This window comes from Mustela lutreola, chromosome 6 (genome assembly GCF_030435805.1).
Source record: "Mustela lutreola isolate mMusLut2 chromosome 6, mMusLut2.pri, whole genome shotgun sequence".
Taxonomy (NCBI): Eukaryota; Metazoa; Chordata; class Mammalia; order Carnivora; family Mustelidae; genus Mustela; species Mustela lutreola.
The window spans coordinates 24,066,631-24,207,991 of record NC_081295.1 but is presented as its reverse complement, the minus strand read 5'-3'; the positions used below and the strand labels follow the sequence as shown (position 1 = coordinate 24,207,991).

At 45.7% G+C, this 141,361-nt stretch overlaps 1 protein-coding gene across 11 annotated transcripts; it reads right to left on the bottom strand.

The window, feature by feature from the left end:
• Nucleotides 1–31,104: 31,104 nt before the first annotated feature.
• On the bottom strand, nt 31,105–130,680 carry SCML4 (Scm polycomb group protein like 4). Of its 11 annotated transcripts, XM_059176946.1 has the most exons (11): nt 130,556–130,679; nt 130,178–130,271; nt 82,741–82,955; nt 81,692–81,790; nt 68,396–68,525; nt 65,964–66,164; nt 61,444–61,638; nt 45,320–45,610; nt 37,365–37,510; nt 35,379–35,470; nt 31,105–34,870 (listed from the first exon to the last, which is right to left on the bottom strand). In XM_059176946.1, exons 2-11 carry the CDS (start codon nt 130,221–130,223, stop codon nt 34,840–34,842), a joined length of 1,446 nt encoding a protein of 481 aa, XP_059032929.1. In that variant the 5' UTR covers nt 130,224–130,271; nt 130,556–130,679; the 3' UTR covers nt 31,105–34,839. The 11 variants fall into 11 exon arrangements, 9 of the variants coding, with proteins under 9 accessions (XP_059032929.1, XP_059032931.1, XP_059032926.1 ...); XM_059176948.1 differs by lacking the exon at nt 35,379–35,470 and having other exon boundaries at nt 31,215–34,870; nt 37,369–37,510; nt 130,556–130,678; XM_059176943.1 differs by lacking the exon at nt 35,379–35,470 and having other exon boundaries at nt 31,215–34,870; nt 130,556–130,674.
• Between the last annotated feature and the right edge of the window lie 10,681 nt (nt 130,681–141,361).

The window sequence follows — 141,361 nt, the reverse complement described above, 5'->3', positions numbered from 1 at the left end:
AGGCACTGTTTCTGGATGCCCCTGCTCTTGGCCCATCCTCGGTCTTTGCATGTCCAGGTGCCTCTGCATCAAATGTCTTTCCTTCATCTTCCTGGGGCAATTTCTACAACTCATCAGGACGCAGCCAACCACTTGGGTGATGCTCTCTAGGGGAGTCTGCAGAAAACACTGGCTCCCCTCCCCTCTATTGGGCCAAGAGCCCTTCCACACCCCACTCCCTCCCATGGCACCTCATGCTCTGCTTGTCCAGCTCCTCGCCTTTCTTTGCCCTTCACTAGACTGCACAGTCCTTGAGGGTACAGATCCTGTCTTATTCGTCTTGGATCTCCTGGGCCCTGCACAGGGGGAACTCTTAAGATGATGATCATTAATGCAATTTATAAACCACCCCTTCAAAGCTCAGTTTTCATGCCACCCGTCCATGAAGCCAAGCCTGCTCTCCCTCTGGTGCCATTCACTGCTCCTCCCTTGGGCTTTTGGTGAGCTTGTTTACATGGAAGAGGCCACCCCTTCCTATGTCATCTGGGGTGCTCACACCTAGGCCCCTGTGACCCTCCTAACTGTATCGTTGAAGAACGATCGTTCACCCTTGGATGAGCAAATGGGGCCTGAGTTAGGGCACGAGTCCAGCCTGATGGTGGAAGAGGGCAGGACAAGCCTGATGGCCAGAGCCATTGTGTAGTGAACACAAGATGCCTGCAGAGCTCCATTTTGTCCCTGGTGCTCACAGAAACGGGGCTCCAGTGTCACCCTGCTTTAGCCCGTGGAGCAGCCTACCTCTGGCTTCTTCTGGATGCAGGGAGCTACACAAGAGAATAAGACTCCATCATGGCCCCGGGGTTTCTGTGATGTGCAATGATCCCAGGTCGCAGAACTATGACGCTTTTAAGCCAGGAGGGCCTTGGACACAGATAACCGCTAAGTGTGACCCTTGGACACTCTTAGAGATGGTAAATGAGGCTCCAGTACCCAGAGAGGGCCTCTTAGTCCATCATGCTGACCGTGGCTGGAATGAACAGCTGCCGCCAGTGTGCAGCATTCTTCTAGGGAAAAGAGCCCTCCACCAAGACAGGTGTCCCTCTGGACATGACCCTAGGCGGACTTTCCGCACATGCACTTGTTTGGTTCTCACGACAGCCTTGTGAGTGTGGCACTGCTGTCATCTTCATTCCCATTTCATAACCGGGGAAACTGAGGCATGAAGGTGAAGGGGCTTCCTGTCTAGGCGCTACACACAGTAAGAGGCAGGACCCAGCCGCGGGCTCCAATGTCCACACCGCCCGTGGCGCTGTCCAGCTGCTTCACCAGGGCGCAGGACGCCTGCTGGCTCAGCCCACAGAGCAGGGTGGGATCACCGGTTTGGTGCCAACACCATGAGATTAGACAGTGTTGCCCTTTCTGTTAGGAGAGGGGGGAAAACTCTCCTCCTACTTTTCCTCACACCTGGGTTTGAATAACATCAAAAAGACAACGGTTGTCAGTGTATGTGCAGGTAAAGTTTGAGGGAGACCAGGTGTGTGTGGGGGGTGCTCTTCCAGTAGCGCGGAGAGAGGAAGAGAGTGGAGAGAGGGAGGGAGACAGAGGAGGAAGGAGAGGAGAGAGAGTCTTTGGCAGCCATGTTAGATTTCTGGGGTGGGGAGAAAGAGGGCTCTGGGTCAGAGGCTGTTTTCCATTCCCCGTGGTGTTGATGCTTTGAACCCTAAGCTCAACTTTGTCCCCAACTACTTGTGTAGATGGCCAATGGGGGTGGCTCACCAGAGCAGTGGTGGAGCTGCTGGGGTCCCCTGGGGCTGTGTCACTCCTCACAGACTTTAGGGGGCTGAATCCAAGCCCCACAGTCACTTCTAGGCTGGGCCACTGGATCACTGGTCGACTAAGCGGACCAAATAAATGGGCAGAAACACCGACAGCTTCCCCATGCCAGACGCCACGACAGGGGTGGTCACTCAGATGGTCTTGGGCAACTGTCACAAAACCACATGCTCTGTGTGCAAGCCCCATGTCTGGGTCAGGAATGCACCGCACCGTCCAGGAGATGAACGGACAGACGTGGGTCATGGAGCTTGTGAGTGCTAGAGCCCACATTTAGACCCTCTGCCCCTTCGTGCATGCCCTTTGAGGGCACCACAGCTACCGGTGTCAACTCAGGTCTTAACTTAGTCTGAATCTGAATTGGACAACAGAACATATGCCTGGTGATGTCACTGCAGCCTGCTTCCAGACCTTTGAGAACGTATCAGGCTCTTTCCTCACCCGTTTCTCACGTGTAGGGTTGGGTCAAACCAAGAGGGAGTAAAATCCACTGCTAATTTTAATGGACATGTATCCAATGAGCACAAAATCCCATTTAGTTGCATCATTTTATTTATGCCTCCCAGCAACCCTGTGAGAAGGATACCGATGTTACTCCCATGTTCTAGATGAGGAAACGGAGCACACAGAGGCGAGGTGAGGGCGAAGTCTCAAAGTGCATTTGGTCGGTCTGATACCAGAGCCCACATTTAACCAGCACACACCCACGTTAGCCTCCCTCTTGTGGATGGAGAGATTCCTGCATGCATGAATCAAAGAGCATTTAATTCATGAATATGTGGCCGGAATTTACACCAGTCACTTTCACGTATGTCATCTCCTCTTTGAGATCAACCCTGGAAGTGACCTAGAGGAGGCCCAAAGTGGCTCTGATCTCTGGAGTTCCAGAAAGAGTCAACTGCCTCCATCTTCTTTACCTCATCTCCAAGGGATTCCTGTTCCGAACAACCAACAACACTCTTCTTTACAAACACCGCCAGCCCCCTGATCCAACACACGGGGGTGCTCAAGGGGATTCCCACCACAGCTCTCTACTTGCACTCATCAGCTCTGCTCTATCAACTGTACCTTCCTCAGGTGAGGAAGGACCCAGGGTTTGTGTGTAGATCATGGCGGCCGTACTTCCCCTCATCCGCTGTGGGAGCAGCATTAGTGGAGTCCCTCCCATCTCCTCCACACCCTCTGTGTCCCCTTTCCCATTTCCTGCTCTGGGTGTCCCTCCCAAGCTTCTGCAGGTGAGGCTGTTGGGAAGTCGTGGTGTCTGAACAGCTGGTGAGGGGCCACCGCCTCCCCCGCTGTGTGGTCGCAGCCACTGGGGCAGAGGAATATGCCGTCCCTGCTGGAAGGCACCCGGTCCAGAGGACGGCAAGGAAAGCCCTCAGTCATCCCCCCCCCCCGCTACTCCTCTTGCAAGCACGTCACATGCCTTTTAAGTGTCCCACAGAAGATAATTTCTGATATGTGAAACACTTGAAAAAAGATTTCAGTCAGAAAGGCTTGTGGGAGGGGCGCCTGGGTGGCACAGTCCATTGACTGTCCGACGCTTGCTCTCGGCTCAGGTTGGGATCCCAGGGTCGTGAGATCGAGCCCCGTGTGGGGCTCTGTGCTCAGTGCGGGGTCTGCTTGAGATTTTCTCTCCCTCTCCCTCTGCCCCTCCCCCCCATCACTCTTGTTCTCTCAAATAAATAAATAAATCTTAAAAAAAAAAAAAATGAAGACAAAGGCACCTGTAAGTGAGTGAGCTCTGAAGGTCTGCCCTTTGACCTTGGTAATGAAAGGGAGGGTGGCTCCTGAAGCCTATTTAGTCAGAACCTTTAGACTATGTGGTCCTTTCCTCCCCCCCTTCTTTTTAGGTCTATTTACACAAAAGGGAAATATTACCACAAAATAAAAACAATGGAAACAACTACAGGTAGAAAGAAAGACGAGTTTTATAAAGCAGCTACACCATTTTCATTTCCCATTCCAGCACCCCCAGACCCCAACCCTGCACCAAGACCTTCCTTTCCAGCCTCGCCATTTGGTTCAGTGTCTCCTTCACATACAGTAGCTGGATTATGGCTCAGGACCAAAAGCCAGGCACGCAAGGAGATATTTTTATACTTATTGATGCTTTAAAAAAGAGTTCGTTTTCATGAACCTTTAATTCCGTTCTTTCTTTCTTTTTTTTTTCTTTTTTTTAAATTTTTAAAAATTTTTTATTTTTAGCCCAACTGCTACACATTTTATCCCTGTTCTTTGTGAAATGCTAATCCAGCCCGGGGTTTTCATTTTCCGGGTGTAACTTTTCAGAAATTGTATATCTGCATAGCAACCCAGCCGGGGCTGCCTAAGTCACGGTATCACATGTCAGAAAGATGAAAAGGACTCCAAATCTTAGCTCTCTACAAACTTGGCCCTCCGATCCTGCGGCAGAGAGCTCGCTGGCCTTAATAGAAATGGCAGGAGAGCCATTTCAGGGCCAGAGAGGTGCAAACTTTTATCTTGTTGATGACAGAAAACGACACATGACCTCAGCTCCGCTCGGTGGGGACGATCAAACCAGAAACAAAGGCCGTATTTTCCTCTGCTCTCGTCCCTGCTGTCAGCTTCCAAGTGCAACCTGAGCCCGGATTCCGAACCCAGTGTCCAGATTAGAGATTGTTGACTCAGATTTAGTGGTGAAACGTGAGCCTGACTCTGTTGATGGCAGGCCTTGAAGGAGCAAGTTTACTTAAGCCAAGAGAGAGATCGTGTGTCAGACGAGAGCCTGGCTTCTCTTTATCACAAACTTCCTGATCTGCCTCTATTTTAATAGTTTCCACCGCCACCACCAAAAGAGAGACAGAGAGACAGAGAGACCCAGAGAGAGAAAAAGAGAGAGAGACACACACACAGAGGGAGAGAGGAGAGAGAAGCACCACCCCAGCCCCATCTTCTCAGTGTCATAAATCAGGAAATTAACAAGTGTGTAACTGGCCTTCGACACAGTCAAAGACAACGAGCTTTTGTGTTTCTTACTGGTGGCCAGCACTTAACAAAATCAATGGAGAGCACCACTCAGGAAGGATGAAAAATGAGGGCTTGATCTTACCATTTAAAGGATATTTCCCTATACTCAGGCACATGGCTTTTATGAGGCTCAAACATGGTTTAGAAACTCGCCTTCTCGGTCTGAAGGCAGGTCATTAAGAGAAATCATTACATCGCTTTCCCTGTCTCTGTCTCTCTCTCCATTTTACTTTGGCACCCTCCTGGCTTTTCCTTGGCTTCTGATTTCATCCCTCTTTTAGATTCTCTGTGCCTTCAGTAATTTATGTGCAAGATATTTTCCCAAGCTCCAAATGTTTTTCCATTTGGCAAACCATGTCTGTAAGCTTCCACACAATGTAACTGCAGAGTCCATTTGTACTAGAAAACATAAGCTTGGTTAATGGAAAAGCCTACCGAGCCAGCATCGGTGACCCCGGGTGCCTGGGCCGCAGCGCAGACAGAGCCTTCTGGCCACCCGGGGATGCAGGGGTAGGTGAGCGTAAGGGAGGAGTGTCTTTTCCAGGTTGCCACAGATGCTTGGCTTCTACCCTCCTTGTCTCCAAAAAGGAAAGAATTCCTTCCAAGCCTCTCTCTCGTATAGTTTTTGGAAGCTTCAGGGCACCATATGGAGAATCATTTCATGATTCTCCTGATGGCTTTTACGTGAGCAGCTATAAATTGGATGGTTTCCATCAGGTCTGATATCCCTATAGTACCTGCTATGGATTGTTGGGGATATGCTAGTATGAATATGTTAGTCCCGTGCTGTTCTTGATAGAAAAGAAAACCCAGAGCCCCTTCTGGTAGGAGACGCTGTTCCTTCGGGAAGTGAAAACTAGGGAGGGGGTGGGGTATGCCTTTCCAGTTGGTCATTCGGATGCTTTGCCCCAGTGAACTTTTCATTGCCAAGTCATGGATTTAGGGCCAAGGCAGAAGTTGAGGCTAATGCCTCTTCCCCACTGCAGTGCTCAGTGGCTTCTCCCCAAGGCTCTTAATAAGCTAAGCCAGGCTGGGCTGCTCCGTGAGATAAAGCAGGGGTGGGCAGGGGGGTTGAGGCTGGGGTGTGGGGGGTCCTTACGTCCTGTCATTCGCTGGACATATATAGACAGCATTTTGGCCTCTGAAATATGAGCTCTAGTCGCTGACACTCTGGCACTTTTTCTTTGCAAACAGTTGCAAAGCAATGATATAAATTTCCTACATCTTACGTTTTTGCAGGGTAGCTCATAAGGTGATTGACCCAGTGCTCTGTGGACGTAATAAGCAAACCAAAGGCAAAAAAGAATCCCTCTAATAAGGATCAGACCATAGGCATGTGTTTTTAGGGCATTTATTTTGCTTGGATAGCATTTCCTTAACTCACTGAATTTCTTCGGCTCGCTACATCAGTGCCAGGAGGGGAAAAGGTTGGATACTACATTCTACTGAACCATCAGCGAGTGAGGAATCAAGCCCTTAAAGTGTTTCCTGAACACGTCTTTAGAAAGAAAAAAAAAGAAAGAAAGAAAGAAAGAGAGAAAGAAAAAAAGAGCCATAAAAATCATAGTACAGAAGATTGGTTGGCTCTGGGAACTCATTCACGCGGATGTATTTTTAGGCTTTTGTTTATCTTTCTTGATTGATAAAGTAATTATCAAAATGCGTTAGAAAATAATAGCCAACTGGTGAGAAAAGGAACAGTTGGGAGAACCAAAGCAATGAAGGAAAAACGTCCACAGATTGTACTTTAGGCTTTACAACGAAACCCCGTGAAAATTCTCTTTTGCCTTTCCCTTCTTGGGAGGGGAGGCTGGAAAGAGCCCCTATCACATAGTAGCTGATGAACTCCCCCCAGAAAGGCTGCCTTCAGCTTCCCTTCCCTGAGTTCCCTCCTCTTTTCCCCTTCTCTCTCTCTCTGTCTCCGCTCTGAAGTCCGCCCCAGGCCAACCAGAACCCCAGCAGATGTTTGTGTTCTATGCGCCAAATGGGAACCTGAAGGACCAACCAGAGACCAGCCCCGCTGAGAGGGGGAACCAGGCCATCTGACAGTAGACACGCAGACCCTCGGTGCGTCCAGCAGGCCGGGTCTTCCAAGGAGCAGAAGGGGGGCTAGATAATTAGCTGGCATGGACCACGTATTGGCCCATTGCTCTGCCTTCTGAAGAGCACACAGAGGTCTTTCGTAGAGGCTCAGGGAGGTTGGGCGAGACCCCCCATGAGTCTACCACCCCAGCTGGCAGTCCTGGCCCACGACAGCCTCCCCTCATGCCAGAGCACCATGTGGCACCCTGACTGTGGCTCCTGGCACGGAAAAGAGCAGGAGGTTAAGGACCACTACCATTGGAAGCTTGGAAGTGCCATGTGGCTCCGTAGACTTCCCTGCCCCTCACACCCCTGAAGGACCGAATAAGAGAATGGACAGGGTCTGGGGGTACAGATGGAAGACCTAAGTTTCAGTGCCACAGTTTACCATTGTGTGTTGCTGGCTGGATTGGCTTTTAAGGTCTCTGAGGCTTGGTTTCTCCATCAGTGATATGGAGACGGTAATACCTACTTTTGGGGTCACTTCCAGGATTAAATGATAGCATGTATGCTAGCTCCGGAAAACCTCTTTTCCCTCAGGCCCAATCTGTACCTTTTCCTTCTCTGCCCTGTCCAGCAGGGGACCCGTCCCTCACTGAATTCAGCCAATGGGAACGAGGGAAGAGGTCTCTCTTTCCCTCTCTCTCTGCCTCAGGAAGCATCTCCAGCAGCAGCTGCCTTTCCTCCAAGACTCCAGTCCCTCCTCGAAAACCCTTGGCCTTACAACTCCTGCTCTACCCCCTCCCTTTGTGCCTTCAGCCTCAGGGTTACCTCGCTGTCCCCTGTGCTGCCAGTCCCCTTCAGTGAGTCGCCTTGCATGAAGATGTCTGCTGTGCTGTCTTCCTGGTGGGACCTTGGCTGATAGAGTGTCACATGTGCCAACAGGCCACCCACCTGCATGGAAACAAGCCGCCTGAGGATCTCCTTCCACAAAGGGGTGGGGAGGGGGGAGGGGGGCAGGGCTCCTTTCCTGGCTCTTCTCACCCAAGGCATCAGGTCTGGGACTTGACCTACTAGGTGAGGATCTTCTTGGGCCAGTGGTCAATCTGAAGCAATTTCTAGAAAGGTTCCTCGACTTGGGGAATTATGAAGACAGAAAAAAACAGGATAAGAATTATGTATGTTTTTTATCATAGGTTAGTTTAAAATAGTGACCTCTGGCTATGCCTTCCATTTACTCTCTACTGAGGAACACACAGGTGACGGGCCCTGCTCTGTCTCGGCTCTTCTAGTTTGGCCGACCTTTCTTTGTGTCTCCTGCTATTCCACACCAGCTAGCGTTTCTAGAGTTTCCTGTGTCCAGCCCAGTTCGTCGTCCTCCGTTTCTGTGAGTGAGTGTTGAGTTGTGTCACTGAGGAAGGGCGGTCTCCATGGAGCTGCCTGCTCTGTCCCTTCCCTTGGTTTTTGTTCTCCCCTCAAGGCTATCTCTCAGTCTGCCTCCTGTCTTCTGATTCAGCTGTGCCCTGGGGATGGAGAAGGTTGTAGCTCCTTTTGGCAGGAAGAGTAACTTTCTCATTGAGGTCAGGATTGAAAATGAATTTCCCCATTGGGCAGAAAGAAGGAGGCCCACACTTCCTGTGTTGCGTTATTAATTGGCCGCCCCTCCCCTGCCTGCGGCTGCTTTGGAACAGGATTGTCGCGTTTAACCATTTCCTGCCCAACACCGGGAAGGCTACAAAGGCACTGTGGGACCTATACAGCGCTTTCTGTGTAATTATGAGACTTTGTGGGCCATCGCTCTGCGATAGCCCTGCTCCTGCCCTGGGGGGAGAAGTCAGTGCACAAGATGTCCCCTGGGAGCAGGACAGCCGAGTCCAGAAAGAGAGGGCTGAGGCTGAGGAAGACAGGAAGGCAGTGCCCTCGCCTGAGGACGATACTTAGTCTGTCTTGCTAACCCCATCCCCACAGGCAGAATTATGTTATTTCATCTCAGACAGGCCTTGAAAGACATTCTTCATGGGTAAGGTCTTTCTCCTCATCTTTGCAAGAATTCATGTCATTCATATTAAAGTAACCAAACAACATGGGAGCATTTTAAACATATCTGTGACTTCACATATGACATTTGGCACTGAAGTGTAGAGTCGGAGTCCTTTGGTGAGTACATCTGTGCGCCTCAAACCTCCCGGATGGCATTGTTGCAACTGTGGGGTCATCCCTTTCTCACGGATTCCTGAATCGTTAACAGTGTAGACCCGGAATGGACTTTACTCTTCCAATGGCTCCACACACCCACTGAGGCACATGGAGGTGTGGAGGAAGGCTGAGGGGGTTGGCAGAAGACTAGCGAGTGGCTGAACCAAGATGAGAACTCGGGTCTTCATGGACTCTCAATCCACGGGCCACCATGGCAATGAAAACTGACTATAGGCTGTGTAGCCCTGATGGCAGTGAGGCGTCTTTCTCAGAAATGAAGCTCAGAGAAGATTAATGGTGCACTGGTAGATGAGTAACTATGGGCTTTTCGGGGGAAAATGTGCACATATACACACACAAGTGTAGTAGAAGTTTTTGTTGATATTAAGGATGAGTAGAAAGCAATTTGCAAATCAGAGAACATGCAACACTCTTTGTTATAAATTCCATAGACCAAATTGGTTCTCTCAGAATCCTTTTGTTGATTTTTGCTGAATTCTCCTATCTATACTTGGTTGCAATTGTTGAATGGGGTGTTCAGTGGTATTTTCCTGTATGTTTTAACGTGAGATGAAAGTGCAACCACAAAGACAGAGGCTGGAACCTTACTCATTCATCAATGACATGCGTGACTTCTTTTCTACATCCGATATGACTTTTCAAATACCGAGAAATATTTCCTCCAATTTTTGTACTACTCGCCACGTAACAACCATAGATGTGACGATGCTTTTAAGGTTAATTCTCATTATTAACATTTTCCATCACTTTCCTAAATCTACACAATTAAGAAAATAATAAATCAAGCCCTGATTTCTAGCATATGTTTATTTCCATGGTGTGGATTTCTTTTTTTGGGGTGCAAAGAGGTGGTTTTATTAGAGGGCAGAGATAGGACCCATGGGCAGAACGAGCTGCTGTATGGTGTAAATACTTTCACCACAGTCAATTGCAAGCTAACAAAGTGATGCCGCTGAACTTGGAGTTGGCAAAACCCCACACAGTGGCACCTCATTATATAGTATTTCCACTATTTAGCTATAATGGAAATACATAACCTCTGGAGGGCAGGTAATAGTATAACGTGGTGATATAATTAGGAAGTGATGAGTCGGGGAATCTATTAATTTTGTTTTTAACAAAACTTATTTAATTGTAATGTGTATAATTTAATTTTCAATAATGTCTGTATTTAGCAAAATGTTTCTGAAAATGGAGAATCGGCTTCCAGGAGATGATAGGAGGAGCCCCCAGCCCACCTGGGGGACAATGGGCATTGGGTGAGAAGGCTGGGGCAGAACTCAGGCTGAGGGCCACGAGGAATGGATTTAAGAACATGGATCAGATCCCAGATAGTAAATAACTGAAGGTGGGTTTTCTTGGGGTGGGGGAGGTACCTCGTTCTGAAAGCTACCAAAAGTAAACAGTTTTAAATATTAGCCAAGGAGATTGGAAGGGTAAAGAGGGAAAGAAGAGAGAAATTGGAAGGAGAATTAGGACTACCTTTTAGTATATGTGCTGCCGAAGCAAGCACTAGAACTACTTTTTAAAACGCCTTTGACTAAGAAAGTGATTTGCTGACACCAAGTCCCAGGTCCGCTCCTGTGCGGGGAGGGACAGTCCCGGCCCCGCCCATGGGCCCTCCCTCAGTGAGGACCTGACCTCTTACTGCTTTGGAAGGAGAGGATGAGATTACCAGAACTCTGGATCCATTTTTGGATCAAATGAAAACGACAGACTAATCCTTAGTGAGCTGCTCTCCTCTTACAGATGCCGGCCTCCCTGTCGGGCGGGGCTTCAGGTCTCTAAGCGCCCCGCCCCAGGACCTCAGCAGCTGAAAGTCACACGGGGCTCATGGTGTGGGGAGGCTCATGCCTCCTGACCTCCATAGGCTGCGGCTCCCTTTGTGCACCTGGGGAACCCGTCTTCCCAGACAACTCCAGCGTCCCTTCCGCTGTGCAGCCTTCAGGGCTGACGCTCCCAGGCAGTTTCCCCCTTTCTCCTCCTTTCGTTGTCACTCACTGTATCTTTTTGTTCACTTGTCCGTGTTCCCAACAGGACTATGGACTCTTAGACGGGAAGAGTCTTCTCTTGTCAGTACCAGGTGCATAATAGGTTCTCAGTAACTCTTAGACATTGGATCCCCTTGTTCAGTGATTCTCAAACATGTGCGTATGTGAATTGCCTGAAGAATGGGTTTGGGGATGTCTGGGTGACTCCATGGGTTAAGCGACCAGCTCTTGATTTGGCTCAGGACATGATCTCAGGGTCCTGGGATCAGGCCGTGTTGGGCTCTGCACTCAGTCGGGAGTCAGTTTGAGGATTCTCTCTCTCCCTTTGCCCCTCTCCCTGGTCGTCTCAAACAAATAAACTTAAAAAAAAAAAATGGGTTCAATGCAGATTCTCAGACCTCAGATGAGCTTGAGGATTCTCTCTCTCTGCCCCTCCCCCTAGTCATGTGCTCCCCCCCAAGAAATAAGTTAATTAAAAAGAAGAATACTTTCAAATGCAGATTCTCAGACCTCAGATGAACAAGTATGAAATCTGGGTCTTTAATTGAAGATCAGGTGATTTTGATGCACATACATTCACAAACCGCCCTTAAGAAATCCAGATTTGTTCGAACTTCTCATTGTATAGCTGGGGAAAAGAGGACTAGAGACGCGGTGACCTGCTTCAGGACACTTAGGTACTTAGTGCGATGGGAATCGTGGGACTCTGAGATAGAACTGTCTTAAATTCTTATGAAATGAATTAAGTGAATCACAGCCATACTGATGATTACATTAGGAATGTTGAAAATACTTTGAGCTAAAATAATTGCACACCACATCTTAAAACAGTGACAAGACTCTGCAGTCAGATGCCTCTACCACAGGGTATGCTTATGGACGTCAAAGGGTACTTTTCTTGCTATTACGAGCAGTGTCTCCTTAGAAGTTGAAGTGTTTTCTTACTGATGTAAGAACAAGTCCCTTGATGATTTCTGCCTCTAAAGTGTCATTTGCCTCCATGGCCGTCACAAGAGGCCATTTGGCGCCAGCTCTATTTCTAGCAGGTGTCCCCTGCCCACGCTCTGAGGCTCAGTTGGCGGCAGCAGACACAGGGCCCCAAAGTAGATCCAGTGTTCAGGTGTCTGGTTCATGCCTATTTTTATGAGCAAAGCCTTGTTTCATCTGTCAGTTGTTTGGCGAGGGCCATGCAGGTTGTTGACTGCCTTGGGCAGCAGGTGCCACCTAGAGGGCCCAGTGACTGCCACTGTGGCTTCACAGGAGCTAGGCAGCCCGGGCCCTGCGGAAGCTCTGCAGGGGCCCGCTAACGGTTATGCCTCCAAGCAGCCTTGGCACTTTGGGTTTAGAGGAGACAGTTGCAGGGGGAGCTCAGAAAAGATAGAGGAAGGAGATATGGCTGGTTCCTAACATTCAGCTTCCCTCCTTGTGACTCTGATAGGAAATGAGCAGGAACTCTGCTTCTCAGCCACAAGGTGTCAGTAGTGGGCTGGCCAGGTGCTAGCTCTGTGCACAACCCCTGAAGGAAGCTCCGGCCAAACACAGGGAAGGCGTTGCCAGCTGCCCTTTGAAATTTCCTTGTTTGGAGAAAGGGCCTTTTTTCTTAGTGGCGGCACGCTGATTAAGTTACCAAAAGACCCTCCCTTGGTCTTGCCTGTGGACAGACCACAGGCCTCTATTTCCCTGCAGAAGAGCAAAATCACTGCTGCAGGCTGTCTTGACCCAGCTGGGACCGCACCTGGCACAGGTGAGGCTGCAGGGTGAGGGCGCAGAGAGGAATCATGTACAGAGTGTGGAGACAGAAAGGAGTAGGACGGTTATTTTTTAAGAAGGTGGACATGAGTTCTGGCTTGTTTGCTTACTAGCTGTGAATTTGGAGTCTGGGTTGGCTTTTGTTATCTGTAAAATGCCACATTCTCCATTTTTCAAAAGGCAACAGTTGCAGGGTTGTTATGTAGATCAAGTGACCGGAAGTGATTTGCTAACAATGAGGTCTGCTACCTGCACTTGGGTGCAGTTTTGGGGTTGATCTTTTGGCCAGAGCGGTGTCACATAGCTTCCTCCAGACTGGAGACAGATACCAAGTTTAAGAGGGGGCCAGCTCTGCTCCACCTTATGGGTCAGCGGAGTCCCCTGCGTGATCTGCTGCCATAAACTCCTGATCAGGCCTGATAGAGTCATCCTCCAACGACATTCTTCCTGGATGCCTCCCCATGGCTTGGGTCCAAGCGGAAAGCTGGCAACAGCTGCTCACTCTTCCTTCTTCGCTGAGCCTGCTTTTCCATATTGGAAGAAGATGAAATGCACATTTCAGAATGTAAGTTTTTCCTGCAGGACACTATCCCCAATGGTGGAGTGATGGAGAAAAATATTAGATGAAGTCAGGGGATAACTGAGTAACATACTGTTTTATAAACTCATGGAATGAAATGAAGGCGTTTTTTCCACTGGTAGGGTTATTTATTATGTCCTAGCTGGCCAGATCTCAGGGTTGAAGAGGCTTTGGTTCCTGAGCGATAGAAATAGCCCCAACCAATTTTCTCCATTGCTCCTCTTTCAAAAACACAGAGCTCAGTCATGGGCCCAACACAGGACTCTCCTGCTCATTGCCTTATTGGTGTGAATGGGGACCGAGGCCCAAGTCCCATCACCTTGGGATGATGGCAGATAAGAGGTGAGGCTGTCGCTGGTCACTGTGCTGTGAGGATTTTCTCGTGGCCCATCCCTTGGTGGAAATGAATGACCGTGGAAATATCCCATGAAAAAAACTAGCAGGATTTCAATTATAATTTTACTAAGTTATATATCAACTTATGGAAATGCGGCACCTTTATGATACAGAATTTTCCCTTCCATGAACATGGTGCTTCTTTCCATTTATTCCATTTCTCTTTTGTATCTTTCAACAAAAAATTGTATTTCTATGTAAAGACCCCACACATCTTAGATAATTTTTATCTAAAAATTTCATTCCTAGATAAATTTTAGCTTTTTATTGCTATTGTGATGGTATCATTAAAAATATCTACATTTTCTGGGGCACCTGGCTGGCTCAGTGGGTTAAAGCCTCTGCCTTCAGCTCAGGTCATGGTCCCAGGATCCTGGGATCGAGCCCCACGTCAGGCTCTCTTCTCAGCAGGGAGCCTGCTTCCTCCTCTCTCTCTGTGCCTGCCTCTCTGCCTACTTATGATCTTTGCCTGTCAAATAAATAAATAAAATCTTAAAAAAAAAATCTACATTTTATAATTGTTGCTGGTAAGTAGAAAATACCTGTGTGTATTGATAGCGGTTGACTGAAGCCTTATCAGTTCTATAGATTGTCAATTGTTTGGATTTGCTGTGTAAACGATCATATCAAATAATGTAGTATTGGCTTCTCCTTTTTGATTTTGATATATTTTATTTCTTTTTTGTTTTCTTGCATCCTGAAGACAATGATTTGTCTAGGATTTCAGGATATAAGTTCATAAGTGAGATTAGTCTACAATTTTCTGCAGGTCTCTGGCCCCAAAATATAAGGGCTGGCACCTAAGAAGCCAGGAATACCTTTCATTTATGACTAGGGAAGGCCATAAACACGAAGGTTATTGTCTTTAGCAAAAAAGGAGATGGTTAATAATAGAGAAGCAGGGGGCCCTCCCTCAGGTAGGCCACAGTTGCCAAGAATTATTTAAGAAAGGACTGGGTGGGGCGCCTGGGTGGCTCAGTGGGTTAAAGCCTCTGCCTTCGGCTCAGGTCATGATCCCAGGTGGGATCGAACCCCGAATCTGCTGAGCAGAGAGCCTGCTTCCTCCTCTCTGCCTGCTTCTCTGCCTACTTGTGATCTCTGTTCTGCCAAATAAATAAATAAAATCTTAAAAAAAAAGAAAGAAAGAAAGAAAGAAAGGACTGGGCTAGGGGATCCACTTCCCAGTGAGGGGGGAGCCTTGTCTGCCACAGAATTCTCTTGTGCCCCCACCTGCCAAAGTCCAGGCACACTGGTGTGCAGCTGGGTTTAATGGCCAGTCATGCATGCTATGTGCAAAAGACCCAGGCAAGACCACAGAGGCCAACACAGAGGTTTAATCTACAAAATCATGATTTCCCTTCATTTTCTCACGCGATGCTCAGTGTGGTTTTAAAGCTGGGTGAATTATCTAAGGCCAAAGATCAAGGTTTCTTGAAATTACCTTAATTTTTTCCTGATAATAAAGCATACAAACAATGTTTAAAAACTGCAATAAAAATTAAGCAAATAATAGTAATCTAAAATTTCATCACCCACAGATCGGCATCCTTTACATTCTGGTGTGTCTCTCTCCCAGACTTATTTCTATCCGTGAACAAGATTAGAAGCTGGATCCGGATCAGTATCGAGGTCTCCTTGTGCCTTCTAAGAATATTTGTTTTTATTTATTATGATATATTTCAAGTATATGATAAGTATAGAAAAAGGTAGTACAAAAATTCATGATCCAAAGCCCATGTATAAGAAAAGTTAGCATTTCTATATTTACTTCGGATACCTTTTGTTCTAATAAACACAATCTTGCAAATTTTTGACCACCCCCCCAATCTCTGTCTTCTCCCCTGGCGATAACCAATTTCCTGAAGTTGAGAGTTTCTTTCCCATATGTTTTTTATATTCTTTTAAGGTATATTTGCATGCTTGAATTAACAAAGTTATCATTTTTGTGTTTCTTTAAGATCCGTATGAATTACATCAATATGTATATCTCTTTCAGCTTTCTTTATAGCACTCACCATTATAGTTTGGCATTTATTCACGCTGATATATCTATATTATTTTAGTTATTGTATAGTATGTCATTAAATGAGTATATCAGAATTCATTTATCCATTCCCTTCTTGATAGACTTGGAGGTTGTTCCCAAATGTTTTGCTCTTCCAAGTTACCAGGAATCAATTTTTTCTCACCCTATGAACATCTGTGAGAACCTCTAGAAGTGGAATTTTGACACTGTACCATAGGCCTATTTCCAGCTTTATTAGATATGACCATTTTACCCTCTAAAATAGTTGCACATTCTGAACTGAATGTAGGTAATAGCCAGCCAGAGCCATACATGCTTCTGTCTTGGGGCCAGGAGGCTGTGGCTGCCTCCACCGCTGCCTCCACCGCTGCCATGGGTCAGGGGTCTACTTGCAGGCCTGAAGTGACAATGCTCGCTTTACAATGTTTGTAAAGGCAGCTGCGAAGGTCCCCTGCATTGCCGTGTGTATGCCCATTGCGGTGGGCCTCTCTTCCCCCTCCCATCCAGAGGTCCAGTTCCACTTCCTTGGATCTGAGTCTCATAACTTCTTTGACCAGGAAAATGTGTAGGAGTAACCCTGGGTGACTTCTGAGCCTCAGCCTCTTGTCGCCCTTTTTGGAATATGTTGCCGCCATGTCAGGAAGCCCAGGCTGGCCTCCACCAGGGTGAACAATCGTGTGAAGACAGACGCCCTGCCATTGCCAGGCAGCAAATGCCGGGCATGTGAGCATGACCGTCTTGGACCATTCAGTCCCAAGGGAGTCCCAGGTAGGCCAGCAGATGACTGCAGCTATGTGCATCCCCCTTGGCAAGACCAACAGAACCCTTCCTCTGAGCCCAGCCCAAATTGCCTGTGAACCAAAGAAGCGGCTGTTGGTTTAAGTTCTTGAGTTTTAGGGAGTTGGTCCCCCAGCCGTAGACAACAGATGCACGGTCTCTCCCACACCACGCTGCGTATTTCTTGCCTCGACTCCTGTGGCAGGGCTTTCCTATCACCACGGGGATGCAAGACACTAAGAGAAACACTTGACGCCCAGACACGATCCAGAAATGGCAACTGGCAAACCGGGACCTGTGGGCGATGGGAGTCAGACACCAAATCCTTCTTCCTTCTTCCCCTGGGAAGGACCGTTTGAGGATGGTGGTGTCATGTGGTCTATCTGAGACAACCCGAAGGCCTCAGCAATCAGTTCCACATGGAGCCATAGCCAACTAGGCAATGCACCTCTTTGCATTGCCAACTAGGCAATGCAGTCTCTTGCCCTGACTCTTTCTTCTCTTCTGCTTCCCTGGAATTCCATTCCGCAATCAAATCTTCGCCTATAGGCTTTCGCTCAGCCTCTGTGTGCTAGGAATGTGGGCAGAGACAGTTCTAAGAGTGGCCCTAAGAAGCAGCCCCTCAGAATGGGATCTGGGAGATGAATTGCCCACCTGTCTGAAGGCAAAGGGCCCATACTGCCAGGGGAAAGCGGGCTGGCAAAAGCCCTGCTGTGCCGCGGGGCACTGAGACTTTCACCAGCGGCGGTTAAGAGCAATGAAATAGAGGTGGAAGACGAGGCACCAAGAGGCCCATGCCAAGATGAGGAATAACCCTGTGATTTCCAAATTGCTCCATGTTAGAATTACGTGGGAAGTTTAAAATAACCCCCTGCTTAGGTCCCACCCCATACCTATGAAATGAAACGATCTATGGGTGGAAGCCAGGTGTCAGTATTTTTAGATAATCAGCAGGTGATTCTTATATGCTGCGAAACTTAGGAACCGCTGGGATATGCACTTGCCGTGGCTTTGGATTGGTAGAAGGAGGTAATCAGAAGGATTGTGGTAGTGCTGGCTGCTCTCGACGGCATTGCGAAGCGTGATGGAAGAGTGTGGAAGACAGCTTACTGCCAACCCGCGGCATGCCGGGAAGGCCAGAGAATTTCTGGGGTGGCCCGTAACTTCTATGTCCTGGATCTATGGGACAAACTGTGCTGAAAATCAGCCCTGAGGTCTTATAAGAATAGTAGCAGGGCTTCCAGGTATACTGAATGTGTAACCTTAGGTCTCCCACGTCAAATTTACAGCCCTAAAAGTGAGAAAGAGTGGGACCCTGAGACTTGGAATAGGGATACTGATTGCAAACGTCTAAGAATCTTCATGATCAATTCTCCCTAAATCTATGTCTCTTATTTGACATAGAAAAACAGCTTCCCAGGTATCTGGAGATGATGTAAAGACATCCTCCAAAGCCTCAAAAGATGGTATATGTACTCTTCAAGGTCTGCTCCCCGATCTCCACCTTAACCCCTACTGTCTCCAGGTCAATAGCCAGATTCAGGTCTCAGCATCAAATGAGGAAATACAGTCCTTGCTTGGGGAAGGGGGGGAGTGCTGGGGAAGTGCTTACACACCAAGGTTTGCAGGACCTGACTCAGTCTATGGGCAGAAACAGTACCTGCTTGGGTGAAGTGAGTCTCGAGTGGGTGGACCAAGGAAGAGCGACTGCAGGCTAGATAAGGAAGACTTGATTGCTATTGGTCTGTGTCTCCGGATTCAATATTCCAGCAAGGATGTTCATCTTAATATTTTGCCTGAAAGTTAGATACAGCAATGGTCTAGAGTAAAGGATGGGACAAATCCACTGCTGCACTGTGTGTGTGTGTGTGTGTGTGTGAGAGAGAGAGAGAGAGAGAGCGCATATGCACTCTGCTGAGAAGGTGTTGTATCTTTGACTTCCTTCAGGTAGGCCAGGTGGCAAAAAAAAAGTCTCTGTACATTTTTGTGCTTGACATCTCGGCAACTTTTTTGAGGCTTATATCCCAAGTCCCTGAAAGAAGTAAAAATGGTCCATCTGGTCTGAGGCTTGGACTGTGAGAGGTGGACATGGCCTAAGACCAGCCCAATCATGAGACCAGACCACCCAGCCTTTCCTCATGGAGACACCAAAGCTATCACAGAGAGATGGGGGGAGGGGACTCCTGCCAGCCCAGCAGGTGGTCTGGTTTGCCCCAGGAATGTGCCTTGAGCCTTTCTGCCGTGTGCCCATAGAGCAGAGGTGTTTGAGGAATCAGCAAGATGTCTGTTGTGCGTAGAGCACCCAGGGCTGAACCTGGCTCAGAAGAAGGGCCAGTTGGTTGCCTTTTTCTTGACTGCATTCAAGCCAGAGTTACACAACCACTTTCCCAGGCCCTGAGTTTCTTAAGGCCCTGCCCAGAAGTTTCCTCCAAGCTCGAATTGCATGTTGCTGGTCCAGTGAAAACCCCCAGCTGGGAACTGGCTCATGTCAAGAAACCTGCCTGTTAGAGGGGACACCGCCCAGCTGCATAATCAAACATTAGGAGCCCTAATGAGAAATTGCTGCTTGGAATTACATCCAAAGCCCCAACTAGCTCTGCAAGTCATAAATCATATTATGTTCTCTGAGAACAGTGGGTCATGAGGACCTCCAGCCCCCCCCCCCCCCCCCCCCCCCCCCCCCGGCTGTTTCAAGCAGCAGTCAACAGTGAGCAACGAGAAAAGAAGGCAACAACCTGTCAGGTTCAAACTCTCCCTGCCCCAGGGGGGAGGAATTCTGTGTCAGAAAAAAAAAGGGACAGAACCCTGGCATGCTTGGTCTTAGCCCTTCCCAAAGCCCAGGCTTCCTGCTGGGCCCCTCACCAGACAGAGGCACACTGGGGATTCTTGGAGTTTTTACTGAGTGCCCCCTAAAGTGTCTAATTTTAATGAAGAAATCTTTCATCTGCCATTCTGTTTCCAGGAGACAAGTTTGGAAGGAATTTTCACTAGTCACTAAGGCCCCTGGAAGTGTGTTTACTGGTGGAAAACTGAGAGACATGCACAGAGATGTTCTCACTGGGGTAGGGGTAGAGGAGGCTAGAGGAAGAAATAAAACCCCAAGGGGGAAAATTGCTTCAATAGCCAAGTGTGGGAAGGATGCAGAGGTGCAACCAAAAGGGGAAGTGACTGGAAATGTCCAAAGAATAATTCAGCCAGAAAACACAAAGTCCCTCCTGGGAGGAATGATATGCATCTCTAAGAAACGCCTGGCGGATGCCTGGGAACGGGTGGGAGAGAAAGGCGGGAAGAGAAAAGGCGGGAATCACAACGGCCAGTCACCCACCGGAAGGAGGGAGGGACGCTGGGCGCAGGCGCACAACACACACCTCCCGGGAAGGTCTTCAAATCCGTCCCCTCTGAGCCTTCTGAGGCAAAAGGGGGGAAAAAGCAGCAAACAACACAAAACAACTGAACTCTGAAGTGGAGCCGTGTGGCGATGGACTAGCAGGGCTGCTGGGTGCATATCCCAGAGCGGAGGGAGGGGTGGTGCTCGGATGCAGCCTTCCCGCCATGGAGGCGGTGCGGCAGGAAAGTGGCCGCTGCAGGTTCTCCTGCCTCCCAGACGTCTCTCCCGCAGCACCTCTGGCGCTGTGTTGTGCACGGAGGGAAGAGCTCCCCCCGCCTCCCTTCCTGAGGGGCTTCCGCAGCGCTTCTCTTCAGCTGCGTGACACACTCCCCACACCGCCGCCTCCCCTTCCCCATGGGACTCGGCGCCATCTTGGCAAGACGTCCAGACCGAGGCCTGCGTGTTTAGCCCCGCTCAGCTTTTCTGTGAAGAAGTAGGATGGGTGGATTGTGTGAACTCGCACCAAGGGCGTTGGGCCAAGGAGGCTGTGGGTGATTTACACACAGCAGGAGCCAAGGGATGGGGTCGTGGGCTGCTCCAAGTGCCCTGCGCTGAGGTGCCAAGCGAGAGCCCTGGGGGTTTAATGGAAGCGGCTTTGTTGAGGGGAGCAGCTCTCCTGGATCACGAAATCACTGGAAAGCCTCCTTCAAGGCTGAGGAGCCGACAGACCTGGGGATGGCGGTGACTTAGCAAAGCTTTTCCAAGCCCGTGAATGTATTCTCGGCGGACACTCGAGTGGATTTCCTGCAGCTTCGGATGAACAAAGAAACCGTTCCCACCTCTCTCTCCTTCACAGTCCACTCAGGCACCAAAGGATGAGGGAGAAGGGGGGCGGCTGGCTAACATGACTGAAATATTTGGATCAAAACAGCAGCCCGAATTGCACACAAATGGCATTTTCAGAGTGCTTCTGTTTACCTGGTTTCTGCTAACAAGAAACTACTTGTCGATGCAAAATTTTAAGGATGTGTCTTCAGCCTGGAGACAAAGAAACTGTAATTTGCAGCTTTTGCTAAGAGTGATAGCCTTATTAAGTAATGGGATTCGCTGATTAACTGCTGCTAACAAAACATCATTGCCAAACCTGTTCCTCTTAAAACGGCAACGGAGCTACCACTTGGAGCCTCTGCTCCACCTCCCAATCCCAGGGGATTTTACAGAAATATTTCTCATTTAAATGGACTTTGCCTTTCAATGTTTTTTATTGCTCCCACTAACAGGTTAGCAATAAGTTAGGAGCCACTCCTTAGAGGGGTATCGAATCAACCTTGGTGAAGAGTTCAAGGAGAAAAGCAATTCTGCTTTAAAAATGATTTTTTTAATGAAAGGGGTAGTGGGAAAATGTGCAAGTTCATTGAGCACTAAAATGAATGGAAGTTCTTAGAGATCAGAAGGCAAGATTCGTCCATACTCAATGTGTGTGATGGCGCTTTAAATGACTATCGTGGAAATTCTCTTTTCTGGTAACTTGCCTGAGAAAATCAGCTCCACTCTGATCTTAAAGACTACTCTTCCTCATGGATTCTTAGGAGAAGCCTAAGGCTGTAGGCTGTCATTCTAGTTTCCGCCATCTAAGCTCAAGGTTCTCAAGACCCTGAAAAGAGAGTCTAGTGTAAATGGGGTTTTGTACCGCTAAGGCACAGACCCACGGGCTCTTGGAGAGAGCCAGAGTGGACATGGGGGAACACGGACCTCAGCTAGTCCAACTCTCTGGTGTTTGGAAGAGGAAAGGATGCCCAATGGCCTCAGTCGGTCAGTGGGAAAGCCAGGGCTAAACCCCAAATGTGGCTACTGGTCCAATCTGTATTCTGTTTCTTAGGACGCAGGGGGAAAAAAAAAGACACAGGGAATAAGGCAGGAGCAGTGCATGTACATACACACGTCGAGTTGTGCACACACCTGCACATCAGCTTCAGAGCTCACCATGCACAACAGCTGTACTATTTCTGCCCTTTGGTGATGGCTGGTTCATACCACGCAATTACTTTAATCCAGGGCAAGATGCCTTCCTTCATCATGGTGTTCCCTCCTTCCTTTCCAGGTCTATAAGTGTTCAGGTTGCCAATTCTATATTCAGATTTGACACGAAAGTCGATCACATTCGCTCGGGGATTTCTTCCCCAGTTGGACCTTTTATAATTTGCATCCTACAGTTGGTACAATCACCGCAAGAAAAAGCTAGTAACAGAAGCTGGGTTCTCATAGCTTGTGTCCAACTATTCGAGGAAAGCAGTCTCAGAGAAGAGGCCCTTAGGACCTGACTGTGCAAGGGCATGGGTAGATGGGTTTTTTGGGGGTGGCTCAGGGACTTCACAGGTATAGGAGAAAGTTTGGATCTGTGCCACAGGGGGTGTGGGAGATGAATTTGGGAATGGTTTTGTTTGAGGCAGGGCAAGTAGCAAGATTAATATTTTCAGAATCTATTAAGTTTTAAGCAAACCAAGGGCAAATCGTGAGAGAAGGTTTTGGGGGCCTGTGCCCCCAACCCTTTCCAAGAGCTATCTCCAGGTCTTACTCTGACCTTACCCAGCTGCAGAGAGTTCTGGCATGGGAGGACCCCTCCCTGCCCCTGGATTGTTTCACTGAGCACCTACCTTGCTGCCTCTGTGAAGGATCATTACAAAGCATCAGGACTGGATGGTGGCCTCTGAGAGAGAATTGGCAGGTCAAGGTGAGAGCAAATCAAAACGCAGGAACTATCATGACCCCCAAATAACCAGAGTCACAACCAACCCACTGGAGTAAACAGCTGGAATAGGTTTCCAGATTCAACGGACACTGTTTGGGGGGTGGTTACAAGGACTGTAATTTATTTCAATGCTCCTGAGTACCACTGGAGGCAGCCTTCCTCTTGTCCCTGATTACCAGGAAGGAAATCCTAGAGGAGAGATTGGTCCAAGATGACCCTGGGCAGACACCAGGTACCCGGCGCTCTGATCAAATCTCACGTTCCTTGCCTGCCTTTGGCTGCCCCCTTGTACTCACTGGCCAGAATAGGAAGTTCAGGGAGACAGGAAGTATAGTCAACAGAGAACCCTGGGCTCCTGAAAGAAGTCACTCCCAGCCAGCTCGGTGCTGCCAACTGAGGCAACTGAGGCGTTGCAGGCAGCTGTGAGTCAGGACTTTTTGGCCTTGGCTGTCAAAAGACCTCCTTTGAAGGGCTTTTCCTTGCTATCCACCTGTGGGAATTAGGTCTAATGAAATAGTAATGAATGTAGGGAAGCTGATCAGAGAAAAGATACACGGCTTCGCGTAAATTCCATTCTTTATTAAAATACAGAAATACTTTTTACAGCATGAACAGAAAATACTGCATTGCCTTGGAATCTTCAGATTTAGAAATTTTATTGAATCACTCTCAGGCCCATAATACACTGTACTGGAAAAAAAAATACAGCCTCAAAAATGAAAGCAAAAGCACCCCAAAATATTAAAATCATTAAGGCCAGTAATGTTTACTTAATGAAACTACATATCTGATTATGGTGTACCTACCAGTCACCATTTAAAGGAACATATTAAAAATAGATCTCTAAATAATGAAAGAATTAACCCAAATGATAAAGCTCACATACAATAACAAAAGGCTTTGAAAAATTAAAAGCACATTTTGAAACGGTGCTTATATATAATCGTCTACTTGTTAAAACACTATACATTGTAGAAAATGAGCACATCGACTCACTCCTAAATAACATGCTTGCTTGGAGCCTGTTTATTGCAAAAGAGAGATCTATAAATATATGCAGTAAGAATACATATATGTTTATACACATAATTATCTGTATGAACGGCATGTGATGCAATTAAACTAGAGGATAAATAACTTTAATAAACTACATTTTGAGGCACATGAGGAATAAAATTCATGTTCTTTCTAAGTTATGGACGCAGCATCTTTTCTCCTCCCTGTTTTTGTACCTTAGTGTAATGCTTATTTGCATTTAACCTAGTTATCTTATGTTTGCATGCTTTGCAAACTGAATTACAGAACCAAATTGCCTATTACAATGTATCATTATGTGGCACAATTACATAGGAACACTTTAAAGGGAGAGGATTGTCCCGATATTAGGAAACACTGATTACATCATGCTTACAAAGAGCAAAAATTGAGAGGCTCTTTCCCAGGTGACAGAGTTTACTGCTCTTTCTCTCCAGTGTAAATGCTGTTCCCCATTACAATGAGTTTTATTCATTGATTTCTGGTGTGCAAAATTAGGTCCATTGAAATTTTAAAAAAAGAAAGAAGAAAAAAAAATCTCAGCCCTAAAACTACACCATTTCTTCAGCTCAAAGCTCCACACTCTCCAAGCATTTCTAAATAAAGCATGGAATTGAAGTAATGTTCCAGAATTCCATTATGTCCACAAAAAAGTGAAAGCACAATGAGTTTTCAAGTATTTAGAGTATCTCCAATGCGTGTACCAGGCCCAGCCCTTGCACACGTGGATGACCTTTATCTCAAATTGCCAAACCCAAACGTAAATACACACGTGAATATGCATACACACACCCTTTTAAAATCTTTAATTAGAAGGGAGGACGACCATCTAGGTAGAGAAAAGGCAATGCAATCAACCCTATTTTTCTTTTACCGAAATGGGGAGATGACCTGTTCGTACCCTTGGTTTCTGGCTCTTCCATGCAGTGCATGGTTATGGACAGAAGGTTTACCAGGAAAAGGGTTTGGCTGCCCCTCTCCCAGGTGGAGGGAGATCAGAAAGCCTCCTGCGTGGGCATAGCGGGGTAGAGAAGCACAATAAAGAGGTGGAAACACGAGATCAACTGAGCTTGAGTTGAAAGAAAGAATCTGACAATAAACCCCTCAACTTACAAAACAAAAGGCATAACATTTCAATCATCATCATTCAATCTCACAAGCTTAGAGAACATGGATTTCCACTTGCCCTTGTTACTTAGTAAGAGCCTTGTCAGATAATTACAGCCTGGCCTAGCTAGGAAAACACAAACCTTTTGGCCCAGTGATGCTTTGTGATATTACAATGGCACTTAATTGTAACAAAAATTTTTGCTGTTAGTGTGAAGAAAAAATGGCAACAGAAGACAATTATCATGAAATCATTTCATTTCTCCCATTTTTATTTAGTTTTATTGTATGTGTATAGAATAAAAAGCAAGTTTATCTGCAAACGTACTTAGAGGAGAAAATCTTTATATTAATAAAATTACATCTAGGTATATGCCAGAGAGAAAAGCTGTAATCAACCAATGTCTATAAAATGAAAATATTTACCACATAAAGCAACTGAATTTCTGGAGGATGAGATGAGAGGAGCTCATTTTTTTGTTTTTATTTTTGTTTTTAATCCTCAAGTGATCAAAGGTATGGCTGGAAGATGATAGCAAATTAAATATTGTGGTTTCAGAAATTAAGTCCTCCAAATTCTCACACCTATGCAGAAACCCTTTCAGATCCTGTGGTGGAAACAAATTTGACTTCTAGAAAGGCCTCGAAGGCATGTAATTATGCTAGCTAAAGTCCAGGAATAGAACATCCTCTTTGTAGAGTTTTGCTGCCTTTCTCTCTCTTTTAAACCACATTTTCCTTTGAGAAATTTATCATTGTCTCTTCTTACCCACCTACCTACGTGCTATTGCACACTTCTCAGCAGACTTGTGACCGTCTAAACGTCTAAAACCAAGACCTTACCCCAGAATGCTTCTGAGATAGGTCATCGTGCCTCATCTTTGATCTAGGCTGGCCCCCCTCATTTACACTGAGGCACTGGCCTGGCTTTGACCACAGGGGGTGCAGTCAGAGTTAAGTGGGTCTGGACAAAGCTACATGTTCCATAAAGAACTGTGGAATGGTCGGAATTGCTACTGGACGTCAGAGTGACTCCATGCTGACTGCAGGAGGCAGCATAGCTGGGAGAAAACAACTCCTGCTTCTCAAGAGGTATGGCAGATTGTCTCCAGGTCACTTGGCTCTTGACCTTCAGGACTGAATGGGAAGGAATCCCTAGAGGGATGGGCATTTGGGCCTGTGCTTGTGGAAGGCTGATGAGTTGTATTAGGGAGATATCCAGGTGACTCAGAGAATGAAGCATTTAAAAAGGATAGGACTCAAATAAAAGTAAAAGTAAAAGGAACAGGATGCTTGTTCCCAAACTCAAGGACTGACCAAGAGGGCTAGACCTTGAGAAATGGAAAGAGCAAGTGGAGGTCAGGCCGGGAACATGACAGAGCAGAGGAATGCTGGGGGCCGGTGATGAGAGGACATTGGAAGGCAGGCATGGGTCAGGACTGTGGGCTTAGGGAGGGAGGAGACTACCTGTACTTTATTTCTGTCTCAACACCTGTCTCCTTCCCCAAAAGCACTTGAGCTAGTGGAATGGAGGAAAACAGAAAGGGGGAAATGAAGAATCACAGAGACAGGAAGGAAGGACGGAAGGAGAGGAGGGAGAGAGGGACATAAGGGGAATGAAAGAAAGGAAGAAAGGAAAAAAGAGCAGAAACAAATGAGGGAGGGTGGCAAAACCATGCCTAAGGGGCTTATGGGCCCATGAGAGAAGAGGATAAGAAAATATCTAGACAAGGTCAGACAGGGGGAGAAGCAGAAGCTACAAGCCATAGAACAGAAGAGTGAGGAACCAGTAGCCGCCCTGGTCTTTGCTGGGAGTGATTACTGTCACTAATTTTAAAGTCACCTGGATGCCCCTTCCTTCTCCAGCTGACGGGATGGGGGTGTGGGGTGGGTAACGGAGAAAGCGGGTTTCTCTTGCACTGCTCCATCATCAGCACTCACAGAGTTCTGTGGGACCCACAGGAGATGATGCGGAGAAGGTTCTACACTGGAGATGAGCTGTCCAGGTACCCCTAAAGCTTCTTCTTCGAACTCCTCCGGAATTTGGGGGCTCTAGGTATGACAACAGGGTCTGTGTATTTGAGTACACTCACGGTACCTTGAGCTTACCATGTTCAAAGATACAGTGAGCAGATTACTTTAAAATGAACCATGGTGGATGTATAGATCCAGATGAGGCTGCCCTTCCAAGTTGTCTATGCACCGCAGCTCCTTCTACTAACGCCTGCCTGATATATTTTAGTTAAGAAATGAATTGTGACTGTTCTTGCTTGACGTTTTGGACCAACTTGTTTGGAAACAAACAAGGACAGGACAAACTAATGACTATGGACACACGCCACTTAGAATCTCAAATGGATTGATTACCTGTATTTTCACCTGACACCACCCCAGCGGCTTTGGCTTGTTCCAAAAAGAAAAAGAAATCCACTCCCAAGGGATGATGGTACGCTTCCAACCACACTTTGAAAGGAAAGTGTTCTGGCTTCCAAAGATGAACCCAGAAGAGATGAACTAAAAAATATCTGGGCAGTGACAACATCCTTGGAACACGTGCCCAGGCTTTTAAAGGCAATATTCTTGAAGGCAGAACACTCTTAAGTTTCGGTGTGGTTATGAAAAAAAAAAATCAGTCCTATGATTCTGTTTTATGTGACCGCTAGGGAAAAGAGAAGCCCCAGGGACGCCTGGGTGGCTCAGTCGGTTAAGTGTCTGCCTTCGGCTCAAGTCATGATCCCAGGGTCCTGGGACTGAGCCCCATGCTGGGCTCCTTGCTTGGTGGAGAGCCTATTTCTCCCTCTGCCTGCTGCTTCCCCTGCTTAGGTGTACGCATTCTCTCTCTTTAAGTAAAATCTTAAAAAGAGAGAGAAAGAGAAGCCCCAGATATTTCTGAATCTGTTCTCAAGGACGGAGATGGGTAAAGAATGGCAGAGGGCAGGGGAAGGTTCTTCTCTATCCATCTCCTGCAGTCTGTGTCTTCTTCTTCTTCTTCTTTTTTTTCTAAGATTTTATTTATTTATTTGACAGATAGAGATCATAAGTAGGTAAAGAAGCAGGCAGAGAGAGAGGAAGAAGCAGGCTCCCCGCTGAGCAGAGAGCCCGATGCGGGGCTCAATCCCAGGACCCTGTGATCATGACCTGAGCTGAAGGCAGAGGCTTTAACCCACTGAGCCACCCAGGCGCCCCTTGGCTGTGTCTTCTTGAACAGGCTTGCTGCCATCCGCACGTATGACAGAATGGCTTGTCCAGGAGGCCCGGTTTGGTGGGCCTGCCCTCTCCAAGGTGAGCGAGGTCCTGGCAGTGCAGGGGTCATGGAAAGAACTCCCCGGCCCTCCAGAGAGATGTTTACCTCCCTGTATAGTTTACCCATAGATGGAAACTCCACTCATTTGTGAGAGGCATCACAGATTATGAAGGCAAAAGAAAAGATGTTTCAGAAGTAAAGCTGTAAATACTACTCCCAATGCTTGCAGTAGACCACAAGGCTAATCGGAATGTGAGATCTTAAGACAAAGGGAGGCAGATGAAATTCAGGTCGGTGACTGTGGAGGTTGGGAGAGCCTGGAAGTTAAGAGGCCGCGTGCTCTGCTTTGGCAATGCTCTTTTCAATAAAGATGATGGGGGTCAAAGAGAAACCAGGGGCTTTTCAACAAAAATATGAAAACTGGTCACACATGCGTTCATTCAGTTCATTGACAAGGTGCCTTTTACGTGGGAAGTGCCATGTAAGGTGCTAACTAGTATCTATGTTTGCCAACCACCAAGATTTAAATATTTTCACGGAGAATCTGCTCCATCATCCAGAATTTTACCCAAGTAAGCTACATAAGCTACATGTTTTATTTAGTTTGGGGTCTGATTTCTAAATCATTGCTAGATAGTTGTTCTGATTAAGACAAAATGCTCTAGAAAGCAAAATCTCCCTTTGTGATCCCTTCTAATATCCCCCAGCGCCCACTTCTTGTTTCATGAACTCACAGATGCACACTCACTCGCACACACACACATAAGCACAAAGTGTGACTTGGGCCTGGGGTCACAAACATGGTCACAACAGACCATATTTACTTTTCTATCATCAATTAGTTCTTATTCTTATCTAAACAAAAGCCTTCTTAGTTCATTATATCACTAATGAGTACAATTAAGAGATAGGCCCTCAGCGTCCCATAGCATTTTTTCACAGTTAATGAAGCGCACAGCCTTATGGATCCATTCACATGAGGCCCACGTAACTCACGTGCTTCTCTGACCACGGCCAGACTCATAGCTACATAGAAGATTCCCCCAGGACACTCCTTTGTGTGTGTGTGTGTGTGAGGCCACAAGAATTTTGCTAGTTCTTCATGACAGGTCTGATGAATCTGATGGCCATGACCTAGCTAAGTTCTACGTTTATATAAAGCGTCTGCTCCTCTATCCTGAAATAGAGGGTAGCAGAGCTAGGATCTCCTTGCCAATGTCGATTTGTATTAGAGGTGCGGTTACTGCATGGACGAGCTCTGTTAAAAAAGAGAAAGATTGCAGAGTTGGCTTCATCTCCAACGTCTGTGTGTGATTCACAGACATCTGTGTCTCCCTGAGAAATAACTTTTTCACCACCAGAGCTGTCCAACGGAGAAACAAGCCACTTCCTATGGGCGTGAACTCCCCCTAATGGGAAGTAGTCGGGCACAGCCGTTTCTCAGGGCTGTGGGGAAGGCGATCCAGCGCTGGGTGGGGAGGCAGAACCTTCCCGAAATTTGAGGATGCTATGTTTATGATGGCAGCGGCATCCAGTCACATGGGTGACAGTGCAAGGGCACTTCATTCGGGTCTGTGCTTTCACAGTGAGCTGTTTGGAAAAACAAGGTGCCGGGTGTGTTCCAAAGTAGGAACTAATGGAAGACGTTTGTGTTGGCCTTTTGAATCAAGCATCAGTGCATGGAACCGACTAGAAGGCTCAGGTGAGACGGTGGAGCAACAAAGCTGAGCATGGCGGGCTGGCAGCCCAGAGCAAGTCTGAGTAGTCTCCTGAGACCCTTTGGTCTTTGAAAGATCCTGCTGTCCTCCCACTGGGTGACGTCATTATTCACTCAATTTCTGAGCCACCTCTTCCCCTTAGGATGGGTCTCCCCTCCTCTCCTGTCCGCATCCCCTTCCTGTGGGCTCTGGGAACGGCATCCTCACCTGGAGGAAGGTGTCATTCTTCAGTTCTACTTCCCGTCTTTTCCTCTGGAGGAACTCCAGCTCAGTGCTAAGGGAGGAGAACCGCCCTCAGACTCTGTACATAGGATTGAAAAGCCCAGGTCTGGGCCCTGCTGGAGAGAGCAGGGAGTGAAGAAGAGCAAACCTTCCTCTAAAAATGGGCTTTTGCTCAGAGCTGCTTCTAAGTCAGGGGAATTTCCTGAAGTCTGAGAGAGCCAGAGTGAACGTTCTTCTTAAGTTCAGCGTTTTGGTGAAGTCCATGTGTGATATAATACCACTTTAACCACAAAGGAATTTACCACAGGAAGTATCCCAGCTGTTGCTTATTAGCATTAGAACAAATTACACAAAGCAAATTGTTAGCAGACATGTTTCCATAATATTTAACTGGTGGCAATAAATAAGAGAGATTCTCTTTCAAGTAAATGTTAGATTTTCAAAAATCCAGCTTCCAATTGTCCATGAAGGAATCATCTTCGATTAGGGTAACCACGGGAGGGAAGGACTCCTTGGAAGCCCGAGACTCCCAGTGCTCTTCCCTCGACAGCACAGCCCGCAGTTGTTCTGGAAGCCGAGTGGCCGCCTGTGAGTGCAGCGGGGCGTCGGCCCTGAGGTGACATCACAAGATGGAAACAGGAATGACGGCATCTCTAGACGTCTGACCATCTGCCGGATTCTCCTCTGGGGTTCTCAAGTGGCCTTCTCATGCCACCGGGGATAGAGGACGTGGCAAGACCACAGGAGGGCTGGGCAACCACTCAGTTCTTGGAGTGTGTTTATGACAAAAAATAATCCACCAACGGGTTTTCACCCCTCTTCTTAACAGAACATTGCGGCTTTACAAAGGTCATCTACTCCCTCACAATCCCATGTTTTGTTGTCTGAGGTTAAAAAAAAAAAGGTGAGTCCATTCTCTTCACCTGTAACCCCACTAGGGAAGAGCTGAAGAAGTTCCCTGTCAGAATGGTTGTCACTTGCTCACACTTAATGAAAACCTGGCTAGGCAGAAATAAAGCAGAATATTTCCATCTTTCAAGACCCTCTGACAATGACTAAACTCAAGTCCTTCGTCCCTTCTGGGCATTTCTGATTATCTTCAGAAATATGACAAAATTCTCCTCAAGCAATCTCAAAAAATAATTTAGAAATGATTTTAATGGAAAAAAGTTAGAAAAGAAAGATTCCATACAGCACATAAATACTAAAATATATTGCAGCTTCAGGGGTTAGGACTGTGAGAGGAGGTGTTCTTTTTTTTTTTTTTTTTGTTCTTAAGAAATTTAGAGTGGTGTCTTCTCTCTCTCTTGCTGCTTTCCTTCTCAAGCAAACCAACCCTAGCTCAGGACTCCTTCCCAATAGATTTAAATAGCGTATTTGGTTCTGAGGAGCTAGGAGCTCTTCATTCTTTCCTCCTGATGAAAGGAGAAAACCTTGGCAGCCCTGGGGAAGAGCAATGGGGGGAGCCGGGTGAACGCTCTGGTGGGCACTAAACGCCCTTAAGATGTCTGTCCCCTCCCCGCGAGGTCCCCAGCTAGGTGTCCCGCCTCAGTCCCAGGGAGCCTGGGCTGGCTGGCTCCACTGGGCTGGTCAGATCCTGAGGGAAGCTGACCAGAACCCGGCACCGTCCCCAGCTGCCTTCAGGGCGCCCCCTGCTGGCAGTAGTGGGGATACCTCGTCCCAAAGGCAGAGAGAAGGTTCTGCCTCCAACTTCCTGAAGCTGGGGGAGGCATTTTACACCCAGAGAACAGAATAGCTGACGCGCTCTCAGACTCTTCCTTGGGCTCTTCCAGCCACTGTGTCAGGACACACACACACACACACACACCCTACATTTTTTGCCTGACGTCTTCACAAAGGGATCCATGCACTTATGAAATAATTAAAATGAGTTAGGCAATAGAATTGTCCCTAGTTTTTTTTAAGTGTTTAACAGACACGGGTGATTGGAAATGTCTGGACATGAACACACACACACACACTCACACACTCTAATTTGGAATTATGCAAAACTATGTCATTATTCACCACAACCTGAAGCAAAGCTACAATGGAATAACAAGGACCGTGTCTGTACAAGTGTGAGGCTCCCGAAATAAGCTCCCATTTGGACAACAGTGACACACATGGCCTGACTCTTTAAGGTCCATTTAGAGGAAATGGCCTGGCATGTTTTACATTTGCTGAGCTATTTAGCTGCTTGGTTTGACAAGATTTTTGAAAGGGGTGAAAATTAATTATAATTGCAGTATTGCTACAATAATTTGGTTGGCTAATTGCATTTCAGTGCAAAAACAGGCAAGGAGGAATTTCCTCCCTGGGTTATTTTCTGATATGGCAGCATTCATTTTAAGAGTAATGAGATTTTTAAAAAGTCAAACCTTAAATATCATGGCTTCAGCAATCTGTCCTGTTTAAAGTTTAATGCAAAATGAGATCGCACCTCCGTGAGAGCAGTTACACGTGAACACGGATCCAGTTTGCTCCGAGGCTTGAGATGATTAAAATCTCTCTCCCCCCGGAAACCTACTCAAAGGATCTCTTTGACATCGTTTGGGGATGACTTGAATCTGGGGGCACCAACGTTCATGCTTTTCTAGTGAGGGAGTCACCGGTGGGGATGGGTGGGAAGTTGTGAAAATCTCTCCACGAGGTATATATATGTTGATGGAAGAGGCAGGACAAGTTTTAGAGGACTGAGCAAAAAAAACAGCTCATCTAGGTTGTTGGGGGTGCTTTCTGCCTCTGCCTCTCACCATTTTCACAGGGCAGTTCTGAGTACATAAACTGGCCAAGGCCTTTTGAGGGGACTTAGCTAACTCCAGACCAGCCACAAATACTTGCAATGAACAAACTTGGAGGGGCAGAGTCATCGATCACGTTAGAATCGTGGACGACCCCATCCCGAGGCCCGATTCCGGGTAGTACCGTCAGGTGCCCAAAGCAACCCACACTAAGCCCCTCCACAACCTGATGACCCAGACTCTGTTTGTGGGCAGGTTTCCTTCCCGTCTCTGTCTTGCTTTCAGTCCAGCCACCGTTAGTGTGTCTAAAAAAGGATTTCGCTAGGAATTTTTCCTTTTTTTTCTCTTCTCATCAAAGTGGGTCGTCCTCCTCTAAGTTCTAACTGATTTATAGAAGATCAATATGCAGATCTAGCTTGGCTGGCCCCAAGGGTGTACATCGGTCCTGCGCAAGGGCACCTGGTTGAGGGGGAGGGGGAGGAAATCCCTCCTTCTCTGTTCATCGCCCGAGACCACCCCCCGCCCGCCCGTCCCCTCATCCCAGAGAAAGGGGTGCTTTTTCTAATTTGCACTTGGGCCCAGAGAGGCCCTGAGTTTTCCTTGATCCTCACACTCCCAGAGACTGCGGAATCTAGTCTTCACTCCTCACCTCCAACCGGACGCTGTAGATGTTTTTAAGGGAGAGGATATACCCATGGCAAAGGTGAATTCATTTTGTAAATATGTTTCCTCTTCAGCGTGGGAGGACGAATAAAAGAGAGAGGGAAAGAGAGAAAGGAGAAGAATAAAAAGAAGAATGGAGATGAGGTTGCCCTCTGCCTCGTAAATCGGGGACTCATCATCGTCCTTCCTTGGACACAGCTGCAAAGGGGTAAAAAATCAATTTTTTCCTATTACTCCACGGTGAGGAGGGAAAACCTATTTGTAAATGGAATTAAATCCAATGATAGCATGTCTGTGTATTTGTTGAGAGCTAGGAAAATTAGCCAGCGGTACAACTACATAATCCAGCAATGTAATAAGAAATCAACACTCTCCCATTTCAAAGCTTATCTGAGACATTTTTCTTCTCTTTTAAAGAAACACCCATGGCTAAATGTCAGTAAGACTCTTCAGCGCGCCAACACGTCAACACCCCAGTGAGGACTCTGAAAGGGAGGGAACTCCAAAGCCCCATCTGGGAGGAACATACTTCTAAATTTTTGCCTTTGCTGCTTGTGCATCTCAGTCAGTCAATAATGACTGGATATGAACTAGAACGTTCTAGAAGATAGTTTCTTCCCCATGTTGCAATCTGTGGTGCTGACTGTGGAAGAAATTCCCCATATCTGTGTAGGCTAGATCTAGTCCACAGAGACCCTAACCTGCCCAGTGAGCACTAAATCAGCAGGAGGCTGCTGGGAGGGTCTTGAAACTTCATTAGTGGTCTGCCCTCTAGTGGGAAAACACAGTACTTCAATTAAGTCGGAATAGAAAATATTTTTTTTTTTTCTTCTCTTTCAGAGAGCAAAAGAATTCAAGTTTTCCAGATAGTGCAAGGTGAGGAGGCATGTTTCCTCAGAAGACAGCTTCCAGAGCTGAATTAAGCAAGGCTCACACTGACAGGTCCCCTGGGGCAGAGTTAAAAACGTTTAAAACAGGTGGTGCTATGGTGGAATTCCCGTAAAGACAAAGGTCTTTCTTCTCACATCCGTGGAACCCTCCAGGGTTCTCCTTGGGCAGTAGCATTGGGGTCCCTGATCTCTCGTCATAAAGACAGGACCCCTACTCACAGCAACCAACCTACCAGGAATGCTAAAATAATAAGCTTTTCCATTAATTTTTGGCAAATCATTAACACAGAGGAGCCTTTCGAAGGGGCCATGTTGAATTTTTTAAAAGGCAGAGATGCACAAGTTTTAGAAAAACACTCAGTCTTTGTGGATGTTATTTTTCAGGAGAGAAGCCATTTTGTGATGGCGGCTGGATGTTGGTAAGGCAGAAGACGATCCTGAGACCTGCTTGTCTGGACTTCGCTTCCATCTTTTGAGAAACCTTCAGAATTTGGCTTGCTTCAGTTTATCAATATGGTAGCAGAGTTTCAGTGCAGGTCCCAGCTTCAGACCCAAGTACTTCATGATCATATCGCTCTTCAGCAACAAGAGAGCATTGCCGTCAATCTCCTGGTGGGACAGGATCAGAAACAAGAAAATCCAGATGATGGTGAGATCGATCAGACAGTGGCTACGGTTAACATGGGGTCAGGGCACGAGGTAAGGGAATATGGGTTCACTCAGGCACACATTCTCTTAGTCCCAAGGCAATATCTTCTTTTAAAAAATAAATTAAAGCAAAAAGATACTATTTGTTCCTCTTCCCATACTCTCCCTGAGGTCATATGACACTGGATCTTTCATATTCCTACTCCCCTGATTGAAGGAGCCAAACATAAACCCAGTTTTGTTCCCAATAGCCCCCATGTGATATTTATCTCCTTATCTGCTCTAGGGCTGAAGGAGCAAAAAGTTTACAGTGGAATTAACGTTTGTGTCCGCCATCCAAATTCAAATGTTGAAATCCCAACCCCCCCGATGGGATGGTATTTGGAGGTGGAGCCCTCAGGAATAGGATTAGTATTCTTCTACAGCAAGATGGCAGTCTGCAACTCGGAAGGGGGCTTCTCACCCTGACCTTGGACTTGCAGCCTCCCGAGCTGAGGAGTACATTGCTCTTGTTCCTAAGCCAGCCGGTCTGTGGCGTTTTGTTACAGCAGCCGGAACAGACTAAGACAAAGTATCGTCCATCAGTTAGACCCAGAAACTAGCAGTTACCCCTCCATTTAAGGTGCTGGTATGAGGCCCTGGTATTCCATCCATCACCCTAATCTCTTGCTTCTTTCCTCGATAGTAAGCCCACCGACCTTGAGCTGATTACCAAATTGCTAATTACACTTGACGAGGGATTTTAGGTGTTTGGCCCTGTTAACGATACCAGGGGGCATACAAGTAAATAATGTACCTGCTTCATCTCAGGGTTTAGCAAAAAGAACTACTAAGGGGATGCCAACCTCAAGGGTGAGGTCATGGTATTGTTTCCTATTTGTCTCTGAAAATGGTAACCCTCCAGAATGCTTGTAGAATTCGTGAACCTAGTAACGCTCGGTTTCCTCACTCAGCTACATTGTTATCTTCAGGTCACAAGAGACAAAGAGAGTTTGAGTGCTCAGACTGGGGAAAGAGGCAGTTACAGGAGTCATACAGCTGAGGACCCCTACCCTTCTGGTGCACCCAGCCAGCCAGCCAGAAGCATCCACTCCAAATCACTCTGTCGCTGGCAAAATGGCAGAGTGGACAAATTCTCATCCTTGGGCCTAATCTCTCTTACCCCATCTCCTGGCCTTCCACCATGCCCTACGACTCTGGAAGAGAGCCAGACTCCTCCCACTCAGATCCCGCTCAACATAACCCACTCTGGGATCCTTGCTTTCAAGGCCTTGCTGTCCAGGGAGCTCAAATACATCCCTCATGAAATGTGAGTGTCCGGTGAGAGGAGGAGTCTCCCCAGATCTGAGAATACGGTTTCTATGACGGAATCACCAAATAAAAGTGAGAGACAGGAGGAGAGTATCATGGTAACTGGGCTTGGCCAGAAATGACGCTCCCTCTCCTCCCCACCCAAGATGTCTACAGCCTGCCCCCCTGAGCCTGGGAGGATGTTAGGTTACCTAGCAAAAGGGAATTACGGTTGCTAAAGAGCTGGCTGGGAAAAAATAGGGGGAGTATTCTGGATTGCTGCGTGGGAGAGCCAGCTGTAATCACTAGGATCCCTAAAAGTGGAAGAAGAAATCAGAAGAGAGCATGGGAGCTGGCCGCTGGGGAGGGGCTCGCCTGCTGCTGCTGCACTGGAGGACGAGGGCCGAGCCATCCAGATACTGGGAAAGGCAGGGAAGCGAATTCTCCCTAGAGTTTCCAGAAAGGAACCGTCAGCCCTGCCGATGCCTTGACCTCAGCCCACTGAGAGCCCGGCCGGACTTGTGACCCTCTGAACCAGAAGATAATAAACCTGTGTTGTTCTAAGCTAGATGCTTGCGGTACCTGGGGATAGCAGCAATAGAGGGCTGACATCGGGAGCCTATTAAGATGGCTCATGCAGCAGTAATTATTACCTGGTTCCCCCCCCCCCCCCGCCCAATTTACCACTTTATATATTTCAGACTCTCCTAGTTTTAAGAGTCCCTGCCAACGGAAGGCCAACTACAAGCGGGGCACCGTGCTCAAGCCCTGACGTGCATTTTCTCATCAAATCCTCCCGGCGGCTGAGGAATCGGCGCTGTCCCGGTGCCTGGGCACACTGTAGGTGTGCTATAAATGTTTGTTGAATGCACAGACGGATGGATGGGCAGGAAAACAGGCATACTTAATAAAGGCCAAAAGGAGGGAACAGATGGGACAAATACCCCTTCTTAAAAACAAAAATAAGTGGTTGTTCTGCTCTGAGAAGCCTGTGGCTCCATCTGGCCTCCCTCTGAGCGGAGCCCGGGCTCTGGGTTTAGCCCACCCGCTCCTGCAGCCCTGGCTCCCTGACCCTCCGCCTTCCTTGTCCCTCCCCCAGCCCTCCCGCCCCCTCTGGGGCCAGGACCCCACCATACCCCACCCCCCCTGCCCGCCCCGCGCCTACGTGCTTTCTGAAGAGCTCCACATGTGGACCCAGAGCCTGCGGGTCAGCGTCTTTCACGAACCAGACCACATCCTCCACAGTCCAGCTGGAAGGGTTCCTGCTCCGTGGCTGCCTGGCGTCCGGCCCGTCGGGGGAAGGGCTCGAGGCTGGATGGGTGGACAGAGAAGAGATGAGACAAGGGGACGAGGGTCTCCCTGCCTCCCTGGGCGGCCTGCCCGCGCCCCACACCCCATCCCAGCCTGAGTGACCTTCTGCGACAGAGAAAGCCTGGGAGCGGCTTGTGGGGAACCTGGAGCACCGGGAGGCCGCTTCTAGAAGCAAAGGCTCCATCCAGGCTAAAGCCCTTTGTCCTCCCAGGGAGTGGCGTGCTAGAAAATAGATCTCCTTCAGCAGGCTGAGCTTCTGAGCCACGTTTGAGTTTTAAAAACCCCTCCTGCTCAGCCCTATCTCAGGGAGCCCTGGACCTCCTGCAGCCGGGTCCCTTGGTGACCAGAGAAAGCTTGCCGAGATCAACATCCCTCTGGGCCCTATAGTGCTGGGGGTCCCAAATGAATGCAGATCCCCTCTGCCCCCACTGGGGACACCAAGACAATAGAGACATGACAGAACTGAGGTGCATTTGGGTGCCTCTTTGGGGTCTCTGCCACCAGAGCTTGGACCCCCTGTCTGTGAGGGCCACGGGCAGGAGATGTGGTCTTACCACTCCGGGCGTGCCCCACGTGCCTTCACAACCCCTGCTCTTCAGAGCGCTTGCTCCAATCTACCCCACCAGCTGGGGGAACCCCTCGACAGCACAGGGCCTACTCCTGCGCCTCGATAAATGATGACTGCGCGAGCTGCACCGATGGGACAATGCCTCTTCCGGATGGCAGGTTAAAAGGTGCGGGATGAGTGGAGTGGAGTGCATCAGATGCCGAGCACTATTTAGGGATTGACTCTTTCTGGTATGTCCCAGACTAACTCATCCTCCTTCCTGGGTACCGGCTTCTCCAGCCCCTCAGGTTTCTGGAACCATAGTGATGTCTCTACTGCTACCTCTGTCTCTAGCATCCCTAAGTCAGTCCCCACAGTGAATTATTCTAAAGCTCTTAGAAGGATGCCTCTCACTCCAGATTCTCCCTTGTATCCTGCTTCCCCTGGCTGGAAACCTCTTACCAAACCCCTGCAGCCGTTTCCTGTGGGCATCCTTGTCCTGGGATCTCTTTCTTCTAGAGCACACCTGTGTACACTGCCTCAACGCTTTCCCCAGACCCGGCTCTGGCTGTGCCCCTTATGAAGGTCCCTAGCCTATGCGCTAGCTCCAGAGTGCACACTCTAGCTCAAGGTCAAGGACTCTCTTTGGTCTTAACAATTTCTTTCCTTCTGAGACAGAAGGGAAGAGCTTTGGTGCCAGAGAGACCTAGGGACAAGTGCTGGAGCACCCATGGCTAGCAATTTGACCATGACTCAGTTCATTAACTGTAAAGTGGCAACACTGTCCTCCAGGAAGGGCAAGTGTCAGGACTGGAGTGGGATCAGGCATGGTCCTAGAGCTCTTGTGCATCACATGCTCCCCAAAGGGAAGGAGGCGCCCGGCGCCCTCATGCACCCTCCCGTCCGGGCACACCCACCACGTGTCTCCCCAGCTTCCCTTCTCCATCTTCAGCTGGTGCTCTTTGCTTCCCTCTAGAAGCATTTACACTCCCACCTTTCCACAGACATTCCACCAGCCATCAAAGCCCAGGCAGACCCTTCCCAGGCAGCATGTCTGTGTCCTGCCATCTGGATGTGCCCTTCCTCTGCTTCTAACCCCCACATCTTTGTCCTAAGATGCTTTCCACAATTGCCTTATACTGCAAGTATGCATGTCTGTAACCTCCAGTTAGGTTCAAGTTTCTTGAGGATGATCATTTTCATCTTTCCCAACCCCACCCCTACCCCATTCATTCCAGAAACATCTACTGAGCGTCTCTTCCCTGCCAGGTCCGGGGCAAAGTGTTTGGTAAAAAAACGGGACCCTCTCATTACAGGGTTTATAATCACTGACGCCTCCCCAGTTCTAAGTAAATGTGCTGGTAAATAAGGCCTCGATGTACTTTGTGGAAACAGTATCAATAACTCATTCAAAAGCCTTGAGCAGGTAATTCTTAATCCTATTGTCAGGCCAGAAGAAAGCAGAAGCTCTGGACAATGAAGCGGTTTCCCTACAGAATAATTCCACGTCCAGAGATCCCGGCTTCCACTTTCCTCCTCCAGTCCCAGGGTGCTGTGGTTCCCCGCTGTCTCTTTCTTGCTCCTCTTTTCAGTGCGCTCGAGAAGGGCTAGGTTCTCCATCAGTGCTGAGCGAAGTATGGCATCGTATTTCCAAGTCTGCCCTAAAATCATAATGGTTTGCTCGAGGATTGCATTTACTTTGGGATTTCCCCTGCCTTTTCCTCGCTGGACCTGGAAGGGTCCCCTAAGGTGGGTTGGCACGGGGCATTTTGCCGGGAAACTGTTAAGGCACCCTGGGGCCATCTGAATGCTGATGCATGCTTATTAGAGTTGATTTCACTGCACTTAAAGACATCTGCACGCAACGTGGAGATGAGGAATCACGGAAACCTCGGAAATCGCATTCGCCTCGGAATCCGCCCCATTGGAGCTTCGGCGTTAATTGCGGTGATAATAGATGTTCTGATTACAAAGGCTGGAAGTCTTTCGGTGCCAAGAATGATTTTAGAGTGATCAGAGCAGAGGTCAAATCGAGTTTCCTGTATCTGATAGGAAAAGGGAGAACCCCAGACTGATTCAGGGCATCATCCTGGGGAGCCTAAGCTCCTCGAGCAAGGTCAGGGCACTCCTTTGCCAGGGGCCCCTTTGGGGGCAGCAGGATGCTGAGCAAGAGGACGGGGGGAGCTTGTCTTTACTGAGGAGGCTCTCCAGGTACTGGCTGTGGAGGGAGGCAGGCCAGTTGGAAAGTGGCTCCACTCCTGGTGCCCGGTGTTTGCTGTGGGCGTTTTTCACTTTTCCAGGATGGAATGGCAGCAGCTGGGCCTGGCTTGGGAGCCTGGCCGAGGGGGCCTCTTATCATACAAGACCGAGAGCAGCAGGAAGCCTGTCACACCTCAGGAGTCGCTCAAGACCCAAAGCACATAAGGTCGCTGTAGAAGGAAGAGAAATGGAACTTTCCAGCGGCAGCTTTGTAAAGCCTTTGCGGTGGTGTGTGCTCACAAAGATAATAAATACGCTAGCTCCCCACGTCCCCCCCCTCCCAGTGGATGTGAAGGTGTCAGGAAGACAGATGGGTCCAGCCTGACACAGCTGGGCCAGGCGGAGGAAACTGGACAGCAGAGAAAAGAATGTGAAAAAAATCTCACTCCTAAAGGCCCAGGGCATGCAGAGTGAAGAGGGAAACCCAGTTGTGACTGGGTGTATAATTAAAGATGGCGGCGGTTATTTCTAAAGTTGTTCCACATGCACCAGGGACAGAATGCCTGTGCGTCAGTGCTTAGAGCAACCCCTGGCACTGTCACAACCCAGGTCCTCACACTGCTGCCTGTTGAGTCTCTGTGTCTCACACATGCCCACAACCACATACATAATCTCCTTTGGTTCATTCATCATTCAAAGAAAAGTTCTTCCCCCAGGATGAAGGAGCCCTTGCCAAGCCTTGGCTCACTTCAGCCCCTTCCCATGGAGTGTGGGCCCCATTCTCCTTCTTCTGACTGGGTGGTCAGTCTCTCTGTCCATCACCCAACACCTAACCCCCGAAGAAGCAAACTCTAATCCACGGGAAGCATTGGGGTGGCAATAACAATGTCATATTTACTTCCTTTCTTGATTCGGAAGGTTGGACTAACTGTGGTTGGGAATTCTATAACATGGCCTATTTAATGCAAAAGTTAGGAAGCTTTTGTTATCTGAAAACCTTATAGTTCTTGGTGCTTATATCTAGGATGAGAGACAGGGACGAGCTTTCAAATTTTTACCCGAGTATCAGGAAAACCCAGGGAGATGTCAATATGTCCCCTCAGCACTCACTGGCAGAGGCCATAGGAGCAGGAGGCCAGGGGGAGTCCTCACGTTTCGTCATGCCGGCCCTGCCCACCCTCCTGCCTGCAGCCCCCTGCAGCTTTCTGGCTTCTGTGTTTTAAACCATTTTGATTATCACCACAGGGGAAAATCCATTTTTAGGTCCCTTCTAGGGCTTATGACTCGGGTCAAACCCTCCTGAAGAGGTACAGTTTCTTACCACCAACTACTTACATCTGGGATGCAATTTCAGAGCAAAAATAGAGCAGTTCCTTGGGCAGAGGGAAAACTTACTAAGCCTCCAGAGGGCCCACAGCAAGGACCCAGCCTGATAGGTGACAAATGGGCAAGGAGGCCAATGACTCAATTCAGCACAGCTTATCTCTATGGGTTCCAAATGGGTTTAACTGTGCAAACTCGGTTCAAGCAAAGCATATATAGAACCCCACTATGCAAATGTGAAGAGGCCCTGGTTGGGGGGGGGGAGGTGCTGGAATCCCTCCCCCCCCCCAGCCCCTAAAGCCTCAGAGGGACTCCTTGAAGCCCACTGAACATAGTTTGAAAATCCCTGGGGGTAATTTTGAAAGATGCTGGCTTTGAAGTCAGTTAAAGTAAAATCCTGGCTTAATACTTGAATCTTATCTTGATCTTCACTTTATCTGTATTGTATATAATAATACCTACTATAATAATATATACATCCTATAATAATAAATTGTAAAATATAACTTATAGGAAGTCATAAATAATGTATGGGAAGTGTCTGGCTCATATTTACTAAATGGCTATTTAGTAAATGCCTCAAACAAGCAGTCCCCTTTTCTGGGACTGTGGAGGACTGAGAGATGAGCAAGGGACCTCACGAAGCTGGGGGTCTGGTTCCTACTGTAGGGCAAGAAGGAGGACATGCTGGAGATAAGGGAACAAAGTGCTACAGAAGGAAATCGATGGAATGAACATTTTTAATTGGGAGGTGTGGTTGAGACTGTCGATTGTCTCCCTAATATCTTTTTTCCCTCTTCTTTTGTAACAGAATCCCCGATTTCCAGCTGGGATCACGTCGCTTAGAATAAAACCCTATTTCCCACTTTCCCTTGCAGCTGGTGGTCACGTGACTATGCTCCGGCCAATGAGATGTAAGCAGAGCGGAACCCCTGTTTCGGAGAGGTCGGCACTGCCCTCCGTGCCCGTATTCTCCCCACCCGCTTCCTTCACCTTGACGCTAGAACGACCATAGCTGGCTGGCTTTCTGGTATCTGCGGTTCCATTTAACATACTGGTTAAAGGAATCCTTGGAACATTCGAGAGTTAGTGTACCTACAAAGGGTGAATACTTTTATTTTTCTTCCGTGGAACACAGAGGCTCAACGATGGACTTCAGGTGCTATAACCTGCAGCCACTTTACTCTGAGGAAGCTGTGATTTTTTAATATCCCACAGCCCAGAGTGGTCCTGCTAATTATGAACCACTCTGATTTGCTGGGTATCAAAGTTCTCACTAATATTTCTAAGTTGTTTAAGAGACAGCCAGTATTCAGGATAGAGTTAGTGATTTGCTTGGAGTGGAAAGTAGCCTGTGGGCTCCATCTCTCTGATTTTACCTGAGCCCTGAGCAAGTGGGGCTTTCCCAGGGAGCAACCCGAGCTCCAACAGAAAGGGCTCTCTCTGAGAGCTGGTTCCTGGGGAGGGTCTGGGCCTCTCCTCAAGGAAGACTCCTCAGATAGCTAACCAGGGTGTCATTCCAGGAGAACAAAGGGCTGAGGTAGGGATGAATATGAAAGACAAGAGGGTTGTTGAAGCTGGATGGGAAGGAAACTACCTTGAGATCCTTTTCAGGGGGTCCACGACTCCCCTCATCTGGGGGTACCAGACAGACCGGAATGGAGCAGACAATTACTCAGCTAGTGGCAGAAGTTCTCTTCATCGAAATCGTGCCTTCTTCTTACTGCTTGAATCCTACAGGTAGGACCTAAGGCTTGATACTCCACCAACTTGAATGGAAGAGAGAGTAAATACCTCCTTTTGAAAAAGGGTTAACACTCTTAGGATTATGAGTCAATTCAATCAGGGGATGTCCTATGATCACTGCCCTGAGAAAATGGGAACTGGGTTGAGGAGAAGAGGTGGAGAGGAAGAGACACGCGAAGGGCAGAGGGACACCAACATGAGAGTTTTGACAGCCAGGGGCAAACCGTGCGGGCCCTGGCATCATGGCAGGGGCACAGAGATAATGGACGTTGACTGGACTACTCTATACCAGATGTTACAAACTCTGCGGACAAGCCTAGGAAACAGCTGGGCCCCCTCCTTTACGTTCCAATGTTGATTTGTGCCGGATCTTGTTCTCTGCTCTTGTTCTTAAAAGTCAGGTGGGAAGTGTCTCTGTCCACTCAAATCTTTTGCCCGGCTGATGGCTCGACGTGATAACGTTGGGAAGCAGTCTGCAGGACGCCTCTACATTTGCCAAAGCCCCCTTGGCTGAGAGATTCTGCGCTCTGCCCCCAGAACTGCCTTTCCCTCCAGCATTTCCTGCATACCTTTCTGTCCTCAGCCAGGAGAGGCTTGTGCAGGATGGGGGAGGTCCTTGAGGGGAGCACGTGAAGGACGTTGGACCGTACAAAACAGCTCATCACTGTGGCTTCTCAGGGCTACTGGTAGAGAGAGCTGCGACTCAGAACAAAGATGTGGCTCACCAGGGAAGACAGACAACCCACTTGGAGGCTCCAGAAGGCAAGATGGAGACTCCCTGACTCCTCCTCGGCCTGGGGCCTCCTCTCTTCGGCAGTTTTCAGGCGCAGAGCTGCTGGGCTGTGGTCTCTGGAGAGGTGTGCTGACATGGTCTGTGACTGCTGATGTTTATTGAGCTCTTACCATGTGTACGTCTTGCACTAAATACACATATGAATTTATTTAATCCTCCCAACAAACCTATGAGGTAGATGCTATTGTTACCATTCCAATTTTACAGGTGAGGAAACTGAGGCACAGAGCAGTCCAGACTTGCAGAAGGTCATAAGGTCGGGAAGTGTTGGGTCCAGGATTCCAGCCCAGTGCATCTGGTTCCACAGTCCACGTGATTATCTACTATGCTCTACAGCCTTTGTTCAATAATGCAATACTGAAGCTTGAAAATGATTTTTTAAAAAACCATAATCCAAAATGGATACCAAGCTACCCCTAGAATGAGAGCCCTTTTGTGCACTACATTCCAATGAGGGATCTTTAACGGATGAGACTGAAGCTCATTCTGTCTAATGAAACCATAGACAGATTATAACCAGCATTGTAGAAATGTGTAACTCTGACTCTGCCCATGTATTTGTATCCTGCAAAGGTCACCCACTAAACAAGAGACGATGCTTTACTGACATCTCATTCTTCTATTTCCTGGCATAGCGTTGATCTATACCTTTCAGATTCCCTTAGAGTTAAGTGTGGCAAAATGGCCAGTTCTTGTCAATGAAATATGAGCAGAAGTGACATGCATCGTTTCCTGGCTCCAGGGAAGTGTGTGCCTTCCGTGCTCACTCTTTCCCTTTCTACTCACTGGGTGCTGGGGGCACGGAGACCACAGGGGATAGCTGGGACACAAAATGGACAAAGCCTGAGTCCCTGAATTGGGGTGCATCTACCAACTGAGAGCACCCACCTTGGACTCTTGAACAATAAATGAATTTCTATTGCACTTGAACCACTGTACATTTTGGAGTCTATTTACTCCTACAGCCTAGCCTACTCTAATACACCACTTTCTTAAAAAAAATACTGTGGTCAAAGGTTGAAGTTAGCTGCCTTTAAGAACAACAAAAATCCACGAAAGGGCTTCTGATTTCCCAGTGTTCCCGTGTTCAGACAGCATGGTTTCCCTCCCCTCCCCACCCCCATCCCCCTACATGCAGTGATCCCAGAGCAATGGCCGAGGAGGTTAAAACACGGGGAAGCCAAAACATGCATTACATTACCACATCTGTTTCCTTCGAGAGAGGTCCCGTTTCTCTTGGGGCTGGAGCCTGGGGGCCTCAGCCCAGGTGCCAACGGGCCTCCAGAGGACATGGGGCTGGAACGGGGACCATTGGCAGTGGTGGCCAGGCCTCCCCCAAGATGGCCATCTCCAGAGTTCTGCCTCTTGCAGTACAGCGAGGAGGAGGTGGGGAAGGAGCCCCTGTGGCTAAAGGCGGAGGTGGAGGGGTCCACGCTGTAGCGGTTCATGCCTACAGGGTTCACCAGGCACTCCTCAGTGGTGGCTGTTTTTGCTAAGCAAGAAGGCAGGACAGAGAAGCAGAGATCAGAGAGCAAGCCAAGAGGCTACCTGACAGTCTTGGCAAATGTTTCCCCTGCAGCACCAGTGCCACTATGTGTGGGGATGAGAGATGAGGAAGAATGGACCCTACATCATAATCCCAAATAGTTCACCTCTCAACAGATTAAGACACTTGCCTCACCAACAAAGCATATTATAGTAAGGATGAGAGATGTGCCCCTCTCTGTTCAGAGGAAAAAGTGATTACTTTGGCTATTGATGATTTGAAAGTAAAATTCAAAGGTCTTTTCCCTTTCATGGTGTTGCCCCTCCAGCAGTCTCTACCAGCTTGTCTGAATCTCCCTGCTCTCTTTTCTCTTTGCCCACCAACACTGCCCTCCTCACCCAGCCCGGGATGCTTGAGAGCTCAAACAGGATTCACAATGTCCCTAAGTTAACAATCTGATCTGGGTGGTGACATAAGGGCAATGGTACTTCCTCCCCACCTTCAGTCTCAAAACACCTGAGGGTACTGCCCTTCCTCCAGAGCTAATAAACTGGGGAAACCAATGCTGATCTGGTCAGCCCTACAGTCCTCCATAAACGTAAAACTTCTGTGCTTTGAAAGATAGCAGCAAAAAAGTGAAGAGATTACCCACAGAATGGGAGAAAATACTTACAAATCATATATCTCATCAGGGACTTGTTTCCAGAGTAACTCAATAAATGTCAATAAAAAGACAAGCTAATTTAAAGATGGACAAAGAACTTGATGAGATCTTTCTCCAAAGAAGATATACAAATGGCCAACAAACACATAAAAACATGTTCCCCAACATTAGCCATTGGGGAATGCAAATCAAAACCACAAAGAAGTAGAACTTCCTACTCACTAGGATGATTACAATAAAAAGTCAGATAATAACAAGTGTCGATGATGCTGTAGAGAGAGTGGAACCCTCATACACAGCTGGTGCGAATGTAAAATGGTGCAATCTCTCTTCCTCAAGTGGTTCAAACTAGAGTCACTCTACAACCCAGCAATTCCACTCCAAGATATTTACCCAAAAGAAATAAAAACATACATCCACACAAAAATTGGCACATGAATATTTACAGAAGCACTATTCATAATAACCCAAAGGTGGAACTAACCCAAAAGGCGATCAATTGATGAATGGATCCCTGAAATGAGGCATATCCACACAATGGACTATCATTTGGGCATAAAAAGAAATGAATACTGATACTGCAACAGTGTGAATGAGCCTTGAAATATTCTGCTAAGTGAAAGAATCCAATCACAAAAGGCCACAGATGAAAGTGATTCCACTTCTGTGAAATGTCCGGGATAGGCAACTCTATAGAGATCAAAAGTAGATCAGTGGTTGCTGAGGGCAGGGGAGGTAGCGGGGGTGGGGAGAGAGTGCTAGCTAAAGGGTATGGACTTTTTGAGGTGTTGAAAGTGTTCTGCCATTGTGGCTGCACATTTCTGTGAATATACTAAAAGCCACTATGTTGCATTCTTGTATGATCTATGAATTATACATCTCAATAAAGCTATTTAAATAATTCATTGCCAAAGTCTGGTGTTAGGTGTGAACACATTCTCAAGAGTATTTTTACACAGGCAAGCCTGGCCACCACGGCTCTGGCCACCATGGCACAAGCCAGCTGGGCAGCCTCAGTGTACTCATGCTCTGTGCTTTCTGCTTCGTGGCCAGTGGAGGGCTGCAAGGTGTCTTCAGGAAGCCGGAACTCCACACCTTCACGTGGATGATGTCTATTGCATCTCTTCCACCTGAATCAGAAGACAGCAGGAGGAAGATTCTAAAAAGGACCAGGCTACAGAGCTATGTATGAGGCTGCCTCCTGAATGGAGTGAGGAAGAGGAAGACAAACACTGAGCACCTACTATGCGCTAGCACCAATACAAGCCAGTTAGCAGTAAAGCTGTCGTTATATTCCTTTTATTAAAATGTTCTCAGTATCTGAGCTACTAATCCTTTCTGTGTCCCTAGTGGCAGGTGCCTTGGTATATGTGAGGAAGCTACTCGTAGTGTCTGGTATACAGAAGGCACTCAATAAATATTTATTTATTTAATATAACTGTTAGCAATGAGGTAGCCATTACACAGAATACACATTACAATACAGATTCAAAGGTCTATATATAAATTCGTCATGTGGATTCGTGATAGACAATGATAAAAAAGAACTAAAACATTAATTCTGTTTATTCAGTATTTTAAATCGAGACTAAATATATCTATGTAGTTCTGATAGTGATGAGGTAGAGAACGCAGCTAATTCTCCAATCTATATCCGTATTTTCCACTGGAAAATACAGATGCGGATGAAAGATTGTCCCCCTGTGATGACGTGCAGAAATGGGGAACAAGGGAACATGGACTTTATTGGTTGAAAAACTGCTGACGACCATGGGTGAGATCAAAGGTAATAAAAGCCAGTTTCTGGGCTAGGATCCAAATGAATTCATCAAAAAGTAAAACTGACTTGAGAGACCCTTAGGCAATAGCCCTCCAGCCGGCACAGGGTTTACCAGTTATCCCGGAGACAGCGGGTGAACAACCATGGAGATAGCTCCGCAAACCCCCCACCGCAGTTCTGCCTAGCCTATAGCTCCCAGGCAGCCTGGGAGTGATCAGTACATTCAGGTGCACACACGAGGGTGCCGTTCAGAATTGATGAGTCACATCTGCTCAAACCTGGTTACAACAGCCTTTTCCTCACCTTTGTAAATAGGGGTGTTGACACTATAGCGAAGTGTGAAAATGATGGATACCAGGCAGGCCCTCATCATTCACCCCCAGGACTGAAAAGGGGCTGCACAGAGCAACCAGCCCAGCATTTCCACAAGTGTTAGGTGTGTCCCACTGGCGGGACAGGGCATGATTTTAGTTGGGACTTTGGTATATTTGCTTTCTACGGCTATAGGAAAAAACGTAAACTTAGTGGCCTCAAACAGCAGAAATGCATTGTCTCATAATTCTGGAGGCTAGAGGTATGAAACCGAGGTGTTGGCAGGGACATGTTCTTTCTTTCTTCTTCTTCCTCTTTTTTTTTTTTTTTTTTTTTTTTAAGATTTATTTTTTATTTTGGAGAGAAGGGGAGTGGGGGGAGGAGCAGAGGGAGAAAGAAACTCAAGCAAATTCCAAGCTGAGCATGGCGCCTGATGTGGGACTCGATCTCATGACCCTGAGATCACGACCTGAGCTGAAACCAAGAGTAGGAGGCTTACGGACTGCACCAGCCAGGTGCCCCAGAGCCATGTTCTTTCTTAAGGTTCAAGTGTAGTATCCCTACTTGTCCACCTAGTTGCTGGTGGAATCCAACAGTCTTCCACTATAGATATATACCTCCTATCCATCTCCGTTGCCACATGGCATCTTGGCTGTGTATCTGTGTCTGTGTCCAAATGTCTTAGGAAGACATCAGTCATTGGATTAGGGCCCATAATCCGATGTAACCTCATCTTCTTGATTACATCTGCAAAACCCCTATTTCTTTCTTTCTTTCTTTTTTTTTAATTTAGAGAGAGTGGTGGCAGGGGCGGGAGCAGAGGGAGCGGGAGAGAGAAAATCTTAAGCAGGCTCCATGTCAGATGCAGAGCCAGACACAGGGCTCTATCTCACGACACTGAGATCATGACCCAAGCAGAGGTCAAGAGTCAGATGCTGAACCGACTAAGCTACCCAGATGCCCCAAAAATCCTATTTCTAAAGAACACTTCTATTCACAGGCACTGAAAGTTAGGACTTGAACCTGTATCTTTTTGGAAGACAGAGCAACAGGTGAACATTGTTTTCTTACAGTCATGCATTTTAGTGTATAGCAATAAAATATAATTAGCCCATCAAACTCTGATTTCACTGATACCGTATCATTGCTTAAAGTGACTAAGAGAGCTAAAGTTAAAGGAAATGAATCCGTTTAAAGGAATATCTTGAGTAAACACTTTTATAACTGTTGTATGGACATAGCAGAAATTGTGAAAGGTGGTGTGTTCATAGTAGAATGAATGCTGAGTGAGTACCAAGCCCTCTTTTCGGGCTGGGTGGTAAATTGGAAAACAAATGAGCTTCTTATTTAAAAGCTTCCTGCAAGAAATTTTACAATCTCCCTCACAATTAGCTCATTGTACTGCAAATCTCGTGGCCTAAAAGTTCCTCCTTACATCTTACCCCCATTCATCTTGCTTTCTTTGTGACTACTGGATATATCACCTTTCTACTACTCAAAACCACAAAGTCATCAACATACAGGGAGAGAAACTGTGGGTATGCGGAACTCTCAGTAACTAAGAATTTCATTGTGGGATGCATGGATTATTGGTTACCTAAAACCGCTCTTGAAAGCTGGTAAAAAAAAAAAAAAAGGACCAGATCCTGTGGAGGGAGAATGACACTTTTTAGCAGTTTTGTGGCTGACTGGTGAGTGAACACCAGATGGGGCCAGCAGTCCTGGGATGGCCCCGCACAGACCCAGCTCCGGCACAGAGACTGGTGGCCAACCAGGGAGCTGACAGATTAAGATGTTCCCCTGTCCTGTTCTCCCTGGTTTCTTAGAAAATCCCTTCTCATGTGCAATGAGCTTGTCTCCCTGGCAAGGCGGAGATCTCTGTGGAGAACATCAACTCAGCAAAGCGGGATAAGGGAGAGGGGACTCCTGTACTTTTTTCTGAACCTCCCTGCCTCTATCCAAGAGACAAAGGACGCTGCTTGGAAAATCATTACATCTTTCCTCCAGGAAAAGGAATAACCCACTCTTGCCAGCCTTACACAGAAAGGCAAACACACCAATGGCGCCATCAAAGACATCTTGCCGCATGTTCAGGGTTTCATGTCTCGGGAACTTTCAGAAGAGCCCAGTGTTCCTTTTTCACCAATATGATCTGTGAACTACGTTGTCCCCCCACTGCTGTATAGAAAGCCTTTCCATTACTGAAGCCAAAGAACACTCTGGAAGAGTTCAACCCCACTCGAGCCTCAAGGGATGGCCATTTGCTTCTGAGTTTGAACTGTGTCTAAGCCTTGCTGTCCAGCAAACAAACCCGAGGGCCAGGTGTGTGTAGGCACCTCCCTCCTCCCTCACCCCTGCAGAGCCTTCCAGATCACCCGCCCGATGCAGCCCCATTCCTGGAGGGTCGGGGAAGGGCACTCAGAAGGCAGAGAACGTCCAAAGAAAAGCAGGAAGAAAAAAGCCAATGGAGCGATGAATCATAGAATACCACATCAAAAACTAATGATGTACCATACCGTGGCTAACTGAGCATAATAATAATAACAATAATAAAAGAAAGTCCCAAAGCAGCAGGAGCAGTGCAGAGAGGAAAAAGGGGCTCACATGTATAAATGTGCAGACACTCCTGATGGACTTTTAGCTCAGGCTGGGGTTCACTCCTTGTCATTTAGGACACAAGCCCAAACTGCTCCTAGTTAAGTGACCTTGCCGCTTTATTTTACCAAAAAAGTGAAGCCGGCACTTTACTTGGATTCTTTAACCAAACAAAGTCCCTGCAAAGCCACAATACTGCCATCTGCAAAATTAGTCTCAATTAATACCTATTCATGCAATAATAACCCCCAAATCCCAGAGTCTTAGAAACGATTCTTTTTCAGTACAAACAGTTCTTTCCACCCGCTCTCTCGCGCGTGCACATGCACCCACACCCACCCACACACCCCCTCCACTCCCGCCTTGTTTCCCCACATCAGTCGTAACTTCTCCATTGAAGCGGCACCTGCTGCACACAGTGAACCCTTCCTATAATCATCACCGCCCCCTTCCCCGGGGCCTGGAGCCGCTGCCTTGCTCGGGAGCCACTGTGCCGGCCAGCGGCCACACACCCCTGCCCAGGCTGGCACGAAAGGCCAACCCCTCCCTGCAGCAGGGTCTAGAGGGCTCCGTGCGTGAGCAGCTTGGCTCGGCGGCTAGAAGAGAGGGCAGCTCCCCAGATCCCAGCTCTGATACCCAGATTCAAAAAGGAAGTGGCTCTGTGGGCCCCACAGGCTGCTGCCCCAAGAGCTGGGGAAGGACGATTGCCCAATGGCGGACCAGGCGCCCCCCCCCCCCCCCGCCCCGGGGGTGCAGCTTCGGAGCTCTGGGCTGCAGAGAAAGAGCTGCCAGGAGAGAAGCGGAGAGCAGAAGTGGGCAGGACGGAGGAGACCCTGGAAAACAACAGCAGGTCCCCAGAAGGGCTGCCCTTCACCAGCTGAAGCCCAGGGGCTTCCTACCTCGGGCGGCCAGCGAGCTCCTCTGGGCCGGTGCTGCTGTGGGAGGCAGCGGCCCTGGGAGGACTTCTTGGTGGCAGAAATCAGCAGATTTCCTCTCTCTCACCGAGGCTCTGGTGGAGGTCTGAGGACTTTCTTTGCTCAGGCCCAGTCCCGCCCTGGTTCTTGCTCAGATAAGCTCATCACGTTTTCCCTCTGGGCCCTCAGTGGCCTCCAGTCCCAGCCTTCCCGGTTCAAAGGGCACCAGGCCGCGCCACCTAGGAGGCTTAGCGTTTCATTCGCTTCAATTAAATTTTCCATTAACTTGGGCTCTGGCCAGTATAGATTTTTCCCTTTAAGCTTGTCTCTAAGTTCAAATCACTCAGCCCTCAGAATCAACCTTATGACTCCCCTCTGGTCCATTTAAGTACATTTATTTATTCTCCCCTAATGAGACGCACAGAAACCAGCCATAATTTTAATGCCTGACACCTGCACTTCAACAGTCCTCTCAAATGTTTCTGGTGTGCCTAAGACTTTGTTCTAAGTCTGTGGGTTGATTTCCTCCTGTGGAAATTCTGTCCAAAGGCAATTTTGCCCACAGTCAGCCATTCGGGATAATGAATACCCTTCCCATCTCAAGAGGAGAGCAGATTCCAGAATATTTTCCCTACGGTCTTGCAGCTTTGCCACACCTGTACCCCAAGTTCTTAGGGCAACTCCTAACAAGTGGGAAAGGGAGAACAGGTAGGGGCGGCACCCTCCACAGTCACCTTCTGTTTCCTCAACACCCCCACACTTTTTCGGTCTTTCTAGAACTTTCGGAAATTAAAAATGGTCCTCGATCAGGAAAAGGTTGGAGTCAGCAGAATACAGGACTCCTTGTAAGTTTTGGTTCTGAATAGACATCCTGACTCTCAGGATGACACTTTCCAGTATTCCTAACGCTGGTAAAGCAAACCGCCGCGCTGTGAGATGCTCTGTGGAAAGGCCCATGTGGCAAGAAACGAGCAGCTCATGGGAAATCAGCAACCACAGGAATAAGCTGGGAAGCTGACCTTTTCCTGGTTGAGCTTTGAGATATGGCCTGGTGGGAGTCCCAGAGCCAGGGGACCCAGTGAAGCTGCACCTGAACTCTTGATTCATGGAAACTGAGGTAGTAAATGTTATTCTTCGCCACTAAGTTTTGGGGTAATTTGCCGCAAATGGGAAAAGGGCATTTGCTTCATTTCTCTTGACTCCACATGTCAGTTTGGAAATTATAATGATTAATTCACTCACAGCTATGATGTATCGGCCTCAGAATGCTTGTTCAGTTCTCTGCCAGAAAGTTGATGGGATTTTTTTTCAGCCAACGGTTTACTGCTTACGTATGAGACCAACACGCTACCCGGTAATAGGAGAGAGTTCATGAAGTTTATCTCAGAGGGTTATATCCTGGCTTAATTGGAACATTTGTGCATTTAACTATCATTATTGAACACTTATCTCGTGTTTCCTCAGTATCTACAGGACTCAAAAGAGAACAAAAGGCTTGCAATGCAAAGAGGTTCAGTAAGTTACTGAACATTGAAGAAAAACGATTTTAAACTCCACAGAACTCAGGCCTTTTTCATGAGATTCTATTTTTCCCCTTTAGCTCAATTTTTTAAAAAAAAGATTTTATTTATTTTTTTTTAAGTGATCTCACACCCCATGTGGGGCTCAAACTTCCAACTCTGAGATCAAGAGTCTCATGCTCTACTGACCGAGCCAGCCAGGCATCCCTAGTGCGGTTTTTAAAAATGTGTACAGACATTATCATTTAATGAATGATATAATTGGAAGCGTAATACCTAAATTTCCCTAAATAAACTCATACTGACGCCCAGGGCCAGAGCTAAGATCAGGAGTCCTGCTCTGACAAACACTCCCCATGTTTTGCCGTGGGAGCGCTGGCCAGGCTTGCCCGGGACCTAGCTGTCTGAAAATATAGGAAGGCCTTTGTATTTGCTGCAGACCTGTGGACACTCCTCTTTGAACTTTTCCAACAAAACTTTCTCAGAGGGTTCTTTTTTTTTTTTTTTTTTTTTTAAATTAGCATATAATGTACTATTAGCCCCAGGGGTACAGGTCTGTGTATCTCCAGGTTTACACACTTCACAGCACTCACCATAGCACATACCCTCCCCATTGTCCATAACCCCACCCCCCCTCCATAACCCCCTCCCTCCGGTCACCCTCAGTTTGTTTTGTGAGATTAAGAGTCTCTTATGGTTTGTCTTCCTCCAGATCCCAACTTGTTTCATTTATTCTCAGAGGATTCTTAACACCTGAGCTTGGTGCTGATACTTTGTTCTCCTCCCAAATGACCCTCTTTCCAACACGCAGCTTGAGAAGAGAACCACTCACTTTGCTTTCGTGGCCCCCTGTCTGGGACAAGGTGAACATAGCTCCAGACACTGGCCTGCACTGGGAGATAAGCGGCTGCAAGGGAATCTGGTATAACACAACTTCCTTTTTGTTGTTGTTTGTTTTGTTTGCCTCCTTTATTCCACATATTATTTAAAATAACAATTCAAGGGGCTCCTGGGTGGCTCAGTGGGTTAAAGCCTCTGCCTTCGGCTCAGGTCATGATCCCAGGGTCCTGGGATCGAGCCCTACATCAGGCTCTCTGCTTGGCAGGGAGCATGTTTTCCCCTCTGCCTGCCTCTCTGCCTACACGTGATCTCTGTCAAATAAAATAAAAATAAAATAAAATAACAGGTCGAGGGGTGCCTGGGTGGCTAAGTCAGGTAAGTTTCCAACTCTTGATTTCAGCTCAGGTTGTGATCTCAGGATCATGAGATAGAGTCCCGTGTCTGGCTCCAGGGTCAGCGGCGAGCCTGCTTGAGATTCTCTCTCTCTCCCTCTGTCCTACCCCCCACTCACTCACTCATGTGTTATCTCAAAATAAATGAATAAATCCTCAAAATAAAGTACCAAGTCAAATGATGCCTAATGTCAGGTGGAGCAGGCCCCTCCCTGTGAGTTTTGTGAAGATAAGAGAGCTCTCCTGGTGTCTGGAGTGATGGGTTCTGCCTGTCCTATGGATGTCCTCCAGCAAGGGTGTGCCCAGAGCCTGGGGACAAGGAAGAAACACTCCTTGGGGCCAAGATAGGAAACCCAGAAGGAGAAAAGCAAATTGATATACTTGGGAGTACAGTTTCTGCCTGGATTTTGCTAAATGGCGGTTGAGGTTTGTTTTGTTCTATGTTTGTGGGATGAAGTGACACAGGTGTACCCCAAGCCATGTGTGAGCACCATTGTGTGCAGTCAGGCTTCTGAGCTGGGGGCACACGGGGTGTACTCCCTGGCAAGTGACGGGTAATAGGACCCAAGCGACGACCGGCTTGGGAGGAAAGCAAAGGGTTGGGGAAGAGAAGACCTGGGCACAATCTCCTCCCTGCTGTAGCCTTTCTCTGTGGCTCTGAGCAAGTGGCCTTGACCTTTTGGGCCTCAGTGCATCCCAAATGGGAAAGCTCACTAAATGTGTGCTGACTAAATGGCTGTTTCTATGTCATCTAACTCATGGCTCTTGATAAACTCTCTTTCCTTTTAGAAATAAACAATCTTTTGGAAAGATAAGTATTCCATGTATAGTCTTTCTCTGTAGAGCTATAGTATTAGATGGATTTGCAGCTTAACAAGGAAGCTGATTTGATTTCTAAAGCCTGGGTACATAGGTTCAACTGTAATGGAGCACACTGGGCATGGCTGTTCTGCTGCTAGTTGCCCAATGCCTGGCTCAAAGACCACCAGTCAAGGCCCAAAACACCAAGCTTCAAGAACAAATGTCTCTCGTCATCTCCCACCCCTCCCGTCTGTGTATCAAGAAAGCTTCTCAAGAAAAAGTAAACAGTTTGTTCCCATCGCGTTAAAACTTCAAAAGGCAGGAAACCAATCACTAAATTAGATCTTGCAGAAGAGCTCAGCTATCACATCTGTGGTTCCCAGAGATCTCCTCTACTCTTGGTGAGCGGACGATGTATTCCATTGTGTTGCACCGAATTCAAGCCGTAAATATTTGCCGCAGCCTCATTCCGTCCCAGGCTCCGCCCCCCAATCTACCCAGCAGGGAGATGAGATCTGGACCCAGATGCTTGCAGTAGAAGGCAAAATGACGTGCCACCGAGGACGGGTAAACAAGGGTCTGGGAGAACACGTGGACATCTTCTCAGGATTCGGGGAAGCCTGGAGCACGGCAGGGACCCTGCTGTGGAAGGTGGCCAGGCCCCACTGAGGACTTTGCCTGCCATGGTTCTTAGCCCTGTTCACCCTTCTCAGCAGTGCAGCAAACCTCCTCTTTCTCACCCGCATTTGTACCCCTGCCATCTCACCCGACCACTCTGTCCCTCTCCTCTCCATGGGCGTTGGTTCATCTTTGAACAGTTGTACAGTGTGTGTGTGGTCATTGTCCTAGTGCAAATAGACTTATTTTACTAAAAACCTGAAATAAATGATACATTTCCCTAGGCAGCCAGAACTCTGCCAGCCCACGCTTTATCATGCCAAGTGCGGTCACCGACCGGCAGCAACACCAGTCCACGGGCGCACCTGTTACATATGCAGACTCTCGGGCCCCAGGCCAGCCCCACCGAGGCTAGAATCCACACTTTAACAAAACACCAGGTGGTTCCTGAGCACACTAAGTCTGGAAAACACTGGCGAAAGTGTATTTATAATTGCGGGCTTTTCTCCTCAGGATTCAGAGGTAAGGTAAAATTTCCCTATGATCATCCCACGGCTTTTTTTTTTTTTTTTTTTTTTTTAAGATTTTATTTATTTATTTAACAGAGAGAGGGATCGCAAGTAGGCAGAGAGGCAGGCAGAGAGAGAGGAGGAAGCAGGCTCCCTGCTGAGCAGAGAGCCGGATGTGGGGCTCAATCCCAGCACCCTGAGATCACGATCTGAGCCGAAGGCAGAGGCCCAACCCACTTAGCCACCCAGGCGCCCCCATCCCACGGCTTTTGACAGAACCAAAGTGCTATGGAATCCGCGTTTCTGCCTCCATTCTTCTAAAGCACCAGAAAGCTGCTCTATTTTCTAAAACACATACCACGTGTGGCTGTCAGGTAATAGAATTAAGGGAAATGACCCAAGTTCCTGATTTCAAGCCAAGAACTTGACACCTTCCAGACTGGATACAGGAAGCCTAGTAGGTAGTCTGGTTTTTCCTCAGACATAAGAAAAAGATCACAGGAGAAACTTTCTATTTGAATGCTCTGAGAAAGAGATGTGGAAGATGGCCTCTATTCTTCCAATGTGAGCTGCTCTGTCTTGGTATCCTCACTTTCACCTGTGGGGGGTCCCTCACTGGTGTTTCTGGGGCCCCATCTGCCCAAAGCTAGACTCTAACACTCCAGCAGTGACATCTTGCTCCTACTTCTGTTTTGGGTTGCTGGTGTTCCGCCTCATGGCCCTAAAAAGTGGGCCTCTGCCCTTGTCACCCCTAATGGGGAGATCACTACCATTCAAGCATTCACTGAATGGTAGTGATCTCTAGAATAGTAGATCTCTACTTCAATGGCTTTGTCTTTGCCAAGTTCCTTATGAATACAACCCCACCTGACCCTTAGGGTGCCGTCTGGTAGGAGTTCCACCTGGCTCCTCAGCTGCCACGTTGTCTAGCTGGGAGAGTATTACCCTAAATCCTTGCTTCTCAAACTATCATGTGTCTTCAAAACACCTGGGGTTTCTTGTTCAAGAGTGTAGGAGGACCTCTGAGTTTTTACCCTTCTCAGGTGAGAATTGACCAGAGTTTGAGTGGCAAGACCTTAGATTTGATTAAATCTACCACCAGAACCACCGAAAACAGGTCTGCATGGCCTGCTGTCATACAGTGGATCGGAAAATCATGGCTTCCACCAAATTGTCCATTTTTTGGCCACAGACCTTGTTTCTTTGATAGTTCCTTAGCTGTCATGGTTTTTCCTTTTCTTATTGTCTGATTAACTGTCTTCTGGAAATGCTCTAATGAGCGTGGACAAACTCTGATAGGTTACAGCTCTAATTGAACTGCACTGGGGCAGAGAACCACTTGGTTCAAATGAGCTCAAGACTGTGCCGTCGTGTTTAGGGACAATGAGGTCCTTTGGAGGGATCTGGAGCCTAAAATCAACTATGGCCTCCATCCTTCCCCTCTTATATGTGTGCTTCTTGCCACAGTAGTGGGAAAGGGGGAGGGCGGTGAGAAGCTAATTCTTCATCTGAAGTGATAATAATTTGATGTGTTACCCTTTAAAGGAAATTGGACAAGGCAGTCCTACAGAGCCAATGTCTTAATCTAAAGGCAAACTCTCTACTGGTGTCATTTGAGGCTGACTGGTGGAAAAGCCATGTGGAAAGGGGGTTGTTTAGAGCCTATAGTGACATAGCTGCTTCTTCCACCTTCCCTGAGGCTCCCAGACACATGAGACACACTGCACTCGGTTCTGCAGCACCTAGGGCATGAGAAACAATGTCCACAAGGTTGGCTGGTTTGGAGCAATTCATTTTTTTCAAATCAGCCATGGGCTGGGGAAGAGCTCATGAAGACAGTTCAAGTCATTGCTTCCAAAGCCAGACCAATTAGGAAGGAAAGCAGCTTTGGGGTAGAAATAACTGTTTCAATCAGGGGAAGAAGTGAGGCAGCAACACTGTTCCGGGGAAAGCTCTGGAACTTCCTCCAGCATGGTGAACTTGGGAGAGACTATAGTAGAAACCAAGGCAAGAGTTTCCTCAGTAATCATGTAAGGAAAGTTGAAGGGAGGCTCCTGAGACAGGATGTTGAAATGAAACCATTTTAGTTTCAGTTTTGGCTGAGGCTGCAAGACAACAGACAACCCAAGGTAGAGTGAAGTGTGCAGATCTTGAAAAAAAAAAAGATGGTGGAAAGCCAGTTTTATACCTATAGGTGACCACCTACACCCAGCCTGCAAAAGAAATGTAGAGGTTGAGAAATACGTTAACTTGGAGATGAATTATGGAGAGAAATGTCTAGTGTATTCCCAAGAGCTTCAGTGCCACGTGACTAGCTTGATTTCTGTCCCTGGAGCTTGAGAGACACAATGGATTATTGTTTGATTCCCATGAGAAATCAAAAAATCTGGCAACTCTGATGGCAGTCTGTATGCCCAGTTTGTTTGGCCAAAGGATATGTAGTGTTTTTCAGGGACCAGATGTTGGCCATCAGAAGAGAGATCTAAAGTAAGATTTTGGGGCACCTGGGTGGCTCAGTTGGTTAAACATCTGACTTCATTTTGGCTCCGGCATGATCTCAGGGTATGAGATTGAGCCCCATGTGGGAATCTGCACTGGGTGTGCAGCCTATTTGGGATTCTCTCACTCCCTCTTCCTCTGCCTTTCTCTTCCCTCTCCCCTTTTTCTAAAAAAAAGTAAGATCATCTGAGGTTCTTTCTGTGGGACTGGAGGCACAAGGGGGCTTCTGCAGAAAGAAGCTAGAGATCTAACTGCAGATTTGGGGCTGTGGAAGGAATTTTAAGTGAGCAGGTAGCCAACCAGAGAAGAATTATATTTGTCCATGTCTGGGAAAGTGCAGGTGAGAGATGGTAGGATCACCAAAATGTTCATGTAAGAGCCCATAGAATGAAGAATCAGCTTTCAACACCTGCTAGAACTTGGGAGTATGATACCAACTCACAGCAGGATTAGTCGAGTAAAAACTCTCCTCCTACCTCTTGCCTCTCTTCCTTCCCTTACTCTGGTCATGAAGGATTCAAAATCATTATTAGTTAGATGTGGGAGAGGGCAAAAACACAAAGTTAGGTGTGAGGTGGAGAGAAAAGCCAATTGTCCTGAAGCAGGTCCGAACTGAGAATGGGGAGTAGCTATATCTTTGTGTGAAATATTAAGTTTGATTATTACACTGACCTAGATATATCAGTTATTGACTAGAGAATGTTTTGTTACTTGAAGGAGCAAGAAAAGTTACAAGATTTGTCCAAAATTTCATCCATGGATAGGAACAAAGTGGTCCCACAGGATATATTTAAAGAATGAGAGACATAGCTTTATGATTACATCTTATGGGTCATTGCTTATTCAATGTAACAGTGATTTAATGGATTGCACAGCTAAATCAGACCATTCTGCTATTCTCATTACAAGATTCACTAGAAAATACATGAGCTTTAGGATATGTTCCTGAGTCAGCTAAGACTTACAGGAGAGGCCAGATTCATACTGCCAGAATTAGAAGGCACACTGTGCACAAGCAACCCCAACACCTCATTTAGGAAATGGAGGCCCAGAGAGAAGAAAATATTTTCCCAAGCTTGCACATATAGAGATATCAAACAAACAAACAAACAAACAAACAAACAAAACAAAGCAAAAAAAAAAAAAAAACCCACAAATGCATGTGGTGTTGGCTCACATAGACTATATTTAATTAGCCAGCTTTCATTGCAAAGGCCAAATTTCTTCCTGTTTCCCAGATCTCAGACAGATTAATGTAAAATTGTAAATGGAGTTCTTGACAGTATCTTAAAAAAAAAAAAAACTATGCTAAAAATCTAGATTTATCCTTCCCTGCTGTCCTCTTAAGCTCAAAATATAGCCACACTTATTATAAGCATCTTTCTTTTGAAGGCTCTAAGCCTATCTGTGAGCACATACCTGCAAATGTATTTATTTTTCATTATCTGTAGTGGTCACTTTATACTTCAAAAACTTCCCCTAGCTCATGTATTTGTCTTAATACAATATGAGGTCTCATGTAGAGACCTTGGAACAGAAGGTGCGTGGAACAGAAGAGTGTTCAGCAAATGTTTGTAGAATGACATAATGACTAGATTCCAGTTTCACTGGCTATGTGTTTTTTATATATCAACAATACTGCTTCCAGAGAAAGAAGAAAGGCAACATTTTGGCTCATTCTTGGTAAACTGAAATCCAGAGCCTAGAGTCATGTTCAACTTTTTACAAACCCATAACTCAGGGCTGCTAAGTGGAGGTATCTAGCCCCTGAGCACATAATGTGTGGCCCCTACATGCCCTTATTATCCTTTCCTCCAACTTCCCCATGCTAAGCTACTCTGCAACAAAAAGCACTCAGCCCCTGGATCACTTTCCATCCTGTGATGAGAGAGAAACACTAACTCTTACTGAAAAACATATTTGATTCATGGCCTGGTCCAATCCCTGCAGCAACACTATTTATTGACATGAGTGGGTATCTGAGGCCCCCAGGCAAGGCCCCCAGGCAAGACTCTATTTCTTAGCCCTAGTTTTTTCAGGATTTCTGAGTTCCTTAGTGTCATAGTCTTTCCATGACTCAACAGTGATGGATAAGTGCCCAAGAGTCTAAATTAGAGGAGTGAAGAAAATAATTCATTATATGTGATGTGGTCTCATTATCTAAATTCTAGCAACATAAGTCTGAAAGCTATAACTTCAGCTCTCAGTAGCTGGGGCAATCTCTTCCCACTGCAGCCTGGGTGAGAACTGTCTAGATACCCTGTGTCCTGGCCATGCCTGAGCTCTCCCGGGGTGGGGGCTGGCAGCGAGGCAGCCTGGGAGCCTTCATCTCCCAGGAAGGCAGGGACACTTGGCACCACCTCAGGGACAGGGAAGACAGACAAACAAAGCCTACCTGACTCCATCCTGCCTTCCTTCTTCTCCTGGGCTTCCTCAGAGCCACTGGAGCCCTTGGAGAAGGGCTGGTGGCTGAAGAGGTCATCACACAGGAGGCTTCGGCACAGCTTGGCGAGGAAGCGAAGGACATACCCAACACTGTTCACCACAGGCAGGCTCCTCAGGTGCTGTTTCCCATCGAAGGATGCTGAGACTGGAAAGCCACAGAGACAGCCACTCAGAGTGGGGCACAAGAAAGCCACAGGGCCATGGGAAGAGGTTTTTGTTCGTGCAGTTGTGCCTTGGTTTTAACTAAGCTTTATTCAGATTTCACCTGTTTCTTCACTCATTGCCCTGTTTGTTTTCCAGGATCTTACCCAGGAGCCTACCCTGCGTTTAGTAGTCATGTCTCCTGAGTCTCCTCTGGTTTGGCACTGGTTCCCAGTCTTTCCTTGTTGCGAATTACCTTGACAGTTTTGAAGAGTATCAGTCAGGTATTTTGTAAAGTGTCCCTCAGTTGGGGTTTATCTGATGTTTTGTCATGATCTGAGTGGGATTAATGTTTTGGGGGAAGACAGGAAGTGCCCCTCTCATCGCATCAGATCAGAGATATGGGATGTCCACATGACATCCCTGGGATGTCAGCCTTCAACGCCTGGCCAGATGGGATTTGCTGCACTTCTCCACTGTACTCTCCATATTCCATTCCAAACAACAAAAGTTGTGCCCATACTCAAGGGTAGTGGAGGATTAAGCTCTACCTCCTGAGGAGGGAAGAGTCTTCCCTATTATTCAGAATTCTTCTATAAGAAAGAACTGTCCATTTTCCTCCATTCAGTCATTCATTTATTCAATCATTTATTGATATCAGTATAGACCCATATATTTATTTTGTACCACGGGTTATACAATACTTTGTTATTTATTTTGTTGCTCAAATTGTTCCATCTTTTGTCTTTGGGACTTCCAGTGCCCTGCATCCCTATGACATGCCCCCATTTTTTTTTTTTTAACAACTTGTTGATTATTGAAACTTCAATATGTTTCAGATTCATCTTCAATTTCCCTGCCCCTGCCCTAAAACCAGCCATTTCTCCAACGGCTCCAATTCCTTGTTACGAAAGTGTGATATCTAGAAATCAAGATTTGGGCACTGGATATGCTCCTTGTTACTGGAGTGTCAGTAACTCCAGGTTCTTTTCCGTGGGGAGAGCTAAGAAATATATGCATGTATACAATCCTATTATGATTATCTCTCTCTCTCTCTCCCTCTCTCTATATATATATGTTTAGAGAGAGAGAGATGGATAGAGCTAGGTCAGTCAGTAGACTGATAGGTAGGTCTAGATCTAGATAGATAGATACCCAAATAAACCTGAGTTCATGCTGACGTCTCTAGATCTAACCCAGCAACACAGAATTCAGGGTTCTTTCTGCTCTTCTGGGAAGATGTCTTCAAAAAAAAAAAAAACAGTAATCTATCCATGGTGATTCTAGATGAAATCCGATGTCTACAGGGTTACTGGGATTTAGAAGAAATATGTTAACTTCCAGCATGTTCCTTTCTGTAATTGTCCTCAGGGTCTCTCTCACCCCATGAAGCTTGTGTACCAGCTCCACGGAGAGGAACACTAGAGCAGACCCTAAGAGGACACTCTGCTCCCAGCCAGGCCTTGGCCACTCATTGTCAACACCTAGAGGGCAGCCCTGTTTTTCATGTTTTATCTCCCAAAGGCAGGAGCATGGCAGGGGCTGGGGCAAGGGGCAACACTAGGACTAGTTTTGATTTTAGAACTAAAACAAAACAGCCCATTTTAATTAGGAAATCAAAAGAATCCATTTTTTTTGTGTGTGTATAGCTCTTTATAGTTTGACAAGAGGCTTCATATTCATCCCCTAATTCAGCCCTCCTGACTATCCTGTGAGGACAGTAGACGAGAGGTTATTACCTCATGTTACAGGTGAGGAGATTGAGAAGAGGGCATAGAGTGATTTTTCTGGCTCATATGGCCTCTAAGTGGCACTTGCCTGTCACATTAACACTCTGGGTGACTCTATTTGGGAGAGCCAGCAAAGAGCCGCCATGTGCCCACCTAATGGGTTTATCCTAGCCACTCAGACACTCTGGAAATTCCCTCTTAGTGTGAGCATTGCCATTGGCCTCCAATATTTTAGAAGACCAAGCGTGATGGAAACTGAACCCACAAAAGGAGAGACTGGGGTCATTGGCTCTGTCCCATAGATGAGTGTGCATACACTCCCAGAGGTGCCTGGAAGGGCCACCTGCTAAAAGCAGCCGTGGCATTTTTGACACCATGAGGTTAACCCCTCTGGGATAGTGTGGCTCGGGCAGAGCACGAGGCTTATGGGGAACTGCAATACTGCTCGTTTAGCCTTTGGGATGGCCCTAGGCCTACCCATGGCAGTCTGGTTCCTTTTGCCCACTGTGCCAGCACCAACATCACCATTTCCTGTGTTGTGCCATGGGAACATTGGGAAAGCAGTGCCCTAAGGATTAGGTTAAGTACAAAGTGGGAGAGTACTAAGGATAAGTACAAAGTGGGAGAGTCTAACTATTTCTCCTTGAGTCCCTCCATGAGCCATCTTGGGGCTATCATAGGCTCTCTGAGCTTCCATACCACCATTGGTAATGTGAAAGACCATCTTGCCACTTTGCAACCTCAAGGAGGTAGCATAAGGAGTCCCCCAGGGCTACTGCATTCTCCAAGACACTAAGACCACGTGCTGAGCTCTGGACTCTGGGAATCCCTCAGCCAAGGGAAAGTCGGCAGCAGGGCTCTGTCCAGGCTTGTGTTGGCACCAGGCACTGCAGAACCTGCCCCCCCAGTGCCAAGGCCCTTGTGGCCACAGAAAGACTGTGCAGAAGAGCAGAGAAGATGGGGTTGGCTCTCCCGGCTTAGGGAGAGGAGCTGTAAAGAGCTCAGTTAGATGGGATTTGCTCAAGAGGATGGGCACACGGTACAGGAATAGCTTTCTCTTAGCACCATGTCTGTGTCTTGACACTTGCTACTCAGCAAGGGAAAGAACAAGGCCTTCAACCTCAGAGGGCAGCCCAGGTTTGTGAACCAGGCTCTCAGACAAGAATCTGGAGAAGAATGGCCAGTGGGTTCTCAGAAGGCTGACAACAAGACCCTCCTCCTGGCCTCTACCAGTGCAGTACTTCTTCCTCTTGTCTCTGCTTCTGCTAAAGTTTCTTAAAAGTCACCCTGGGTAAGACACATGGCACCTGAACCTTGCCAAGTTCTATTTTAATCAGTTACCAGCAAGTCAGACCCAACTTCCTGCTCAGAGGGAGCTCCAGAAGGTGGGCGGAACCAATCACAGCTGGGGAAGCTGTGTTGGACAACCTCCATGCCTCCAAAGCCCTGGAGATCTAGGGTTAAATAAAATACCAGAGACAGTAAAGTCACCCCTCCCCTGCTTCCCTTAGACAGTTGGCAGGGTTACCTGCACCACCCCAATTGCTGCGGAATCTTCTCCCTATTCCCTGGTGATATGGAAGCCATGACCTTGAGGCTGGGCCAAAGACAACATCAGTATGTCCCCTTGGAATCAAGACATCTTGCAAAGACCCGGTGTTCTAGGGCTTAATGGCAGGTGGTGACAACAGTTGTGTAGAGAGCCTTGGGTGGGGCTGAAACTGGAGGACAGTGGTGACAATGGGAGAAGAGAATGGCCTTGAAGCATCTTTTAAAAAACCAACAACCCAGCCCTTGAGAGGTGCTTGGAACCATGAGCTTCTCCACTGCCCTGCGTGGTGATACATGACAGGAAGAAAGAATGAGGTAGAGTAAAGCAGAACAGATAGTGACAAGGGCTGATATTTTAGACAGAATGGTCAGAATAAGGCTCTTGGATAAGGCGCCATTTGAAACCTTTTGAAGAAATTTCGGGAGCAAGTCACACATGGACAGCCAATGGAAGAGCATTCCAGATAGATCAGCAGGGACAAACACCCTGAGGCAAGAGCGTGGCTGGAGATAGCAGAGGGAGCAGCAAGAAGGCCACTGTAGCTGCAGCAGAGTGGGGACTAAGGAGAATTGACTAGGAGATTGAAAAGGTCGTCAGAGCCAGGTCACTTAGGACTTCTGGGTCCTCGTAAGGACGTGGGCTTTCTCTTGGAGTGAGATGAGAACCACGGAAGGTGCAGGACAGAGGAGGGCCATGATCTGACTTTGAATTTTAAAGAATCAGAACGGCTGCTCTGAGTGGTGAAACGTGGCTGGATTCTGGATACATGTTGAAGTAAGAGCAACAGGATTTACTGATGATCCGGAAGTAGGGGGCAGTGAAAGAGGATTCAGATGCTCAGTCTTCTTGTCCAGGACCAGAAGCATCTTCTCCTCGAACCCAGAGAGAAACCTCCAGCACAGAGGCTTATGGTTAAGGCCCCCGGAGCCCAGCAGATGAAAGACAGACCCTGGCTACAACCACTGTCCCCCAAGCCTGATTATGGCTTCTTCCCTCTTCAGAGAGACCCCCACACCCTCCTCACACAACCTGCCCCCAGGGCCTTACCTGACACCATCTCACCGCCATAGCCCTGTTTGACCAGGGAGAAGACCAACTTCTGCTGGTGGGCACAGTCGATGCATGCTTGCACGGCCTGCTGCAAGACTGCTGACGGCCTCTCAGGCCCGAAGTGCTCGGGGAGCTGCTGCAGCTTCCTCCTCTCCAAGTACGGCCCTGCATTGGCTTGCTTATTGATGTAGAGGCAGACTGTGGAAACAGAGACCCACAAAGTCCTCAGCATTGGTTGTGTTAGGCCAGGGGGCTGTTTCTGTGTGCACGAGGGATGCCTCAGCTGTGCCCTCCTGGCCCTTGGGAAAGCTGGAAAAAACAAAGGTGGGACTGATTCTTCCCAACTTGAGATGTACAAGAGGCAAAAGAACCCATCAACCCCAACTTCTGGGGCTCACTATCAAGAGAACCTCTTGGTTGGAAACAGATAGGCAGGTGGGTCCCCTCTGATGTACTCAAACCGGGATTGCAATTATGGAGGTCAATGCAGACCGTGTGTATAAATGTATTCCCATACTGGGCAGGTACACATACAAAATCTTCCCTTCCCCTCCAAAGGAGCTGTTAAACTACACATAATGTTTGCTGAATTTTTGTTGTTGTTGTTAACTTGCATTGACAAAAAATTTCCAATGATGCTGATTACTCCAAAGACTATATATTCAAAGAAGTTCTAAAGAGAGTGCTATTTATAATCTCAGAGATATTAAATACACAACTGCCCATTTAGGTGAGCCCAACCAATGGTCCCCACGCTTTTAAGTCATAGACCCCATCTGTATATTCGAGCACATGCCCAAAATTGTTTATTTATTCACAGGATATATACATTCTGGACTGTTTTAATATATTACATGCATCTTAAAACATAGCCAATAAATAGAAAATTTTAAAGGATGAGATAAAAATAAATATTAATGGCAGGTGTCACATTTTCTTCCCCATGGCAATGACTTCTCTTCTATCCCACCCCCGCATCCCAGGTTATGGAAGATCTTACCTTGAGGATCTGACCACTAGAGCAAAGGAGTGTTCAAAAGGGACTGGAAGAAGAGACCAATAGGATATGGAAAGGATTAAACAGTAACAAAAAGGGTGAAGAAATTTCGCTTTTATTGAGCACCTACTCTGTTCCAGGCCCTTTGTATATTTTATCTTGTTTAATTCTCAAGACAAGCCTGGGAGTAGGGTATGATTATTTCCTTCACTAATGAAGAAACTAATGAAGAAATGAGGCTTAATGTTTGGATGCTTGCTCTAAAGTCTTAAGTGTAATTAAGGGTGAAACAAGGATTTGGACTCAAGCCTTTTGATGTCAATGCTTGTGCTCTTTCCACTCCATGGGGTTGCCTTCTCTTGTGCTCATCCCAGATGATTAAGGAAGTCTAATCAATAAGGGACCTTCATGCCAGGCACTATGCTAGGTCTACTCTACAGATTCTGGGGCTCCCTGGCTTCACAGAGCTGGGAGCCCCTCTGGGAAGGTAGAGACACTCAGAGCACTCCAGGAACCCATGCGAGACTGTCATGTGAGACATGTCACTCATGTCAAGACACACTGGGGAGGTATTAAGAGGGCCCATCATGGGGACCCTAGCAGGAAAGTCAGTGAAGGCCTTCTGGAGCAAGGTATGCCTGAATTGAGATGTAAGGGATGAGAAGGATGACCAGAGAGGAGGTCATTCCAGATAGAGGGAAGGCAACATGCTGAATTTTATGGGGGGCTCTAGGGACTGAGAGGAAGACAATGAATGCAGGGATCTGTTGACCACATAAACAAGTTTGGTTTTTACCTAAGAGGAATGGGAGGGAAACTGAAGGGAATCAAGTGGGTTGGGAGTTGGGTGGCTTGTGATGACGGGGACAGTGTGTGTGTGTGTGTGTGTGTGTGTGTGTGTGTGTGTGAAAGAGAGAGAGATGCCATCCTACTGCTGGTACTCTTACAATAGAAATGGCTGTTGGTGGACACCCCATAAGAAAGAATGGACTGAATTCTACTCTGACTGGATTGAAGACACCAGGTGGGACTACAGGAGGTTAGGGTCCTTAGGAGATCTGGAATCACAAACACAGAGTTGGAAACTCTTCAAGGTAAGCAGGTTCACTCTGGGTGAAAAGTAAACGTGGCTCTGAAAAGAAAATACTGGGCCACCAAACCACCCTTTCTAGTCCCATCCCAGTGCAACCAGGTTGAATTTGAGGTGCCTTGAAAACCAAGTTTGAGGTGCCTTGAAAACCAAGTTTCAAGTAATCCTATCTGTGAGACACTTAAGCTAATATTCTCAGAGAATTTGGTCGTCCTCCCTGCTGTCTAGCTAAGGACTAAATTCTTCATTAGAGCTATCTCAATGGCAGCTCTCCAGTTCACAAAGCATCTGCTAGACAGCGGGCTGGCCATCACAGCCTTAGAGGTCATTCAACTGACCTACCTGTGAGAGCCTGTGGGGCCGCCAAGCTTGGTATGGTGGCTGCATCCTGAGGGATGGAGCTGAGGTCAGGCTCCGGTGTGCTCCGCGGAGGTGAGAGGGCTAAAGGAGTCATAAGAACCCGAGACTTGAGCTGCAAGACAGAGCCCATTTGGTCAAGGAAAATCTAGAAATACACTCTACACTTGCCCCCAATTTTTCATGGACATCAGGTTACCAGTTGCTACTCTATCATGTTTCCACAACTTTCTATTGTGCAGCTAAGGGGTTGAACTTCAGATTCAAGATTGTGATAGAGACTCATGTCTGGGGTCAAATTCAGAGATCAGCTCTGCACCTTACCCTTAGAGTGGATCTACCCAGGAAATGACAAGTGTCAGGCAGTGAGTGTGGGAACACAAGAGGTATGACCATTGAAGCCTGTGAGCTGTCTGAGTGCAGAATTTAGGGGAGGGGACGGTACCCATGCTGCAAATTCCTAGAATCCTGTGGACAGAGCTTTCCCAACAGCTACCCAGGGACCAATTTGGAAGCTCTCCTCACTCTCTGCTGAGCTATCAGCTCACAAAGATCACTGGATCCTGCTGGAAAAGAGACCAGAAACCGTTCCTCCAAGAGGCTGCCATACTACTCAGTGTTTATTTCCTACAGCAGAAACTGTCAAGGGCAGCCCAAGTGTGGACATGAGTGTATTCTCTGGTGATGAGAAGCAGCCACCTTGAAGGACTGTTTGAAATAAAAAATGAGGAGCTGAAATTTGTTGATATGGAATAAAATAGAGATGACTGGTCAGTTGATTATGTCAATGCCAACAAGTCACTCTCCATAGCAAGGTTTGACAGAAAATTGTCTAATCCACCAAAAAATAATGAACAATTCAGTCACTTCACCTCTTCACCACTGACCTGTGTCTGTTCTCTACTCTAGACCAATTAAATCATTCTCTGGGAGTGGGACGAAGGCATCAGGAGTTTTAAAAGGTACTCAGATGATTCTAGTACACAATTAAGGTTGAGTGTGTTTTTCCACTACTCCACTGTTTTTCAAATTTAAGGTGCAATCACTCACCTGGGGGATCTGATTAAAATATCAATTCTGATTCAGGAAGTCTGGGGTGGGGCCCGAGATTCTGCATTTCTAACAAGCTTCTAGGCAGTATTGATGTTGCTAGTCCATTGGCCATAGTTTTAGTAGCAAGGGTGTGTATTCTGTTGTTAGTATATTTGCAGACCCCGCCCATATATGCAGATCCCCCCATATTGAATCATCAATATGGAGTTGATATATAAGGCCATGATAATGGGTAAGCTCATCAGAGAAGAACAGAAGGAGTACAGATGGAGAAGAGAAAAATTCAAGCACAGAGCTCTGCAAGACTCCAACATGTAGAGTCTTGGAGAGACAAGGAGGAACCAGCAAAAGAAACCAGGAAAGACATCCAGTGGAGTAGAAAGAAAACTGAGAGAGTGGGTCCTTGTGGGAGCCAGAGAAAGTGTTTCATGAAGGAGAGAGTGGTCAGCCATGTCAAAAGCTCTAATCACAAGGAAGAGTAGAAGTGGCCTTTAGATGTAGCAACTTCTCAACATAGAGGGGGTAGTGCAGTGGGTGGGATGAGAGCCTGATTGGAATTAGCTCAAGAAATAATGGGAGGGGAAGCACTGGGATCAGGAGTTTAAGTCAACTCTTTCAAGGAGGCTTGTCTGGAAGGGGAGCCAAAAATTAGCCATAGCAAGAAGGAAAAGTCAAATCAAGTAGTTTTTGCCCCACAGTGGGAGATCACCTCATACCCATCAGGATAGCTACTATCAAAAACAAATGAAAAAAATAATAAGTGTGGCAGGATGTGGAGAAATCAGAACTCTTGTGCACCATTGGCAGGAATGGTGCAGTAGAGCAGTTCTCCAAGAAATTTAAAATAGAATTGCCCAACAATTCCATTTCCAGGTCTATATCCAAAAGAATTGAAAGCAAGATCTCCAAGAGGGATTTGTCCACTCATGCTCATAACAGCAAAACTCACAATAGTCCACAAGGAAGCAACTACCAGGGTACACTGACAGATGAATAGATAAACATAAGATGATATGTATACACAAGGGAATATTACTCAGCCTTGAAGAGGAAGGGAATTCTGGCCCATGCTACAACATGGAGGAGTCTTGAACATATTTGCTAAGTGGGATAAGCGGGTCACAAAAAGACAAGTATTCCATGATTCCACTCATTTAAGGTACCTAGAATAGTCAAGATCACTGAACCAGAAAGTAGAATAGTTTTCTCCAGGGGTTTGAGGGAGAAGGGAATGGGGAGTTGTTTAATGGGGACAGAGTTTCTGTTTTGCAAGGTGAAGTTCTAGAGACGGAATGCATAGCAATGTGAATATACTTGCTACCGAGCTGTACGTTTAGAAGTGGGTATGATGGTACATTTTATGCCATGTGTCTTACCACAATTAAAGCTTTTAAAAAAGTATTTATATATATAAATACTTCTTTATACATATATATATATTTTATATAATTTTATATATTTTATATATATTTATATATTTATACACACACACACACACTCACACACATACATATTTTGAGACAGGAGAGACATACTTTAATGCTGAGGGAAATAATCCAGCAGAGAGGGAAAGGATGATTCAGGGGAGTGCTTGGAGAGCTGGCAGCATCAGGACTTGAGAAGGTGAGAGGGAATGAATTTAGTGAATGGAGGCCGAGGGGTGGGTGGGAGGGCTGGGTCAAGGCTGCAGGGAAACTCGGGACCTTTCATCTATTTTATTGCAAAGCAGAGTATAATGGCCCGGATCTGGTGTGTGTGTGTGTGTGTGTGTGTGTGTGTGTGTGTGGAGGGGGGTGGATGTGGAGATGGGAACTTACTTACAAAAGGTCTCTTCTGATGGCTTCTAATTTCTCCATGATGCCAGAAGCCTGAGTGAGGATAGAGGAGGCTGTGTTCATGAACTAAGGTGTGGCTGCTGAGCAGCATTGAGGATGCAGTGGGACGTGTGGAAATGAATTTAAATTCACTGAAATTTACAATTAAATCCGTCAAAAGTGAGCACCCTGGTTGCCCAGGGCTATCTGGATGCAGAATCTGGGGCTCTGGCAAGAGACCCAATGTTAGTCAGAAGCTACAGTCAACAGAGATATCATCTTATTCTGTTTAGCATTTGAAAAATTAGTTATGCTCTGCTAAATACTATAGAAATAATCTCAAAGACAACTCAGTGGTGGAAAGGAGGGGATCAGAAACCAGCTGTGACTCAGTGATCGTGACTTTGGCACGGTTCCCTCACCTGCCGAGTGTGACAAGGGCTACATGTTACCCTGCCGGTCCTCCCAGGTCGTGCACCACGCGTCCCCCTGACAGTCCTAGGAATGATATGCTGTGCTGCATGGCTTGTGATGGAGAGGCTGGTGGTAGCAGTCCCCAACAACTGTGGGCAGTGGTCTCTAGAAGGACCTTGGCTAAATTTTCCATTACAGGCTTAGAGCCCTCCAACCAACATACAGATAATGATGTTGGTGGGGGAAAAGTAAGATTTAGCAAGTCACCAATGTTCCCTCTGTGTCTTTAAGCAAATCGCACAAAGATCCTCGTGACCCTTCCCTAGAAGGATGGTGATGTGACAATGGTGATGATGGTGAGGAGAGTGAGGGTGGAGAGTTTCCTGTTTGCATGAGTGTATAATAACCCTAAGACCTAATGCTTGCTCACAATTTTAATATTTATTAGAAAAGGGTCTGTTTGTTGAATCCACCTCTTAAGAGTAACACAAATAGAGTTGGCTCTTACCACTGCCCACCATTTCTGATCAGATAAAGCAATTGAAGGAATTAGAATAAGTCAGCCGGTTGCAGGGCAAACCATGGACATTCATCCTACCCTTCAAACAGCTGCTGGGACTTTTGAACAAAGAAGAAATCTCACGCACTCGTGGGTGGTCCATGACTTTTTAAAAATTCTTCTGGTAAGAGAATAGACCATCAGGAAGCATACCTTTGACCTAGCATGCTGAAATTTCTATCTCATCACTTAAAATAAAGGAAAAAACTTGTCCTAGGAAAGGGAGTCACATCCGATTTTCGAGGCTCCTAAAGTAGAAATGAGTCCAGTGGCTAGGAATGTACTTTGGTGTGATGTGGGGCCCCCTGTCAGTGCCTCTCCTACATGTGGAATGAGGAACTCCCTGTATGACCCAACATACAGAGATGCTATTCTCTGGCAGGTCATTTGCCTTTGCCATTGCTGGCTTTTTGTGTGTTTTTGTTTGTTTGTTTTTGTTGTTGTTGCATTTTTTTTTAAATGGACAAAACAAAAAAGTGCTGTTTTTTTAAATAGCTTTTTTGTTGCATTTTGTTTTTTAAATGCACAAAATAAAACAGAAGGGTCCACTCTTGGTAGCTAATACCATTCTTCAATAAAAGGAGCTAGGGCTTTTTGGAGAAAGGGCTGATTCAAGGACAAGTGAGGGAAGCATTCAAGATGAGCCTGCGACATCTTGTCTCAGAACGTGAGAGTACTAAACACACACATACACAATGATGACTGTGGGTCATAGGAACACAAGAGTCAATGGAAAGAGCTTACGGTGTCCAAATCTGGAACAATATGAGCAACAAATCATGAGTAATGGATTCTGATTCAAAGTATACCATGAATATCCATTACTCCCTACTGACATAAATGAATGACTGACTATATACATGGAGGAAAACAGACAAACCTCTTATGCATAAATATTCCAAATAGTTATTGTGGAACATAACCTCCCACTCCTTAAGTGTGAGTTCCACATAGTGACTTCCTTCCAAAAAGGACAGCATGGAAATGTGGGGAAAGTGACTTTACCATGGAGAAACCCATCAAACACCACCTCAGACAGGTGACCAAGGTCACCATCCACAGTGATAATCCACATTGATAGTATGTACCCTTGACATGGCATGATGAGAATGACACCTTACCTCTGGAATCTTCTTCCCCAAAACCCATAACCCCAGTCTAATCATTAGAAAAACATCAGACAAGCCCAAATTATGAACATTTTATAAAACACTTGACCAACTCTTCAAAACTGCCAATGTCATCAAAAACAAGGGAACTCTGAGAAATTTTCACAGCCAAGAGAAGCCTAAGGAGACAAGATGACTGAATGTTAATATGATATCCTGGCTAGATCCTGGAATAGAATACGGAAAAACTAATGAATCTGAATAAAATACGGACATGATTTAATAATGATGTATTATTATTGGTTCGCTGGTTGAGACAAATGTATCATAGTAATATAAAATGTTAACCATAGAAGAAAGTAGGCATGGGGTATATGAGAATTCTCTGTTTTACCTTCGCAACTCGCCTGTAAATCCAAACCTATTCTAAAATATCGGTTATTTTTAAAGTATTAAAAACAGGATCTGGCAGAATAAACTGGATAAAATGGAAGGGAGGAAGGGAGGCAAACTTCTTTCTTGGAAGCGTAAGTCTAGAGAGAGATTAGGTGCCTGAGACGCCATGCTCTGACATATACTGGAGCTAATCCTTGGCCTTCAAAGCCAACAGCCCTGTACAGATGCTGGCAAAGTTGGCACCTTCACCTGAAATTCAAAACTTCAATCAAAAGGATGTGGTCACCCCCTCCACCAGGGTGTGGTTGCCAGCAGCTGCCCAAGGGGCTGTGCTTTGCTGGGGTAGAGTATCGTGATGGGTGACGCAGAAGAGTAGAGAGTGGGTTCCTGCCAGCTGGCGTCTCCACCAAAAGGGGTTGGAGAATGTACGAGCAGCTCATCTTTCTTTTCCATTTACAGATCCAAAATAAGGGCCTGGAGAGTTTCTCACTCCAGCTGTCTTTTGGGGAAGACCTTCTCTAAGACATTTGCTAAACAACCACTGGAAAGAGTTGGGGAAGGGGAGGGTCAGTTTGCAAACTGAGATGTGTGACCAGGGGCCACTAATGGAGAAGGGGTTAATTGCTCCGAAAATTGAAGTATTAATCTAGAAATTTTCAAGTGCGGCAGGAACAGAAGTACTAACTATACACTGGTAGCAATAGGTTGGTCATCTGAGGATGGAGAATGTTGTTGAGGGAGTATGATGTGTAGAGACGACATACACATCAGCAGAGATGAAGGAACAAAGCAAAATTTAAAAATAAGTTCGGGGTGCCAGTGGGCACATACACTGGAACATAGCTTTTGGATCTGAGCTCAAAGTCCAGCTCAGCCACTCAGTGTGAGGAGCTCTTGTAACTTAGGATTCTGGAGCCTGCCTTTCTTTATCTGTGTGAAGATAATAATATCCCCTCACAGGGATGTGTCAAGATTTAAATGTAAACATCTAACATAGAGCTAGTGCAAATGAGGACTCAGGAAATCACTCTTGTTGATAGTATTGGGGGAGGGCATGACATGAAGGAGAAATGGACCCATATTTCCTCCCCCGGGAGATGGACACTGAGAACTTGCATGACTTCAGTCATCAACTATACATCGCTGACACCCCACAGGGGAGGGGCTGGAACACAGGGCTCGGAGGCAGGGCTGGGGTTTAAATCCCGGGTCTGCCACCAGCTCACATGGAACCCTGAGCAGCTCATTCAGTGCTTCTAGGCTTCATCTTCCAAAGCCATGAGATTGGGTAGATTGTGGGTTTCTAAATTCTATTCCAATCCATAATACGTATATACCCTGTATTAGACTATGTCTGAAAACATGAAAGCATTTGAAACAAAACCAGTGTCAGTGCCATATTTTGAATGTTGATTAGAAGAAACGTGCCATCCTGAATTTCTTTGGAATTCTATTTCTGGAAATATAGAAAACTAGGTTCTTCGGATCAATTGAAAATAGCCACAAACAATAAATGTAAGATTAATGAAAGTATAAAGGAGCTGACAATATATAAAGAATTATCAGGCCAGGGGTGCCTGGTTTGCTCCATCAGTTAAATGCCCAACTCTTGATTCATCTCAGGTCATGATCTTGGAGTTGTGGAATTGAGCCCTTCATCAGGCTTCATGCTCAGTGTGGTGTCTGCTTGTCCTTCTCCATCCTCCCCTCTCTCTCAAATAAATAAATAAAATCCCTCTCTCAGATAAATAAATAAAATCTTTAAAAAAATATCAGACCAAAATATAAGTGAAATCTAGGCCTTGGGAATTGGTATGGAGGTCAGGGCTCATCCAAAGGGCTATAAACCCACGAAGGGTGAGCCAGTTGAAAACTTGTCCCACCTGACCCCTACCCACCCCTGACAATAAGGAAAGCTGCCCTAATTCCCTTAGACTCGCACTCTTTCTCCACACAAAACTTCCTCCGGGTTCTGAGGAGATGCTGTGGGGAGCAGAGTTAGGGAAAATTGAATACCTCACTGTGTTTAACCTTAGACTTTAGTCTAAGGAAATGCATATCAGCTCCAAGAACAAGACGTTTATAGCCAACGACCTAATTCCATTCCTAGGCGGCAGCTTGTTTCTGGGTCCACCCATACCTTTTTCTCCCCGCACTTGGAGGAGAGATGAAACACCTAAGGGACGGAGGGGCCGCTATCCTTCAGCCTTGAGACCTTCTTTGGCAACAGGCCCCTCGGTTAAATCTGAGATGCTAGCTAAGCTTTCTTTGAACTAAAACTTTTTCAGGAAAATAATATTACCCCAATACAACAAACTGCCTACATGACAATGAAGACAGAAGGGAATGCTTGAAGCTGGGGAGGAAATGGGCCGGCTCACTAATGCCTTTCAGGGGTGCGGACAGGGTGGGGATACGGTGGGGATGCTGGAGCTTTCTCCCACCATCTCTGTGCTTGGTTCAGATTTTCCTCTGGACCCAGAGAACCCCCGAGACCCGTGAAGAGTGGAGGTGATACGAGGAGGCTGCCGCTTTGCTGAGGGCAGGGCTTAGTTTCCTCCTAGACAGAGGGAAGCTGAGAGAGGAGACGATGAGCCAGTACTCCAGGGTACCAGGAGAGAGAAGAAAGAAAAGGGAAACCACAAAACACCATCACTGGATTAAGTGGAATTCAGAAAAATGGATCTACTTGTGAGAATTACTTCATGAAATGCTGTTCACGACGCCCTGTGCCCCCAACAATCTTTAGTACAGACCACATATTTCAAGCAATGTGTGGTATGATTGGGTTTCTTACAGAAACTAGTGAGAAGGCCAAGTTCTCTGCATCAGCCTGCAAGGGGTCGACCCTACAGATGGAGAGAAAACAGGGTGCATCCAGGAGCGGGACTGTGTCTTAGCAGAACTCAGGGCAGTGGGAAGCTGGAGCTGCCTTAAACTGGGCCATAAAGGATGACTTAGATTTTCAGGAATATTGCAAGTTGACACAGTGATTGCTGAACATTGAAGTATATATATATTTACAGAGTATTGATTTAAAATACTTTAAAAACAAAGGTAATTGATACTCAAAAACTCATCACTTTCTAATTATTCTAATTATTTTGTTATCATGCCCTTAGGGAAGTAAAGACACAGGAGTGTGTCTGAGCAACTCCATGCTCGGGGCTGCCATTTTGGTATCTTGGAACTGGACATGTTGGGAATATATGCCTTGGAAATTATTGAATGCTACCAATTAGGGCCGGATTTACTCTCTGATTGACTCACAGACTTGAGAAAGTGATGGAGAAAATGTTAAAAACACAAATTAAACTAAGCCTAGGGATGCCTGGGTGGCTCAGTGGGTTAAAGCCTCTGCCTTCAGCTCAGGTCATGGTCCCAGGGTCCTGGGATTGAGCCCCTCATGGGCTCTCTGCTCAGCGGGGAGCCTGCTTCCTCCTGTCTCTCTGCCTGCCTCTCTGCCTACTTGTGATCTCTCTCACTCTCTCTGTGTCAAATAAATAAATAAATAAACAAACCAAAACCCCCCACAAACTAAACTTAAAAGTGGGCCTTGTCTGCGACTGTTACACCACGAATGGCACAAAAAACTGAACTATTTTTGGTTTTCACAAACTATCACCCAGTTCAACGAAGAAGCTCATCACATGCTCAACAAATGAGCAAACTTCCAACATACGATTTCACTCTTTACCTTTCTTACTTTCTTACCTCTTAACATAATTGAAAATATCAACCAGCATTCATGTTGGACTCACGCTCAGCTGGTGGGGGGACATTAGCCAGCATACCTCTGCCTCCCACCCCCACTGAACCTCAGCCTTGGCCTTTGCTCCAGCCCTGGGGGTGGGGGTGTCACAGAAAACCATAGGAGAGACAGTCCCCACCCTGAGTTCCCCACACCGTTCATCCTAAGGGAACGGCTCCTGCCAACTTGTGCCTGTGTAATGATTTTCCCCATGGGAAAATGGGGATGCAAGGGGCATGCCATGCCCACCATCAGCAAGGGGGGCGTACCTCGAAGATCAGCGCAGGAAGGCTCATGAGATAGCTATTCTTCCCTTGCATACAATATCATGCTGCATTTGACGTTCGTAAATAGGACTCTAAGACAATACAAGATCTGGATAATCAAAGAATCGTGGAAGCCAATTCAACAGTTCTAATGAAAACACATTTTAGAAGAGGCTTTGAGCAAGTGTTGGAACAAATAAAACCCTTTCTACTTAAGTTCGAACATTCTCTTAATTGAGATTTCTGTGAATTTGACTTCCTTGTTACACAATGCCAAGGACACATACTTTGCGGGGGGTGGGGGGGGTAAGAAAAGGATGGCAATAAAAAAGAGGAAAAAAACATAATGTGGCATTACTTATGTTTATTGGAAAATCACTCTCTTTATAGAGTGAATCTTCTAGTTAAAAGAAGATTATTCTTTACGACGCCCGGGTGGTTCAGTTAGTTAAGCCTCTGCCTTTGGCTCAGGTCATGATCCCTGGGTCCTGGGATTGAGTCCCACTCCTTGTTCAGTACGTAGTCTTCTCCCTCTGCCTGCTGCTCCCCCTGCTTGTAGTCTCTCTCTCTGACAAATAAATAAATAAAATATGAAGAAGAAAAAAAAAGACTATTCTTTAAGAACTTAGCAGAGGCTGCGGGTTATTCCCAAATTTCCATGCCCCCTTCTTTCTTTATCAATGGGATTCCTTGACTTTTAGCTGGCCACCTGATCCCCTAGCCCCCTAGCACTGCATTTCCCCATCTCTTTTGGCACTAAGTATGGCCAATGGGCTAGTTTATGGCCAGTGAGATCCAATTGTAAGGGGTGTGTGCAGCTTTGAGGGTTGAGTCCTTAAAGGGGAAAGACATGCTCCACTACCTCTGTCCCCATTCCGCTGCCTAGACGAGTGCCATAGTGGGAAGTGGAAGGCTATTTTAGAGTATGAGGTAGAGATTTGGTGTTAAGAATAGCAGAACACTAATGATGTACTATATCCTGGCTAACTGAACATAATAATAAAAATAAATTTAAAAAATAAATTAAAAAAAAAAAAGAGTAGCAGAACAACAGAAAGGGAGCCTGGGTCCCAAAACCATGGAGACATCATATCATTCTCAGATGAGCTTCTCAGACTTTAACACAACAGGGGAGTTAGCTTCTATCTTCTTTAGGCCACTGTTGTTTGGCCTTTGTTACAGCATCTGGCTTCTATATTCTGAGTAATATAATTACCATCATGTTAGAACATGTTAACCATTTGTTTTTAGTATTTTAGGGATAATATTCTTTCTAAACATGTTACAATTTTCTGAGCTCATAAAACAGAGCAGACAGAACATAATTTACTCTTTTTTGGAAAGACTAAATGGGAAAGCATAATTACTATTCTGAACAATAGTACAAAGAGATTGCCAAGGTCTAGGGGGCTGCTGGCCCATCAGTAAGTGGCCTCAGGCTGTAGGACTTGGTTCATTCATACCTAATTCCTGCCGTTTTTCTGACTCCCCTTGCTATCAGGGGTCAAATAAGAAAATATACACAATATTTTGGCCCAGATCCTCAAACACAGAAGTGGTCAATGAATGTTCTATGACTGTTATTGTTATTATCATTGTTGTTGTTGTTGTTGTTAGTATTATTATTACAGTTATGTAGAGGGAACAGACAGCTATTTTCAAAACTCAACACTTTTTTCTTCCCGCTTCAATCATAATCCCAACCATAAAGGCACAGGAGCTAGAAATCCCACTGTTCGGTGACATTATATTCAGCCACATTTACAGAATGGAAGCTAGAGTTCCTCCTTAATGTAGACTCTCTCTCTCTTTATCTCTTTAAAACGAACTTAATGGTCTTTTTAGTCATGAGATATAAGGAAAATCTATCTGTTGACCTTGAGTTGTCTATGAACTAAACCAACAGCAGAGGCTTCAAACTGAGATACAAATTCTGTTCCAGGTTGAAGAAGGCTGTTTTCGAGGCAGTCAGCGTATGGCTCTTCAGAGAAAATATGATGTGAAGAGGTTTCTGCTTCCTTCGACTGGGGTGAGAAGGGAGCTTAAGGCCATCAGATGGTGTTCTCACAGCAGTGAGCATGACCTGGCAGTGAGGTCACTGGCCTGGGCCAAGAGACATGGGCAGATGGGCCCTGGGAGGAGGCATGACCTATGAACTCTGGGGCGCTGACATCTGACTACTGGTTGAATTCTTCCTTTTCTGCTTGTAATTCACTCATATTATTCTCAAGACCCAGAGAAGGGGTTAAATATCACACCGCGTGTTAGCTGTGCGTGGGTCTTAAATGGAGAGCCTTGTGCCCATATTTGGAGCAGGGAGAGTTTCCACATGTGATTGACACAAGAGGTGATGGGCAGCGCAGTGTGGGAGAGCACCAGGCAAGAAGCAACAAATGGCCACCACCATAGACCTTGACATAGTCAGCACCACCAGGCATCCTCAGAATCTCCTGGGAAAGAGCCTTCTGAACACTCAAATACTGATTATTCTATTGTGACAATATTGTTAGCATAAATATACCATAATGATGCTATTATTGATGTAACAATTGTTACTATTGTATGATATTGATGTTATTGTATTTTTTATTCTATATGATTAATAAAATACCATTCAGTTAAAACAAAAATTCTTATTATATAGAAATATAGAATTATATTAGAAATAGAAATATCTTATTTCGCTTGCTCAGGATTTTTTTTTTAACAACTTCTGTCTCCCCAAATGAATCTCAAATAGTTAAAATTGCCGAATTAGTGGCCATTTGGTAAATGAATTGAAACTCTACACTTTCCTTGCTGGTCTCCCCACGATTAAGATCTTTTCATTAATGGTAAAATGGGCTTCTGGGTCTCAGAAATCATCAGAATAAAACTGAAGAAACCTAACAGGTTGCCAAATTTATTTTGCCAAGTGAGGATATTTTTTGAATTACCAAATCCTGACAACATACAACATTTAATAAAATGCTTTTTAGAATTCCCAAGTTCCTCACCACGTAAGACACTTAAATAAAATAAATTTTAACACCAAAACAGTAGGAAGCAGATATCTCAGAATAAAGGATGATCCTTTGGGCAGAACCATTTCAGCTTTATGAAGATTTTCATCTGGTTCTTATTTTTCTTGCGTCACCACAAGGGAGTCAGCCCTTCCAGCAGACGCCACCTGGTTTGAAGACATTCCCGAACACCAAACCCACTGCATGGGGAGCTGTCTGGGAGCTGCAGGCCTGAGATAATTCCCACACATTTCCCCAAATACATGGAAGGTGGACTTGAGCAAGAGCTGGGACCTGCTGCCCTTGTGAGACGTGGGCATGAGGCCTGCCTTCCATGTTGTAGGACCCAGACTGTCAGCTTACCATGCCAAAAAACTTTCTTCCTGCCCCGTTTTAGGAGCTCTGAAAACTGCCCCTTTTAGGACACAGGACAATTGCCAAGTCGGGCTCATTCCATGGACTGAATTTCCATTTTTCCTGGCCCCAGAAATGCTATGTCTGTTGGTAATTTTCATTCCTGGGTCACAGCTCCCAGGGGAGTCGAAGAAAGGCCAACTAGGAGAGAGGAATGTTCAGTGTGTTTCCTCAGATCCTGGATCTGCTCCCTGGCTCCATCAACTCTGTTGATAGAAGGCTGCCCTGCTCCAGCCTTCCAGAAGCAACTCCCACACCTCAGCAAGGGTGCAGGTGCCGAGCTGGGAAGACCCGCCCTGTGCCTGCTTCTGAGACATAGTTCTCTGAAGCCCATACTAAGGGCATATGCCCTTAGTGCCCATGAGAAAAAGGAGGCTCTCTTGGCTAGAAAAATAACCAGTGACAGAAGACTTTACTTCAGGAGATGATTGAGTAAAAGCCTCTTTTACTAAAGCCCGTGACCCCCAAATAACTCGGAGTCACCTCCCCACCCCCCCACCTACCGTTTTTATTTTCCAGCAGTTGGAGGAACTGCAGAGAACCAAAGGGATAAAGGTTGAATTCATTACCAATTCTTCCGGAAGCTCTGTCTTTCTGCTGACCTGAAATAATTTCCATACATTTTCCTAAATATATGGGAGTTAATTGCCAATTTGCATTTTGGTTCGAGTATTCAAGTCTCAAGATGGAAACATAAGCTCTTTCTTTCAAGAAAAATAACTGAAGGAAAACTTCTGAAGCTCGTTTTCTAATGCCCAAAAGGCTCGTGGAGAACAGACTCAATAGTCTTTCTTCTCTAGAAGCCTCTTCAGAAACCTCTTGGAGGAGAAGCTCTCCCTCCTCCCAGTTCAGATTGTTTTATGTGATTGCAATTGCATCAGAGAATTTCTTTTCCACCTGCCCCCCCCCCCCCACTCCAAACTGTTAGGTCTTCAAAGGGTCACAGGATTTGAGTTCTGCCTGCTACGCCTCCTTGGAGCCAAACTTGACATCAGCACTTTTTATAAGCAGGAATCTATGAATTAACACCCTGAATATTCCTGACGAGTTCCCTTGTTGGGCCTCTGTTTGGGAAAACGCTCCTGGGTCCTTTGACACTAGCCTGCCCTTAGTATTAATTTAAATGCCTCAGGAACATCATCTGCTTCTACTAAAATAAGTGACGAAGGAGTTCTGGAAAGTGGCTTCGAGCGCCGCCCTAGCAGGCACGGTTGGGGGAAAACTCGGTGCCTGAAACGCTAATTTAGATGCGAGCCTTCATATTGCGCGTTTAGCTCTGACCCTAAAAATCTGCTCGCCTCACAGCTTTCCCCATCTGGTGCAATTTGCTTTCTCACTTGTAAAAACACACACGACAGGGACAGCATGCATTGTGGGCCACGGTGTGACAATGAGGCCCTGTCCGTGACGCGCTTCCCTGAGAGAAACTTGTTTCGGCGCCCGTCGTCCCTCAGCAACCAGCCTTTCCTCACCCGGAGCAGCGGCCGCTCTGCCCAAGCCCCCATGCCCCAGCCCAACGTCCCTGAGGAGAAAGGAGATGATGGAGCCGTACCTTGTACCCAGGCTTCCGCCCTCTTTTCTTGGGGATCTTCACTGCTGGCAACGCGCCAGCTGAAGCGGAATAAAGGTTACGAACCGCCATCTTCATAGGTGTTGAGTGAAGTGGGGGTCGGCCTCGCTTTCTCCCCGGGATCCTCTGGGACTGCATGTCTGCCGGTGCCAGTCTTACAGAAGGAAGTGACAAATCGCTCACAGGCAGAAGAGGTGCTAAGAATTAGTCCAGACACAAAGCAAAACAAAAACAGAAGGGTTTGTTTGGTTTGCAAGGCAAGCATGTATCCAGTTTGGCGTTTGGAGCCTTACCTACCCTCCACTGGTGGTGGTGGTGGGGGTGGGGACCAAATACGAGAGAACCAGGCACCTGGAGGAGTTTTTACAGGGCTGTTGGGCTTCTGGTTAAATAATTTCCAGGAGAACGAATTTCCACAGAGCTGTGATGAAGTAGGGAGGATACTGGCTAGGGGGGAGAGGACAATAGCTTCCCAGCTCCAGACACAACTGAAAGTGTCACCAGCATGAGACGACTTCATCAGTGTGTGTCTCAAGTTTCCCCAGTTAATTTAACTTTGAAGTAATAGAATAATAGTATTAAATAAATCCAACCCTCCTCCCACTTCACTCCTGTCCCTTTGGCTGGGTTGTAAATGGTTGTGACCTTTGTGTTTCCTGTGAAAGATATTTAACAATACAAATCAGTTGTATTAGTTTGTCCCTTGGGGCGCCAGGGTGGCTCAGTCGGTTAAGCGTCCAACTCTTGATTTCGGCATGGGTCATGATCTCAGGGCATGGAGCTCACTTGAAGGCACGCTCTCTCTCTCTCTCTCTCACCTTGTGCCCCTCTCTGCCTCAATCTCTCCCTCTCCCTCTCTAAAAAAAGTTATGTCCCTTGATCAAAATATGGAGAGAATATACAGAGATGTTCATTTTAACATGATTTAGAATTGCAAAAATAAGATGGATAGAGCCCAAATAATAAGCAACAGGGGAATAGTTCATATATCTACAGGATAAAACAATCAACTAGTTAAAAGCCTTTAACAATACTATTTCTAGGGCCGCCTAGGTGGCTCAGTCATTAAGCGTTTGCCTTTGGCTCAGGTGGTGATCCCAGGGTCCTGGGATAGAGCCCAACATTGGGCTTCCTGCTCAGTGGAGAGCCTGCTTCTCCCTCTTCTACTCCCCCTGCTGTGTCCCATCTCTCGCTGTCTCTCTCTCTCTCACTCTGTCAAATAAATCAATAAAATCTTAAGAAAAAAAAATACTCTCTCAATAACATGAGGTTGAGTGAAAAAGCATCTCATAAATTACACATAAAAATTATCACCACTACACAAAAATTTCTGTGGTGAAAAGTGAAAGGAAACATGCTAGAATGCCACCAATGGCCAAGACAGTGGGACTGTGGGTAATTGTTCACTATGAACACATCCTTTCGCCCACACAGATACCCCATATACAATATTCATAGCATTAAAAATACTTATAATGAGGGGCGCCTGGGTGGCTCAGTTGGTTAAGCAACTGCCTTTGGCTCAGGTCATGATCCTGGAGTCCCAGGATCTGCTCAGCGGGGAACTGCTTCTCCCTCTGACCCTCTGCCCTCTCATGCTTTCTCTCTCACTCTTTCTCTCTCTCTCTCAAGTAAATAAATAAAATCTTTAAAAAAAAAAATACTAAGAATGAGCTTCTTCAGGTAGAGATGCCTAAATCTTGCAGCAAAAGGTAATCGATCCTCTCCAGCCCAGAGAACACAATGGTATCATGAGCTCAGGGGTCAGATTTCCTTGAACATTCAGGATTGTGACAAGTGGGACTGAACATTAGACTCTAATGCGGGAGGGATGTTAAGTGATAAAATTTCTTTCTGAGCCCAAGTGGTAGCCAACAGTGGAAATGAGAAGTTTTGCTCAAAATGCTACAGAAAGAGTTGGGAAAGGTGATAGGAACCATCCCTACCCTCCCTACCCTACCCTAGGCAACACTACAGGAACCACATTGCTTTGCACAAGAAAGAAAATATCGAATAGTGAATACTTGAGATCTGAAAACATGACAGGGAAAATTGGGGGCATCTTTTACAAAAGTTCACTTTGTTAATTCTCTGAATAATAACAGTATTCTCTCAATAATCTTGATCACTCTTGGAAATATCACACTTTGTACACAGAGTTTTAAAGCATGAATTTATTGTTAAATATTTCAGGTAGATAGACAAGCTGTTGGAGATGTCAATTTTCCCTGTTTTTTATGTTAGAAAAATATCGCATATCATTGATTCTAAGATGCATGCTTTATCACTCATTAACATCTCTGAAATCACAATGCACCGTAAAGCGCTGTAAGCACATAAGAATTCCATAAGGAGCAATTTTTCTTTCTTAAGGTACATGAAACAGTGCTATTATCAAGGGCATCTTACAGTCAATGAATCATGATCAATGAAGATAAGCCCATCAACATGTGAACAGAGCTATCATTCCATTTCTAGACTTGGTGTCAGAACTCCACTACCCCAAACCCTTATTTTCAAAAAAAAAAAAAAAAAAAAAGGCTTTGCAAAACATCAAAAACCCATGAACACTTATTCGTTACTATTTTTGCTGTGCAGAACTTGATCTGAGATTCTGAACTCTCGTGATTACGATCACATCCCTGCTTCTGCAGGTTTAGTATTAGTATTATACTAATACTAATTAGTAGTAATTAGTATTATTAGCTATCTGGGAAATAAGATTTTTTTCTAGTCTAGGACCTGTTTCTCTACCTTTCTACTTTGCTGCTAGTGAGGTCAGCACCGTATCTAACATGAAGATCAAAAGTCAGTAAGAGAAAACCCAGGACTAGAGTAAGGCATCGAATCTGTTTCTGGCAGGTGAAGGTTTATTTGGTTGCTGTTCTTCCCTGGTGAATTGTGATTCTCTGCTAACCTAGATTCTCCCTCACAAAAGTCTCGTTGAATAGGTTTTGGGGAGTAAAGGAAAGGTAACAAATTAATTAGCATATTATTCTAGGAATTTGTATCACTCAAAATTATACTGAACTACCCCAAATTTCTCAGTGCGTTAGGAAAAAATATTTCCTAGAAAACTAGTCATCTTTTAAACTGGGCTTTTCTGTTGTTCTGCTTCTCTTTCTCTATTGTGAGGAAGGAACAGGACTGGGGCTACTTTCTACATCACTTCCAGAGAAGTACATCTATCTTAGGGTATAAAGAAACTTTCCCAAAAACTAAATATGATTAATGAATTTCATGTTGGTGGAGCAGCAATGAGCTCTTATTGGTGCATTCGGAGCACACAGTAATTGGGGAGACGTGAACATAGCTCATTCATTGATCAAGAAGATACTATTTTGCCATTCCTTCTCACACATCAATACAATTTTAATACAGAAGTAAATGCAATGTTAAGTAACAAGACAGAGACTTTTAAAAACTGAAGAGGTTATTTTAATTATGGGAGAATTCTCTGAAAGTCTCCTTGGAATAATTTTAAAGAGTTGGGGGGAAATGCTTACAAAGTGGTATTTTAATAACAGACCCACGCACTTTGGAAATTGTGACAAATTGTGACAAAATTTCAAGGTCCCCAAAAATCTCCCTTTCCTCCCTTTCCAAAACTAAGACACGAACCTCAAAAAAAAGTAATAGCAAAGATTAATACTAAAAGTAAGGAAGGATCCCAATCTTGGAATACAGTAGAAAGAAGACATGGGATTTTTTTAGGGAGAACATAACCGTGGAAGATAGACAATGACCGTTTTTCACATGTTTAATGAAAAGATCAAAACTAATAGTAGAGGAAAATAAGAAGAGGTTGTCTTCTTAGAAGCCTAACCAACTGTGTCTTAAGAAAAGTTCTTTAAGAATGGACAGCAGCAACAAATCCTAATGAAAATGATACACTCAAAAGCAAAGGAAAAAAAATCTCTAAGCACTTCAGCAGAACAAATAGATCATTTATAATGGGGAAAATAATCAAGCTAGCTCTCTATAGCATCTTTAGTCCAAAAAATAATGGAGGCACCATAGTGACTATTTTTTCCCCCAGTGTTATAGTTGCCACAAATCCTTCTACCACAGGGCCTTTGCTTGTCCCTCTCCCTCTACTCCTACCTCCACTCTTTCTCTCTCTCTGTCTCTAAAATAAATAAAATCTTTAAAAAAAAAACCTCTTTCAAATTATTAAAATACAAATAAACACTGAAATAGAAAAATGAGCAAAAGACACAGATAATTCAGAGAGAGAGAAAGGAAATGAGGAAGGGGAGGGGGAGGGACAGAAGGGAAATAAATGGTCAATTATCAAAAGAAAAGACTCTAAACTTTACTGGTTACCTCCTCCAAAAGTATATTGATGTATCATTTATCGCTGATTGGACTGCTAAATGTGAGTAACCCAATCAATAGTTCAGGTTGGTGAGGGGTGGAAACTGGCTAACCTTTTGGGGGGAACAATTGAAAATCACTTAAAAACTTTCACATGCACACTTCCTAATCCAGCTGTATTAGGATAAAGCTGATAAGGCTTTATCCTAAGAAGATAATCTGAGATTAGCACCAAGATACATGACCAAGGATGTTCTTTGCAGGTTGTTTGTAATAGTGAAATACTGAAATTAATCAAAATGTCTCTCGAAACATTTTAGTTAAGTAAATTATTTCACATTCATAAAATGGATATTTTATGAATAAGATATTTCACATTCATAAATTCTAAATTTAAATATGTGTATGTGTATATGTATTCATCTGCTCCTAGCATATGTAGTATGATTCTATTCCTATCTTCTTTATGTATATGGATATAGATAAATCTGCATGCATTAGGCACAGAGAGAGGTCTTGGAAAGATAATCACCAAAAGGCTGATTGTAGTTGTCTCTGAGCGGAAAGATATTGAAAGATGTTTTTGCTGTCTTTGTACCATTCTGCATCGTTTGAATTTTTAAAACCATAGGCAGAAAACACTATAAATAGAAAAATAAACAATGAATGAATAATTCTATTGGTCTTGAAGGTTTTCTGGTGTTTTTCTTGTTGTTGTTATTGTTTTTTTCTTTTTGAAATCTGTGCTTCTTTAGATGGCCTTTTGTTTTCTTGTTTTCTCATGGTTTTGGTTCCTGAGCTACAGAACATCAGTGGCCACTGTTTTATTTATTTTTTTTTTTTAGAGTTATTTATTTATTTGAGAAAGAGTAAGAGAGCACAAGCAAAGGGAACAGAAGAGGGAGAAGGAGAAGCAGACTCCCTGCTGAGCAGGGAGCCCTCAATCCCAGAATCCTGAGATCATGACCTGAGCCAAAGGCAACCACTTAACCAACTGAGCCACCCAGACACCCCAGTGCCACTGCTTTAATATCCTAACAAATTGTGACCACAAAAAAAAGGACTTGATCACCGAAAATAATGGAAAAGGTTATTTCAGAGCTAACAAGAATGCTGTAAATAAGGGTACCTGGCTGGCTCATTCGGTAGAACATGCAGCCCCCGATGTCTGGGTTATGAGTTTGAACCCCTCATTGGGCGTAGAGATTATTCTGAATGTCATAAACAGATGGTAGACAGGGAGAGAGAACCAGCTCTCAAGAGACAAACAGCTCACTGCCGGCCCCCTCCGTGATTCCACCCCTTCCACGGAGGGACCAGGTGGCAGTCAGGTTACTGCCCCTCCCCCCAATGATTTCCCTCATCTCCAAAGACCTTTAAAGACCTCAAATGCGATCCAAATCATCCTTTCCATGGACTCTTGAACTGATACAACCAAGATGTACATCACTTGAGAACCCTCAAAATCCTGGAGGTATTATAGGATGACTCTGAATTTCTCTGCTTCTGACTGCAGACTTCAGCGAATACAGACAGCCTCGTTCAGGTCAGATTTGGAAGCCATCTTGGAACAAAGAACTTTAGTGAACATAAAAGATTCTGTCCCTAGAACAGCCTCATCCTCAAGTCTATAAATCTTCAAGTTATAAACCTTTCAGCAGTTGTCAAATCCTGGCTTGACATATTAAATCAAGTGATTTACTGCTGGTTTCCTAAATCTCTCTCTTCTTATCAAAACAAGGCTTGACTGGAAATATTACAACTTAACCAAGAGAAACTGAAATCTGGTCCATGAACTTGGGAAGGGCATTTTACCTGTCAGCTTTGCAAATCCAAAACATATAAGCCTATGTCCTAGCTAATGGGGCTTCATCAAGGTAAAAAAACAACGTTGTACACGCCCTCATCCCCACGGCTTCTCAGGCAGCCTAGGTGAGGCAGCCCCTCTATGTGAGGTTATTTCCAGGAAGAAGGATGTGCCTTGGCATCTCTCTAAAATTCAGCCATCCTTTGAGGTGGCCCAAACTCTATCAGCAATCGTTTCACTGCAATAGAAGGGTGAATAGAATAACATATAATAAATTTTTGTTGATTTTTTAAAATATGGGAGAGCTTTTCTGTAGGTATTTTATTCCATTCATTATATACTGATATGCCCTTGTCTCTACCTGTTGAAATAGACAAGGGTGAGTACAAAGAAACTGTAAATAAGCCAGCTTATCCTGGAAAGATAGGAACTGGCCCAGGAACAAAAGGGACTGGTTAGCCCCAGTTGTCCCACAGAATAACCAGGTAGAAAGCAGGTTCAACAGAATGTTCAAAGGTGATGAGTTTGTTAAATGTCTTAAGAGTAGTTGTGACATGCAGACTTGTTCCATCAACCCCCGGAAAACAAGCTTCTAGATATAGAAGGGAACTCCCTCGCACATAGAGGGAGACTTCAGGACATGGGTGTCTCCCAACTCTGCTGTAGGGTAAGGCGCGGCGGTGGGGGTGCTGAGAAGGATGTGGGGTGCTGGGGTGGGGCGGGGTAGGGTGGGAGGCCTTCCTGTCTCCTGTAGGCAGCCATCTGTGGTGAGAGCCGAATCTAAAAGTCTATCAAATCCATTCCACTCTTGGCTGACCTTACAAAAGCCCCTCCCTTCCACCACACTGGAACCCTCACCCGCATCCAGGAAGGGTGCAGCCGCCAAGGTGAGCTAGAGCCAAGATTCACATATTTAAGGGGAGGGAGGAAAGCCGCATCAAGCAGGAGCCCAGAATATGCACAGGGATGTGGGGGAAAACACCATTCCGATCTGCAGGATTTGGAAAAACTTTGGGGCGTTTGAAACATGAGAGATAGGCATCCCAGGGGTATGAATAATTCACCGGCAGGGTAGCTGTTCAGCTGGAGCCTGAATCCGCCCATTTTCTGGATCCCGCCTGGTCTCCAGCAGGCGGGAGAAGAGAGAAGCTGCTTTTAACTCCAGCACCCCGCTCTGGGCCCACGGACCTGGGGTGGCTCCTCAGAAGGGGAACATGAGAGCGCACGGGAAAGCAGGGGCTGGGGAGGGACTAGTCATCACCTCCTTGGTCCAGATGCCCATGTCTTTCCTTTAATGCCGTCCTTCCAGAAGACAGTGCTCTGGAGATCCTGGGTGCTGGCCCTGGGCCTGTCTTCCTCAACTCCATCCCTCACCCCGCCCCTGCAATTCTCTATGTGACCCCCCACCCCAGCGGTTTTCCAAGGCTTCATGACAGCTGGCTGCTGGCTGGATTGCCCAATGGAAGGTGCTTGTCTGAGCTTGAAGCATGGTGGTTGGCAGGGGTAAAGTCAAGGGAATCTAACACCCTCTCGCTTTGCTCCACTGCATCTCTGCCAGGAACCTCTCCCCTGTGGTTCTGGCTCCGGCTGGATAACCTAGTTAGCCTTCGGCAACAACAGCCCTTCCCTCTGCCCCTCCAGCCCAGGGGTGGTGGCAACCACGGGGATGGGGGCTGATTGTCCCGTCTCCTGTTTTGGCTCTTCCATCACCATTTCCCTGCATTAAATACTCAGTGTCTCCATTAAATACTCAGGCTCCTTTGAGAATTAACTCCTGTGTCTGTTCTCTCAGAGAATGGAGTGGGCACACCTGGGGCCATGCCTACGTGCAGACCTCCATGGGCTGTGAGAAGAAGCTGGGGGGAGGCAGGAGAGGAGATGTTCTCTGCCACTGCTGTGGTCAGCACACTCGTGGCTATATAAGGTGAGAGCCAATGATCTTCAAGGTAAAGCTTAAATTTTACACAGTCACGTGTATAGCATGCTATCACATGGAAGCCGAGAAAGACACATAAGTATATACACACAGAGGCAGGCATACACCCTTCCACATGCATCAAATATCTCTGGAAAATTTTAACAATGGTAGCAGTCATCTCTCAGTGGTGGGGGCACGGGAGGGCTGGGGTCTAGGGACTGGAGAGGGAAAGGGACTGTGCTCTGCACAACAATTTCCACCTTTCCTTTCTGGTGTGTATTCAAAAATAGAAACACAAACTAATAAACTCCACCTACAACCTCTTACTCTAGAGAAAGGAGAGTGGCGCTGTCACGTGCAGACCCTGATCAGCCCCTCCCAGCTGCACCAGCAGGGAGGAGGTGGGAGGGGCCAGTGCTCTGACACATGGGCGTGGCCCTCGTTACAGAGTCACGATTGCGCGCATTTGCACTGGCCACTGCAACACCCCATAACTCTGAAGACTTGACCAATCAGATCCGCAACCACTTGAGTGGGTGTCCATAGGACATAAAGCATAGTATTGGGCACTGGTGGAGATGACTCCAGACTTAGAAGGCTGGTCTCCAGTCCTGGCTCTCTGCTCCTTACCAGCTGAGTGAAGGAGATGAGTCTCTTCACCTCTCTGGGTCCCTGCACAGGTTTAGATCGCTAACATCCCTGTGGAGGGAAACTGACAGGTTCAATCATAAAGGGCCAAGCCCTTGTTCAGACTGCAAAAGTAAGAGGAGTATCAGCTCCCCAGTGCCCCTCGTTCCCACAGGACAACATAGAAACAAAAGGGGCGAGATGACTGCACTGGGAGAGGTAAGGCCCCTGCAGAGCAGCCACCAGCACCACTCTTCCCACCAGGCTGCAGAGAAGCAGTCTTAGAGTCTGCAGCTGTGCCTTGAAGGAGAGCCAATAGAGGGCCCCTATCAGCATCCTGGAGGCAATGAGAAATTGTCCTACAACATGTGTCCCAGGCAGGTGCAGTCATGGGCAGGTGATCTGGAAGCAGCTCCTCACCAGCCTCCCGTGCTGTCCTGCTCTGGGAAGGATTTTTCCTGGAGGCACAGGGATTCTGCCAAGACTTAGATCAGCTGCAGTCAAGCCTTGCCTGAGTGGCCTGTCTCCAAGGAACATGGTGGAGCCGGCCCTCTACGTTCCCCTCTGACTTTGAGAAGCTTACCCCTTAGAAGGGGAGAAGAGACAGTTGAACGTGATCTGCCAGGAGGACAGCTCTGAAACAGTGCATATCCTCAGGGTGAGGACCCAAGAGCCCAGAACGTTAGGAGAGGAGGGGTCCTTTGGGCCTGAGGTTCTCGGGCCCGCAGGATGACAAAGAGGAAGCCAGAGTGTGGGGCCTGCCGGTTCCTCTCCACCCCACCCTCACCAGGTCCTTGCAGCCTGGCACTTCCTGAGGGATCTTGTACGCCGTCCTTCCCGTCTGCTCCAGACCCTAGAAGATATCCAAGCAGAAATGCTCCCCTGTGTGCAGCCCCTGGAGATTACCATCCATTACCTACACCACTCCAGAAGGCTTTCAAGCGCTTGAACTTGACAATGAAAGTGGCCTGCTTCCTATCAGAAGGAGAGGTAGAAGGAAGGAGAACTCAAGGTAAGTTAGTCATGAAGGTTCTCCTCAGACACCCCTACTTTGATGCCTCCACTCACAGTTTTCTCCAAGGCTGAAGTCAGGAAAGTGGTGTTACCTGAGCTCTGCTCAGCTCTTCAAGAGAGCTCTATCTCTATCCTCTCTTCCAAAAGCAGCAACTTCTACCCAAAACGTGAAGCCTTTCCCCTTGGCCAGATGGAAAGGAATGCCCTTCAAAGACTTGTGTGCCTCAAGGAGGTGGCTTCCCAAAGGGTCCCTCCCCACTGCAGTGAATGCTTCTGTTCTACAACCTCCCCTGTGGCTATGACTGAATGATTTCTACCATAGCACCTGCAACATGGCATCCCACTTATTCGTGTACTTGTCTGTCTCTCCCAATATACTCGAGCTCCTTGAAGGAGATGCTGTCTTGATCAACATAATCCGCCTTTTCAGTGTCTGGAACATCTTAGGGACTTAACACGTGTTTATCAGATAAATGAAGAATGAATGAATGAATGATCAGCCAGTCAACCTCTCTTCCCAGACTCCTCTCATTCCCCAGCACGGAGGCAGCAGGATCCAGCCCAGGCTACTTGCCTCCCCCAGGCTCAGCCCATGGGCCACTTTCCAAAGAGGCCACTCCAGCAAGATACAGGGCACCACATGCTACCAAGACAGACCTTCAGCTCCATCATCTCTATTAAGACAAGCATGACTGTCCTTGGTGCACAGATGAGGCTCTGAGGCCCAGAGGGGTGGCATGAGATGGCTCATTAGTGGGCAGAACTCAGGTTCCAGCCCTGGGCTCTTGCCCAAATCCCTTCAGCTGCCTCCCAGGGTCAGCCCTGGGTAGCATATAAGGAGATGGCCATGGGGCTGGTTAGGGGGGCAGGAGGGAAACCTGACCCTCAAGCCACACCTCCACATCTTCTAGGACATCAAGAGAAGGCACAGATCCAAAGTGAAAGCCTAGGTGGGCGAGACAACCCAATCAAGTTGCCCAGTCCGCGATGACCAGATGGAGAGAAGAGCACATTTACTGAATCAGCACCTGCGTCACAGATACCCACGTATTTCTAAGGGCTTGTTAAAGAGTAGTCGCAGGTAAAGGAGGGCACTGCTTGCTGGAAGATTCTTGTCTCTACTACGAGCCAGAGCTAGAGCCAGCGGCTTTCTCCGAACTGAGGTCCTACAGTGGAAGGAAAGGCACTTTTTAGGGCAGCTACAAATATTTCTTTCTCTCTCTCTCTCTCTCTTTTTTTTTTTTTTTGTAAACCACCATTTCCTGTTTTGTTCTCTATTTATACTTTACATTTAGTTTTGAGAAAGCACTGGTGGTTTGGTGTTTTGGTTGTTTCTAGTTCGGTCTTTATCTACAAAGCCGACTCTCTTTTTGAAAGAACTTTCTGTAATGTAAACCAACAGTAGACCTAGATTCTTTTCAAAGGCTTTGCTAAGAAAAATTCTTCTTCAAGCTTTAACGATAAGACAGGGAGGTTCAAACAGTGCAAGTCTCATCTTCCCAAGTCAATGCCTCAGGGAACTGGAATCCATTCACCAACCTTGGGGATTAGTGAATTCCCCAGAGCTTCTTGGCACAGTCACCTTTCCAAGCCCCAACATTTTCGCACAGATTTCCAGGCACGAGGTCGTTCATACCGAAGCACAGAAACGTGTAACTGTAATATCTTCATTGGGATACTCTCTGCAAAACTTTGACATATTTTGCAGAGAGTATCTCTCTGCAAAACTCTGATGTTTTGCAGAGACCCTAGACCCAGGGTTAGTGCCATGCAGTGAGTGCAGCGACTTAGCGTTTGCCCTCGAAGAACACACTAAGAACATCGCGCGCTCTGGCCCCACGGATGCAAGGTACAGTGGTCAGCAGAGAACAAACATGAAAACAACCCCGGAACTAACACCCTCACTGCCGGTTCAAATCCAAGAGAGACGCCTTTCCGACGTTAAAGGGAAGAGCAAGAGCAGGTCATCCCGATGCCGGTTTTAGTTCTCCGTGCTTGGTAACTGAGAACCTGGCTTCCCCAGTAGGAAGGAGCAGGTTCCCACCATTGAGGGGTCAGGGAGGGGAGCAGGTGGTTAGGGGTCAGCCGCAAGGATAAGGAGAGCCACCTTTGAGTCACGGTGGGAAGGAATTAGAGCTGCAGGGTGACTCCTGGGCCTCAGTGTCCTGACCCGGCCAACCGAGACACCAGGATTCGCCAGATTCATGCCAACCACCAGGCTGCCATGAGGATCTGAAGAAAAAAATGGCCACAAGAATCCATCATAATCTGCAAAGCCCTACGTGATGTAAATGATGGCTGTTGCCAGACAAATAATTCTTTTTTTTTTTTTTTTTGGCTCCTTCTGCAAAGAACAGATTGTCGATAGGAACTCTGTTTCCCAACCAGTAGCTTGCGGGGTCCCCAAAGACCGCCCACAACAAAAGTCTACATTTTGGTCTACTGCACGGAAGAAATATCCCAAAGGCACCGGAGAGCGCCATGCACCTCGTTGCTTCCTGCGGGGCGTCACAGAGGGCTGCCTCCCCTCTAGATTAGATCCTCCCCCCACCATGAGGGGGCAGCCGCTGCCATCGCCACTGGGGAGTTTCCACAGCTCTCTGGAAAGCCAGGAGGCAGAGAGGCAGGGTGGGTCACCATCCATCACCTGCACACTCAGTCCCTGCCCACTGTCTCACTCTCCCCCTTTATTTCACAAAATAAAATCCCAGGGCCTTCAAACATTAGGAGTGCCAACTATCACCAGGGTTGCGGAGAGAAGAGATAAAGGGGGGGGAGGGCTGGAACGAGGAGCACCAGAAAACTCAGCTCCCGATGGTTTTTTTTGTCTCACTTAAAGGAAGGACAACGAACTGCCGTCCTAATTTGTGTCTGACCACCAAGGGTCACAGAGTCTTCTCAGTTATGCTGGGAAGTGTGGTCACAGCATCATCCCGTCATGGACATGGCAGGCACAAGTCGCTGTTTCTCTGACCAGTGGCCTCTGGTGGCCCCCACACGCTTCATGGCACCAGAAGACCGGGGCCCCACAGCAACTTCTGAGGCCCTCAAAAAGGAACTGCTGGCCAGAAATGGACTCTTCCCAACTGTCTCATCCCTTCAATCATTTGGAAGATATTTCCTGAGCACCTGCTGTGGGCCAGGCCCTGTGCAGAGCCCACTGGGGACGTGAAGATGAGACCAGAATGATGCCTTCTGCAGACACACTCAGGAGGGGGGAAGGGAAGCAGAGCACATAGGTCACCCCGCCTTCTTTCTTCCAGCCCTTCCCCACGCGCAGCCTCCCCACCCCCGCCACCTCCACGGGCATGCGCATGCCCACATGTCCCCTTCCAGGAGAACCCCACAGTTGAGTCCTCCGTGCCTGTGTTGTCAACACGCAGCTTCTTGGTCTCAGTCTTCCCCAGGATAGTTTTGAGCCTGGTGATGCTGGCAGGTCACCCGAAAAGGTAAAGCTGTCACAGACAAGGAGGGCTGGGCAATGACTACAAAGACAGAGCCTCTGCTGGCCAGGCCTACCAGCCCATGGCAAAACAGCCAAGTGTATCTTTCAGGTCTCCCTTGGGCAAACCCTTCTCCCCCCGGAGCACCCCACCCTTGGACACACAGGCTTCCCAATCGCTCCAGCCCGCATGGGCTACTTGCCTCACACCCTCACCCCCTTGCTTCTGGGGCTGTCTCTGGTGGACGCCGTTAGGCAGAGGGCCCTGCTGACAGGACCAACAAGGCAACGGATAGTAAATAAATAAACACATGAGCTAATAAAGCATATACCCATGCAGACATTGTTTTGTTAGATTCTTACTACAAGCCCTTAAGGCAAATATTATCAGGTACCCCCATTATACAGATGAGGAGTCTGTCAGATCTACATGGATGAGGGCTCAGAAGGGCTCCTTGTCTTCTCAGAGGTCACACAGCTAAGGCCAGGACAGCCTGTCTCCACTGGCAGGTGGTTAGCAAGATGTTAGCTGCCGAGACCCAAGGAGCTCATCTCCCAGGGCTTTTGTTTCTGGCTGGGAGATGCTGCATTTTAAAAGCGGACTCCTCCAGGCGAGAAGCCATGTGCACATCCTGAGACAGGGGATGAGGTTGTTAGTGCTGGGTCTGGGCTGGATGAAAGCTTCTGTGACCTCTTAGGGGCCTTGCACACAGTGAATCCTCAGCAAATACAATTTGGTTGATAAAAAAGAAAGGGAGGAGTGCATTAGAAACAATGCACTTGCGGCCTTCCACTTCTTGGTATCCCACGTCTTGGTTGCTAAAGAAAAGGTCAAAAAAGGAAAAACTAACCCCTCTTTTGTCCTGCTCCTCTCCAGGGGCTTAGCCGCCAGCGTCATCTCCCAAACCCCATCCCCTCTCCAAAGGTTTCCTGCGGCCATGGGACAACAGTGAAATCAATTCTTAATTAGCTTTCAAAGTTTACCTTTGGAAAATCTGTATATATGAATATTTATTAAACACTTACTAGGTGCAAGACATTTGTGCCAGCCCCTGGAGATAGAAAGGGGGCATCGGAGAAGCGTGGAAACAGGAGAATGCTTGCAGCCGCCAGGCATGCCTAATCTAGGGACAACCTTTCATACTTAACTGGAGGAGGCAGGAAGAAAAGTCTCCGCAGAAGTCAAAACACAGAAGGGGCTGACAGTCACAAAAAGCACTAAAGAATGTGAGGAGTTGTTGTTGGGTTAATTTTTTTTTTTCGAAGCGAGAAGAACAAGGAGAGAATTAACCCACGGCTCAAAATAGACTGGGGAGTTCACAAGTGGCAGTGAGATGCCAGGAACAATTTGTTTCTATGTGTTTAGCACCAAAATGCAAAGGATCTCAAACTAGAAGCCATGAACAAAAGACAGAGGGGAGACAGGGAAATGGACAAGATGCGTGTTGCTTCAGTGAGCTCAGATCTCCCCAGGCTCAGACAAAACACCCTCTTGGGTGCAGCAGGAGTTTACACAGAGGGTCTCAGAGCTGCGGTTGGAAATTTCCAAGAATCATGGGCAGGTGAGAAGCTCTAGAGGAACACAGGTGCCTATTTTATCCCAGTTTTCGGAGCACGTTAGCTTCTGGATGTGGAAATTTATATGCTCTTATCAAAGGAAGTGGTCAGTAATACCAGAACACTGGCTTTCTGAGAGCAAATTCCCCTTACACTTAAGGCTTTCCCTAGCTAGATGCGAGAGGGGGTGGAAATTAGGTTGGAGATCAGAGGAATGCCATCACCATGGCCTGTGTTGATTACCATAAACGCTTTGACACAATGTCCCAAGATTATTTCATGGATCAAATAGCTCACATGAGCAGAGAGATAATACTTGGGGGGAAAAATCAAGCAAGGTTCCAAGTTGCATGACTAACGGTATAGCAGCCATCTGCTGGTGGTCTCTAATGGTCACCCCAGGTCTCTAGTCTCCGTTATACCCTCCCTGGTGACATGGTTAAAGATTTAGAGGACAGGCTTAGCGAGTGAGCAGATGACACGAGTCTAGGAGGGACAGCTAATGCCCGCGGATTACAGAACTGAGATTCAAAACGTTTTCATTGGAAGGACCAAATCAGACAAATGAAAGTTTCGAAAGATAAATAGCTAACACCTCGTTCACGGATGTACAGGCGAGATTAGACAGGAAAGGCTTCCCGCGTGAAAACCCTCTAGGAATGTTTGTTACTAACGAGTCTTTTATAGACGCTGGGGAGGCCCATTTTAGCAAGAAATTCACGGGAATATAGATCACGTGGTGTCCAGATCGAGAGAAACAACAACTCTGTTGTCTCCAGAGCATCTGGAGTCTTACACTTGTTTCCAGGGCGAGATTAAAGGAAATGTTGCCTCCAGAATGGGAGGAGAGTGGAGGCAGATGGAGACTTTCCTTTGCGGAGCAGTTGAAATAGTGGACATGTGGCTTGGAGAAGAGATCGATGAATCCAGGCGGCCCGGCAAGGCTGAAGCAGTATCACCCCATCCTAGGAGGGCAGCCTCCTAGACGGTGCCCTGTGATCCCCATCCCCTGGGTCGTCTTTCTCACCCTGAGCCAAAGATTTAAATTGGGGACGCCTTGTTGGCTCAGTCGGTTATGCGCCTGCCTTTGGCTCAGTACATGATCCCAGAATCCTGGCATCGAGCCCCACATCAGCACGTAGTCTGCTTCTCCCTCCCCTCCCCCCACTCATGCTTGCTCTCGCTCTCTCTCTCTGTCTTTGAAGTAAATAAATAAAATCTTTCAAAAAGAATTTAAATTGTTAATTAAAGGAATGATGACTCCAAATGCTCACTATGTAAGGGCCAGTGTAACTCAAAAGCAGGAAAGCAACAATTAAAGTGCTTCCTGATATCAGCAGCAAGAACTGAATGAGATACTCTGTTACCGCCAGTGGCTGTGTATTGCCCAGGCCAGGAAGCCGGTGCCTGCACCTCGAACGGGACCAGTACGTGCTGAGCAACTGCAGATCACCTGGGTTTGTCCTCACGGCTCCGAGGGTTGTGTCTTTCTCAGGTGAATCCGATCAAATCCCGTTCTTTTACACTTTCTGCAGTTCTGTCACTTCTTCCTAGGCTGAGGAGCACCTTGCTAGCTGGGACAAATTCCAAATCCCAAGAAGCCAAATTAGGTAAGGACATCAGAGCTTATTAAAATAAGGAAGTCAGTAGAGGAAAAGAAAAATATTTTATCCATCCCAAACATCAATCCCTTTTACTATGGTCTTATTTTTTTTAGGATTTTAAAAAATATTTTATTTATTTATTTGCCAGACACAGCACAGAAGCAGGGGTGAGTGGCAGGCAGAGGGGAAAGCGGACTCCCCACTGAGCCAAGATCCCAATGCGGGACTCGATCCAGGACCCTGGGATCATGACCGGAGCCAAAGGCAGACACTCAGCCAGCTGAGCCACCCAGGTATCCCTACTATGGTCATATTATCAGTCTCTTGTGTTATATTTTGTAATAGATTTTCAAGAAGTATCTTTGCTATGAGACCTGAAGGGTAGAGGTCAATCAAGATGAAACCAGAATGGAATCGTAGCAGAGTGGTTGGCACCGAGAGGCTGCTCTGTAGATTCTTATTGAATTGGTTTGAATGGGATGGGAGTGAATCAAACAGATTTAAATTGAAGGTCTCAGGAGGAGCAAAGTAAATCATGGCAAATCCACATCCTGGAATACAGCTCAGTCTTTAGAAAGACGAATTCCCTGGTCCCAGGGCAGGCGAGAGGGGCACAGTCAGGCTTCTCTCTGTGTGCTAACAGGGACAGGCCTTCAGGATTTATTGTTGCTTTAGAAAACAACAATATGAAGTAGCCAAAAAAATAGGCACACTTATCTCAGGTGTGTGTCATCTGAATGTCTACTAAAAAAAAGCATATATTTTTCAGAGCATATTTTTAGTTTATTGACTAAAGTTACTTGAGCACACCAAACAGATGGCTAAATATTTCAAGCTTTATTCTTTGATAACTTAATGTGCAGTACATTTGCTTCCTAGTGCTATCATAATTAATTAGCACAAACGCGGTGGATTAGAACAGAAATTATTCTGTTATTCTCGCACAGTCCAGGAGGCTAGAGGTCTGAAGTCAAGATTTCAAGCAAGGTTGATTCCTTCTTGGGGCCATGAGGGAGACTCTGAGAATCTGTTGCATGCCTCTTTCTAGGTTCTGGTGGCTCCAGAAATCCCTGGCATTTCCTAGCTAGCAATCCAACATCTTCCCAAATTCTTCCTCCATTGTCACATGGCCTTCCCCCCACTCTGTGGTATCTGCATCTCTACATGGCCTCCTCATAATGACTCTAGTTATCGGATTTGGGGCCTACCCTAATCCTGGATGACCTCACCTTAACTAATTCCATGTACAAAAATCCTAATTCTAAATAAAGTCACATTCTGGAATTCCAGATGGACATGAATTGGGGGGGAGGGGGACACTATTCAACCTAGTACAAGTAGTATGGATCTACCTTTCTCTCTCTTTTTTTAAAATTTTACTTATTTATTTGAGGGAAAGAGAGAGCACAAGCCAGGGGACAGAGGGAGAAGGAGAAGTAGGCTCCATGCTGAGCAGAGAGCCTGATGTGGGGCTCGATCCTAGGACCCTGAGATCATGACCTGAGCCGAAGGCAGATGCTTAACTGACTGAGCCACCCAGGAATGCCTTTTCAATTAAGGGGAATATTGTCTTTCACCTTATCAGCGATGGTGGTTGTGTTAACTCAAATATGAATTTTACAGAAGTCTTTTGCTATCATTTAAAGGCATTTTGCAGGGTACCTGGGTGGTGCAGTTGGTTAAGCATGAGACTCTTGGTTTCAGTTCAGGTCATGATCTCAGGGTCTGTGGATGGAGCCTGATGTCAGGCTCCTTGCTCAGCAGGGAGTCTACTTGAGGATTCTTTTTCCTTCTCTCTTAGCCTCTTCCCCCTCTCCCAGCTTGCACACATGTGTTCTCTCTCTCTCTCTCTCTCTCTAAAATAAAAATAAATCTTAAAAAAATAGTAATAAAATAAAGGCATTTTTCTTCCTGTATCCCCTGGGAAAATGAAGAAAATGTGATAGCCTTTTCTTGTAATACTACTCTAAGTTTTTTATCCCTAGACTAATTTGTGCAAATAAAGTTTTCCATTTAAATCTACATTGTCCAAATAAAAATATTTGTTTTAATTGGGGTATAATTTACATACAGTGAAATACACAGGTCTTATGGGTACAGTTAAATGAATTTTGATACATGTTTACACTAATGTAATTCATACACCTATCAAATACAGATTATTTTCATCACCCCGGAAAATTCCCTTACACCCCTTTCAAGTCAACCCCACTCCTCAAAGGAAACCACTGTTCTGATTTCTAAGACCATACATTAGTTTTCTCTGTTCTTGAGCCTCATAATGGGATCATACAATTTGTACTCTCTTACAGCTGGCTTCATTAGTTCATAAACCTATTTTTGCATATACCAGAAGTTTTTTTCTTTTTATTGCTGAGTAGTATCCCATCGGATAACTACACCATAGTCTGTTCATTCATTCACCTGTTGATAGCCATTTGGACTGTTTCTAGTTTTAAGATATTTTGAATAAGTCCGCTAGGAACATTCATGTATGAGTCCTTTGCAGACATACGTTTTCAGTTTCTGGAGATGTTGGGTCATAGGATAGGTTCCAGTCTAACTTGGTAAGGAACTGCCTGACAATTTCCCAATGGTTGTACCGTCTTTGCTGTACCAGTAGCATAGAAGAGGGCCAGGGGCTCTATATCATCACAACATTGGTGCTGTTAGCCTTTCACTTTAGCTATTTTACCAGGTGGAATTTAATTTGCATTTCCTAGATGATTAAAGACATTGAACAACTTCTTATGTGTATATTGGCCATTTGCATATCTTCTGTTGAAAGTGCCTGTTCAAGTCCTTTGCCCAAATATTTATTATTGGGTTGCTAACCTTTTTAATTATTGAGCTGTAGAAGTTCTATATCTATTTATCTGGATCCAATTCCTTTGTTAAATATATGTACTACAAAACTTCTTCCCCAGTCCATGGCTTGCTTATTCACTCTCTGAGTAGTGTGTGCTAATAAGCAAAGGTTTTTCAAAAGACTCCACCAAAAAAATTGCTAGAACTGTTATTGGGATTCAGCAAAGTACAGGATATAAAATCAATGTACAGAAATCTGTTGTATTTCTATACACTAATAATGAAGGAGCTGAAAGAGAAATCAAGGAATCCATCCCATTTACAAGTGTAGCAAAACCCATAAGATACCTAGGAATAAACCTAACCACAGAAGTTTATTCCTGTACTCTGAAAACTATAGAACACTTACGAAAGAAATTGAAGAAGACACAAAGAAATGGAAAAATATTCCATGCTCATGGATTGGAAAAACAAATATTGTTAAAACGTCTATACTACCCAAAGCAATCCACACATTCAATGCAACCCCAATCAAAATGACACCAGCATTTTTCACAGAACTGGAACAAATAATCCTAAAAATTGTTATGGAACCAGAAAAGACCCTGAGTAGCTAAAGTAATATTGAAAAAGGAAACCAAAGCAGGAGACATCTCAATACCAGACTTCAAGCTGTATTATCATAGTCATTAAGACAGTATGGTACTGGCACAGATACAGACACATAGATCAATGGAACAGAATAGAGAACCCAGAAATGGGCACACAACTGTATGATCAACTAATCTTCCACAAAGCAGGGGAGAATAGCCAATGGAAAAAAGACAGTCTCTTCAACAAATGGTGCAGGGAACTCTGGACAGCAACATGCAGAAGAATGAAACTGAGCTGCTTTCTTACACCATACATAAAAATAAATTGAAAATGGATGAAAAACATAAATGTAAGATAGGAAACCATCAAAATCCTAGAGGAGAACATAGGCAGCAACCTCTGTGACCTCGGCTGCAGCAACTTCCTACTAGACACATCTCTGGAGGCAAGGGAAACAAAAGCAAAAATGAACCATTGGGCCCTCCTAATCATAAAAAGTTTCTTCACAGCAAAGGAAATAATCAACAAAACTAAGAAGCAACCTATGGAATGGGAGAAGATATTTGCAAATGACATATCAGATAAAGGGCTGGTATCCAGAATCTATATAGAACTCAAACTCAACAAAATAAAGGATCCAGTTAAGAAATGTGAAAAAGACATGAACAGCTATTTCTCCAAAGAAGACATCCAGATGGTTAACAGACACATGAAAAATGCTCAATATGACTCAGCATCAGGGAAATACAAATCAAAACCACAGTGAGATATCACCTCATACCAGTCAGAATGGCTAAAACCAACAACTCAGGAAACAACAGATGTTGGTGAGGATGGGGAGAAAGGGAAACTCTCTTGCACTGTTGGTGAGAAGGCAAACTGGTGCAACCTCTCTGGAAAACAGTACGGAGCTTCCTCAAAAAGTTAGAAATAGAGCTACTTTACCCATAAATTGTATTCCTAAGCATTTATTCAAAGGATACAAAAATGTCGATGTGAAGGGACACATACACCCTAAGGTTTATGGCAGCATTATTAATGATAGCCAAATTATGGAAAGAGCCCAAATATTTGTCCATTGACTGATGAATGGCTAAAGAAGGTATGATATACATATATAATGGAATATTACTCTACCATCAAAAAGAATGAAATCCTGCCATTTGCAATAACATGGATGGAGTCAGAGTGTACTATGCTAAGCAAAATAAGTCAATCAGAGAAAGACAAATACCCTATGATTTCACTCATATGTGGAATTTAAGAAAAAAAAAAAAAACAGATGAACAGGGATGCCCACATGGCTCAGTCGGTTGGGCGTCTGCCATTCGGCTCAGGTCATGATCCCAGGTTCCAGGGATCAAGTCCCACATTGGACTCACTACCCAGTGGGAGCCTGCTCTTCACTCTGACACTCCCCCAGCTTGTGCTCTCTGTCTCTCTCTCTCCCTGACAAATGAATAAATAAAATCTTTAAAAACAAAACAAACAAAAAAACCAGTTGAACATAGGGCTAGAGAAGGAAAAATAAGATAAAAACTGAGAGGGAGGCAAACCATAAAAGACTCTTAACTACAGAGAACAAATGGAGGGTTAGTGGAGGGAAGTGGGTGGGGGATGGGGAAAATGAGTGATGGGCATTAAGCAGGGCACTTGTAGTGAGCACTGGGTATTGTATGTAAGTGATGTATCACGAAATTCTACTCCTGAAACCAATACTACATTATTTGTTAACTTGAATTAAAATTAAATTAAATTAAATCCCACCATGTAAAAATCAGAAAAAAAAAACAACCTATGATTTATCTCAACTGTTGCGTTTGGTGTGAGAAAGTCTTACACACAGATATCCAGTCACCCAGTACAATTTGTTGAAAAGACTTTTCTCTCTCCATTTAATTACTCTGGTGCCTTTGTCAAAACCAATTAACCAGAGGAGTTTTAGTTTCTTATCTGGACTATTTACTCTATTTCATTGATGTATTTGTCTATCTTTATGTCAATATCAAACTCTTGTAGTTACTATAACTTTATAATAAGTCTCAAAATCAGGTAATGTGAATCCTCCAACTTTATTTTCCTTTTTCATGATTACTTCATAATTTACAATTTGAATTTCCACATAAGTGCCAAGAACCTGCTGACAGTCAACTTGGGAGAATTGAAATCTGAGTCTTAGAATCCACAGATGTAGTGTATCTCTTTATTTACTTATGACTTTGTTTTTTTTTTTTCAGAAACATTTTGTAGTTTTTGGTGTAGATATCATGCACATGTCTTATTAAATTTATTACTAAGTATATTTTGTTTTTTGATGCTATTGGAAAGGTACTTTTACTCTATTTTCCGATTGTTGTTTTTACATAGAAATACCTGTGTACATCGACTTTGTCTTCTGCTATGAAACTACTTCTAAACGACCAGACTTCGTGAGGCTTTTTGTACACATCTGTAGATTTTCTATATACACAATCTGACCTGTGAATTAAAAATTATATTTCTTTCCAATCTTTTTGCCTTTTAATTATTCTAATTTCTTCTCCTTGCCTTGCTATAGTGCCTTGAACCTACGGGATAATGCTGAACATTAACAATGATATATAAAATAAATAAAATAAAATAATTTCCTAGGGGGAAATTTTCCAATATTTTATCTTTAAGTATGGTATTATCTTTAGGTATTTACACAAGATTGAAAACGTTTCTTCTATTTTTAGTTTCCTAGCAGTTGTTGTTTGTTTTGTTGCCATGAATGGACATGAAATTTTGTAAAATGCTTTGTCTCCATCTATTGAGATGATCATAAAATTTCTTTTATTCTGTTATTGTGAGGAATATTGATTTATAATATTCTTTTCCTATCATATCTTTGTCGAGGTTGGAAACAGGTATGGTGAATGGCTTAAAAAAACAAGATGGGAAGTCATCTCTCCTATTCTTTCTTCTCAAAGAACTTGGGTGAGACTGGTATTATTTCTTAATTAAATATTCAATAGAATTCACCAGTAAAGTAATCTAAGTGGGAAGTTCTAAAGTTGTTAATTATAAATTCAATTTATTTAAAAGGGAATTATTTTGGTTTTCTATTTCATCTCGCATTAGATTTGTTAGTTGTGTTTTTTGAAGAATTTGTTGAATCTATTAGCATAAATTATTCACAATACTTCTGTATTATAATTTTAATATTTTTAATATCTGTAGTGATGTCCTCTCTGCATTCCTCTACTGATAATTTTCACTTTTCTTTCTTTTTCTTAATCAATCCTGTAAGAGAGCATCAATTGCATTAATCTTTTTGAAGGACCAACTTTTGGTTTTGCTACTATTTCTCCACTGTCTGATTTTTAGTCTACTGATTTTTGCTTTTAACTTGATTGCTTCCTTTATTCTACTTACTATGGGTTTAATTTGTTTTTCTTATTCTGGCTTCTTTTTTTTTTTTTTTTTTAAATTTTTTTTTAAAGATTTTATTTATTTATCAGAGAGAGACGGGGGAGAGAGCGAGCACAGGCAGACAGAATGGCAGGCAGAGGCAGAGGGAGAAGCAGGCTCCCTGCCGAGCACGGAGCCCGATGTGGGACTTGATCCCAGGACGCTGGGATCATGACCTGAGCCGAAGGCAGCTGCTTAACCAACTGAGCCACCCAGGCGTCCCTTATTCTGGCTTCTTAAGGTGGAAGTTTAATTAATGATTTTGGACCTTTCTTCTTTTTCCAATATGAATATTAAAAAACATAAATTCCTGTCTAAGCACTCCTTTAGCCACATCTAACAACTTTGAGTATGTTAGGTTTCTTCTTTTCATTTTCCATCAGTTTAAAGTATTTTCTAATTCCCCTTATAATTTCTTCTTTTTTTTTTTTTTAAGATTTTATTTATTCATCTGACAAACAGAGATCACAAGTAAGCAAAGAGGCAGGCAGAGAAAGAGAGGGGAGCAGGTTCCCTGCTGAGCAGAGAGCCCGATGCGGGGCTCGATCCCAGGACCCTGGGATCATGACCTGAGCTGAAGGCAGAGACTTAACCCACTGAGCCACCCAGGCGCCCCTATAATTTCATCTTTAATCCAAGGGTTATTTGCTGGCTTGTTTTTAATTTTCACATATTTGACATTTTCCTGATATGTTTCTGTTATTGACTTTTAGAACATTCTGTATGCTCTCAATCCTTCAAAATTTATTGAGACTTGTTTTATGGACAAGCTTTTGTTCTATTTTGGTGAATGCTCCACATATATTTGGAAAGAATGAGTATCCTGCAGCTCTAGGATGTAATGTTCTAGAAATACTAGTTAGGTTAAGTGGTTGGTAGTCCTGTTTAAATTCTCTATAGCTTTATAAATTTTTTTCTAGTTGGTCTATCAATTACTGAATGTGTAATATTAAAATCTGCAACTCTAATTGTGACTCTAACTATAAAATTGTGAATTTGTCTATCTGTCCCTTTAGTTCCGATGGCTGTTGTTGCATGTATTTTGAGCTTTATCATTGGTACAAATAAATTTAATATTTTAATACTTTCTTGATGATTTGACTCTTTTATCATTAAGAGTGGCTCTCCTGGGGCGCCTGGGTGGCTCAGTCCTTAAGCATCTGCCTTCAGCTCAGGTCATGATCTCCGGATGGAGCCTTGCTCTATGGGGCTCCTGATTCTTCCTCTCCCACTCCCCTTGCTTGTGTTCCCTCTCTTTTATTTAAATAAAATGTTAAAAAGAAAAAAAAGAGTGACTCTCTATATTTATGTTAAAACTACTTGTCTTTAAGTCTATTTCAATGACATTAATATAGTCACTCCATCTTTCTCTTAATTACTGTTTGCAATGCGTCTCTTGTAGCCAGCAGAGTGAAGTTTTTTGTTGTTGTTACGCAGTCTGTAAATCACTGCCTTTAAGTGAAGTATTTGGTCCAATTGTATTTATTTATTTATTTAAGATTTTATTTATTTGACAGAGAGAGAGAGCATGTGCACAAGCAGGGGGAGCAGCAGAGGGAAAGAGAGAAGCAGGCTCCCTGCTGAGTAGACAGCCTGATTCCAAGCTCCATCCCAGGACCCTGGGATCATAACCTGAGCCCAAGGCAGCTGCTTGACTGACTGAGCCACCCAGGCACGCTGGGCCATTTGTATTTAATGTAATTATTGAAAGAGTTGACTTTGGGGTACCTGGGTGGCTCAGTGGGTTAAAGCCTCTGCCTTTGGCTCAGGTCATAATCCCAGGGTCTCAGGATCGAGCCCCAGAGCCCCATATCCGGCTCAGTGGGGAGCCTGCTTCCCCTTTTCTGTCTGCCTGCCTCTCTGCCTACTTGTGATCTCTGTCAAATAAACAAATAAAATCTTAAAAAAAAAAAAAAAAAAAGAAAAAGAAAAGAAAAGAAAGAGTTTACTTTGAGCCTACCAGTGAGCTATTTGCTCACTACTTGTCTTTTATTTCTCTCTTCCTCCCTTCTTTTGTATTAACTGAGTGAATTTTTTTTTTTTAAGAATTCCATTTTTATCTCTGCTTTTGTCTTCTCAGCTTCTTGCTGTTAGTTGTGTTCAAGTTCTCTTATCCATTGTTCCCCAATGGCTACTCTGTTATTAAGTCTATCCAGTGGATTTTTTTTTTTATGTCTTGTATTTTATTTTTCGGTTCTAGAGTTTCAGTTTCCACTTTTTATTTTTAGAGTTTCCATTTCTCTTCCTTAATATCCATCTCTTTTCCTTAAATTATTTAACATGTTTATAATAGTTAATTTCAAGTACTTAGCTGATAATTCCAATGCCTGGGCCACCTGTGGATATGTTCCTATTGTCTGCATTTTTTCTTAATCATGAGTAACATTTCCCTGTTTGTTTACATATGGGTCTTTTTAAAAATTGTACTCCAGGGACACCTGGGTGGCTCAGTCAGTTAAGCAGCCAATTCTTGGTTTCAGCTCAGGTCAAGATCTCATGGGTCTTCTGCTTGGATATTCTCTCTCTGCCCCCAATTGTGCACACACGGGCACACGTGCTGTCTCTCTCTCTCAAATACATAAATCTTTTAAAAAAATGAAATAAAATAAAACCGTACTCCAGGAATTGTGTACAGAAAAACAGCAGCAAATGGAATACATTTACCCAGAGTCGAATTGGCCTGGTGCTGAGCAGTACCTTTATGCAGACCGAGTTAACTGCTGATTTGCTCAGCTCCTAGCCAGTGTCCTCTATTCTTTGTTTATCTTTGAATTCAAAACTTACAGGGCCCCCAGAATCCAAAAACCAGGAGAATGTCGGAAACTACATGATTTTTCTCTGCCCACCAGCCCCTCCTTCACTGGTACTGTCTCAGCAAAGATCGGAGATGAATTTGTGGTGGTTTTATGTCTTTTTTACATATGTATTTTTGTGCCATTTGTTAATATATTGCTTCTCAGCAACATATCCATCTTTCTTTGCCCTACTCTGGGATCCTGGGGTGATTCTGCGACTACATTTCTCCCTTGACAGTTGGAAGTTGACAGTTAGGCCCTGTCAACAGAAAGCACTGGAGAGACATCGCAAATCTGAAAGAGAAAGAAGGGACTTTTTCTTCTTCCACTGTTTTGTCTCTCTACTTGGTGGCAAATTGATAGGCATGCCAGGGCCCTGGCAGTGGTTCCCAGTCTAAGTTCCTTGATTATTAACTTTTCTGTCAGCTTTAGGGCTGGCTACTGCTTTCTGTAGTTACTACTTTTTTTTAATTTTTTTTTTTTAAGATTTTATCATTTATTTGACAAATAGGAAGAGAGAGCGTGAGATCACAGGTAGGCAGAGGCAGGCGGGGGGGTGGGGGAGCAGGATCCCCGCTGAGCAGGGAGCCACATGTGGGGCTTGATCCCAGGACCCTGAGATCATGACCTGGGCCAAAGGCAGAGGCTTAGCCCACTGAACCACCCAGGCGCCCCTGTAGCTACTACTTTAGAGTTCTCCTTTATCTCTTTCAGTAGTTAACCACCTTTCATGTAGTTAGCAATTCTTTATATTAAATCTTCCTTATTTGGGGCGCCTGGGTGGCTCAGTTAAAGCCTCTGCCTTCGGCTCAGGTCATGATCCCAAGGTCCTGGGATGAGCCCCGCATCGGGCTCTCTGCTCAGCAGGGAGCCTGCTTCCTCCTCTCTCTCTGCCTGCCTCATTGTCTACCTGTGATCTCTGTCAAATAAATAAATAAAATCTTAAAAAAAAAAATCTTCCTTGTTCAAACTTTGCCTATGGCTAATACCTTCTGACTGAACCCAAGGGTCTTTCAGATTCTAATCCCTCCTACCAGCTCACACTGTATATGAAGCCTAATTGATTTCTCCTTGTCGGTTCTCTGCCTTTCGCAGGTCCACTCCTCCATTCCATACCCAGGTCACACCTTCAATGGTCCCAAGGCAGCACAATCCTTGCACACACTCTCCCCAACTCCTGCAATCCCTTCCCCAGCTCCCTCACTCAGAGTCATCCTTCCAGACAGGAATCTGCATCTGGGAAAACTCCCCACTTCTACATCTACCTGTATCTGCCCATTCCCCAGGTATGGAAGCTATAGTTTCCTGCTCTACCTGGCAAGGGATCATTTCTCTCTAGATATGGTTCATCAGGATTTCCTTGCACCCACCACTTTTTGTTAGTCCTATTGAAAAACACTGCTTCTTCCCATGACCTACTACATCCTGACTAGAAGCAGATACCTCTAGGTATGCTTCACATGCAAAGAAAATTTCTAGAAGGATACAGTTACAGTGCTAAGAACTGAGAAATATGGAAAGGGAGTGAGCACATAAGAGAGAGCAATTCTTACCTCTTACTATAGTCTTCATGAATTCATTCATTTAGTCAATAAATATTTATTGAGCACCTACTGCATGCTACTGCTTCAGGCACTAAGAATATAGTAGAAACAACAACATAAAGTCAAGGAACTTACATTCTCTCAGAACTTATGTTCTAGTAGGGAGAGGCAGACTATAAGTAATCAAATATATAATATGCCAAGTGATGATAAATGTTAATAAGACAAAATCAGGTTAAGGGAGCTAAAGCGTGATGGTAGTGATGGGCTTATTCCATAATGATGGTCTGAAGACCTCTCTCATTAAAGAATATTTGAGCAGAGACCTCAAGGAGCTTGGAGGGTGAGCAGAAGGATGTTCCAGTCAGAGAAGAAAGCGACTACAGGAGTCCTGTGGTGGGTGTGTGACTGATTTTAACTATAGCTGTGTGACAAGACAGTAAGGATATGGAACAGAGCGTGACAGAGCAGGGGAGGGAGAAAAATGAGATAAAATGGGGGTGGGGAGTGCGGCAGAGCATGAGGGCCCTGTAGGCCACTTAAGATCACTGCTTCTTTATCCGAGCCTGGCAGAGAAATGATCTGACTCACATTTTTACAAACTTACTCTAGTGGCTGGGAGTAGAACACAACTTTGGAGGTTCTGTCCTAACTTACTAATTTTCTTTGTAAACAAGAATATGTGTGTGTACAACTTGTATAACTAGAAAAAATAATTTTAAAATAAATAAATAACCCTAGCAGCCTGCTACAAAATTAAGTCCTGGCAGAATGTTCACAGTTGCATGAGGCCAGACCCCACAGGAAGACAAGATAGGATCTGGGGTTCCATTTCTCCATGTTAATTTCCACCTTTTAGATTCAGTGTACACAAAGGGGAGTCCAGAGGAGATAGGAGACAATATGGGCCAGATGCAAATCGTGATTTGTTTAAACTTTCTAAACAGATTTAAAATTTGGAATAATATCAATAATAATTATTCTTATATAATGAAATATAAAAACAACAAATATGTAAAAATAAATAATTATGCTATCATAATAATGATTGGTATTTTTGGAATAACAATATTTGGAATCAAATCGTATATTTTATACTATGCCTATGTAAATGTGTATACGTGTGTCTGCACACACATATGTACATACACATCCATTTAATTTTAAAAATTGGCTAGCTCCGTAAACTCCTACTACCAGAAGGTATTATCCAATTGTCCCTTTCTTTTTGTTATCCCTTAGGGGGAAAACGTGTGGCAAAGCTGGAGTTCTTGAGGCAGCCACGAACTGAGCTAGACCCAGAGCCCTCTCCTGGGAGGAGACCTGTGGTGTGAGAGCCAGCATCAGCTCTCTGTGTGGGTTGGGGTAGGGTGGACATGGCCCAGGTATGGGCTGCGAATCAAGTTCATCTTTCCTGACCGTCCTAGTTCTAGATTCCCCACATTCCTTGCCTCCATATGCCTTGGTTCCTGCTTGCACATGCCTGCCCCCATTGCTGGAGATGACTGAGTGCAAATTCTTCCTAATCCTGATGTGAACTCTGCCTCCCAGAAACTACTCTCGTCAGGCCTTACCTCTTACCCCCTGGATGGGAAAGTCCATTCTTCCCTTCCTAGGGAAGAAGAAGTCTCTACGTTCCTAGAGGAGGATCAAGACAAGACTCACACCTTCAGCCTGCCTTTCTCACTTCACTTCTCTCTGGTCCAGCCTGAGGACCGGCTATCACTGACCTACAGACAAGAGATGTCCAGCCTCCTAGAATCCATCAGCCATCAGCCATCTCTGCCCTGCCATATCCTTCCATGTGGCTCATTGCCTCATGAGACTCCCTGCCTCATCCAGCAGAGAGGGCTTCTCCCTGCCTGCCTTCCCATGGCACCCTGTGGGCTCTCCCATAGCTCACCCCCCAAAACACAGGAATCCTGTGTGATTGGCTTGGCTCACTTCTCTGTACCCCAGTCAGATTGAGAGCTTCTCTGAGGCAGGAGCCACCAGCCCTCTCATAGGGGTGAGCATACAGCTGACGCTGAATAAATATATGTTGAGTAGAGTGATTAATTAACAAATGAAATCAACCTGGGCACTTGCCCATCCTTACGTGACTAGAATCCCACATCAATTTTTTGCAAGTCTTATAAAAGATGAAGAAAAAGGAAAAAAAGATGTCAAGGCAAGTTTTCCCAACTCAAGGGACTGTAGTGAGTACTTTTTGGAACAAAAAAATAGTCTCGATCCATTCTCTCCTCATTTCCCTAAGGACAGAGGTCCCTGCCTGTCCTAAACAGCTTGTAGAAGAGAAAGAGAACAGAATTCATTGAGTGGCACCTGTCACATGCCAACCCCTGACAAGGTGCCTTTCACCAATTCCCTCCCTGATCTCTCATAATCCTCTCCTGGGGGCGGCCTCACTGTTCCCGTTTCACAGATGAGGACCTTGGTGCTGTGTATGCTACATGGGGTCTGTGACACCACAAACAGAACCATGGAGATGTGTGCTTGACCCTAGAGCACTCCTTTTCCATAGCCCAGTATGCCTCTGGGAAGGAAAAACATAAGGAAGGAGCAGAAATGAACAAAGAGAAATAATGGGAAAGTGAAGGCAGTTGGAGACCCCTGGGATAAAAGAGAAAAGGAATGGTAGCTGGAGGAGGCTGTAAGGTCAGAGCGAGTTTTCCTCTTCCCCTTCACCTTCCTCTCCTCTCTCCTCCTCTACTTCTTCCTCCTCTTCCTTCTCCTTCTCCTTTAAAACTGTCTTATACAGAAGATAACTAAGTGTGTTGCAGCAAAGCAGAACAAGACAGAGAGGTGGCTTGGATGTTTGAGAGAAAGAGCGGAGTAGATTAAGGTCTTGGAGAAGATGTCTGGGTTCAAGTTGGGACATGAGTAGATGGCTTAACCTGGAAGAGGCAGGAGGGATTTTGTTTTCTCAGATTCTTCTGGAAGGACAGGAAGGAGGCAGACTAACATTTGTCAGTGACAGCTAGAGCCTGAGCAAGGGCTTTGCACACGTTAGGTCAGTTTGTCCTCACAATCAGCTTTTGCTGTAAGCGTTAAGGTCTCTCTTCCAGGTGTCAAGGCAACGGGTATCAGCACAGAAGAGAGGGTTCAGCCCGCATGAGGGAGAGCACGATGAATGGAGAGCGGAGGGCTGTGGGAAATGCCTGGAGTTTCTGGGGTGGGTATTGCTATCCAAACCACATGGCCCTCAAGATAAAATAGATGCTCTGTGGCCCTTTACAGAAAATGTTTGCTGACCCTTCTAGTACTCCCTCAGCTGCCTGGGGACTCAGACACCTCCTACTCTTTTTTCTATTACAGGAAATTGCCTAAAATACAGGGAGGTCAATAGATATCAAGAAAAGATGAATAAATAAGAAAATATCAGGCAGCACATTTTTCAACAGCATGCTGTTCTCACTTATTGTGAGGCAGATGGGGATTGTGGCCTTTTTAAAGCATTGTATCCTGCCATTTTGATACCCTCAGTTAAAACCAGACTGATTTTAACTATACCTGAAAACTCCAATTATACCCAGAGAAATGTGGCCAAAGCCACATTTTCAACTTGACTCTGTTCTTCTAACTATAAATTTTCCAGCTCAGCTCAGGGAAGAATGACATAAAGTTTCACATATGTGGTGGGCTGTTTTATAGGCCCTCTGATCTAAGAGCACATGGCAGCTCTGATGTTGGCCATGAGACCTGATGAGAAATCAGCCCGGTTCTGAAATATCATATTCCTAATTATAAGAAGAACAATGGCATTGGAATGGACAGACATTATCTCCAGGAAGAACCAGGACTTGTGGGGGAATTGGAGAGCATGAGAGCCCAGGGATTCATATGGAGAAGGTCAAGGTTATTTGGTAGATAACCATGTATATTCCCACCAGCCTCAGAAAAATATCTAAGGATGGGCTCCTTTTTCTTTCTTTCCTCATGGAATAGAATAGGATTTGTCACAGGGCCAAGTGACACAATGGAGTCGTATGCCCACCACCTTCTCTAGTTTTCCTAGGCAGCTTTTAACTTACAGGGCCCCTTCTCATCTCGAGAAGGAAAGACAGTCAAATGAGATTTTGTTCCTATTAGACAATGAACAGAGAGGCTCAGTCGACATTCCATGTACTCAATGACATAATGCTATTAACTTCAATTTACTGTGTATTCCCTATGGGCCAGGCAATATACAAAGTGTTGGATCCAGCTCGTTTGCTCCTAATGGCAACCTGTGATCCAGGTGTTAATGTCTTTCATTTTCATGGTGGGAAGGTTGAGGTTCACAGAGGTGAAAAGAGGCCACGTGACCATAAGGCAATGGCAGGACCAAGGGGCAGAGCCTAGGCTGCCCTGACACCAATGGTGAACCACAGAGACTCGTGTGCGAGGCAGCAGCTGTCCTCAGAGTTAGCCTTAGTTGAGAAGAATACACAATCACACACACACACACACACACACACACAAACACAAACACATCCCAGTGAAACCCCAGTGTAAGGAAGCAGGATTGAGATACAGACCTGAATGGCCCTCCAAGAGTAAAGACAGGGGCTGGAGGAAGGCTAGGAGGCTTTCTGGAAGAAGTGATCCTTGGAGGGCTGGAGAACCACTTCTGGCCCTAGTGGCTACTCACCTGACTTTGTCTGTCTGCTTGGCCAGAGGCAGTGACTTGCCCATCAGAGGGGCTCAAGGATTATTTGTCAAAGTGACCAACAATTTTAAATAACGCCACCAATGGGTGTCTACTTCTCCACGAACACAGTGAGACCTGTAACCACCATCCAGGGCGTAACCTGGTGGTTCTGCCCCTTCGTGTTGCCATCCGGTGGCCCACGGCTGTGCATCTTGCCTTCCTGACCTTAGCACTGGGCCTCCAACCTATGAATGGTCACAGAAGTGGCGGCTTTCCGTCGAAGTCCCCATCCTCGCCTGGCAGTGGGCCTTTTACCTCCAATTATTCCCACCATCTCCCAGTGCCCCACCAGTGCCAGGACTGAAGGTGAAAGAAATGGGAAGGAGAGCGGCACTGATATACCCTGCCATTTCCAAGGCTGCATCACTGACCGAGGGCATTTGCCATTTCTTTCTCATGCTTCCTGGCTCTTTGCCCCTCAGGTGCCAATGTTAGCTGGCCCCTCCCACTATGGCCCCTCCCAGTACGGGCCCCTCCCACTCCAGGCTCCTCCCACCCCGGGCTCCTCCCACTCTGGCGCTCAGAGGCTTCCCTGGAGTAAATCCACTTCAGCAACAGTGGGTGGAGAGGAGGTAAATTTAAAGGAGTCTTAGGGGACTGAAAAATTATTTGGTTATACTTTCCTAATTTTTTCTGCTTAATTCCCATAAATTTCAGGGGTCACATACGATAACAGCTTTTGACTTACGATGTTCTTATTCTTGCATTGTATTTAAACCAAACTGTGGAAAGGTAGCAAGAGTAAAAAGAGCCTTTTAAAAACGCTTTGGGATCCATCACTAGGTCAAGCCATTTCTGTCCATCTCTGCCACCACTCTGTTAAAACAAGAACTGTGGGTGCTGACAGCCAAGTAGCTGCTTGGTGTTGGACGTCAGCCCACCAGGAGTCCTCCCCTTCTCAGAAACTTTTTTTTTTTTTTGCCATTCCCCAGCCCCTGCCACCTGAAGACCTTTTAATGGCTGCCGAGGGCAACCATTAAAGTTTTGGCTAAAGTTTGCAGGGCCACGTCTCACTCCGCGGGCATAGCGCACGGATATTCCCAAGACCTCTAATTAAAATGCCTACAGTCGACCGGTAGCTCCTGTTTCATTGCCCAGGGGTTGCAAAACTCCCTGCTAATGCTGAACACAAATTAACAAAATGCTGTGTCAGCCTTTCTTGTCCCATTACAGCGTTATTGTCATATTTATTAGCATAGTTCCCTGTAGGACCCTGGCGGAATATCGAAAAATTGAGCTAAGTTCTCTCCTTGGCGCGGCACACATCAAACCTGCAACTCGAGCTCGCAGCAACTCCCCCTCCACCCAAGACAAGCCGCCAGTGTTCTCACGCTGGATGGGGACGGTCCCTCAAACTGTAATTATCTTCCACTGACGCTACTGTGAAAGGACTAGGCTGTTCACCGCTTTTACGTCAAAGAACAGTTCTTTATTCGTTTACCAAAATGTACTAACCTACAACACTACCATGAATTAATTACACACCGAGGGGAAAACAAACAAACTTCACCCATCACGTTGTTCTAAATCGCATTAGCCTAATTGCTTGATATGCAGAATTAAGTTTACTTTTGCGCATCTCCCTCAATTCCTCCCCCTCCCGTTCTGTGTCTGTCTGTCTGCCTGCGTCTGCGCTCGTCTGGGGGAGAAGTATTTTACCCCGAGTAACAAGAAGGTTAAAAAAAAGGGAGAAAACCAAACCAAACCAAACCAAACCAAACACCTCTTTGGAATGTCTGACAAGGAAGGAAAGGTATGTACCATTACAATTTTGTATGAACAAAATTGTATCTTGGCAACAACAGGGACATATATCCTGATACCTTCCTCCTTTCCGCTTGCCTACTAGAAAAATGTTCTCAAGTCAGGCCGCAGGAGAAGAGGCGGAATGTAAATATTATATAAAAAGGGGGCATAGAGGCAGTCTGTGTAAGGAATCAAGGGCAGGGGAGTGATGTGTAAGCAATCACTTGAAAGACAGGAAGAATTTCATCACCTGGAGAAGTGAAGGAAGAGGGGAGAGAAAGTGCAGAAACACAGAGGCTTCGAGAATCAATGGGGAATCAAAAGGCTCACATGGCCTTTTTCATTTCTATTTTTGCATGTTTTACACTATGTATAACATATTAAGGTATTAGTATGTTTATAATCTATGATACATACATTGGAGATGCCCACTCGAGGAATTATTTATAATAGGGAACACGATCCAAATATTTGGCAACCATTGACATAAGGGAATCTATCTGAGATTTCTAAGCAACTGAGTGGCTAGAGCATGTGGGTGTCTTACAAAAGTAACCGTGTGTGACGCATGAGGTGGGGTTAGGAGGAGGACTGCAGGCAGAGAAGTGGAGCTGGAGGCCACGACCATGGTCCAGGTGGAGGGTGCTGGTGAGGACCTGGACAAGGCCAACAGAGAGGGTGGAGGCGGAAAAAGGAGCAAGAACAGGAAATTCTTTGGGAAAAGTAGCATCAGGTAGGACTTCCATTTGGAAGGCACAGGACGGGGTAAGGAAAGTTTGGGATTCTGAAACTGTTACTTTCAGAGGAGTAGCAGTGATAGCTTTTGTGAAGACAGAATAAAGGAGAAACTATGGGGAAGAGGGCAAATGAGAAGTCCAGCTTTGGAAACGTTGAGTTTAGGTTGCCTATAGAACATGCGGGTGGAGGTGGCTGTTGAAACAGTTGGAATTCCAGCCTGGAACCCAAGGAACTAGCCAAGTAAGACTTTGGGTACATAACCCCCTTACGTGGGGACCCATCTCTTTTTCCGCCCCGGAGTCCTTCAGTCTATCTAAAAAACGCAAGGAGCGCCTCTCTGCGCTAGGCCCCATTCTCACGTGTCAGCAGGCAAGGGCTGTTAACAAGCAGAGGCCATTTCTGGGCTGAAAAAGCTGATCCCTGGCACTAGCTACTTGGCCATTGGCCTCTGTCCTGGAGGTTCACACAACGGTCTTGATGCCACACTTCTATCAGGTGAGGAGCCCAAAGGCAAGGGCACTCATTCTCACTCCTCTCACTACAGCCCTCCCCACACTGTCTGCCACATCGGGACCCAGAATCCACTGGAAACCTTCAGGAGGGGGCACTGGCATATGGATAAAGAAAGTTGTCAACCAAGCCCCCAGGAAATCCATTGACCCTTAGGCAAGGCAGTTCTCATTTGTGCTTTCTCTTGACATTTGGGACATCACCAAATGTGAGTGAGGAGAGTGTTTGAATTTTTTTTTTTTAAGTTTTTTTTTTTTTTTTTTAAGATTTTACTTGTTTATTTGACAGACAGAGATCACAAGTAGGCAGAGAGGCAGGCAGAAAGAGAAGGGGAAGCCGGCTCCCCGCCAAGCAAAGAGCCGGATATGGGGCTCCATCCTGAGACCCTGGGATCATGACCTGAGCTGAAGGCAGAGGCTTTAACCCACTGAGCCACCCAGGCACCCCAAGTGTTGAAATTTTAAAAGCAAATATTTTCAAGCTTCCTCATGCTCAGACACCATGCATTGCTAATAACTGTTTTAGGAAAACAGCCAGAGCCAGTTGACGATGACTGTGGCTGACGATTCAAGAATGCAAGATTTTTGTACCAATCCAGTGACTGTCCTTGATCCTGGAGCAAGACATTGAACTAGAGCCCCTCAGTCTCCTCGCCATGAAGCTTGACTACCTCATGCAGATGCAGGACTCATTGATTTTCTGTTCTGCAATGACACTTTAAGCCAAAGAAGCCAGAGATGAAATTGTTGACCTTAAGATTTTTCCTGTTTCTGGGGGCAGTTTGGACACAAATCCACAGAGATAGGACAGAAGGTAAGTGAAATTGATGGTGCTACATAACATCATCTAAACAAGCATGGGCCAGAGGGGGACATGAAAATGTCTAGCTGCCTTCATGGCCATGAGACATAGACCGATCACAGCTCCTATGATGTCATATTATATACATCACATCTGAGCTCCTTGTCACCACTGAGCCGGACTTAACACTAAGTAGTGAGACAGGGTATCAGTGACCTGGACTTTCAGGGCAGACATTCTCTCACTAGAGGACTGAGTCTGCTGTGACATGCAATCCTGCGTGGGAGCCTGCAGGGAGCCTGAGCTGCAGCTGTAGAACGGTGGGCCGCCCAAGGCACTGACAGTAAACATGGCGGCCAGCTGTGGGATGCTGGGAAACCGCCACTCTTGAGAGGGTGGCCAGAAACCTAAAGGATAGCTCAAACTTCCTCAGAATTAGAGTCACCTCCAGGGACATTCTCTAAAAGCTGCTCTGCAAACCAAAGGATAACTTCAAGAGACTTTATGGGAAGGACCCAGAGGACCATGTCCCTATGGGTAAAGGAGATATACCACCTGGATTTTAGTTCTAAACCCCTGGACTGGAGACACAGACAGCCTAGGGCTCAAAGCAGTGCTTAATCAAACTTCAGATCCCTTAGGTACAGCCTTTGTCCCTTTGAAAATACATGCTTTTGATGGTAACTCTATATGGAATAAAACTTCTCTTATTTTGATTCTTAGCAAATGGAGATCAACTATATAGATTTTAAGACTTATTGTTTTAAGACTTATGTTATGAGCCAAACCATCAAGTGTTGGATGCTTAACCAACTGACCCAACCAGGCACCCCAACATCAGTTATATTTTATAATATTTTATATTTTATATAAATATGTATAAATATGTAATTATTATTTATATTATATATTATATAAATTATATGTAATATATAATTATTATTTATTATTATATTATTAATTATATAAATATATAAATATATTTTATATTTTATATAATATATTTTATATTTTATATAATCAGTTATATTTTACCCTCTTTTTTAAAGTGGAAAATCTTGGGTGCCTGGGTGGCTCAGTTAGTTAAGTGTCTGCCTTCAGCTCATGTCCGTGACCCCAGGGTCCTGGGATCAAGCCCTGTACCAGGCTCCCTACTCAACAGGGAGTCTGCTTGTCTCTCTTCCTCTGCCCTCCCCGCCCCCATCCATGCTCTCTCTCTTAAATAAATAAATAAATAAATAAATATCTTTAAAGAAATGAAATGGGAAATCTTTCTCTCTTAGGCATCAAAAATAATCCACAATGCACACTACAAAAGAAAGAATACCATTCACACGTGTTTGGGTTATCAGCGCATGTAAAACTATTCCAAAGTGTGTGGCTTATTTTGGCTCACCATTTTGTGAGTCAGAAATTCAGGAAAGGCTGGACTGGACAGTATGTCTCTGAGCTGTGGAGCATCAGCTAGGGAGGCTGGGGTGGAAGGATCCGCTTTCCAAGGTGGTTTCTTCATCCACACACCGAGTAGCTCTATGTTTCTTGCCTCTTTCTCTACCCGCCTCACCCCCACCTTGATGTCTTTTTGTTCAGGGTTTTCTACAGAGCTTTGGCTCCTGGCAGCTTGGCAGCCTTGGAGCCATCAACCTCTTCTGTGGCAGCTCAGGGCTCCAAGGGTGAGCATTCCGAGCCCCAAGGGGAATGGCAAGACTCCTGACATCAGTCCTGGAACATTACTTTGGCCATTCTGTGAACCAAGCAAGTCACTTAGCCCAGAGACAAGGAGAGGGGAATGAGACCCCACAGCCTCATGGCAGGAATGTCAAAGAATCTGTGGTCATGTTTATTCCTCTACCGCATTTTTATGTACTCAACAAGGAGAAAGTTCTCACACATGGGATTTCCACATCACAGATAAACGTGTATACCATATACCCAAACTGATACAGAAGCAAAAGCATGGCTTTGGCTTTGAAATCAGTTATAGGACTTTAATGGATGATCCTGAAGCACTGAGACTCATTGCTTAAATTCACTGAAGACTGAAGTTTTGTCTGTGAAGCAGAATAACCCTACATTCCAGGACTATTGTGTGGATAACTCGCACAAAGCCTACATCATCCAGGTCCCTCAGTGGCTTTTAATGCTTTTAAGCAGACCCAGAGAATAGTGAGGATTTCACCAACCTGCTTTTAAAATACTGTATTTATGATAAAACCTGTGCATAATCTGAAAGAGAATGAAATGTGGCAGAAAGGATCTTCTCAGGCTCAAAGCTACAGTTTTTATTTTATTTTTTTTAAGATTTTATTTTTTTATTTAACAGAGAATACCACGAGAGGCAGGCAGAGAGAGGGGAAGGAAAGCAGACTCCCTGCTGAGCAGAGAGCCTGATGCAGGGCTTGATCCCAAAACCCTGGGATCAGGACCTGAGCCGAAGGCAGAGGCTTCAACCCACTAAGCCACCAAGGTGCCCCTCAAAGCTCCAGTTTTTAGAGGAAATCCACTACAAGCAGCTTCATGGAATGTGCAAGTTACCCCCGAATTTCTGCCATGGTATTCGAAACGCCTTTACTTAACAATCACCTACAGAACTGGCAGAACAGCACCATCTTTCTGAAACTACCATTATTCAGGCATTTGGGGAGGTAGGAAAAAGCGAAATTCATGACAGGTTAGCATGCTCTGACCTACAGGTGCTCAGCGGTGGTGGGAACATTTTGGAAATGTGCTGGAGATGGTTTTACCTGGTACCATGGGGGGTGCTGTGAGCACTCCTGACCTTTAAGGGCAGAAACCAAGGATGCCAGACAGATGGAGCCGTCCACACAATGGAGCACTGTCTCCCAATATGGTCACACGAGTGAAAACCTCATTTTGGTGAGCCTAGAGTTCACCTCATTCTACATACAAATATATTTTTACTTAGCTGTAATATATACTGTATTTTCCAGGAATGCAAATAATACATAGATCAAGGGAAGCCTGTTCTCTATTTTGTTTAGGATTTCAAGGGTTGTTTACAATTTGGGAAAACCACGTCACTGGCAGGAGGACCAGCTTGTGTTAACCGAGTCGCCGACAGCCCTGTTTGAGGCCTCAGTGGAGACAGCGGGTGTCAAGCACCAAACCGCTTCATTATGGCGCCCAGAAAAGGGCGCCTGCACCGGAAGTAATTATAAATTACTTTGCTTTTACTCCTCTTTATAGTTCAGGCATGACATTACACCAGGTTTTCTCCGATAAGGGATGCAGGAGGGCTGTGTTATCTGGGAACTTCACTCTGGGATTGTAAACAGGGCATTAAAAACATTTGCAATGAAAGTGAGGGTTGAGTCGGACAGGACTGAGAGCCTACTGCTTTAAAGGAAGTTTGCTGTGGATCCAAAATGCTTTTCCAAGTGGAAACACCAGGGAATCATTTCCTTTCTGGAACCTGCTGGACCTGGGAGCAGCCCAGCCAGGCTGAGCAGCAGCAGCTGGCTCTGGGGCATGAAAGAGCTCTTTCTCCTCAGCCCTCACAGGTGAAAAGACATGGACGCCCCACTGGCTTTTCAACCCTGAAGGAAAGACTCAGCAGGCCTTTGTGACCCTCCACAAATTATTTAATGTGAGCCTCAATTTGCCTACCTGTGTAATGGAGATTTTTAAAAAATAGCCTTATAGTGACTTCCTGTGTGGTTCAAGTCAGACAAATGAGATAAAGCGTGGCAAGCGCTTCTCTCGGCATCCCTGAGCATACGCGGCTCAATAAACGGAACATGTATTTATTCCCATTTCTCCAGCACTGTACAGTTTACAAATACCCCATATACTATTTCCTTTGAACTTTATTTGCATTAACCAAAGCACCTTCCCAACAACTTCCGGAGCACTGTATCCCATGATCTGATCAACTCGGGGTGACACCCAAAATGGCGCATGTTCTTGCCACAACACCTTGCTGTCTTCACCCATGCTGGTGTTATCCATCACGCCATCGCTCACACAACAAATGTTTACTGAGGACTTGCCACATTCAAACCACTGGGGCTCAGCAGTGGAGACAGACAGGGAATACCATCCCCAGGCAGGAAGGGAGGCCCAGGGTAGCCACCCTATTGGCCCCAGGTCACACTGGTGACCGTTCACCTGACTTTTCCCACTCAGAATCCATGCTGCTCCATGGATATTTATTCTCTACCTTTCTGAGGACAAAAGTACCCCAGGAGGAAGTTCCTGAATGGGAAAACTAGGGGAAGTTCTGGAGGGGAAAATGTCCATGCTAAAAAATCGGAAGTTTCCTACAACGGCAGAGGGGGCGGCCTCTTAAGAATGGAGTCTGTGTCGGCTGCATCCTTTGCAGACCCTCGGGAAGAGTCTGAGGCTTGCCCTGGGAGGGAGGAAGGCCTCTATAATCCATTCAATCTAAGAATCGAGGAATCACTGTGAGACCACTTCTCAGAGTATAGGGTTTTGCTTTCAATTTATCCCTCCAAATGTCAGATAAACGTTTTTTTCCCTCAAGTTCATTAGTTTGGTTACATTTTAACCTTCCAGCTTCCAAAGAAGGGTGAATGGACTTGAACATGGTCTGGAACTTAAGTAATTGCATGGTCCCAATGCAAATTCTTCTTAACCTGCCCTGAATCTGTATTCTCATGGAAGAGAAAGAAAGCCCCCTGGAAACTGATAATCTACCAAGTACACAAGCAGAATACAGGAAACCTTGGCCAAAGGAGGCCTTGGGTTTGCTTGACTTTGTCCAGGAAGCTGTGTAACCTACACTATCCACTATTAGAAATCTATAAGGACCAGTCATGTCTTTGGTCCCATGGGATTTTTTTTTCCTTCGGGCATGAAAACATGAAATATAGTCCCTAAAAACAGTGACCTAACCTGTGCCCAGAAATATATCTTTAAATGATTATATTTCCAGTTTATTCTACATCACTCTGGTCTCCATCCAATTAGTAGAAACTCAGCACTTGACCTTAGCAGAGGCTGGGGCTGATTTGGAAACATCTGTGAGACAAACTTTTCTAAACGTTCTTTTCCCTTACTCTGCTAACAGACTGCTTTCAGTCCCTTTATTTGTTACCAGGTTTGTGACAAATGACTTCTAACTGAAAGGGAGGGCGAGAGAAAGAAAGGATCAGTCCTCCATACTATTTCAGATCACTGGCCCCATACATTGGCACATACATCACACCCAACTTGACTTTATAACTTCAGTTCCCTGGAGAGAGTTTATATTCACCTGGTCTCATTAAGGCAACACACAACTGTAAAGGTCCCACTCTGGGACCAATTAACTGTTTCCCTATCAGGCACCAACATAACCACACCGTGCAATTTGCTCTCCTTCTTTATGTCAAGTACTTAATGTTAATTATGTTACAAACACTCAAAACAAACGCTGTATTTTCATACTGTGGGTAGTGATTTCAGACACTAGAACTAGTTGGGGTTTTTTCTCCCACTCTTTGTGTGCTTTGTAATTTGTGCACCCAAATGTTGATTATCTACAATTATTCTCTTGAAGCATTTTTACAAATGAGTTCTTAAGATGGATACAATCAAATATGCTGGAGCATCTCACAACATCTGAATGGGATTATATTATATTATTATATTATATTATATTCCCAACATAAGGGGAAATGCACAGATGGGCACGTGCTGTACTGACCCCCAGATCTCATGGCAAACACCCTAGCATAGGCAACAATGGCAACAACATGAACCAATGACATACATTTCTCAAGACTGAAAAATGACCGAAATCTATTCCTGGAGTGGCGTTCTTTACTGATCAATAAGCCCAGTGCCTCCCACAACATTTTTGAGTTATTCCCTTTGGGATGAATAGCATAGCTTAATAGCTAATTGTTAGATGAAGTATTGATATCACCATAACTTCCCAAAAGTGAGGATACCAAATTCCAAAGGGCTGTGAAGAAAAGCAGCCAGGCTCTTTCTCAAAAGGCTGCAAAGAAAGAGAATAATTCCTGTTGGCTTGTGATAGTGTAGAAATGGCGAGGCCCAAAGGAATTGTTCCTTACGGGACCTCTAAAACCTGTCTCTGAAGCAAAAAGCACAAATGAGCCAAAGCTATCTTTCACCTGTGGTTTTCTCTCCAGTTCTTCCTTTCCTTGTTCAAAGTTGCCTATCAGACAGGATAAAATCCTGCCACGAGGCCCCCCCCTCCCCCGCCCCCAGCCAGCTCGAAGGCTGCATCCAGGGCAGACCCTCAGATATGGCCTCTGTGGTCTTAACCTTGGTCTGGAGGCGGGGCTCGGGCCCAGCTCCGCACACCTGGGAAAAGCAGACGCCTTGGTGTTTGACCCTGGTTTTCTCATCAGAACAATGATGTCCCAGGATGACTTGTGGACAAATGTGAAAGGAAAAAGGAAAAAAACCTTTCCCTCCATCTAAAAGGAAATAACCCTATAAGCTGACAGTCCTGTGCTACCTGTTGGCCATTACTGAGCCTGATCTGAACTGCACCAGCGGGTACTAGGGGTGGGAGAGTCGGTGGGCAGGGGTGGTCAAGCACTCGTTGGAAGGGCCACGGAACAGGCTCTCTCCTTTGGGTTTTATCTCACTACTTCTTTGTTAAGGGTCATTTTCCAATGGCTGGACTGGGACCCAGTGAGGGTAATTCTTTGCTCTGCCAGCCCAGTGTTTGTTCCCAAGTTTAGTACATCCTCATGAAAGTTTTCCTGTTTCTTTAGGATTAATTTCAAGCCATATGTTTCTGTTTTGAAACTACGATGGCTTTTGCTCTGTAACGATCAGCACAGAGAGAGAAAAAGGGCAAAGGCTTTTGTTACCAAATACTGAGCTCCCAAAAGTTGAGTCACTATCATGGGGCTAACTAGACAATGTCACCACCTTGCAAAACACAGCATTGACACTCTCTTTCCCTGGCACGTCAATTTTCTCCTAACAGCCAACTCCACTCTTTCTGTATTGGATGCCTTCTGGAGAAAGTAAAGACACCATTCCTCAGCCAAGCCCCTCCCTCAAAGGGTTGGCACAGCTAGCCGGCAGGAGTACGCAATCATTCTTGAAAATCAGCAACACCAGGACCAGGTTCCGTTCATCCCATCAATCAAGGCAGCTGCTGAAAAAGAAATGCACACGTGCTTCCCCACAAATGAAAATTTAGGTGGAACATGCCTGCATCTGTGGGAGAGTCAAGAGGGTTTCCCATGGTTCTATGCCATTGGATTCTCTCTAAAACATACCTGGTCTGAGGATAACAACAGCCATCGCAGGGAAGCCTACACTGTGGCTTCCAAATATATCCCCCTTGGTCCAGGGCATCCCAGAGACCCAGTGGAATGCTTTTCAGCTTAATACAGAGTAAGACCTGTCACCGGGTAATAAATTCCTTTCTGTCCTAAAATAGTAGTCCACGACGTCATCATTGCAAGAAGCGAGAGGTGTTTTATCTCCTCGTGGTGGCAAAGTGCCTCTTTTGATTGAAAAATGCTGATTTATCCCAAAAGGCACTACTCCTGCCCGCTGCTCATCTCCATCCCACCCTCCTGAAGGATGTTCTTGACCGTGTCGACGCTGCTAGCTGAACCCAGCAGCAAACTTTATCACCAGCATGCCATCCTCGCCAGACTCTTGGCTGAGAGAAGCAGAAGCCCACCTGTGCTAACATTTGAAGGACCCAGAGGAGGAGAGGGAGGTCTGGCTTCTGGAGGAGTGATTTGCACTCATCGCTGCTTGCCTTCTGGCCACTGTGGCCACATAGCAGCGTCCCTCATCCGGCTTCCCCTGAACATCACCCAACAGTGACTAGCAGCGCTGAGGAGTATTTGTGTGCGTTGTGGGGAAGGGCTCCCTGTGGAGCCAGCTGCTCTGTCTGCCCAATGCTCCTGTACCTCTTCAGACACTAACATGTGTAGGTCAGAAGAAGCCAAATTTCAATCGGCCACGAGCATAGCCAAAATGGCCCTTCTGCCCGCAGCTCCTATTCTCTGAATCTCAACCTAAATCTCAACATCTGACAAGCCGTGGGTGAGAGTTTGCAGAAATATTAGGGAAGAACCCTTGCCAGAACTGAAACCGAGATGAAATCAACAATAGAAAAGCACTCAGAACCTCCTGGGCTTGCAGCCAGAGCCCTGGAACCTCGCATGCGACTACCAACAACTGCGGGCTTTGCCACCACGATTCATAGCAGAGATGGCTCACAGAGATTTATAGCAGAGACTAGAGTGTGGCACTCCTGGAAATGCAGAGGGTTGGGGGGGGGGTGTGGAGCGGAGGTAGAAAAGGACAATGAAGAAAGAGAAAGGGACAAATTCACAGGCAATCTCAACAGTCTGAGACACTCCTTTCAATCTCGGAAATGTAACTGTGGTTGGGGCGATCCGAATGGTCTTGGAACCTCACTGGAAAATGTCACAATAGATGTTTGAATTAAAATCCAGTAGATTTGCCAAAAGACCGATTGTTTAAAATTGGCAGCATTCCAGAGAACTTCCTAGGCTGCATACTGCCCGGGGCTGAGAGAATTGCTAATTCCAGAGAAAGTTAATTATCACCTTATTGATAAAGGGGTAATTTTTAAAGCTTATGGTGTGGCTTTTGTGACTCATTAATTAAAATTTAGAGTCATTTACCAGACACAGTGGTGGCTTCTCTCTCTCTCTCTCTCTCTCTCTCTGTGTGTGTGTGTGTATATATATATATATATATATATATATATATATATATATATATCCCAAACAATTTGATTGTTCTCCCAGGGGCTGTTATTAATCCCCCTCATCTCTCCTCACCTGTCTGCCTTCGGAGGCAACAAAAAACATTAAAAACGCGTAAATCTCAAACCAGCCTTTGGGGAGCTGGCTGAATTCAGATGTCCAAGGAGGCGCTTAAACAAAGCTCCCTCCTAGATAGTTCCAGGGCGCCCACCCCCACGACGAACCACGGACGCTCACACCCAAAGGGACTGCTTGTCCCTTCGCAAACTTCGGCTCCAAAATGTGAGACCGAATTTTACACCCTGGGGTGGCGAGACGCAGTGAGATGCCCCCTCGTTTCTCTTCTCTCCCTCGCCGTCCCCGAGTCAAAGCAGGTGGCTGGGTAGGAGAGGAGCGGCGCGGGCTGAACCTGGAGGGGACTCGGCAGGGGAAGCCCCAGGCCGGCGCCGGCCGGGTCGCCTCCCGCTCGGCTGGGGACGCACGGGCTGCGGCGGGCGCGCCCCGGGGCTCCCGGGCGTCCGCGCGCGGCCGAGGCTGCCGGGGGGCACCGAGCCGGGGAGGGACGACGCCCCGCCGAGCCCCGCCTGGGAGCCCCCGGGAGCCCGCTCCCGGCTTCCGCCCGCCCCACCCCTGCCTGGACCCAAGCGTGTCGGGGTCTGTGTGTGTGTGATGCGTCTCCGATCTGCAAAACAGCCTGAAAGGGAACTCCCCCAACCCTACGAACAGGTATTCCTCTCCGAGCGTGCCTCCTTCGGATTTCGGGGAACTTCAGGGCTGGGATGCTGCCTTCAGTGGGTTGGAAGTGTGTGAGCTCCACGACTGAGATGGAGGCATCAATACATCCACCAAGTTAAGAGAGGCTGGATGCCATCTGCTTGTGATTTTCACATCATTGCAAGTTAAAAAATTAAAAAAAAAAAAAGTTTAAATTCGATCTTTGTGCATTGGGGCATCGCTCGGATCTTTAGAATAAGCCAATACGAACGACTCCACGTTGAAAAAGTCATGACTTTCTTGAATTTTCAATAGAAAAGTTCCCGCGGCGGGACGACAGCACGTGGGGGCTGGCTGGCTCCCCAGCAGCTGGTCCGCGGGTCCTACCTGCTGCTCGCGCGACCCCAGCCCCCCGCAGCCGAGAACCAGAAAGCGAAACTGCTTCTGCTGGTTTCACTTGCCTTGAAAACACACCACCAAAAGCAAATAAGTGACCGAAAGCGATTTACTCCTGTTTCTCTTATTGTTTTCTTTCTATTACCATTCATTTACTTTTTTTTTTTCCTTTGCGGTAAAATAAAAGTCATTTTGGTGCCACAAAGAAATGTAAACATGTTAAGCACGGAAGAATTGGGGTTTTGGGTGGGATTTGCTCTTGTGATTCGACAAAGTGCACCGACTGAGAGATTTGCCGAAATATCACAGAGACTGTCTACATACACAATTTAAAGAGCTGAAGAAAACATATTCACATTTTTTAAAAAACAGTTGCGTAAACGCATAGATTTAGAAGGTAAAGATCTGAAGCCATCAAACAACTTCCCTAAAACCAAAGTTTCCATGTTAAGGTTTTGAGTTGATCACTACTGACTTTCTAGGTAATCTTCACCCAACTGCGACTCCTCGGTAACTGCTCCCCCTTATTTTCTCAGTCTGGTTCTACCAAGCAACATACACACACACACACACACACACACACACAAATGCTCCACACAAATATTGTGCCTCTAGGTAGTTTACTTTACCACACTGTAAATTCCTTCAAAGTTATTTTTGTGCTTTCACTCCAAATATTCTTTTTTCTTTTTAAGTCTTGAGAAAAACAAAACAAAACAAAACAAAAACTATGTCTCCCACTCTTCAAAAATGGTTCCTCTGGTTGAAAAGAAAGAAAAACACGAGAATATACAACGCCTCTATTCTGACGTGTCGCCGGGATCACTTTTTCAAGTACCACAGTGTCTGAGACCAACCAAAAGCCACTTTCCAGAAAGCTACTGATTGTCTGACCCTCTTGAGATGGTTAGAGGATCCCAAGACAACACCATGAGGCGCCTCTCCATTACTATTAGGGGTAGCGGAAAGAACTTGGACTTAGTGCCTCAATTATGGGTCAAATGATTTCCACACAGCTGACACCACCCTCGTCCACTGTCCTGTCCTACTCAGCAAGCAACCTGGAGAGGAAGCTTTGTGCACCGGGTCGTAGTCACGCAACACCCCACCTGGGAAGAAGGTGACTCTATATTTGAACTTGGGAAAACTGATCCTGATGCTTCATAGACACCTGTTTTTTTTTCCTCCAAAACTAACCAGTACCTGCTATTAGCAGTAAATAGTATTCTCATCTATCTTGATAAATTAAGAAAAAGACATTACATTTACAAAGACATTGTAAAATATTCTACCTGGGATAGAAATAATAAAACTCAATTTTAAAAAGTACTCTTGTGAGTCACAACACATTAATTTTACTAATTAAATTTTAGTAAATAAATATGTTTATCCCAAGACATAGAACACTTTTTGAATTAGAACCAAACCAAACAAAAGCAAAGCAAAATCATCATGCAAAAAAGTAGAACAGTTATTTGAGTTAATATTTGGGGAAAACAAAAACAACTTTCTATGTCTTTCAATGCAGAGTTAAAGAGTAATGAACGTGTAAGTACCCCAAATTTATAAACTATATAATTCTAGACGACCTCTTCCTCTCTGCGATCTGGTTAAGAAATCAAACATTTTTGTTCTGCGTAGGAGGAACTGAAGTTACCTGCTGGCCTTAGTGGTTTGAGTGCAGGACACTCGGGCACTGCCATGGAGGGAGGAATGCAAGCCAGATACTCTGGAACAGGTCACCTGTCATGCTGACAGTAGAAAGAGAAAGATCCCGTGTCAATGGCACGCCCTCCAGTTATGCATCTCCCTTACCTACGGCTGGTGCACCGGAGCCCTGATCAGATTCTTGACCAGGCCGGGAATGTTGACTCAGAAGACAGATGACTTTCAGAACATGCAAACCGAGTATTACAAAAGCTAATCTTCCACCCGTGTGTTAGTAGCTCACAGTGAGTCTCCAGCAGCCCCGCTCTCCGGCTGCAAACATCTCATTAGACTAATGCATTCAGCACAGGCAGAAAACTCGATTTACCATAGCTACAGCAATGAATTTCCATTACGATGACAGCTTCAACCACATCATGTCCGGAAAACCAGCCAACCACTGGCTTTTAAAGAACACACACATTTTACATGCAGAAAACGAGGCGTGTGTGTGTGTGTGTGTGTGTGTGTGTGTGTGTGTGTGTGTTTCGTGTTTCCTTCCTCTTAGCAGCCCAACTCAGAGAAACGTGTGGTATAGCTTTTTGCCGACATGAGCTGCAGGGTAATGACACTTCTGCTTCTTTGGTAGTTACATCCTTGTAATAACCTGAATTATGTCACAATTGTCAGAATGGGTGTTTCCAACATTTCGGTTTTCATTGCCCCTCCTCTGTTGCCATAGAAACCGGACTGCAACATCATCTCTTTGTCCCAGTCCTACAGCAGTGTGGGCCAGCGCCGGGCTTGTAAGATAGTGGGGATCTGGACGAGTAAGTGTTTGACTTTAAACAGATAAAACGACAACGACAAAAATATTCTAATAACATGACTGTGTGGGAGAGAATGTGTTTGTCACAGTGTTGCCTACACAGGTGGACACACCATAGTCACACGGATAGACTCGACCGCTGTGGGCAGCACACGTGGTCAGAGAATGCAGCCAGGACTGGGGCTCTAATCCGTGTGTAAGCCCAGAAGCCCGTGTCCACTTGTGACCGTGATCGGAGTGTGCGTGGGCTCGAATGGACCTCATGCAGGAGAAAGGCTACTGGTCAGCCTCTGTGCCCCATTGTTTTCTTTGTGGCAAACCAGTTTACACTGGCCAAGGGACTTGATCCCCCCTTCTTTTTTAGGAAAGTGCAGCAAAACTCCGCATCACCCATTTCATTCCGCCCATTCTGGGGTATTATTCCCAAGTCTCTCCTACAAGATGAAAGATCCATTCAGCAAATCTGGGGCCACCCGCTGGCTTGCTCCTGTGGATGTGCAACAAGCAAAGTTAGCAAATGTTTAGGACTAACCATGACCTTGGGCCAGTAAAGGCTTAGGCCACAACTTGGACAGTTACTGAGAGTGACAAAAAAGAAATTGCAGTTTGAGGTTTTTCTGAATATATACACAGAGTCACCTTAGAAAGAAATAAGAAATCTCTCTCCTCGAATTATGAACATAGGAAAAAATTCAAAAATTTTTAAGACAAAGCACTTATTGAGCAAGAAATAGGGGCATCTGGGTGGCTCAGTCAGTCAAGGGTCTGCCTTCAGCTCAGGTCCTGGGGTCCTGGGGTCAGGTCCTGGATGAGGCTCCCTGCTCAGTGGGGAGCCTGTTTCTCCCTCTCCTTCTTCCTCTGCCCCTTCCCCCACCTGTGCTCTCTATCTCTTGCTTGCGCTCTCTCCTCTCTCTAATTAAATAAATAAAGCCTTACATTAACAAAAAGAATGAAATCAGCTACTTTAGTTCTTTTAATCCTCTAATTTTGTCGTTTTGTTTTGTGTGAGAGGATGCAAGTTTGGTAGTTTTTCACATCAGTTATTTAATATAAGTTGATTTCATTAAAGGAAGCAGGAAGAAAAGGAAGAGGTGGAGGAAAGAAAACAGGACCCAAAGGGTGATTTCTACTGCCAGGATCTCTGTTCCAGTCGCTGTGTGTGATGCTCGCGACACGTCCTACAGCGTGATCCCACAGCACGATCGGCAAAATGCCTCAAGAGGTCTGGGACGTTAGACCAGTGTTTGTTTTAAAATGTTTCTTCAGATAAATAAAATAAATCTTTCTTAAATAATCAGAATATTTGTCAAATCCTGTAAAATGAAAGAAGGAAGAGAAGGAGGGGGGAGGGAGGGGTGGGAGGAGCTGGGCAGAAGGGGGAGGGGGAGGGGGAGGAGCTGGGCAGAAGGGGGAGGGGGGGGTGGGAGGAGCTGGGCAGAATCTGCTAGAAAGAAAGGAGTTTCCGGTTTTCCAGCCCAGCTCTGTGAGAGTCTGGGATTGGGATCCTTGAAGTCCACACTTCTCACCTCCTCCCGGACGTGCTGTTTTGTGGCCTGTCCTTAAGTCAGGAGTGTCTGGAATACAGGCATCGGCATCACAGGTCAGTGGTGCAGTGAGGCTTAAAACGGAAGTTAACTAAAAGGTGGCTTGCTTAAAAAATGATAGAAAGATAGAGATGATGGAGAGATGGATGATGGATAATTGATCGATAGATATCTCCTGGAATTTCTTTCTTTATGCACCCGGACGTGGGCCTTAAGAAATGAAATCCCTGTTTGTAAAAATCCTAAATGTTTTTAATTCCAAGAAAAAAATTAAGTTAAACAAGTAAGGGAAAAGAAATTAGGGGGGATGGCTGCACACCGTCTAAGGCGTCTAAGGGGTGTGCTGCGCAGCAATGGGGCCCTTCCCAGCGAACACACCTCTCAGTCTTGTACCCTCTGTGCTGAATCAGGACGCTTTGTTGTGCCACGCTGTCAATTTTCTTTGGCGCCGAGGATACATTTCTGTCTCCGACCACAGGCAGCACACTCCGCTCTTTCCACACAAATGCTTCTGGGTTGGCGGTTAGCAAGAGGCGGCCAGAGGGAGCAGGTGAATTTGGGGGCATCCCAAATGCAAACCCGCTCAGAGGAGTATCCATTTGAAGAGTAATCCCTGTCAGCTGCTGGTAAAAAGCTGTGGTTCCAACGCAAGCATCAGGTGGTGAAAGCTGTGCCCTGGGCAGAGGAGTGGGAGCTGCAAAAACCAACCATATTAGCATAATAATAGCTAACATTTACTAGGGAAATACTACATAGGAATCTTTTTCATATGTTGCCTCTTTTGTAACAGCCCTCCGAAGTGAGCCTTACGAGGACCATCCCCATTTTACAGATAAGGAAACTGAGGCAGGGATGCTAAGTCGCTCACACAGCTCAGAAGTGCTGGATAGAGGATTGCCCCAGCCAGTCTGTCCCCAAAGACACAAGATGAATCATTTCGCCACATGGACTCCTGGCATTGCCCCTGTTCCAGCTTTGCCATTAGCTCAAAGCCATTGGTCAAATCACTGTCCTTACACAGCACCAGGGTACGGGGGTAGATTGTTAGGTCCGTTATTAAACGAAACGAGACTGAGACAAGGTGAAAGTTATGCAAAGCTCTATTTTATGCTAAGCATTAGAAGTCAAACTGATTGGCCAGGGGAACGAGACTGAAACAAAGTTAAAGTTATTCAAAGTTCTATCCTATGATAAGCATTAGAAGTCAGACTGACCGGCCAGAGACGGCCCTGGCTTACAGGCTTAAGAATTGATTGACTGATCGGTCAGGGCCGCCTCCAAAGAGGGCGACCCCTCCCAATCTTACAGACTACCTTTTAGAGAGCAAAATTTTGGCCACACATAGGTGGCCAATGAGATTGTAGTCATGTTAGGTCACACGCAGGTGGCCAATTGAATTACAATTTACCCTAGAGTAGCTGTTTGAACTAACCTATTACTCTGGTCAGAATTGGCGCTCAAGGTTGGCGCCCAGAAGGCAGAGTTTACATTCTTTGGTGGTTAGGATGACAATATGTGTGCTTTTTACTAAGTGGATGTCTCCACCTGGCCTGACTTGTCCTTGTATTCTGGGTTCTGTTATCAAGAACTGGCCAACCTGGCCTTGTATTCTGGGCTCTGTTATTAGGAACTGGCTGGCCACATTCTGCTGGTTTCCCAGACTTGTTTTTAAGTAAGTTTCTCTGGGCGGTGGGGGTGGGGGTGGGGGTGGCAGGGTCAGTATGAGTTTTACTGCGCAAACAACAAAATGGCTTTTAACCAAGATGGAATCGCTCTGGCTAAATAGGTCCTTACATAGGTGACTATCATCTTTGTGGTCCCTGATGGTCTGGCCTTCTACAGTCTGATGAACTGCTTTATCTGCAGGGACAGACCAGTGCTTTGGGTTGGAGGAGAACTCAGCTGTGCTTGTGGCTATGGCTTTGAGGACTATGGGACAAAATGCACCCTCTCTCTCAATAGAATAAAACCTGGCAAACTGTTGCTTTGGAACGCCAATTTGGGATGGGGGGAGAGGGAGAGAGCGTGGAGAAAAAAACAGGGGAGTCGTAAAGGCTGAGATTCCATTCCTGAAGTAGCGAAGGGAGACCAGTCTCCCACATTCAGTGGCCACAAGACTTGGCTTCCCATTATTCAACACAGACTTTTCCTTAAGGGTTCAAGAGTTTCAGAAGCTTCAGGGTTATGGAAGTCACGAGGCTTATGTGACCATTTCGCCAAAAGGAAAATCGAGGCAGCAAATGATTAACCTGATGATTCAGACCAAGAGAGGCAGAACAAAAAGAGGACGCCAGACTCCTTGACTCCAATCTGAGTCTCTTTCAACCCAAAGCCCCCCTGCCACAGGGCCAGATTTTGGTCTAAACAATGCAAGCAGGGATCTTTCAAAATTAAAAACAGAATTATTCTTCGGAGTGAAGGTAAATGGGAAATAACCTCAATGTCCAATGAAAAGAGATTACTTAATGGGGAACCTGCTAGCTCAGTCAGTAGGGCATGTGATTCAATCTCAGAGTTGTGAGTTCAAGCCCACGTTGAGTATAACTATTACTTAAAAAGAATCTTTAAAAAAGAGAGAGTGTTTAAGTAAGTGTATCCTGTCTCCACACCATAGATTATACAATGTAACTACCAAAAATGACTTCATAGAAGACCATTTAATGACAGGAGAAAGTGTTCTTGATATACAATCGCTAAAAAAAAATTGTAGGTTACAAAGTAATATGCAGAATGGAATTTCACTTAGAAAAAAATAATAATTTGCAAAATGTTGGAGATATGTTAATGGTCATGTTCTCTTGGTGATTGGATTATGAGTACTTTGTACCTTTTTAATCTTTCCCTTTATTAGAGATTTATTTTATTTTATTTTATTTTATCTTATTTTATTTTAGAGAGAGAGAGAGAGTATGAGAGTGGAGAGGTCAGAGGGAGAAGCAGACTCCCCACCGAGCAGGGAGCTGGACGTGGGACTCGATCCCGGGACTCCAGGATCATGACCTGAGCCGAAGGCAGCTGCTTAACCAAATAAGCCACCCAGGTGCCCTTAATCTTTCCTTTTGATATTTTCTACAACAGAAGACCTACATTTTGGTGATAATAAAAAGGTATGTGAATCAATGGATTAGCAACGGAATGTTTCCTATCACCTCTACAAACATATTTGCTTATAGTTCTCATGAATCTTAAGTCTCGAATTTCTTTTTTTTTTTTTCTTTAAGTGACGAATCAAAATAAAACCTTTGTTTCATACCTGGTTGTGGGCCACATTCAGCCATGGCCTTCAGGTGGTGTTTCGATCATGGAGACCGTCCCCACCTCGCGAAGCTGTCCTTGCTGTGTTCCACGCTGGGCCTTACCACCTCTTCGTACCTTTAAGCCCCACCGGACACTCAGCACAGCCTATACAAAATCAGGGACGGGCTCCCTCCTCTTCCCCACCCAAGGGCTCTCACGGTCTGTGGGGTCCTCCCCAGGCTGGTAATACTCAGTCTTGTAGAGCGAAGCCACGTGCTGCAGACACCAGCGGTCGGGGAGTGCGGAAGGTGATGGAATAAAGTGAAAATCCCTCCTGCCCAAGGAAAAAGTGACTCATTCAAGTTCTCCTGGGCCTAAAACATGGTTCCGTTCAGGTGGGGCCTCCTCTCTTTGTGGCTCTGGGCCTGTGGTCCTGGCTGGTATTCAGGGATTGACTTAGTGGAAATATTGGTCTCAAGGTCTGGCGGTGCGGGTTGCAGCAAAGCCCAGAGACCCTCATCCCAGGGGCAGCGTCTGTTAACAGGGGTGGTGTGGTGAGCGCATGTGTTGACAGCTGGGAGATCTGAGGGGGACGACAGCAGGGGCTTTTTCTTTGGTCACTAAGCCGTAAATTCCAAGAGGGCAGGGCACCAATCCTGCACTCCACTAGGTCTGCAGCGTGTAACGTGTTGTCTGTTCTAGAGAAGGAAGTCAACAAAGGATGACTGCTGATGAATAAAAGAAACTAGGGGTTAAAGACAATAACCTAATCTTAATCAATTTTAGTATAAGCTTTTAGACATGAGTCCTTTTCCCTGATAAAAGTGATTGACTTTGGATGTCTGTCAAAGGGAAAAAAATCTTAATTTGTTAAAATTGAAAGGATGATTTCTAGTTCCTATCTTCTTCCTCCTTTATACTTTTAAAATGTTACTTCCTTCAGATCGCTTCTGCTCTGAGCCATGTTTGTTGGAAACAAATTAACTTTTTCTTCATTAAAAAAATTTTTTTTAAAGATTTTATTTATTTGACAGAGGGAGAACGGACAAGCAAGGGGAGCGGCAGGAGGAGGGAGAGGGAGAAGCAGGCTCTCCACAAAGCAGGGAGCCAGAGGTAGGACTCGATCCCAGGAGCCTGGGATCATGACCTGAGCTGAAGACAGACACTTAACTGTCTGAGCCACCCAGGTGCCCCTAATTAATTATTTTTTTAAAAGATTTATTTACTTATTTGAGAGAGAGAGAGAGCATGAGAGAAACACCTGAGCAGGGCGGGGCGGGGGGGTGCGGGGCAGAGCCTGATGTGGGGCTTGAAACCATGGCCCTGAGATCATGACCTAATCATGACCTGAGCCAAAATCAGGAGTCTGACACCCAACTGACTGAGCCATCCAGGCACCCCTGGGCCAAATTTCTAGAAAGACGTGTGTGTGCGCATGCGCACACGCAAGCACACACATGAAAGTAGCAAGGACGTAGCAGGGGGTACAGCTGAGAGAGACTACTTTTTTTCTTTTTTTCACTTAGATATTTTCTGTTAGGATTGCCTACACTTCCAGTTTCTAGAATAAAGTCACCTGGATCACCTGAGGCTTAGTTTCCCTTTATTTTACTTAATTAAAAGAATTTATTTATTTATGACAGAGAGAGAGTACAAGCAGGGGGAGTGGCAGGCAGAGGGAGAGGGAGAAGCAGGCTCCCCATTGAGCAGAGAACCTGATTTGGGGCTTGATTCCAGAACCCTGGTATTATGATCTGAGTCAAAGGCAGATGCTTAACTGACTGAGCCACCCAGGCACCCTGTCTCCCTTTATTTGAGGGAACATCTCCAAGATAAGCTTCTTAATTAGTAAAACTTGAGTCTGAATGCAGATGATACACAATCTGAAATTTTTCACTCTCTTTAATAAAAAAAAGCAGCTAGCTGGTGAATAAAAAACAACTGGCTGATAAATTCTTAAGGATAACCAACTTTAGTGTGGACCATGTCTTTGATAAGCTCACTTGGGGTATAAACTGAACTCAAAAAGCTGGGTCTGGGCCAAGAGGAAAGAAGAAGAAGGAAGACTGCAAGGAACAGTAAAAACAACTCTAACTGGCTTAAAAATAAAAATCAGTCATTGGCAGAGTGTCCAGTGAGCTTTATGGTGAGGCTGATCTAACAACTCAGTGATGTCACCAAAGAAATGGTCAGACTCATCCTATGCCTGGCTTTCCTCAGGGTCACAATATGGCTGCCAGTTGCTTCCAGTTGTCCATCCTTACCCACTGACATCCAGCACAAGGGAGAGCCTCTCCAGGTACTTTTCTGCAGAGGAGCTAGGAAGTTTTCTTCCTAGAGTCTCCTACCAATATCTCTCTCATCTCCTGGGAACGATGGCCTATCCTAGAACCAACCAGTGTACCAGGATATGCTGATTGGCTTAAGTCCACCTTTGGAAGGAGAAGAGTTCTGCTTTCTCCCAGGAAAATGAGTTATTTAAGAAAGGGCTTGATGCCTGAATAGTTGCAGTACTCTTAGCAAAGAGGAAGAGAAATGGATGCTGAAAGACCTAAATCAGCAAGAAGCTACTGACTCTTAGAAGGTGGGGAGGGGAGATCTAGAAGAAGAGAAGAGCACAGGGTGGGGGTGGGGAGGAGATGGTAGGATGTTGTGCTTTGTGCCTGAGACCCTCACCCCTACAGTGCTCTCAGACACAGATCTTCGGGAAAGATCATAAGAATTGTGAAGTGCTTCATGTCGTTGAATTTTTTGCAGAAACTGTGGAAGAGTCTGAGTTTTGCATCCTGGGTGGATGCAAGTGAATCCAAATAGCTCATGAGAAGCCAGAGGCCAAGACCAAAGGGATTTAGGAACTATCAAGCCTGGGGGAGTCAGTGGCCATACCAGGAGGACTTTGGACTTTTCCGGGATGTGAAAATCAGAAATTTAAAGGGCAGAAAGGCAGCCAGCTGACAAAGGGGCTAGAGTCACATAAGTGGAGTGTGTATGTAGTTATATTGTGTCCTTTAATGAAGGGGAGGGATCTTCTGGAGGGGAAGGCTTGACTGGAATTGGTATTCTCCGGATGAGTTATTTAAGAGAATACTGGCTTCACAGTCAGCCCCTTGGCCGTGTGGGCATGTCTGCGCATGCGTGCCGGTGTGGTGTGGTGTGGTGTGGTGTGGTGTGGTGTGGTGTGGTGTGGTGTGGAGTAGAGCCAGGCCCTGCCTGAAGGGAATTGTGGGAGGGTCAGTTCTGGACTCTTAGACCATGTCGCGGGTACAGACAAGCCTTAAGAAAATGGCCAGGGTTGGTGGTGGGGGCAGTGACTGAAGGAGCTGGTGGGCAAGCATCACACAGCTTGGGGCTCCAGGGACACCGAGGGGACTCCGGTAGCAACAGGACAAGACAGCACCATCTACAAGCGGGCCCTTTACTGACCTTCCAGTGATGGAGACCAGGAATGGCCTCTCTGGACTAAGAACAAAACCCAGAGAGTTTGGGGGACTCTCCGGAGAGAGAGACCCTATTTTCCCAGATTGTAGGAAGGAATACAATCCATATAGGAACACTAAAGGGGCTAGAAACAGCAAAAACTAAAAAGAAAATTTAACAAGAAATGTACAAGTTTTAGGTGAAGCCAGTGGCTCAGAACAGGCATTCTGGCTCCACCATGCCTGCGACGGTGGTCAAGGAACTCATATACCAGGGGTGGTAAGAGAGACATGATGTCAGGTCTGGCTCATCCTTAATTCTTCCCCATGGTCCTCTAAGGCTTGGTTCAGGAGTATTTGAAGATGGAAAAATCATCAGAGGGCAGTTGGTAGTAGTGCTTCGTTCCAGAATAAGGGTGAGGAGAAATTCCAGAATGAAAGTTATCAATGGACCTAGTGAATTGTCCATCTTAGAGGAATGTCTCCAAAGGAAAAAAAATAAAAGTAGGAGATAAAGTAATGTTTAAACATAATGAAAGTGTTACAGTGCTGGTGGATAATTTGGAAATAAATTTATGGAAGTTACTTGGAAAAGCAAGTGAACAAATAAAAAAGAGAATGAGACTTCTTAACTCAGAGGAGGAGAAAGCATAACCATAGTACACGAGTTCAAGTCTAAATAAAATGCACATTTTCAAAATAATATTATCACTATTGATTTCACTAAAAATTATGCTATAACTTTTTTGGGAGATGGAGGGAGGAAAAGATGAGATGAAGTTTTCAACTAAACCCACACCTTCCAAAGTAAGAAATCAATAAACTAGATCTAAACCAAAAAGTAATCAAGAAATCGCAATATATGCAGGTTAATTAGAAATTGCGAGGCAAATATCAGAAGCAACAGCTAAAACCATGGTTGTCATTAGAGAGAAGAGATGGGGGAATAGGAAACAACTATTTTTTATATAAATCTTATAGAAATATTTCCCTTTTAAATCTTTCTCGATAGTTACACACGTACATATATGCACACATAATTTTGGTTGTAAAAGACTTTAAATAAAACATTTTAAGCATGCTTAAATGATCATGAATGAATGAGAAATACTAATTTGTTTCATACTTGTGAACATCTAGTATCCTGGCTTGAACTCTGAATGAGTGGGAGAGAGTTCCTTGAAGGCAGAGGCTGCTTCAGATTTATCTGTGGGTCCTGATTTGAGAGAAATAACATGAGCCACTATGTGCCGCCACATGCCTTGTCATAAGCAGAGATTTTCTCATTAACATGGCACTTTTTGAGCTACCTATCCTATCAGATACCACAGAGTCTTGACTTCAGAATGTCCTTCTCCTAACTTACAGGTGAAACGACAAGGGAATCTTCACTCATTCATTCATTCCACAAATATGTAATGAACCTGAAAGCAGGGAGTGGGGCAGAGCCCAGTGAGATTCAAGAACTCTACCACAATGTGTAGTGGAAAGAAGGTGAGCAGGGGATCCGCTGTAGGGGACCCTCACCCGCTGCATGTTGGCAGAGGAGCCCTGGGCAAGTTACCTAACCTCTGTCTGGCGCCTCAGAGTGGCCATAATGGAAGTCACCCTGAAGAAGGGATAGGAAGATTTTTGAGACTGAATTTATCTGCTCTCTTCTGGATTTTTGTGATGTTATCAGAGAAACTTCATTCCCCACTGATCTACTCAATCCGCAAACACACCATCTCTCTTCTGTCCCCCACTATATAACATCAAACAATAAAGAGTCATCTATATTGATCAATATCAGTACATACAGTTTAAAACGTTGAGTTGTAGTCATCACCTTTTTTGTTTTTTGAGATAGAGTTGAGTTATAACATGGGGAAAGTATAAGATGTATGACATCCTGATCTGATGCATTTATATATTGCAAAATGACTGCCACGAGACCTTTAGCTAACACCTCTGTCATGTCACATAGTTACTTCTGCTGCTGCTGATCCTTTTTTTTTTTGGTTGAGGCGAGAACGTTGAAGACCTAGTCTCTTAGCAATTTTGAAGTTACTTTTTTAAAAAGTCACTACTGTTTCCCTTTTATTCTACAGTGGTCTCAAGCTGGAAATCAGCCAACTGACACTTACCCAGAGCTGTTGTATGCCAGGCACAGGGGAGAAACAAAGATG

What these genes read in the sequence shown, in the direction of transcription:
- SCML4 (XM_059176943.1), bottom strand. Translation starts at nt 130,223, where the DNA reads ATGGCAGTGCCCGAGTGTCCTGCACTCAAACCACTAAGGCCAGCAG. An exon ending in GGCCCCACAGGCTCTCACAG is followed by an intron (nt 66,165 to 68,395) that starts GTAGGTCAGTTG and finishes CTGTTTCCACAG; the next exon opens with TCTGCCTCTACATCAATAAG. An exon ending in TGGCGGTGAGATGGTGTCAG is followed by an intron (nt 61,639 to 65,963) that starts GTAAGGCCCTGG and finishes GTGGCTTTCCAG; the next exon opens with TCTCAGCATCCTTCGATGGG.